Genomic DNA, 103,128 nt, shown 5'->3' with positions numbered 1-103,128 from the left:
TATGCTTATCTTTATGGTTTTTAACTGATATATCTCAGTATTAAGAGTATGTTATTCTATGCATATTTGATATGTTCATTTTACTCAAACTGTTAAATACAAAATATTAGGACTTGAGAAAATATATCTTGCTTTTTCTAAACAGCTGTGTTACTCTTCTACTCAAGTGATTTTAGTAAATCCTATTGATTTTATTTTTTTCAGTTGAGTTTGTTTGACATTTCTACACAGGTATCTGGTGACTATTCTGATTGTCTTGTAAGAGGGATAAACTAAGGAACATTTGTCCTCTCCTTTGCTCACTTTGCAGCTTGGGAACTGCAAACTGATACTGAAATAATCAAAGTTTTACTAGAGCAGAGCACAGTATTTAATGTTGCCTGCTAGAGTGCTGGTGATTGCTACAAGTGCTTCACTGTAGTACACTTATATTAGCATTGCCTAACTTATTAATCATAGAAATTTTGCAAGCAAATTAGCCACACAGTTTTACATCATAATAAAGTAACTAGAAAATCTGTCTTCACATGTATTAATGCCCACAAATAAGAATGTAATGTTACAGCAGTACACGGTTTCCCCATGACATTCCAAAGCCTGCCAAAAACTAACTAAAAGCCATGTCATCAAGGGTTTTCTTTTTGTTCATTCCTTCTTACTTTCTGAAGTATGAGAGTATTTAGCACCAAACTTTTTAATGTCTGCCTTTTTTCAGATTCCTTTTTGTGCTAAGATTCTGCCAACCAAAAATCAGTATTTCTTTTGCTATACTGCAGTTTGAAAAATTTATTTTTGCACTGGTATGAGTAAGCTCAGCACCACTGTACATCACTTCATGTTTAGGATTAAAAATGCCCAGCTCAATGCACATTTCAGGAACTGTTTCATTTCCTGCTCTGGAAGCTGCTCTGATTCACATATGGACCTTGTAAATCATAGGCATTGTGCAAAGGAAATCTGCATCTTTTCCCCTCTTGCTTTCTAACTACTCCAAATATTTCTTTCATGAAAGTCAAGGTGAGAATGAGGGAACTGGTAGTTTTGCATGGTACATTTTGCAAGGAAAGACCGTGGAAGAAATGCCATGCAGCAAATAGGGACAATTATTACAGTTGTGTTCTCAGTGACTCACCAACCTGCCGTCCTCTTTACTGCCCAAAGACATGAAGAACGAGAGAAATGGGAGCGAAGAGAGCTTGCAGGAGAAAGGGAGAAGAAAGCTCAGAAGAGAGAACAAGATGACTGACAGTGAGCAAGAGAGAAAAAGCAAGGGAAGAGCAGAAGGAACGTTAGGATGGGTGACACCAGAGAGGTCACAGACCTTGAGTTTGGTGACAGAGAACCACTAGGAGTAAACTGTGCATAAATCCAGTTAACAGGTTGTTTCATTTATTATGATAGTTCCTTGACATTTATACATTTTGGGATACAGCCTCCATAGGCTATGCCACAGAGGGGTAAAAATGAAAGGCATAAACTGAAGTGACTTAGCTAAGTATTAAAAAAGGCCAACCAACTAACCAGCTCCCAAGAGAAATTCGCTACCTGGCAGTTAACCAAACCTACAAGATGTGGGGAAAGGCAAAGCCAAAAGCGTTAAATATGTAAAAGTAGGAGGGAGAAATTCATAAGCTAAGCTAAACAATTTTAACTACACATATTTGAACAACATGTTAAACCTTTTTTTTTTTAAAAAAAAAAAACGAAGGAAGCTACTATTAAGGTTTAAAGCCAATACAGAAACACAATGAAAACACGAGATGCAAAACATTCACAAGAGTAACTGCAGATGATTTTGTTATGGATCATGACGCTAAAGCTAGCTTCATTCAGTCTTGTGGCACTGACAGAACAACAGGCAAAAAAGTATATACGAATACAAAAGAACATAAACAATGGTAAGCAAACTGAAGCCTTTAACACTTTGCTCTTCGGATTATTATTACAGATATCTCTACAAAATATGACCTTTTATTCTAGGGTAAAAATCAAGCTTAGTTTAGAAGCCTCCCCAGTTTTATGTTTTCTTTGGTTTAATCTCTGATACTACTTTGTTCTTCAACACTGAATCAACCACCATTGGTCTAATATAGTTGTTTCTCATTGCTCTGAGTCAAAATAAGCAGGCATTCCTAGATATTACTTACAGTCACTCGGCTCATGGTGGCCTCCTGGTTTGTCACCTCCCAGTCGTCGATCCCACAGGAGAATGATGGCAGTATAGAAGCTGTAGCTCTATAAAAAGCATTGTCTTAATATCAGAGGAGGAGCTAGGCATAAGGGGCTGGCTTCACAAACGTAAATATTTCATAATTTATTTAGTAACATGGCTTTTATTTTTCCTCCAGGCAAAAGCTTTAATAAAGAAATAGGTCCACTGCAACAAAGGAAACAACAGCAAAAATAGAGACAAGGACACATCCTAACATGATTAATGTCAATGGGAATTTGCCTTCATCTTAAGTGGGAACAGAACTTCAAAGACAGGAGAATCACCCATAAAACCTGAATGATAAAATCTGAACCTTTCGTGGTCTATGACACAAACCATGTTTAGAAGATGGTAGCATAGTCCCTACATGATGGAAATGTCCCCAGCAGGAATTTCACATTCTGGCTTGACCACAGCATTGTTTCCAATGCTAACAAGGTGGATGTTAGGATGGACGTCAGAAAGGCCATGTCCATGGGCAGTTTCTTCAACAGAAGAACCTCTCTGAGGCAGGACCATGCAGGATCTGGGCATAGATGAACCTCCTCTTGGTGAACGCTGTGTCTCTTGCTGCTCATGGATTTACTTTCAGTGTCTTTCAGGAAGAAGTGAAATCCTCACCTTTAAAGTTTTGGGGGTTTTTTTACATCTCTGTAATTAAGTAGACTCTTTCAAAGCCTGTCTCTGGCAGAATGAAGACTGAAAGCTGTATCTCCTCAGTCCTACCCTGTGTTGTTAGCACTGAGGAAGATGAGCGGTGTGAATAGAAAGAATCTTTTCTTCTCCAGGGAGATTCAAGACCTCCCTCGAGGACTAAGAACGCATCCTGAGTACATTGTGCCTGCTAAATGCTGTGGAAAACCACCATGGGAAAGCCAAGATGAGGGGACTCATGTCTCCAAGCATCTCTGCAGGTCTTGTTTTGGTACTGGCACCATACAGCACAGTAGGAATTAAAAGAACAGAGGTACTATTCTTCTGCTAACAGCAGACCATCTTTCCTTTAGATGACTCCTTATGCTTCTTCCCTTCCCAGGATTGCATAAAAAGACACAGTATCAAGCCACTGTATGATAATGTGTGTAATGTACAACCTGGAGAGGTTGTTACACTCTTGATGGGTGAATTCATATGCCCCACAAGCACACAGCTCCTCATAGGCCTATTTTAGGTCTTAAAGTCCCCCTCTGTTCTTCATTATCAGTCTCCAAAATAATTTTGACAACATAGACCCTTACAAATAAACCAAATTTCAAATAATGGGGTAGGTGTTTCAAGAAAATGCCCCACGGAAGTGTGTATTCTAACTAAGGTCTCCTCATTAGTTTCAAATTATATTTCAAATGGAATCTGCGCCAGCAGTCCATTGCAGGTCACATCAAGAAAAAAATATTACAAATATTTTCAGAAAAGCCCCTTTAAAATAAGTGTGTTTACCATGTGCTAGTATGTCTGTGTACTATACGGCAATGACTTTCAGTCCCTGGGTGTAGAGAGGTCTATGGACAACCTTTAAGAGAGCCACAAATATGACTGCAAAACACAAGTTTACGCATATTTTCTATACATTAAATTTCTTAAGGAAGCCTGTGCCTCTACTGGAAAACTACACAGAAATTTCAAAACCTGTGCTTTCTGCAAGTCAGACCTGTATTGTATGTCGAGATATACAGTTGGGTTTGGGGTTTGGGTCGTTGGTTTGTTATGGAGGTGTTTTTTTTTGAGAGAGAACATTGCTAAAGATCCTGCAAGAACAGTGAACTTAACAGTTTCAATATCTTTTTCTCAATAAAACGCAGTATTCATTTAATACTAAATTCCTTTGGTTTCCAGTGCCTTCATTTTTAACAATCAGCATGTATACAATCAGACTAAGAAATGAAGAATCATGTATGTGGTTTGGCTGCTTTGAAGATCATATAATAATGCTATTTGAGTTTGTGGGCTTAGCTTGGTAGTCCAACTCAGATGACTGTCAGCTTGACGGATAGGGCAATAAAGGTGAAACTGAAAAATATATCTGAAAAAGTATTGCAGATAAGAAACTGATCTTTATTTCGTGGTCCCATGGGTATATAAGCTTTGTGGGATCAAGTGATGCTCTTAAACGTTAACACTATTGTGTACAACCAGTTTGATTAGATTAGTTAAACCAATGTGGTAATGGCAGAATAAAACTGTGCAGCTTCATGGCCCTTACCACATGTAACATAAGCACAGTATCTCCCCCAAGCAAGGGAAATTTCAAGGGCTAACAGCATTTGAAGTAAGTGCAGTGTAATTTGCATGTAGTATTGTATGAAGCATGGCAATAAGATCAAATGAGTAAAAAGCTAGAAGAGCTGAACTCTGGACAAATTTATGCATGCACTGCACAAATTAATACATATTTGTGCAAGGTATTCAGGACAAGAGAACAATGTTTCTTCTAAGAGGATGTAGGTGTGGCTACTGGAGTGTACCAAAGAGACTGAAAAAAAAAAAAATCCTGTTGATGCTGTGTTCTTGTTGTGTTTGAAGTAGCAATTAGAGTCTGGCGTCAAGTTTGAATGATAACTGTTACTTTCTTCACACAGATTTTCTAAGCTTGAGAGACCAGTTTTCAAAAGCTTTTTAGCAAAGTTATTATGTTACCAATATTACAACATCAGAAGAAACTGTTAAAGGACAATCAGAAATACTTAGCGAGTCCTGATTTTCCAGCACCTTCTCAGGATCTGGCCGCAAAAATGAACGTCAGCTTTTCTACAGTAATCTCATAATTGCAACTGAAAACGATGCAATTGGTAAATTCTCAACAGCCTTGGAAATTGGACCTAATGCGTTCAAAGGCATAAGCCTTTAAAGTATTTCACACATAGACACTTTTTGCCAATATTCTCAATTAGAACTCATATTTTTATTCTCAAAGAAAAAAACCCTATGCTATTTCCTTCATTGCTGATACAGTTTTGTATCTGTTACTGCTCTGAATTTTCTGTTTTGAATACTCCCAGAAGGAGGCTGTCACTGCAGATGCCCCAGACTCTGCCAAATGACTGGCCTTCTATGCAGCTCAGCCATTTCCCTCCATTGCAGGGATTAGATGCCCCTGTTTACTCAATTTTAACTCCAATTCTTTTTTTTTTTTTTTTTTTTTTTTTTGGTCTTCTTTAGCCTTCTTAAAAAACCCAGCTTTTGGACTGAAAAGAAAGCACTTTTACCAGAACAGATATTTGAATTCCTTTTACTCCAGGCTCCCATAGCACCATGTCCCAGATGGCTCAATACTGAAAAGGATTCCGGTAAGTCTTGTACATGGATGTATGAACATACTATATATCAAGAGAAACATACACCTGAAGAGCTCTAGTATTGTTAAATAAAGCATTCAAAAGTGAAGAAATATAGAACTGCATTTGCCTGTTCAACTTTGATTTGGCCTGTGCATAGCTATCCTTTACAACTGGACTGTCATTTAGTATACAAAATCTACAGCTTTCTCAGATAATGGGTAGGCTTTTTGCTGTTTTAAAATAAATTTTATTAAGTGTATAGTTTTCTGGTATTATTTATTGCTCATCTGCCAGCTCTTTCCCAGAACCTAATTCTGTCATGGGAAGTATTATGGTTCTCACATTTGTCTAGGATATGTAGTAGTGATACAAGTAACATCCTATTGGTGGAGGGGCAAATAGTGTTTGCTATTAACAGACCCAAACCGTTCATTTCCTTCCTTTTGTGGGCTCCTGTCTGGTGTACTATAGCAAGTTTTGCTCCTAATTTTTTTTTTTTCTCCCAAGTTTAATATACTACTGGCCACAAGATTATCCTGGCTTCATGCTAACTCTTTACCTAGTAACAATGCTTTTCTTAAAATCCATTGAAATGCTTTTCACCCTAAGCCTGTAGTTTGGTTTCTGCCACACAGTCCTCTGCTAGTACTTCACGTATGTAAGGTTTTTTTCCAAATCACAGCAGGTGGAAGCTTGGTTTGAGAATACACTGGAAAATCCAGTAGCATTGAAATTTTAGTTAGCAACTGTTAAAAATTCTTGGAAATGTAAGATTTAAAGGCCAGATGGTTCAGGAAGCTAACAGGAGATTAAATGGCACCAAAATGCAGGACAACAAAAAGAGTGAAGAGGGTTATCTGCTCCAGCTTGCTTTTGAAATGAGAAAAATGGAAATGATTTATGAATGCGAACATGAAGGGGACAGCACTTTTCAAAGAGTTTAGAACTGCAGACAGTTGTGGAGTGCCTGCCTCTTCCTAAGGCAGGATAATACCTAGAAATACAGCCAGTAGGAGAGGGTACCAGATTGACATCTCGTGTGAAGCAACAAAATTGCCTTATTTAATTTCTGTCAGTAGATAAAATGGAATGAAAGATCTTGAGCCCAAAGGAAAGCAAATCACTGTGTCTCCAAAAAGAAGGACTGCATCCTCATGAGATGGTGTTAAGGGCAGGCTGCTTTCCATGAAAAGCTGGATGGGTGCTCAGAGAAACAGCAGCATGGCCAATGGATGCAGTGATATTCATCCTTGTCAGGGTGGCAGTCTGTTCCCAGGACCACCAAGCAAAATACAGCTGAATGAACAAGTGAGAACAAAATTTTAAATATCAGCCTCACCCTGGATAAAAGCCTGGAAAATCATATGTTTAGTTGTAAAAAAATCTCGAATGACGTGCTAAAAATCTTCCACGGAAATCTGCAAAGAGACTACAATCATCTGAGCAGTATATTCTAGTTAAGTTTTAAAGAAGTACAACAGAACTTGATCTTGATAAATAACTTGTATGCAGGATCTAGGGCAGTTTTTTGGAATCTCCAGCAACAGCATCACTCCATCTCTCAATGATTCTGTGGTTGGCATTGTAACAATAACATCAACCCTGCCGGTTGTGTAACAAGATAATGATGCAACCCTTAGGGAAGAAGGTGGAGGTGCTGGTAGGATGACAAAGTCCCACCACCCACATACAGTAAGAAATAATTGAGATCAGGTGAGGCTGGAGTCAAACATGAAACATTAAAAATATTGTTTATTAACAATCACAGAACCAATTAAACTGAACTTATATAAACTATTTAATTAACAGATTAGAAAGACTGAAATGACCTGTGTGATCTTCTTGTCTGACTTCCTGTATAAAGGGGAGCAGGTTTCCCTGAGCTAGTTTCTGTCTGAACTAGGCTGTATCATTTTAAGAGGGAAACATCACATCTTGATATAAATATCAACAGAAAATTTACCATAATTCTTGGTAACACTCTCAATGGTTAATTATGGGTAACTATAAATTAAGATTGCAGGTCTTGGATCTTTGTCTGATAGAGCTAAGCCATGTATTTCTAAATGGATATTCACTACATAGAAAGGTTTGTGAAGGGCCCCCATTAACTTTCTCTTTGATAAGCTAAACATGTGGAACTCCCTGAGCCTCACATTACGAGGAGAGTATCTAATCCTTTCATCATGTCTCATATCTGTTCTATGAAATCCTTCTAATTTTTCATCATTCTTTTTGAATTTAGGACACAAACCCCATGTACAACATTCCAATTTGTGTTGTATCAGTGCCAGATACAGAGGAAGTATAAACCTCTCTATTCTTTCTCAATATTTACTTGCCTGGCAATGAAGAGCTAGATTCCCCCATCTTTAAATAGGGGAAAAAAGAAGACCCAGGGAACTACAGGCCAGTCAGTCTCACCTCTGTGCCCAGCAAGATCATGGAGCAGATCCTCCTGGCAACTATGCTAAGGCACATAGAAAATAAGGAGGTGATTGGTGACAGCCAACATGGCTTCACTAAGGGCAAATCCTGCCTGACTAATTTGGTGGCCTTCTATGATGAGGTTACAGCACTGATGGATAGGGGAAGAGCAACTGACATCATCTACCTGGACTTATCCAAAGCATTTGATACTGTCTCACACCACATCCTTGTCTCTAAACTGGAAAGATGTGGTTTTGATGGATGGACCACTCGGTGGATAAGGAATTGGCTGGATGGTCACACTCAAAGAGTTGTGGCGAACGGTTCAATGTCCACGTGGAGGCCTGTGACGAGTGGTGTTCCTCAGGGGTCAGTACTGGGACCAGTGCTATTTAACATCTTTGTTGGAGACATGGACAGTGGGATTGACTGCACCCTCAACAAGTTTGCAGATGACACCAAGTTGTGTGGTGTTGTGGACACACTGGAGGGAGGGGATGCCATCCAGAGGGACCTTGACAGGCTGGAGAGATGGGCCTGTGTGAACCTCATGAATTTCAACAAGGCCAAGTGCAAGGTCCTGCACGTGGGTCGGGGCAATCCCAAGCACAAGTACAGGCTGGGCGGAGAATGGATCAAGAGCAGCCCTGAGGAAAAGGACTTGGGAGTGCTGGTGGATGAGAAGCTCAACATGAGCCGGCAATGTGCGCTGGCAGCCCAGAAAGCATATCGTATCCTGGGCTGCATCAAAAGAAGTGTGGCCAGCAGGTCGAGGGAGGTGATTCTGCCCCTCTACTCAGCTCTTGTGAGACCCCACCTAGAATACTGTGTTCAGCTCTGGAGTCCCCAACACAAGAAGGACATGGAGCTATTAGAATGAGTCCGGAGGAGGGCCACGAAGATGATCAGAGGGCTGGAGCACCTCTGCTATGAAGACAGGCTGAGAGTTGGGGCTGTTCAGCCTGGAGAAGAGAAGGCTCCGGGGTGATCTTATAGCAGCTTTGCAGTACCTAAAGGGGGCCTACAGGAAAGCTGGAGAGGAACTTTTTACAAGTACGTGTAGTGATAGGACAAGGGGCAATGGATTTAAACTGAAAGAGGGCAGATTTTGATTAGATATAAGGAAGAAATTTTTTACATTGAGGGTGGTGAGGCAGTGGCACAAGTTGCCCAGAGAAGTTGTGGCTGCCCCATCCCTGGAAGTGTTTAAGGCCAGGTTGGATGAGACTTTGGGCAACCTGGTGTAGTGGAGGATTTCTCTGCTCATGGCAGGGGGGTTGGAACTAGATGATCTTTGAGGTCCCTTCCAACCCTAACCATTCTATGATTCTATTCTATGATTCCCTATTCTAGTCACCATGTCAGAGAAGTAGCAATTGTATTCTATTAGTCTCCAGCTCCTTCTCAGTGGCTCTGCTTCTCAGGAGAGGACTCCCTACAAGATTTGCTGGGCCCTTGATCTTCTTTCTAGAATATATGTTAGGCTTATTTATCCGTATAAGGCAAAAATGCTTTCACGCTAATTTTGTAGAAGAATAAGGCACAAAGGATATTATCAGAGGTTACCATGAAGTATCGTGAAGACGGAAACAGAGGACAGGACAGCTCTTCTGAATTCCCTAGTGGCACTAGTACTGCAAATATACATTTCAAGTTGAATTGCAGAGGCCATGACCAGATGCATTGTCAGCTGACAGATACAATCTTGGTATCAGACTGAATGCTGTCATTCCTTTTCAGATGCATTTAAAACTCTCCTGGTGAAATAAAAGAATAGGGCTTGAACCACTTAGCCTAGCCCTCTCCTGCCAAAGGTAGCCATGTCATACCTTCTCTTTCATAAATAATGCCACACAAACTAAATAAAATATTTTGCCAATCAGGAGGAAAATATGATCAAATTGGAAATATAGACAAACTAAAACATTATCTTAGCTAATTCTTCCTTGTCATCTCGTATGGTAACTTTTAGTGAAATGGTGCTTTTTTTTTCTGTCCTCTGTCTCCTACTGTAGGGAACAGAGATAGTCTTCAGCATCAGTCTGTGTTGGGTAGAGCACCAAACTTGCTGAACCATGTAGACTGAGCAAAAGAGCTACTGTAATAAAAGGTCTAACTTCAGATTAGATTCAATGATGAGTTTCATTTCTTCGTTCAGTCAAACCCTGTGCACCAGACAGGATTGGCTCTGACAAGCTTCTACTGTAAAATGCTGTAACAGAGGCTGAAATCCAGGCCAGAGCTAGAATAGTTCTTGGGAAGCTCTCTGGATGTCCTGGAGGGCAAGGTGTGGCTCTGTACGTGGGAGGTAAACGCTAGTGATTTTCTATTACTAGTAAATAGGTGCAGCTTGAGTTTTGTTAGTAAGAGCTACACATGCATACTGGAAAAAAGTTTATCTGACACTGGGACTATTACATATTGCCAGCTAAATTGTCTTAAAATGTTCGTTATCTTTGTTATTTTGTGATTAGCACTTAGAAACATTAGAAAGTAGGTTCATATTTTACCAAAACATAGAGGAAAATTTCAAGTTCCGCCGAGAGTTTATAATGTAAAAGAGAAGGAAATCTCCTGCTAAATCTCCGAATTATCTCACTAATCTGTCTAATATTTTGGAACTACTTTTTGCATTAGCATTTGTTTTTATTAGCTTTAGTCAGTTTGCTTTTGATGTTGTTTATGATCATTACCAAATACAGAAATACGCATTCCAGAAAGTTATCCTGAGGTGAACACCCAGCATGAAAATATCAGTCTTAAAAGATCTGATAAACTAACTAAGAAAGGAAACAGAATCTTATCAGGGGAGAAGGGCTGGGTAGCCTTAGATGAAAGAGGTATTGCAATTCTAGTGTCTACTCATCAAAATTTAGCAATACAAACAGTAAAAAAAGCCCCTGCAATGTAGCTAAAAATGTCTGTTAACTTAGATTATTTTAAAAAATCCTTTCATTGCAGTCTCTAACCTGGTGCTATCTGAATAGTATGGCAGATATTCTAAAATTCTTATAAAACATTTTAAAGGATTTTCCTGCTCCATTTTGACGTTTCATAGCATCATAGGTTTTCAGGCCAGAAGAAAACACCATGATTTCTCAGCCTGACTTTTTGCACAGTACAGGGGACAACTAGATCAAGTGATGGCTACATAATTTCTGGTGGAGCTAGAACTCTTCCTTTGGAAAAAAATCCACTTTCTTGATTTAAAGATTTCAGGTGACAGGGAATACTTCACAGGACTATCTATCTGATTTTTCTTCCCAAGACTTACTTAGTCTAATGGGTTTGGTTGGTTGTTTTTTTTTTAATCAAAAACTGTCTCTTGGCTCAGCTTTCAAACATTACATCTTTTAAAAGATTTGTCTGCTAAACTGAAGATTTCTATGATTGCAATTATTCTCTTATTTAATTTCAGGTGAGTTAGCTCTTACGTGATTCACTGACAGGCTAAAGAGATTAAGCTTTTTAAGTCTCTTCTGTAAGACAGTTTTCTAGACCCCAAATCAACCATGTAGCTCTGTTTAACCAGTTTGTCAGTTTTTGTATCAATATCAGGCCAAGCATACTGCTCCACCAATGAAACCCCTATTGCTCACTGTGCTCCTCACATTTATCCACAAGGATAGCATTTTTTTTGTGCTCTTAATTGCTTTTCTGTATCGCTACTTTTCGTAATGCAGTCCTCCATCAGATAACTGATCTACATCTTTCTTTTCTAGAAATTATTAGCCTGCACTTAATTATGTTAAAATACATATTGTTCAAGTTAACCCATTTTACCAAAGATTGTGGTAACACTGTGCAATAAATCCTTATTGTGTATCACTTCACAACTTCTATTTCTTATGTAAACAATATCTCACATGTTTGTAAACTAATATATGTTACTGGCCATTTATAAATACTTCTGACTTATTAATAATGCCAAGTACAAAATGGTCCTGACTGTCTTTTCCCAATTTAAAATGTGAAGTATTTACTAAGAGCTAAAGAGTAATATAGCCAGACAATGAAATGTATTAAAATAGAAGAATCTTTGAGCAATATACTTTGCTTAATTGTTGATAGCATGTGCATTGATACCATAGAGTTAAGCGTGATCTGCAAGGGGAACAGCAGTTTCACTTGAAGTATTATACTCTGCAACAAAATAATTACCTTATTTCTATAGTTACACCTACAAATTATCTTGCAATAATTTTGAACAAAGAGAAAACTCTTAGGTATCTGTGGGTAACCTGCAAGTAGAAAAAGAAGCAAAACTATTCGCTATACCAAGTTCTATTTATTACAGAGAAATTACTTCACTACAGCCCAAATATGCCTTAATATAAAATAACAGGAATCAATAAATAAAATGAAAACATAAGGTAGTATATTCTAAAAAATGTCTGGCTAGAAATGAGTCATACTGTAATGCTGGATAAATTCTTTCTTCTTCAGTACGTGAAGGAACGCTTTATTAAGGTAGCCTAAGCTGTGTGTAATTGCCATCAGCAGAAAGATACTAGCATTACTTCCTACAAAGAGGACCACACCCCTCAAGAAACACGAGTTTTTCCACATACTTACAAAGTTGATGAAATATTGTCATTGACTACCTTCCCTTTTACAGGGCAATTCTTTAGAAGAGGATAGTGATCCCCAGAAGTAGCAAAATGAATTCAGAAAAATACCAGGTTGGAAACAGTAGATGCTTCTTCAGTACTTTGCCATGGGTAGTTATTGGATAAACTTCTGAAAAAATCTAAATCAAACTACAATTTTCTTGTTTATAGAATTTCTAGCTGGACAAGTATTCCAGTTTTCTGCACTAGGCACTTGAAGCTCCAGAAAACTCCTTCAGCTTTTTTTTTTTTTTTGCTTACATACAATTAATGCATTATCTATTAGTTTTAATCTACTAACTAATCAGAAGCGCTGACAGCCTTGTTAGAAATCAAACACCCAGTATTCATCAGGCTGATCCGCCCAGATTGCAATAATGGCCAGCTATGCCATCCTGATAGAACCTGTGGAATGGAATTATTGTAATGTCGGTTGTAACTACATGTTTAAGAGTGTGTTGACATCCATACATAAAAGAGCTGTAATTTTTTTAAAACTCTAATGAGCTTTAAAACTGGACACTCGCATGCAGCAGACAATGGAATTTCCATAATTTTTAAATAATACATTTGCAAGGTTTTTTTCAAGAATACCCCATAAACCACCTTCTTTTTTAAATGCTCTCCTTTGCTTCTTTTTTCCTTAGATTTTAAATTTTAATCTAATATTTCGCTCTCTCAGGCTCCCAAATGCTTGACTTCTTTTTCTTTCTCACATGCACGTAGATACACGCTCTGAGATGTTAGACACAGACCATTTAAATGCATCAGGAATCATTGCTCTTCACACAGTATAGCAAGAGGGTTACACTAAGCTGAATTGCTGCAACTTCAAGAAGGGCAAAATGGAAGACGCAGGGAACTACAGGTCTGTCAGCCTCACCTCAGTCCCCAGGACGGCTGTGGAGCATATACTCCTGAAACACATTTCCAACCACCTGAGGGACACAAAGGTGACTGAGAACAGATGGTGTAATGTGGCTTTACCAAGGGCAAACCTTTGACAGGAAGACTGGCTCAGCAGAGGAGGAAAAGCAGTGCATGCTGTCTACCTTGACTTTAGGGAGCCCTTCACCATAGAATCATAGAATCATAGAATCGTTAGGGCTGGAAGGGACCTTCAAAGGTCATCTAGTCCAACCCCCCTGCAAGGAACAGGGATATCTCCAACTAGATCAGGTTGCTCAGGGCCTCATCCAACCGGGCCTTGAACGTCTCCAGGGATGGAGCATCCACCACCTCTCTGGGCAACCTGTTCCAGTGTTCTACAACTCTCATGGTAAAAAATTTTTTCCTAATATCCAACCTGAATCTACCTCCCTCTATTTTAAAACCATTACCCCTTGTCCTATCACAACTGGCCCTCCTGAACAGCCTCTCCCCATCTTTCTTGTAGGCCCCCTTGAGGTACTGGAAGACCGCTATAAGGTCACCCCGGAGCCTCCTCTTCTCCAGGCTGAAGAGCCCCAACTCCTTCAGCCTGTCCTCATAGGAAAGGTGCTCCAGCCCTCTTATCATCTTCGTGGCCCTCCTCTGGACCCTCTCCAACTGGTCCATGTCCTTCTTATGTTGGGGACTCCAGAACTGGACGCAATACTCCAAGTGAGGTCTCACGAGGGCAGAGTAGAGGGGGAGAATCACCTCCCTTGACCTGCTGGCCACGCTCCTCTTGATGCAGCCCAGGATGCGGTTGGCCTTCTGGGCCGCAAGAGCACATTGCCGGCTCATATTGAGCTTCTCGTCCACCAGTACTCCCAAGTCCTTCTCCTCAGGGCTGCTCTCGATCCATTCTCCGCCCAGTCTGTATTTGTGCCTGGGATTGCCATGACCCAGATGTAGGACCTTGCACTTGGCCTGGTTAAACTTCATAAGGTTGGTACGGGCCCACCTCTCCAGCCTGTCGAGGTCCCTCTGGATGGCATCCCTCCCTTCCAGCGTGTCGACGGCACCACACAGCTTGGTGTCATCGGCGAACTTGCTGAGGGTGCACTCCATGCCACTGTCCACGTCACCGACAAAGATGTTGAAGAGGGCCGGGCCCAACACGGACCCCTGAGGGACGCCACTCGTGACCGGTCTCCACATGGACATCGAGCCGTTGACCACTACTCTCTGAGTACGACCATTGAGCCAATTCCTTATCCACCGAGTGGTCCATCCATCAAACCCATGCCTCTCTAGTTTAGAGAGAAGAATGTCGTGCGGGACAGTGTCAAAAGCTTTGCACAAGTCCAGGTAGATGACATCCGTTGGTCGACCCTTGTCCACCGATGTTGTCACCCCATCATAAAAGGCCACCAAGTTGGTCAGGCACGATCTGCCTTTGGTGAAGCCATGTTGGCTGTCACCCACCACCTCCTTGCTCTCCATGTGCCTTAGCATGGTTCCCAGGAGAATCTGCTCCATGACCTTGCCAGGCACAGAGGTGAGGCTGACCGGCCTGTAGTTGCCCGGGTTCTCCTTGTTCCCCTTTTTAAAAATGGGGGTTATGTTCCCTCTCTTCCAGTCATCGGGGACCTCGCCAGACCGCCACGACTTCTCAAATACAATGGCCAGTGGCTTGGCAACTTCATCGGCCAGTTCCTTCAGGACCCGCGGATGGATCTCATTAGGTCCCATGGACTTGTGCACCTTCAAGTTCCTCAGATGTTCCCGAACCATGGTCTCCCCCAGCACCCTTGCAGTCAAATTGGTGAAATATGGAGCGGAAAATGTACCACAAGGACAATCACCTGGGCTGTGGAGCAAAATGGGTGCTGATCAGCAGTGCAAAGTCCACCAAAAAGGTGGCTGGTTACTAGGGGTGTTCCTCGGGGACCCATACAGGGGCCAAAACTATTAATGTCTCTATTAATGACCTAGACGAGGTAACAGAGTGTGCACTCGGCAAGTTCTGGTGTGACAGCTATTGGGAGTGGGGGTGTCAATACTCTGGAAGATAAAGCTGCTACTCAGAGAAGCCTTTGCTTTTTTACCATTGTTTGCTTTCTTAAACCTAGGACTTTTTACACAAAAGCTATAAAAAGCACGAAGAGCCTAAAGAAAGTCTCAAAAGCTAGTGCATTACAGAATGAAAACTAAGCACATTTCATGTGGTCTTCTTATTCACCTGCAGTATGACAAACTTTAATTTCCTTTTAGGGACAGACACTGGGTCTGCTTTCCTCTTTTGCTGGGTGCTGAACTTGAGACATCTGGAATCTGGTATCTAGAATGATCCTGAGCATGGTGAAGTTAATTCTGAACCTAAGTGAATATAGTTGTGGTTTGAACGTATGGTGCTAAATATTATTAAAATATCTAGCTTTGAGTGTCTTACACCGGGCATTCTAAATTCATAGGCACACTTGACAAATTTTGTTTTGGCAAGCTTGCTTAATTTTCTCATCTATGTAATAGACATAATATCTTCTTTCCAATAAACACCTCAATGTTTGTACATAGCTCAGATACCACAAAGAAGAGTAACCCAGAAAAGCGTATGAAAATAATTGATTTGTGTGTTGAGTTACGGGATGAGGACAGGCATTGGGAGCACATAGTATGATCTAGCTTTCATCCTGAAATGTTAAATAACACCCAACTTTATTGAGCATGATCCGCATTTTATCCATTAGAGACACTGCCCTACGTGACTGAAAACACTGAAATTAAAGACAGTAAACAAGATCCACTGAGGAACGCAAGCCTGTGAGTCCCAAACAGATGATCTTGAAAACTACCCACGCAGTTCCCATATAGGCACCTTGTAATTTTACTGTGCTCCCCCACATAATGCTCCCCTGGAGAAACTGCCTGGGGTATGCCCAAGTCTGAGAAGAGTCTGGACAGAGCTAAGCAGTTTAGCATTTATTTTGTGCTTACACTGAGCCAGATGAATAAGAGGCTTTTCTACAGCAGAGATCCCAGATAGCTTCGTATAATAACACGTAATAAGCATCAGAGATGTGGACTCAAATGCAGGTTCCTCTGCCACACAGAGCATCTCTCACTAGCCTCTGAATATTCCACGCTGGTGAGACCACATCACCCTTTCTTCACTGGGCAAAAAGCCCAACAGAGCATCAGGCCAGGAGTGTAAAAGGAACCAGACTCTTTAGCTCAGTGATGAGAGCACACACCTAGAGGCTGAATCTGGTTACAATCCATTCTCTGCAGCTCGTTTATGCTTTTCTGTGTAACTTTTTAAAGGGAGAATATTGAGACCTGGCAAGGAATCCAACAGTTCTTCCTTTCAGGAAGAGAGTGCCCCAGCCACTAACTATTTGGTCCAGCATTTTGCGTGTCTTATTCTGCACACAGCAATAGCTTCCATTGGAAGAATGAAGGCAGTTCTCACCTCTGAAAAACCTGCAGGCTTGTGGTTTGATTGTTCCATTGAAAGACGTTATTCTCAATCTCCAGAGGCTGGAAAGTCCTGTCTTCTGTATGAAACATGAATACTGTAACTTTTGAACTACCAGTTAAGGAAAGCTACTATCGCTAACTTTGCTACACTCAGTGCTGTTAGACAGTTCCTGACAATGCCTACCAGAGAGGCTGCAAGCAAGAGTGCGAAGAACATCTATTTTGAGGGACCTGGAAAGGCTCAGATGTGATCAAAGCTGTACTAAATTCCGCAGTCTGAAGGCTGAGGTGCTTACAGGCATAACAAAAAGCAGGCCTTTGGGGTACAACTTCATTATCCACACAGCACCATGAAGGGATGGGAGAACAACCTTTGAACGCAAGAATAAGTAGAGTACACTTGTCTTACTTCAGCAGTCTGCTCCTCTGCATTAGCCCTCCCAGGCAGACGAACAAAGGACGGCTCCTGCAACGGCCCCAGCTTGTACTCCTGCTCCACACTGCCTGGTGCTGTTTCAATGTTTGAGACTCTTTGGCTTACCTTGGCTACTAGTACATAGCCCTAACTTCAACAGTTTAGATATTCTTCAGCACCAACAGAAAGTTCAGAGAGCCTAGGGATTGTGCAGAATGTTTTGAGGATCATGAACGTGGACCTCAGCAAAGCTAGCCCTTGAGGGAACCTTCAGCCACCTCACTTCTTACTCATGTTTTGTAGTAACCTCGTGTTCCTCATATTTCCCCTCTCCTCATCAGTTTTCGATCCATGACAATACTGTTTCCAACCGTATAACTTGGTGGATTTTGTCCTAAAGGAAAATCAGTCACTTCTCGCTTGTCCTCTACTAACATACCAAGAATCCTTAGAACTGAGACATTACTTTACAGAAACTGTGCTCATGAATCTTGTGATCTTCAAATTACTATTCCCAATTGGCGGCTATCTGTTGTAACAACCACCACAAAGAATTCTAGCATACTAATTCCAAGGGGAATTGCTTCACCATATTAACAAGGCAATGTAACTACAGTCAAAACGAATCCATTTTATAAACATATACAACAGCTTTTTGTTTTATTTTTCAAGTGAAAACCATTATTCTGTAGGAAGAAAGAAAGAAGCCTGTAGGGCATATCTCTCTTCCAACATAGACAGCAGTCTGTTTGGTTTGGAGCACTGCATATTCTGGGGCATTTTGTTCAGCATAATGAATCTTGAAGACAAGTAGTATACCCTATCTACCTTCAGGTAATGAAATTAAGAAAAACAAATGAGGAAAACAACAAAATGTTGATTATTGCATTAAAAAAGCAAAACAAAACAAAACAACCCCACACCCAAATAGTTGTTCTAATAAATTCCTGAATCCAGAGGCACCTTACCCTCTTTTCTCATCTCCTTCCATAAATATTTTCTAACTTAATTTCCGTTCTCTAGCTGAATTTCTAACTTTCAACTTAATCTCAAGATATTTTTCAATTGTTTGAATTGACAGAACAGAAAAAAAAAAACCCAGTGCTCTATTGATACAACTCAAAATGATGCTTCTGCTACTGCAGCTGGGTCAGTGGTAATTCACAGAAAGGTTTCCTCCAAAATTCCTCAGTGCAGACATGGAATAAATGTTCTCGTTCTCATTCATCACTCTCTACTGGAGAACTGACTTGTTGGTTTACACAAATCAAAGCTACTGGTATTTTCTGTTTGTGTTTTGTTTTGTTGGGTTTTTTTAACCAAGCAGCTTCTTCCAAAAGACAATTTCCTGGCAGTGCTACATAAAGTGTGAAAAAAAAGAGTATCCTGGTTAAAATGTTATTTTGCACAGAACAGAGTTCATAGCTAAAATAAGCAGAAGACCTTGGAACCTTCTCTATGAAGAAAGTAAACTACTACTACGCATGCATTTATTAGTTGGGCCTTCTATTTAAGTTATAATTGTTCTTTGTTTGTGATCTTACTTTTACCAAATCGACAGTGTGTTTCTGGTGTCTTTTTATTGCCCTTCCCCTGCCCTAGTAAGTTCTGGTATTGTTGTGTATCATTATTTTGTTCCTGTGAGTCCTTAGAAGAAAAGCTTTTGAATATTAGGAGGCTGTCTTCCCTCTTGCTGGGAGGGAGAAAGATAATGTGGTTTTTCCACACGTAAGCACTCAGCGAGCTTCACACAATTACGTTGCACATCAGTTTGCGATGATCCCAACAAAAACACTATTGCAAATGAACTATGAATAACTCATAATTCCCTAATAGCTCTGCTAACAGCAGTGATGAAAATCTCTGCTACTGACGCTTGGAGGTACCCTTGCCACCTCTGAGATCTGAATCAGCTAGTGAGATAAAGTTACAGGAAGTCCTTGGTTAACATATTCTCAACTAAATCCCCTAAACCTTAGTTACCATGGAAACTACTTAACCTTAAGGCACTAAGGATAGCTGAAATGTTTTCTCTTGACAAAAATGGGAGTGAGGCTCAGAAAAATATGGGATTGTGCATAATGAGGCCTTTGATCTTTCATTTACATCTGTCTTAAGTAGAAATAACCTCAGTGAAGCAAGTTGAACTACAGAGTTAAACTAGTTTATAGGACAGAATTAGGTTTGAGACACTGTCTAGCTCAGGTCATTTCTAGATTGTTTTCCCATTGTCTTCACGCTTTTTACATTAACAGATTTCTTATTCACTTTTCTAGTAAGAGAAACTTAGTAACGCAAGATGGTATTTGTATATAAAATTAGTAGACATATTTCAAGCTTTGAGACATTCTTGAGATAAATGGAACTAATCAGTCCCACTGAGGCTCAGAATTTTGCAGGGCGATAAAAAACACCTCTAATTTTGCCCAGTCCACCAAAAAAAAAAAAAAAAAATCCCCAAGTATTCAATTTCTACAAAAGAGAGTATATTCTTCACTGTGCAGCAACACTTGCAACACCCCTAGGTTGGAAAATCGGCTCAGGAACAGAAAACCTTATTTACATGAATTAAATCTCTTTATTTAGTTGCAGGAGTTCTCGTCTCATTTTAACCTCAGTTTTAACAGGCTTTAAGGGAATAATTTTCAGGAACACTGCCATCAAAAGACCCAATGTTCCTTTTAGGCAGATGCTCCCCACTGGGAGCAAACACCTGCACGCGAGGCGTGCGCACACGGCAACGCGCCACCGGGCCACGACGTCGCCGCCGTTTATCTGGATCCATCGGCGCTGCGCCTTCCCCGGGCGCTCCCCGTGCCGACACTGCGGGCCCCGATCAGGGGACACGCTGCGATCGTAACGCGCATCGCGGCCGCCGTCTCCGCGCACGCGCGGCGGGAGCCCGTCCTGCCGCCCCGCGGCCCGGCGCAGGCGCAGCGCGCGCTCTCCCGGCGGGCGCGGGCAGAGGTCAAGGGTGAGGGGTCAGCTCCCGCCCGGCGGCAGCAGCATGGCTGGCGATGGACGCGGCCCGCCGGGCGCTGCGGCGCAGGATGGGGCGCCGCCGGCCCCGGAGCGGGTTCTTTTCCCGCCGACCTTCAGCGTGTCCGAGATCAAGAACAAGCAGCGGCGGCACTTCATGTTCCTTCGCTGGAAGCAGCAGCAGAGGAAGGTGGGGCGGGGCCCGGCGCGGCGGTCGGTACCGGAGGGTGGGGGAGGCCCCGGCCGGGCGGCGGGTCTGGCTAACGGCTTGCTCTCCTTCTCCCGCTAGGAGAAACTGGCCGTCAAGAAGAGGCGGAGAAAGGAGCGGGAAGCCCTGGGAGACAAAGTAAGCGGGGGGGAGCGCGCCGCGGTAACGGCCCGTCGGCGCCGCGAGTTGAGGGTTTCTCCGCGGATCAGCCGAGAAAGCCTGTTGGCACTCATCATCGCTTGATAGATGATGCCACGATGGCATAACGGCAGCCCCTCCTGAAAAGCGTCGCCCGTCTGATGGGATTGCTGCAGCGTTGCGTTGATGACGTTAGGGATTATACTCGAATGTTAAATTTCGGTACGAATTAGAACAACCAGAGCTGACCAAACCCTGCCCAGACCAGTGGTCTGTTCCCAAGCCTAGCCGTGAGCAAGGGTTTTGCTCCTATTGCCGAACTACTTCAAAAGCATATCGACAGATGGAGACAGTCAGTTGTATTACCTATAATTCCTGTGTTACCATAATCTCACACGAGTAGCATTAAGTAAACAGGATAAACATTATAGGCTATTAGTCATTAAATTGTAGATGTCAAGGCTAAACCATGTTGCTGTTGAAAGTAGAGCCTTTTGCTTCCCTGGAAGAGGATACAAAATTCCTTTTTTTTTTTTTTTTTTAATTTTATTTCATTTTGGAACTCTGCTTCTTAATTACACTGAAATTAAGCAGTGTCACTGTTCTAGTGATGATTCTCCTCCATGTGATGCTCTTTGGTGTCCCAATACCCGTGGATGTTTTTAATCAAGGAGATGTTGTAACTCCTTTTTTAAAAGCTGGCATAAAATAAATAATACTTCTAATTCTGTGTAGAAATATACACAATATCATGGTAGTATGTATATGTTTTTCACAATACACTTAAAAATTACATGAATGTGTTATGTTAATAAACTTATTTATTTTAGGCACCTCCGAAAGCCATACCAAAGACTATTGAAAATCAGAGAGTGTATGATGAAACAACTGTAGATCCCAATGATGAAGAGGTAACTGCGTAACGTCTGCATAGGCTGTTAAGTTAACCATTTCTTTTTCCAAGAAGCAATATAAAATGGATTGATGAAACTTAACATTCACCACTTACCTGTTAAGGTGTTGATGAATTACTTTTTACGTGATGGGTTCACTAAGAGGTGATGTCATTCTTTCATTATCCACATTAGATAATTACCTTTTGCATTACTGTTATTGATAGTAAAACCTGCCAATCAGATTCTTAACGTAAAAACCACGTCCTGTGGTGATTAATAGATCTTGTGAATTTAAATTTTTCCTATTAAATTCAGTTTCATCAGAATTTAGATCAGATTGAACAATTGTTCTTCAATTATTTCATATATGGTGGATTAACAAGACTTCTGTTCTTCCAGGTTGCTTTTGATGAAGCAACTGATGAGTTTGCACCATACTTCAACAGACAGACGGTTCCCAAGATTCTTATTACAACATCTGACAGACCTCGTGGGGTACGTATGATTTACTTGGAGAGTTCTGAGCAGTCAACTGGTTATAAGATAGAAAGTTTTTCATACTATGATTGGTAAATTAAAGCTAAAAATAATAGCTTTCACATGGATTTTTTCTGCTGTTTTATTTAGTGACTATGAATAATCTTGTATATGTATGTAATCTATTAGTTTCTCTAGCACTGTTTCCTTCATAACAAAAAAACAACCTCATGCGTATGTTCTTGTATGCAAATGATCTGCATTACCTAATTGGGAGATTGCTGACCTTTGTGAAAACTGTAAAAAAAGTGATTTTAAAAACAGGAAAAAGTACACCTCAAACAGTTTATCTAGAAACTCAGATGTTAGTACCTGAAGTAATAGTTACATTGTATTTTGAAATGTTACGAACTTTTTGTAAACTGATGTCCTTAATAAATAATGAGTTTGGAGGTTATGCTTTTGGAATTTTCCTGCTTTTCTATGATTGAGGGAGGAGAAGAAAATCCTTTCAAAAAAGCAAGTCCCTGGTGTGCTGCAGTCTTTACTGCAAATAATTTTTTTTCCACTGACTGCAGTGATTTAGTAGCTTGTCTTCACTATAGAGATACTGGAAGCAATATATTATCGGGGAGGGCAGTTGTAATGAGCAACCCTCCATTCCCTTACTGTTTGAATTTGGCACTGTATTTACCACATGGCAATTTAACTTAACCTGTTTTGCAGAGAACAGTGAGATTCTGTGAACAACTGTCTTCTGTTATACCTAACTCGCATGTCTACTATCGGAGAGGACTGGCTTTGAAAAGAATTATTCCACAGTGTATTGCAAGGGACTTCACAGACTTAATGGTCATTAATGAAGATCGCAAAATACCAAGTATCCTTTTGTGTATTTATTAAAACAGCTACACTAGCTCTGGGCCCATTAGTGAAAAAAAATATTACTGTAGTCTGCATCAAAGATCTAGTTTATTCTGGACTCTTCCTCTTCACTGTGTTGCTTACAGTGTAACTACAACATTGAAAATCACTGTGCCAACGTGAATACCTGATGACTAATGGAACTTGGAATTACTAAAGTGTGTTGGCTTTTTTAAACTTTGTAATGTATGGATGTACTTTGTTATTATTTCAGTAAATTTAAGAGTTCGATTAATTAACAAGTTTTTCTGACCAGGAAGTTCCATTTAGTTTTGCTGGCTAGACAAAACATCACTAATTAATAAGTGAGAAAGCGATAGAAGATAACTCTGGTCAGCTATTGAAACAAAATTCAATAGACATATTTCAGAACACTAGTTAACTAGTTTATGAATGTATGTTTGAAAATATAATGAAACCTTTTAAATCAGACGTAGATTATGGATATAGTACTCTAATGCAATACTGCATTTCACAGAAAATGTTCCTCCGTAAATTACACGTTGAATTTTACCAGCCTTTTTTTTTTTAACTCAGCAAACAGATGGTCTTGTTTTAAGTCATCTACCTGATGGTCCAACTGCTCATTTTAGAATGAGTAGTGTCCGTTTGCGTAAAGAAATAAAGGTGAGACTCCAACAACATTTAAAAAATGGGTAGCTCTTTTCAATGATGAGTATGTTCAGCCTACTTGAACTGTCAAAACTGGTTGTACTTTTGTACGATTCAGCTGATCTTGTAAAGGTGTTTTTTGTAAGCTAACAGGAGGCCAAGGACTAGTATATTCTACTCCCATAAGCAGCATATTTCTATTTTCATGGTTATTTGCAGAATTCCTTTAACTGTCTGCCAAGTATTCTCATAGTCACGCCAGTAAATAGCAGCTGATAACCTACCTCAATAGGGAATACCCAATGTATAGTATACACCAATGGGGTATATAAATGATCAGCAGTATAAAAGATTTCAATAGGTGTAGTTCCTAGTCTTGAATAAAACCTGGTTTTTCTTCTTCTTACAGCCCTGTCACCTCTTCTGTAGTAAGTGTTGCTTACTTAGCCCTAAATAATTTGCAGTAAAATGTTGTGGGTTTTTCTTTTGAAATAAGTAATTTTTAAACTTCATCTGTTCTTATTAGAGAAGAATCCCATACACTCTTAGTTGGTACTAGCACAGAGAGAAGACTTCTGTGATAGGTAGATGGTGTTATCTGCTATAAGAGGTGCTGCCAGGAGTGCAAATTGGTGCAGGAGAAAGGAAAAGTAAAATTATGTATTTGTGCTTTTTCATTCAGTTTATATTGTGGAACCAAAAATCCTTATGTTACCAGCCGCTCCATTACTTGTATATGAACTTAGTTTGTGTTTGAAAAAATGATGAGGGCACGTTATCAGCCTTGTTACAAGAAGTGTGCCCTGATTGTATTCCCCTTATTTTAACTGAAACTCTTCTTTGATAATATATTAAAATCCTTTTGCATTCGATCTATTCTTTGCATTCTTATCTGTTATTACTTTCCTTTTAGCGAAAAGGGAAAGAGCCCACAGAACATGCACCCGAAGTCATCCTGAATAATTTTACAACACGACTCGGACATTCTATTGGTCGCATGTTTGCTTCTCTCTTCCCACATGATCCTCAGTTCATTGGAAGACAAGTAGCTACATTTCACAACCAGCGAGACTACATCTTCTTCAGATTCCACAGGTGACGTTTTTCACAAAACTCACAAATGAGAATGGTTTTGTAACTTACTTCCTAATTTTTACTTTTATTTCTTTCTGAAGATATATCTTCAAGAGTGAAAAGAAAGTGGGAATTCAAGAACTTGGGCCACGTTTTACTTTAAAGCTGATGTCTCTTCAAAAGGGAACCTTTGATTCCAAATTTGGAGAGTATGAATGGATTCATAAGGTATGCCTAAGTGATGATAGTAGTCCTGCTTGGGAAGGGAGACTAAATCTGACCTGAAATGTAACCACAAATCTTAGCCTAGAAAAGCCGTATAAATGCAGTTCTCGATACAGAAGTGTTTAACTGGAATACTTAGAGGTGTATTTTGAGAAACACGCAAAGTAGAAGCATTCTGCTATGCTGCAAGTAAAAAAAAAAAAAGGCAAAGATTATGAATATCACTATACCATGGTAATTTCTTTTACATACACAGATACAAGCAAATATGAAAAATGCTCCCCTGGTATAAGCTATTATTGGAAGCCTAGTAAACTTGACTAGAGCCATTTTTGTGCAAGGTTAGTGCAAGAATCATAGTGAATGGCCAGTAACACTGACCTCTGCACATCTTGAAGTAAAATGGAAGTATTACTCTAGGCAATGATAAATACTTTTCCAGTCATTTTGCCATGGAATTGCAGTTGATTGACAAAACTTAGGAGTATCCAAGCTATACCAGAAAGAAAGAATTCTAATACTCCTAGTACAGTTAATGAAATTGATAATCTTGTTTGTTTTAAAGACACTAAGTCTACTGTTAGTAGGCAGAGAACTGCTACATGTTCTTTAGTTCTAAGTCACTAATCTCTAATTCTCCCTTGTATAAAGACTCGACTACGCTGTAACTGACAAGTTTCACTGCCTAACCTACTATAAACTGGAGTGGTCATCCTTGTTCGTATTCTGTTGCATGAATTTGCTGGTTAATAACTTTTCTTTTAAATTTCAGCGCCGAGAAATGGACACAAGTAGAAGAAAATTTCACTTATAAGGGACAGCTATCTGCCAACTGCTGGTGACCAGAAATACAACTGCCTTGAACCATGGATCATCTCAGACTCCTAACTAACGATAATACTACTGACCAGTATCTGTCTGCAGAAAGACAAACTGCATTAAAACTTTCTACAGGAGCTGATCAAGTGGGATGTATATTTCTTCCTATGGTTGTAGCTAAATCCAACATGACAAGGACAGTGACTCTTTTTTCCACTTTAGCAGGAAAAACTATGGCAATGTCACAGCAGCCTGTAATTTAGCTATCACTGAAGATTTGCCATGACTGCTGCTGTGCTGTAGAGAAAAATTACACTTTGCAACATCAAAGACAGTAAATATTTTGGTTAAAGATATTCTGAAAATAAAATATTTCTAGTTATAAAGCTTTTTTTTTTTCTGTTAAGCAGCTAAATCCAGACATCTTTCATTAATCAGGTATGAAATAAAGTAAACCTCTTTGTAACTTACAGTATGCTGTTCCCTGACAGTATGGTTATAGTTTTCCACAAATGGTCTCCTATCTAGAGAACATTGAGAAGGCTGTATGCAATCCAGGAAGTCTGTGGTATTTTATTTTATTAACATCTTGCATAAAGTAGCCATGTGGCTGAGGTTACAAAAATAACGTGCTTGACTCCTACACATATCTCTTCTGTAAATATCACATTTAGAAGAGGTATATACCCAAAGCAGTATATTCTCGTATATAAAAAGAAGTAAACACTGATGGTAAAGAATTCGTAAGGCAAGATTACAGGAAGCACATAAAATCTCTCTCATCTAAAACGCTGCTCAGTTGAATGTGTGAGGTCTCTCATCAGGGTTTTTCCCCATTAAAATCTTAAAAATGCTTCTTCAGCCTCATAGCTACACTGGAGTTGGTATTACCTGCAGAATAAGCTACTGTTTTGCCTTAAGTTTGCAGATTCACTGGCAGCTAAAAAGCTGAGTTTTCTTTGAATTACTTTTCATATGCCACTGTACGTGGTTTTTTGTATTTACCTAGAGAGTAAAGATGGCTCAAAAAGTCAGTAATCAACTAGGGAAGAATTACTCTTTAGACAAAGAAAAATTAAGTTACTCTTTGTCTTTATTTCATGTCTATGATATGGGACAGTTGTATAGTTGGAATTACAAACTAACAGCCAAAAATTTTTTCCTGCTCTATTATGGTTCTAAGTATAGTACTGATGAAGTCTCACTGTTCTGTAAGACTATCAACCCCAGGCAAACTTGCAGCAGCACAGAACATTTAAAGACAGACTCCTGTATATGCTCTCCAGCTGCTGCAGAGATGCAGTAACTGATAAGGTATCAACATATCCAGAACTGACTTCTTACAGTAATTTCAAGATCAGACTTAAGACACTTTTTATTTTTTGCTTGGCATATAAAACTGATTCCCTTATGAAACAGACGTATTGTAACTAGCATACAGTTCATTTGGAGAGGTAGATGGTAAGAGGTTTGACGACAGTAGCAATTTTACAGTTAGATTTGGCACGTTAAAGCTAAGCTTTTGTACAGACTTCAAACCAGGCCACTCCTTGAGGCACTTTGCTCATACACACATCAGCAGCTAGGAAAAGATGCTAAAAGATCTGAAAAACAAAAGCAGAATGTAGTTAGAAATAATAAACGAAGCAACGCTATGTCTAAGAACATGTACCTTCAGAGTATGCTAAGGACAGCTATTTAGGAAAAATCCTCCTTTTTCACAGCTGTTTTATTAAACTCTTAGTTTATAAAATAAACTTCATGAAGCTATCCCCAAGGGTACATGAAGATAATCAAAGCTGTTACAAAAAAACTGAAGCTTAGTGCCTCCTGGACAGAGAAAGTTGTTCCTGGTCACTTGGTGCCTACAGAAATACCAGGCATCTACTTTGCCTTTGAAAAGCAGGGGCAGTCTGTGTAACTAACAAACTACACTTCCTCTTTACTCCACAGAGGTGGTGCTGACTGTCCAAATATGAACACTCTTGGCTTATCATGAAAACCAGGGTTACAACTAAGAAATTGCCCATTTTGAGGAAGTGCTTGCAAGAGATACAGTGAAGGACAGAAATTTTCCATATAGGTAGTGTAACTAAAGCTGCTGTTTTAACAACTTTTGCCTGTAACATCAGCAGAAACAAGTGCTCTGTTCCAAAATCAGAAAGGGAAGATAAGGGCTGTAACAGAGGAAAAAATTATTAAGTCTTTTATGCCCTATGTATGCATACGTGTGTGCAAGACAGAGGAAATGTTATTTCCTGACATCCACACCCAGGAATTAGTAGACCTTGCCAAAGCTCAGTGGTGAACTGCTTGTGTCACTGATTAAATTACTTTATTTGGCTTTTTATAGGTTATCAGTCTATAATGCTTACAGATGATCTGATTTCTTCCTTGAATTACTGCTTAAATCTGAAGCTATGGCAGTGTGAACACAAGTCAGCATCCAAGAATAATATCTTTTTAATAAGAATAGTTGATAAAATTCACAACAAAAGTATCTTTTAATAGCTACAACAACTCTAAAGCACATTTCAGTTACACTGCTGTAGTTCATTGCTCAAAACAATGGAAGTCTCTCTGTTAAATAGTTAAGCATCAACCTCTATACTGTTACTACTCTGGTCTTTACTAGCATGAACCACCTTATTTATACACAAACTTTTTGGAAGCTTTCTACAGTCTGCTTGAGGGCAGAAAATTTTGAAGAACAATTTTAACAACTCAGTCTGACTGTGGTCACCTTTCTGCTGCTCAAATAAGACAACTTAAATCAATTCAAAGGTGATGTAAGTCAGCTACAAAACCCCAATTCTTTAAGGTTAAGACTTGCTATGATATTTCTAAGTATTGTGAACTATGATTAATTGCCTATCAGGTGCTTTAAAATAACGTATATGTTCTCACTCCCAACAGATCCAAGTCAAGGGGCAATGAGAAGAGAGACATGGTGAAATTATCATGCATTTACTGTGGACAAAATATGAAATAATTGTGACTCTGAGTCTCGGTGAGACTACTGTGGATCTAAATCTCACCCTTCTAAATAGCTTAGCCTAAAATCTAACCACCAGAATTTTCAAGGAATGCCACATTCGTAGTCTTCATAGTGATAGCAGTAGTGCTAATGATCCTATAAAAGTTTCAGAATGAAAATCCAAGTGAGTTTTCAACAGTTTCTAGTTATTTAAACTGCTACCTGTGTAGTAGCTTATTTGAGTGAAGTACGGGCCTTGATACAATTCTTGGACTACACACCTTTGTTCTTTTGGCTTAGAGGGTGTGTCCTATAGGGGACAGTGCTCTACTTGGAGACCACCACTAACCTAACTTTGGAAGTGCTCTTTGAAAGTTTAAGAACTAAAGTCTGCTTTGTCTGCCCCAATCAGGATTCACCATGTATGCTGCCAGGCAAGTAATCCTATGTGAGAAAAGGGAAATAATCCCCTTACACAGAAGGAAGAATCAGCAGAATTACTGTACAGCCAGGTTAGTCCCAAATAGCAGCTTAGTCACACCTCGCCCCACTATTACTTTGCTGCAGCAACATAAACTGGTGGAAGCTCTGTAACAGCTAAATGTTACTTGTAATACTTAAGAACCACATCTGTCCAGTACAGAGCTATAAGCAGAATAGGGGAGGAGGGGCCAAAAATGGGGATCTAGACCAACATCAGCTGCACAAGTCAGATGTCTCTTCTGAATACTTTAAATACAGGCAGTCTCATTTAAAGCCAGCTATTTTTAATGACAAAACAGTTTATGAATCATAATTAAAGAACTTACCACTGAAAGATCTCAAAGTAGTTCACGTAATTACAAAAATGAACAAACTTTCTGGGGTCTGAAAGGATTTGTACTTGATGATACTCCTGTCAGTAGGGGATCATGTTGTGCATTCTGCAAGCAGAACTGCTTCAAGTCTGCTGCAGCCTGAGAAACCTAGTCACAATAAAAGTTGGTGTTAGAATTCACTGAACACTCTTCACTGAGGATATAACTGCATCAAAAAGTATAAAGAGCACTGCTAAATGATTCTGTAATATAGCTTAAGTAGATTTTATACAACAGTTTCATCGTAAACTTTTTGTTTCTTAAAGACAAGAAGTTGTGCAATATGGGAATAAGAATTAATTTGGACAACTTTCAGGTTAAACTTCTAAGCCTGAAGGGTGAAAGATGAGCAACATCTTGGAGATGGCTTTGTTAAATACATGAAGATCCTTGTTCTAGCATAAATCGTTACAAATACAACCTACAGTTTAAGATGCTCTACTCGACTGAACTGGCATTTTATCTTCCTTTGGAAAGTCACCCTTTCGATGAGAGAGTGTTTGGGTTTTTTGGCAGGCTGTACCTCCCTAGAAACAGAACAGTGAAAAGATTCGTTTTGCTTTTCTTTCTTGTAACTCTGTACTCATAAAAAAGAACGATCAGAGTTTCAGAAAGTAGCATCTTCACTGGTATCTTGTACCTCCAGTTTACCCAGAGTTTCTCTAACTTGACAGGGCCCAGTCTCACCCCGAAAATGCACAAATTAAACGCACTTAGTGCGTCTGGCAGCGAAGCCCCGCTTCAGAGTCTGGGCCAGGCCAGCCACGGCAACCTGTGGTGAGCCCCGGCTCGAGCTGCCCTTTTCACCGCTCTGATGCACGAAGGCGCTCCTCGGAACAGGGAAATGAAAGGGGCGAGCGGCGCCCGTCCGTGCCCTCGGGGAGCGCTTCGGCCGGAGAGCGGCCCCCGGGGGTCCCGCGAGCCCGCAAGATGCGGAAGGGCGCGGCGGGCCGGGCCCCGCGCGGGCCGAGCTCCGGGGAGGCGGCGGCAGCGGGCAGGGACGCAGCTGCGCAGCCGCCCCGGTTCTCGGGGAGGCCCGGCAGAGCCCCGCGGCTACAGCCTGTGCGCAGGGCGGGGCAGGTCGGAGCTGGCTGCCCCAGCCCGGCCCTTACCCCGCCGCGCGGCCCGAGAAGCGCCGCGGGGCGCGGCCGCCGGGGCGGTGTAATGGCGGCGCGTTCGCCCCGGCCCGGCCCGGCCCGGCTCCGCGTCTCACCTTCACGCGGGTCACGCTGGCCTCCAGGCGCAGCTGCTGTACCACTTTCTTCATGGCCGCCACGTTGGAGGAGCCCGACATGTTGGTAGCGGCGGCGGGCACTGCAGCGGCGGCACACCCAGCCCAACTTCCCGGCGCGTCCCAAACTCTCCGGCCCGGCGGCGCCTGCGCAGCCGCCGCCGCGCGGAAGGGCCGGGGCCGGGGTCGCCGCCGCCGCGGGAGGCGCTGCGGAGCCGCTGGCGGGCGGCGGCCCGAGCCCGGCGACCGAGCGCCCGTCGGGTTTGTAACGAGCGGTGGTGGTTCGGGGGTGTTCGCCTGCGGGCTCGGTGTGCCCGGCAAGGGGGAACCGCCTGGAAACACGGAAATACGATAGATACACAGGGACTAGTGGGAAGAACTTGTGCTGCGACCTGCCCTGCCCTGTCTGTGGTTGGGAGTAACTGTGGAGAAGCGATGGGTGTTCTTGTGAGAGCTTGTTGCGATGTAACTGTGACGGGACAAATACGGACACCTAATTCCACTGCGCGGAGCCAGGGCGAGACCTGGAGGGTCATCTGGAAGGGCTGGTCACTTGCCCTTAAGAAAAGGTGACTTCGAAGCAGCGTTCAGGAGGCTGAAAATCTGAATGAGGTTTGTAACCTCTCAGGTGCTGGAAGGGCCTTCAAAGTGGGAGCACTGAGAAAAGTCTTGACGAAGTTAGGGCAGAACCATGGTTTCTGAAAGGATTTTTTTGTTTGCTCAGCACAGTCAGGTTTCCTTGGAATACTGTGTCTGGCGCAACGTGCTGTGCACGTGGTTTGGCTGTGGTTCACAATAACTGTCCCTTTGTCAGAGATAAACCCAGACCCTGCAAGAATCCTGTTTTGTGGGGATTTAGGTCTGTGTCCTTAGGAAGACAGTACAACTGTGTAGAAAATTATATACAACTGAAGTCCTTTCTCTTAAAGAGCAGGAAATGTGAAGAGGAAATACCCCAGGGCAGATCTCGCGGAGCCGCAGGACTGTGATTTAGCAATTCCCCAGTTACTTAGGTGATACTCACTTGTGTAGAAGGTGCGGTTGAGTCTGTTTGTCTGCTGTTAGCTGGAAGCCTTCTGCCTCAGCACAGGAACAACTTCTCCATTTTCATAAATCGAAAGAACAGTAAATGAAAATAAAATACATTAATGGAGTAACTTCTCTTATAACAGATTATCATGAAACTCATTCTTAAAGAATGTTTCGAACAAAAAGAAAATTAGAAATCCCGCCTGGCATTTGCTGTGATCAAGTAGAGGGACCGACATGTCGTTCAGTCAAATGAGACCTCGAACATCCCAGGTGAGAGTTTTTGTACTTTTCCATAGAGATTTTTTAGATTTCACAAATAAAAATATTAAAATGACACTGCACCATTTCTAGCAGACCTGAGAGGAAAAAACCCCATGCTTTTAACATAGTATATATAGAAAATATTCTTTTCTAGTTTAGTAACTCGACAGTTGCAGAAATGTTTACTATAGCTTATTTGCATGGCTTCTACTTATAAGGAAGTGTATCGTCCTTGTCAATACCATCTGATTTGCATTAAAAATATCAAGACCCAGACATTAACAGTCTCACAAGTACCACAGGTTTGAACACAATCTAAGTGAACCTTGCTGAGAGCAGGCTTAGTTATTCTTGTTGCAGACATTACCAGGAGCATTTATGTGCTTCCAAGGCAGCTAATATTATTAACAAGTGTCAGAAATATTTGGAATTTTTCTCCTTGCTTGCAAGGCCAAGTTGTTGTGCTCTTTGGATCAAACTTTCAGGGCTTTGCACTTCTTATAAGATGAACAAAGGTAGGATTTCAGCTGAAGTATTCTTGTAACCATAACACACTCCAGAGTATCAACTGTTTTTGGTAAGCTCTGTCCGTTGCTGTCACAGTGACATACAGCAGTACTGCAGGCTCTCTTTTCTCTCATTTCCGTTGTTGAGCTTGTTCTAACATGACTTATTTTGATTCTGTCAGCTGGTATGCAATTGCAAATTACTCTACTAGTCGCTATTGTCACTGTCTAGGCATCATTGTGAGATAGAGCCTCACTCTTCTAGTCGGTGTGCTAACATCTAAGAAACCATTCTACCTCCAGAAATTGAAAGTCCACTTAAGCAAAACAAAGCATATAGGAAGAGGTTTATAATATATCTACAGTTATGATCATCTGTTCTTTATTTAGTTGGTGGAGCTCCATGTTTTTTATGTCCCAGAAGAAGTGTGGAACTTCAAGCTGAATACAGTTCCTGTAGCTCATACTAGCAAATTCATCTCAGCTGGGTTTATAAGGTGAGTATAGTCTTAGGTTTTGTGTACATGGTAGATCCTTTACATTGTCCCTCAGTCATTTAGCCTAGCTGTTGCTCTATAGAGCACAATTATGTCTGTCAGAAGAGATTTGTTCTTTAATCCTTTCTGGAGGGTAAGTGGTGCCCATGACTAGTTTTGTATCTGTTAGGACTGTATCAGGCTCCATTGCAGCCCAAGATGTAGACCATTGAAATGTACTTCCAGAGCAGTGCTAGTATTTCTGCAGAATAATTTATGTTGTAAAATCACAGTCTTATATTAATTCTGATTATCAAAATCTTGAATTCTTTATGGCAATGGGTCATCTTCAAGACAGAGCGGCTCAGTGAAGGCAGGAAAGCCTGTCACTTCCCAGGAACAGAGATGTGACAACCTGAGCTCAGTCTGAAGAAAGAGCTTAAGCCATGTTTTTCAAGGGGAAACGTTACAGTCCATGCAAGCAACAGCGTTATCTTCTTTCATCTTCAGTGCTGTTTCTGAAAGGTTGCCCATATCAGCATGTGGCTGATATGTGCTCTCAGGTGGTTGTTTAGAGGACTTAGTGAAAGGATACCCCGGTTTCCAGTCCTAGGCCCAAACCTGGCACAGAGTTGCAGTTTTAACCTTTGATGAGTTTGAAAGTTTATTTTATACTCTCAAACACTTTACTTACAAAATCTGTGTGTATCTAGTGTGGTAAGAAGTTGTAGAAAAATCAAATAATGTAAAGATGTGTATTGAAACAGAGCTTGCTTTTACGTGCCCTTTGTCTGCTCCTGTGCAAAACCTATCAGTTTAACTTAAACTGCAGGGAATATGGGTTTTAAATAATTTAAATTTAGGCTTGTATTGTCCACGTAAGACAACATACTGTGTAGCTGAAAAGATTGGCAGCAGTCAGGTATGAGCATGTAGGACAGAATATATTAATTCTCGCAGCTTCTTTTGTTGAAAGGCTACTCAAAACCAGGGGAAATAAGTGCATGTTTCTATTTTGTTTGTTTGAGTCGACAGCAGAGGTGCAAAATACACAGCTGGAGTGGTAACTCCAAATCATTTCATGATATTGGACATCTATCACTGCCCACTGTTCTCTAGTTTAAATTTATTTCACTAAGACTCAAATCTGAGGCATGAACTTAAATTGGGCTTCTCATTAATTTCAGTGGGTTTGCATCTGTCTTGGTATTTGTTACTTGCTAATGAGTCTTTCTAATTATTTAATTGCTAATTAATTATCCTATGGGTATTATGCAATGCTGCAGTACATTAGCATTAGCAATAAGTAGCACCTAGCCAGTGTATCACTGTTTTTAAAAACAAAAAAATATTTTTAAAAACTTCTCTTATTATAATCCAGGAGAGGGACCAGCAGCCTTGCTGGTACTAATGCTGTTTGGCTGTTGCTGATAGCTCTGTCCAGTCAGCTTGACAATCCTAGCACTGTCTCAGTCAGCTTAACAAAGGATTCTTAGGTGTCTAAGTACAGGCCACTTCCATTAATCATGAAATCAGAGGAAAATGTTAAGTGTGTAATTGTCTATGACCTTGAGTTCTTGTTCCCATGAACTTGGTTTCTCAGCCTCTGTGATCTTTTATTTACTCCTCATTCCTCACCACAGAAGCCATACTTTTGTGATTTCTAGGTGAGATGGCTGCAATGAACTCATTTGCATGACTTTTAAAGGAACGCCCTGAAGCAAATTACTCAGATCTGTCTAGTCTTCTACTAGCCAGTGGCAGCAAGTAAGAAATATATTATTATATGTTCATAGCAGCTGCGCTGGCAAAAATTTCTGCCCCATATCTCAGATTCTGTATACCTAGATGATTTTCTCCCATGATACATTGTAGTTACTTAGGTGTTTTCCCTGCTGTTCGTAAATGCCTTAGATTTAGATTTTCTTGCTGGTTTGGACAGGCATTATCAGAGAAGGATGTGCAATATTAGAATTGCCTCTGAAAGAGCTTGCATTTATTGGGTATCAGATGACCATTCAAGGAGCGTATCTTCTCTGAGACATCAGCTTGAAGAAATGATAGTGAATGAGAGATAGTTGAACTATAGATCATCTCTGTTCTCACATAAGACCTTGGAAGGATATGTATTGAATTATGTATCCATCTTTCACATATTTCTTTATGCATTTGAAATAAATGACATTAGGGCTAATATCTGCAGCAAGCGTGGGAAAAAAAAAAAGGCTGGGATCAAAATAAACAGGAGCTAAATGTACAGGGACGAGGCAGCGTGGCCTAGATGTGTCCACTCTGCAGATTTTAGTCTCTGCTGCATGCCTGTGCTCCAAGGCGGATTTATGATCTTGAAGATGGTCCTCTAAGTCCAGGGTGTTTGAAATAATGTGAGGGAAGCATCATAGCCCACTGAAGTACTGTGTTTAGGAGATGAAACTGAGTGTTTTTACATACTTAGGGTGTGAAATTAAGACATATTGGACTGTTTGAAGGTGCAAACAAACTCTGATAGGTTAACTTTGAAGACCTGTCCAAGTTGAAGGGATGACACGTTCTTGTCTGTACTGTTTACTGAGAATGACATGTGCTATCCCCCAAGCTATGTTTGTGCGTTGCTTGAAGAGTGATAGCTTCCTGGGCCAAATCAGCATGGGTGATTAACAGTCTCAGGCCTGAATTTGTTCCCTGGTTTATTTTATATGGTGGCATAGAAGCATTTAGAATTGCTTATGTTGTGCTGCAGAGCTTTTGTGTGCCTCTTGCACATTTGTTTTTATCCTGCAGAGATGTTTTTTATTCTATAGTAATCTTTGTACTGCTCATTACTGTGATATTTGCATGGTTTCCAGTAGTACATTAAATGATGCAATTAATATTTGCATCAGCTCTTTTGTCCTCAAACTCTGGTGGAAATGTTCACACTGCAGTGTTCGGTTTTGATTTAAAATACATTTGCTGTATGCATGCACACACCCAACTGTAAATTTGTGTTGAAGACCAAATCAAAGGAATGTGCCTGCTACTTAAAGTGGGCGGTGGTGAAGTCTCCTCCAATGCTTGAAGGGGTATGTAAGAAATATCATGTCAATTAGATGATCTTTGAGGTCCCTTCCCACCCTAACCATTCTATGTTCTACAGTCCCGGACTAGCCCCATGAAACTGTGTCACCTGTATGGAAATGCATGACTGTATTTTCCAATGTTTTTGTTATTCATCTGCAGATGAGCAAGAGCATTCTGAAGGAGTCATTTTCAAATTTCAGCTACTTCCATATTCTCCCTTTGTATGGGATTCCTAAAATATGAATATTGCTGGTTAACGTTATGACAGCCTTTTTAATACAGTCTACCATAATGAGATACAATAGTCTGACTTTACCATACCAAGATTCTTTGGCCTATATGTAATTAGGTACAGTTCTAGGACATAGTTTACATTTTTGGTCATTCTGTCCATGCAAGCCAGCATGTATATAGCATTATCTTCCCCCTCTTACTAACTAGCCATCATTATTTGGTCTTACAGATGTATTAATGAATAACAACATTCTAGGGTGTCTCCTCACATCACATTAAGAGTGCTACGGGAGAAGCTTGGAGAGTACCTGGGTGGAGTTGCAGTTGCAGATAAATTCAAATTTTTAAAATGCATTGGGAAAAAACTAGCAGTGGTAAGTTTTTGGGTTTTTTTAGTGCTCTTCTGTTTTATAATGTAAACCACAGATTTCATTCCTGCAGATTAGATAATATCACAAGAAAATAGGGATAACTTTAGGACCACTGTTAGCATTTGGTTTTAAACATGCTGTAGCATAAGCTCTTGTCAGAGCACATAAATACAAAGACACAGCTGGACAGGTATATTAGAAACATCCTTTAAAGCATCAGATGTTATTAGTTGCCATCCAGTGAAAAGGTGCTAGTTTTGATAAATTAATGGATTAAATGCGACAAATCTGATTGCATTAAAAAAAAAATCCCCTTAAGGTTGTTATTACCAGTACATGGTTGGGAATGTGGCAGTTGAAGAATTTGCAGTGAAAGCTGAGTAAGTAAGAGTTCCTCTGATGGTTCCTACTGTGAACTGCCCAAATGCCTTTAAAAGATCAGTTTCTGAATGGAAACTTCTCCCGATGTACATTTACGTTCCGCTAATTAGTCCAGTAATACAGCCTGAGATGTATGTAATCAAAAACCTACGTCTTTGAATCATAACTGTTCCTCACATTGATTCTCTATATATTTATATCTTACAAACTATAGCTAAAGATTAAATGAACTTGAAAATCAACCCAACTGAAAGTTTGTTCTTGTAATATACAAAGACTTAAGTCAGGTACATAAGTATGGAATACTTTTTTCACCTCTCATTTCAACTACTTCTCACTGATTTGGAAATTAATTACAAGCTGGAAATTTGGTGCTGTTCTTTATTTCATTTGTAGTTGAGTTATCACTAAAATTACTTACATAGAAGACTAGAATAAATACTAGGTAATATGCAAAAACTAGATGGAAAAACATGAAGAGAAAGTTAAACACTGTGACACAATCTAAAACTGAAAATGTGCCTAATGTCTTCGAAGAATTCAGGTCTTTAACTGAATGATAATAAGTAACATGTTGTGTTTTCTTCCTTACTGGTACTTCGGAGCTAAATGGAGAAATTTTCCAGTTTCCTTTAGAATGACAGGAAATTAATGAAATATTTTATTTTAATAGAAAATTAAAGATAATGGTAGATACAAGTGAAGATTTTTAATGACAAACGTACAGTTTTAACTTGGGATATTTACTGTTGCTTGATGTTTAACTTTATAACAAAGTGTAAAGCAATAAACCAACTAACTGGTTTATTTGTTGTTTAGGGTCATGGTAACCTCATTGAATTACATCTCCATGATCAAATATTTGTTGAGTGTTTTTATACACACACTGCCTGCCCCCCCCCAGTCTTCTATTTCACAACAGTAACAATGTAAGTGGTGCTAAGAGCGGTGCCCTACTTGCAAGTAAGGGTCTTTTAAATGAAAAATAAACATAAACCAAAATCGTGTTAATTTGCTCTTGCTTTTCTTGCATATGGCCTGTGTCTCCAAAAGTGAATCAAAGGCATTGCCTGGCCATTTTTGAGAACAGTATTTGGCCCCATGTTTAGTTCAAATTCATTAATTAAATGTAAGCTCAGATTGCTTTTTTTTTTTTTTCTGTTGGAGCACATCCTTGAAATATACATAGATCATCTTAGACTTTGTTTTTGGATGGCTGTGGAAACCTGAAAGTGTATATCACACAAAGAATATCAAGACAAGCAATAAATACAAGAAGACAGAGAACAGGAATAGATTTTTTTTTCCTATATACATTAAGTACTTTGCAGTATTGTATCAGGTGAGTAGATAAAATTATGTGAGACTCAGCATTTCCATTCAGATTCAGCTTGAAGCAACAGTTGGTAAAGAAAGTTGAAGGCTTTCTTCTGCTGTGACTGTTGGATGAAGTCCTTTGAAACTTAAGAGAAAGTGCAAAGGATAAAAAAAATATATTCAGTACATCCCTGTACTCTTGTGGATCTGATGATTTTGAAAAATCAACAAAATAAAGTTTCAGTACCATGTCAGAAAATAGAATAGTAGTCTATGTTCCATCTTCCCCATAAGGCCATTACAGAAGATAGGGCTGGTTACGAAAAAATGTAGTATGTAAAGATGATGATAGAGTACAGAAATTAAGTGATATGCAACATTGTTGATAAAAAAGTATTTTATTGGTTACACTTCCATTCTTCATCTTCCAAGGTGAAAGAAAAGCAAGAAACAGAACTGAAACTGAAGTCGTTTGCTCCTCCTTATGTATGTATTGAATGGCTTTTAAGGTATCCTTTTCAGAAACTTTTACATTGTACGTTTCCTCTTTTGTCCTGTCTGATGACTATACTGCATATTTTAGGCACTTTATCCTGAATTGTACTTATTACCTGAAGTGGAATACTTTGAAGATATTTATCCATTATCATCAACTCAACACAGACATCACTTTAATGCAGAAGCTAATAGGTTTGGTCATGGATCAAGATTATCTAGTCTTCCCCAACAAAAATCTGAAAAAAGCAAACAATTTTTAGAAAGCATACAAAGCAGTCATCAGCTAGAAAATCAGGAAGCGCACAGTCCTGTGGAATGGGGTGGGAAAGAACCTGTTCCAGTTTTGCACACAAAACGTAAGCAAGACCATAGCAACAGGATTCAAGGAAAACAGTTACAGTTTAGAGAAAAAGGTAAGTTTAACCATTGTAGTGAAGGAGGATGATGAAGGAGGAGAAAAATAAATATTATGGTTAACATTTACAATAAAATAATATTTCTGTTTTCTAATATCAATTATTATGCAGATCAAAATGGATCCAATGGATCTCTTTTCACACTGAGTCATTCAAATCCTGCAGATTGGGAGTCTGGAAAGAGTGATAACCTCAGCCAAGGTCAAAAAGAGCATAACAGTCCTAAGTGGAATGACAAAGCCAAAGGAACTGCTCTTACTCTTCACGTAAACCACAATGATGAACAAGGCTGGAATAACCAAACACCCCAAAATCATGTTACATATCAAAAGGGTACAACTGTTCATTGTCATCTTATTGCTAAGGCATGCGTTTTAGAAAGTTGGCAGAGTAAAGCTAAGTTTTAAGAAATCTATAGTTAAACCATGAATATTGCTGTCACAACATTATTCTGGTTTTTTAACATCTTTCAAAGAGTTGTAGTTCTACTTTGGATGAGTCCTTCTTTATCACTGTGTGCTGATACAGGGACGCACCGTACTATAGTTGATGCATTTGTCTAATCTTATTTATATGAAAAATATTACTAAGCAGCTACTGTAAAGAAAGATTGGAGGATAATGATCCCATAATTCAACAGCAATTTTAAATGAAAAAAAAAAATCTTGTTACTGGTTTATCAGGGAAAGCGTTTATTCACTTCAACTTTCACTGTCTTCTTATCCATGGCTACCTTACTACTGAACAAGAAGCGTTTCCCTTCCCTCCCTCCATTATAATGTTTGTTTATATACTGTTGAACAGTGGCATTCCTAAAACTGAGGTGAGAGAACTCTTTGAGCGTAATAAAGTGAAAATAGTATAAAAATATTAAGGTGTTTCAAGCACGCATTAACTGGATAACAGTTCTGTGCCAAAATAGAAAATGTTGTTTGGAAGAGATCTATTAACTACTACTTCCTTTAAAATGGGACGTCTTAAGGATATTGAGGGCCATTAAGTCCCTGAACAGTTATATAATGTTCTTAATATTTCTAAATTTGTAGTGATTACCAAGAAAGACATGACTGACACGTGTAAATTGGATTTGAATCACCACTGCTATATTAGCATCAAAATTATAACATAAATTGGTTTTTAGGAAATACTTCTGAACGACAAGTCTGAATATTTGAGTAGAATTTTACACTTCACGTAAAAAAGGTGACCTTTATTCTATTGCAAAATTTACTCTATTTTAATGAGTAATTATTAAATGAGACAATACTTAGTTTTTCATAGGCATGGGCACCTTAGAGATTTCAGTTAGAATGATTTTGTGGATATCCAGCACTTTGAGTAAGAAAATAGAAATTTGGATATTGTATTCTTTGAGATGTGTCTGGAGAGTGTGTTACAAAAGACTTTCATGGATGACTTTTCAGTAATGTCAGTTTCCAGTTATAATCTGTCAAAAATACTTTGTCCCTCCATCATCATGTTAACTGATATTAAGTATGAGACCACTTAATATACAAATATATGTGTAAATATTTAACTGAAAAGGTTTCCATAACTTCATTTTAAATGATGAAGGATGTAGGATTTTGTAGTAGGAAAGGTAAAGTCTGCCAGCAATTTTCTTTTGAAATATTTATTGTACATATTTTAAAGCAGATAACATTTATTCATTAGCGTTTAAACACAAAACATTTTGCTCTCCCTTTCTTTGCTGGATCCAGTTTGCAGGGGATCTTCAGTCTCTGAATGGCAGAAAGTGTTAGATACAGAATTAGTTTAGGGAACGTGAAATAATTAAGTGGTTTTCTTATATGTGATAATGTTTCTTGTAGTGGTTACCTGAATGAGTCAGATACTAATTCTCAAAACAAAAATACCTTTTTTCTTTATTTCTTTCTTTTTGTTATTCACACAACATTTCCAAACCCTAGAGATAACATTATTTATTGGATCGATTCACTGAACTTCTAATACAGGTTTGGAAAGTCAAAACAGCTTGAATTTTGTGAATATAATCTATATGTTTTGATCATCACTCTCCTGTCACAGAACTAACAAACATGGAAAATAACAACCACCAAAAAGATACCAAACTAAGAAGAGATGGAACACAGGATGCTGGAATTCTTAAAATAATGGAAGAGCAAACCACAGAATATTTACGCAAAAAACAAAGGTTAGTAAATAATGACTCTGCTGAAGTAATGGATAGTATTAATTCATAGCTAGAAACTTATTTCATAGACTTCAAGTAAATGAAAGAAAATGGGGGAAAAAACCATTTCATTACATGAATTTTCACTTGCTTCTTTGATTTTATATTTAGCTTGCAGCAATACAGAACTAGCAAGTCTATAGCTGATCCTGGTGAAAAACTGGATAATCAGGTGTGTTTTTCAAGGTACCATATTCTTAGTAACCTTGAGCAATGAATGTAGTCCTCCACCTAGAAACAGTCTAATTTTATAAGACAGGTAACTCACTAGAAATCTGAAATACTCAAATGTAGATTTGAAAGTAATTGAGAAAATTTAATTCATGCACTGCTACTTAGCAGATTTGCTAATGAAAAATCAACCATATTTCTAAACAATGACATCATCAGAATGTTATACCTCTAGTTATAATTTAGCAGCAACTACATATACAATAACTATCTTGGTCTTATTAATGTTAGCTGAGTATTATTTTTTTTTTAGTTTCTTGACTGTAAAGTTTTATTGTTTTTATCGGTGACATTTTTATAGTATCATGTTTCCTATGGGATAAATTTGTCTTCTCTCAAGCCAAGCAAAACTTCTGATAAAAACTATAAAATCCTTTAAAACACAGATATGATATAGTATCAGAATAAGAACCTATTTAGGGAAACTCAGCAGTCACATGCAATCATACGGCATGATAACCATCACTATCAGCTGTTGCCTGTGAGCTCTTGTGCAGAAGTTATTGTAGTGGAGTCTTATGAAAATAATAATGAAATTGAAAATCTGCTGTTATAAATTTTAGTTTAGAAATTGGCAGTCCACACTTCATAAGCAATGAGCCAGATGGCAGTTTTAAGGTCCGTTATTCCTGGTCTTGCATGGGAGTATCAGTAACTTGTGGGGTTAAGAACAATTAGCAGTAGTCTACATTTTTGTCTATATGTTCTCTGCAATGTAAGTGTTTACTGTTCTGATTTTATTTGCAGAGGTCCAGCTGTTTGCAGTTTAGTAATCATTCGTACAGGTATCAGAATAAAAAAACTTCTATGCAGAATTCAAATTCAGCCCTCCCATTCACTCAGGCCACTTTCAGGGCATATGTCTGATGTAACTATTCACGATTATGAGTACGTACTTATAGTTGTGCTTTTTGACTCCATAGGCAGATGAAAACAAGCAAAATCATCTTACTTGTCAAAAAAAAAAGATTTTGCCTCCTAGTCCACCTTTTCTGGCATTTTCTGTAAATCCAGCTCAAGTTCCTGCAGTTCAAGCAGCAAGTGAGTACATGATTCCAAGAAATTGCAGGGAAGTGAACATTTAATCAAGACTGAATAGTTAATGAAGACAGAAATACCTAGTTTATGAAAGAATTTGTACATACATTCATTCACAGTATTGTTATAAAGTGTTAATTTGTGGTTGGAAAATTCCAGGCATTTATAATTCCATGTGGCAAGAGTTTTCAATGTATGCAGTGTATATATATTTTGAATATATAGTTTTAGTGATACATTGTCTGGGTATATAAAAGGGTGTTTACTTGTTTATGCGTGTGCGTGAATGCCTGGATGCATGATGGATTTATTACTTTTTTCTAATGCACCAGCCATTTCAAAAAGTTAGAGATAGTTTATTAAAATAAAAGAATTTCTACTGTCTGTTCTGACAGAGCTTTAGGCATGACTTATGATGGGTGCATTACAAAAATCTTGATTGATTCTTCCTACTTACAGTAACCAGATGCTAAATATAATTACAATATCTTTAGAAAACAAGGTGGTAGAACAATTGCAACAAACGAAGAAAGACAGAAGGCACATGGAAAAAACTAGAGAAGAACTGATCAAAAAAGCTGAAGAGCTACTGGAAAAAAATAAGCTGAGGAGATACCACGGTACACTTTTAATTTATTTTGGAATTTGGAATGATTGAGCAATGACACTGAAAACCAATATGAAAATGTTTATCTCCTTGTCAGTGAGCTTAATTACAGAGAGAGCAGTTTGCTAACCAATAGCTCCGAGAAGGGTCGTTTGTATGATAGCATGCTGGAAAGATTCATGGTTGCAATGTTTCCTTCCACTTTTTTGTGGCAGTCTTATAAATGTAAAAATAACCTGGCTTTTATAAACCATTCAAGTTGTGTCCCTTGTACGTATAGTGCCCAGAGAGCTACTGCTTCGCTGTTTGAGACCCAGGACAGCTGACATATTCTAAACCTGCGTTTAGCTGGTGATTACAGGAATTTTTCCTGTGTTGATAGGGCTTCTAGTTAAATTGGCAGCATAATGCTTTTTGTTACTCCTATCTAATGGTTTTTAGCTTATGGCATGGAAGTTACAAGCCTGTCATGACAAGCTTGACAAACCTTGTTTTTTAACAAGGTAAAATCTTATTGAAATCCCAACCAAATTTTCTTTGTAAAATTATTTTCAAGTTTAAACTATCCTCCCTAAGTCACATTCCAGTTAAACATAGATGAGGTTTAGTCACTTTGATGTTTTGAGAGCATTATCTTTGTACTTAAATACAGCTAAATCACTAGGAGTCTCACCTATTATTTGTAGCTTCGTTGAAAGGAGAAGACAAGCCAATTCTTCCAGTTATTCTCTAAGGGCATGGCAACACTGCACTCTGCAGCATGAGTTGTATTTAAAAAAAAACAAACTTGGGTACTTGAAGCAGTGAATCTGTAGAAACATGGAGCTGCAAGGCAAGCTAATTTACCCTGCTGAGATGTCGTGGTTTAAACTGGTCGGTAACTAAATGCCATGCAGCCGCTTACTCACCTTCCCCCTACCCTGGGGGAATGGGGAAGAGAATTAAAGGGGGAAAGGGAAGGAAGCTCATGGGTTGAGATAAGAACAATCTGATAATAATAATATAGAATTAAAAGTAATAATGATAAAATAATAATAATATATGTACGAGTATATATTAAAAATTAAATTATATATTAATGATAATAATATATACAAACAAGTGATGCACAGTGTAACTGCTCACCGCCCGGTGACAAACGCCCATCCCGTCCCGGCATGCGATCCGGAAACAGATAAGACACCGCAGTCCTGGACTAGTGAGAGGCCTGAAAAGAGAGCCAGAGAGAGAACTCTGAGAGTCTGAGAGAGTACCCCCAGAAGACAGAGAGCTTCTGACTTCCCATATATGCTGGGCATGATGCTGCATGATATGGAATGCTCCATTGGCCAATTTGGCCCTCAATCCTAAATCTAAATTAAAATCATAAGAGGAGTTGTGGGCCCTTTGTCCCGACCTTGCTCCGCCCCAGCCTGTTGTGCTCCTGCACACTGGGAAAACATGAGAAGCTGAGAAGTCTTTGTTGTTTCAGTACCGACTATGAACATCAGTGCGCTATCAACATTTTTCGTATAACAAATCCCATACTATATCCAAACACTGAGCTCTTCCAGCTGCTAAAAAGAAAAACTAACTCTGTCCCAACTGAAACCCAGACATAAGTCGTAAAAGCCTTCTGCATTGTCTTAAAGTATGTTATCCAGTTAGGTAAAATAAAGGTTATTTCACAAAGATTCAAACAGCTCCTGCAGGTTCTTAAGAAGTGTCTTTACCTCTGAATTATTTTTATCAGACCTGTAGAGTTTCATAAGTAAGTGCTCATTTGCAAAAGTGTTCCTTCACAAGGTATGAAGGGAAGAGCATATTCTGTAGGAACAGCGATCTAGTCATTATTTAAAATCCTCCTAAGATTGCCACGCTGACAGTCACTCTCATTTACATATTGTATAGTCATCCAACAGCTGAGTTCTTTTTGGTAAGTTTCTGAGAAGCAGTTGTCCTGATTTCCTAAAATAAGCCTTGAAAGAAGGAATCATTTAAGACACTTTGCGGGCTAGTGGACGTACATGGCCATAGAACTGCCGCACTAGGTACAGGGGGATTTATGGGCCAGATGTTGATAGCACATTAACAACATAGGAGGAGTCATAGTTAAGTGTAAAGGTAAGTAAATGTTTCCCATAATCTTGAGACTTCATATAAAACTAAGCTCTTCAAAATCTCTGGCCCTGCAGAACTTAAATTTTGCATACATCTACAGTGCAGATATTCTGCTACAGTAGAGCTGCGGCCTTCAGACTGTGGTGGGCATACCAGTCTTAACAGGTCTGCAGCACTTACTGTGCAGTTGAAACCAGCAGAACAGCCAGGCTGAATGAAATGTTGGTTTTGGACCTTCTGTTATATCTTGGTGGACAGATACAGCCTTGCGTTGCACGTGATTGTGTGAAAACTCAGTTGCGTTTATAGTGAATGTGATATTAATTTTTTCACTAATTGCTTTTGTTAAAGAACTGTACTGCCATGTTTTAATGCATGAATTGGCCAACTCTCAATCTTGGGAGATTAGTTGGTCAGTACTGTCTTCGATAGACCTTACGATAAGGTGAACAAGACCAAACACTGTTACTCTTCTCCTATGTAGCTCGTGAGGAATGGAAAAAGAAGTACTTTGAAACTAAGAAAGCTACGATTTCACTGGAGGATGCTTTAAACAAACTGCTACAAGATTCAGAACTTTACCACCAGAAATTACTCTTGCAATTGGAAGCCAGAGATAGCCGAAAACGACCAAACAATAGGATAAACTCCAAGGTATTTCCTTGTATTATTTAATCTCTCTTTTTACACAGCCTGTTTTTCTGTATAAAATACAAATTAAAGTAACAAATTCATCACCAACCAATGACTTGTAAACTAGCTTTAACAGCCAAATATTCCTCAATGATCTGAGGTATGGAATTACTTCAACCTATTCTTCTCAAAAAGACTGAAGAAGTACTTGAATCTGAGCATTTGATTGTTTCTGCTTTGTGTTTGTGCAATACCTGCTCATAACAAATTCCCCTTTAGTTCAGTATGATTAATGACTTGTTCAGTTATATATTGTTGTCATCATCCCAAATTTCACGTACAGAGGTAATGAATTCTGGTTGTGATGGCGGATAAGAAACATCTCTGAGGCTTTTGGAGTGGTTGCACCTGAACTATTGTGCAACTGTGATCCTTGTGTTATGTTGTTGGTGTCAAATCGTGGGAAGTTCAGAGAGGAGTTAAAAAAAGAAAAGATAAAAGAAGAGGGGGAAACACCCTTCCCAAGTGTTGTATCTGCAAATTTTCTAAATGTGTTAATGGAAGCAAGTCTGTTGGCAAATCTGAAGCTAGACTAGGAAAAATGAATGTCCCTTTCTTATATCTGAAAGGTGGGAGAGTGTATATACAGTATAATCTAAAAGTGCATATTATATGCAAATATGTATTCTTGGAGCTGTCTTAATATAAATATGATAAAATATTAATAGAGTTGATATTACATTGTATTATTAGCTATGTTCAGATATGTAATCGCTTCTTTTGGGGAGGGATAACAGGCTTTTTTAGGTCTCCCTGACTAGGCACAAAAAGGCCTTATGTGAAGGATATGCACACTTTAAAAGCACACAGCGATTATTGACGGGGCAGCACACACAGAAGATAGATGGCCAGGATTTAAGGAGTGATTAGGATAAGCAGAAGTATGCTCTCCACCCCTCATAAGCTGTGTGCCATGTGAAGCACCTCAGCTCGCCAGGCAGGCATCAGTCAGGGAGGAAGAGTTGGGCTCCGGGAAACAGATCCTACTGTCGCTGGTTTCTCCTCTTCCACATGCTTTGTCTACACTGGTAACTCAATCCAACAACACGGTGATTCCTCAGTAGCCCCCAACTAGTCTGATGGCCCTGCCCAGTTTTTTCCTGAATAACTTTGTACCTTGCATGCTCTCAGTGTTCTGAGCCAGAGTTACGCAGCTGCGCAGTGTCAGAGCTGGGACTTGGACCCTTTATGCAGGCAGCTGCACCCCTGGGTGGGGAGAAGCTTATGGCAGGAGCTTAGAGATGACAAGCTACAGATACCTCAACAATTCCTTGTATGGGCAATTTTATCACATCATTTGCTTCAGCTGTCACTTTAATAGCATTTTTAAAGGCTTGGAACATCAAGAGATTACCACATAGAGACACACACATGCTCCTCAGTATTACTGACTTCAAGGGACCACAGCTGACTTAGATGAGCTGAATATCAGAACCTACACTTTGAAAACATGAATTTTAGTTTTACAGGTTAATTCAAAGATATGCCCATCCACAGCTACTGCTGAAATGGTGTGCTCTACAACCAGGAGTTTGTCTGCACTAAACATGACATGAGTGTAGCAATCTCATCAATCAATGTACTGTGACAGTAATGCTAAACCTGTGAGAGAAAAAAAAAATGATTTGAAGTATATCTTTCTTTTATTATAAATGAGGAGTAGCCGTAAAAGATAATTGCAAAACAATGTGTTGTCACTTACAAGATCTGAGCTGGCTGTTAACTTCTCAAAGCAATAGGGAGTGGAAGAACCTCTGTGCCCAGCTGAAGGGCTGGCAGCTGAAGGGAGCTGTGAGCAGACTGCTCACAGGCTGGAGACAGCCCAGCACACATTAAGGACTGAAAGGAAACAGGGGAGTTAGAAAGAGTTTAGAGGATTGTTTCTGAGTGATGTAGTGACACCCAATGAATGAGCAATGCATTAATGCTGCACTTAAAGTGTTGTTGATGGTGTTGTTTCATACAGAATTACACAATCATTCGGATTACTACAGTGCAGCATGAAATCGATCAACTGAGGAGGAAGCTAGATGATACAAAAATGAAACTCGTAATAGAAATTAAGGTACTCTGCCTTTTAATTAGAACAGTCAAAATGTTAAAAACCTTAGATCTTCCAAAACATTAGATGATGTAAATAGTTGCTAAACAGTTCTTGTTTTATGCTGTTAGTTTTATGGTGTTATTTGTCATCATAACTTTATCGCTTGAGCCAAATAACTCCAGAACACCAGGTTATTAGAGGATTTTGAATGTATGGCATTCAAGCACGCACTTAGATTTTAAGCTTGCATTTACTTGGTAAATTAAGCTCCAAAATTGCTTTCATAAAATTCCCATTTCACTTTAAAGATAATTGAAGGAACGTACTTGGTGGGGCACTGATCAGTAGTAGACCATGGCTGAGAAAAAAAAATGGTATAAAGAAAAAAAAAAAAAAAGAGAATGTCTGTCCAAGCAGATGGCAGTTGTCTTCATCTGCTTCATTCCATACCAGCACTGCCTATGGCTCCCTTTGGAAGGAGGATGATGGTGCAGGCCTTCACACTGGATAGCTTTTCAGCTTTGAATGCTTGAAATCGGAGTGCTCTATATTACAGAGATTGCCCATGCCCCTGTTTATTGGGTAACCTAGGAGGTTATGCCTCCTGCTTTGTATAATGAGTGGAAAGAACAATGAATTTCACAGTTGTCTTTTAAAAACATTAAGGTGGAGTACACAAGAAAGCAGTGCTAGAACTAGGCTATCTAATTAGACATGTAAAATTTTAAAGATGAAAGATGTGTCCTATTATTCAGCCATCCTGTGTAAAATTCAGTCTTAGTTATATAAACCCATATGCATGTCAACTCCAAAAACTTCCTTGAATTGCAATTCCTTAAATTACTGGTTCTTCTGCAGATGAGAAAGCAGGCAGCATCTGATTTACAAGCACTGAGAGCGGAACTGACACAGAAGAAGATTCATTCAGCTTTTATTCTACAGTCCAGAAAATCAGGAATGTGAGAGGATGACATGACTTCAACATCTGTAAAGTCCACAGAAGGTCTGTAACGTATACAGAAGCTTATCATTTCAGAGCATTTGTTTGTATGTTCTTGAAGTTATCTTGTAGAAATACATAAACTATATAAATGTGAAATTTGTATACTAGGCTACTGAGGTACTGCAGCTCCCTTTTTAAATCTCACTGCAAGATTAGTCAGCTACTTAAACATACACTTTAACCTAGTAATGTGTCTAAAGCAAAACCAGTTATTTTAAAAGTGGAAAATAGTGAATTGTGTAACATCACATTGGTATGCTAAGCAAATAAACCTATAATCTATAACCTCCTGTTCTTATTTTCAGGCATACACATTTCATTTCTGGAAAATGATTAAAATACACCTTCTGTAGAACTACAGCAACAGTAATCCTTTATGTAGCTATTTACTGAGGTATATTTTTGTCATTATAAGTATGCCTATCTATAATTACCAATGTATTATTACCTTATTATTATGAACAAAATCTCAGAGAATTTTACCTTATTTCACATTAAGCCATTTTTCTTCCCTCTTATGTTAGGAAAGCCATATGGACATTAACCTTCTTCTATAGTTAGTGGAAGATGAAAGCTTTGTCTTGGACAAGCGGTAATGATGATCCTTGTCCTACTTACAGTATTGCATACTGTGTTTTTCTTTTAAGCTGAAGCTCATGCATGTGCTTAACAACAATTCTCTGAAAGCGCAATCAGAAACCTCTTCTTGACAGGCATCTTCTCTAGCTCTCCTGTTTGCTTCTTTGCAGTACCAGATGTTATTATGTTAAGCTGAAAAATAACGTGCTGGGAATTGATGTCAGCTTAAAAGCTGACAAGGCTGTATTTACTACTGGAAGTGCAACACTTATGGGAAACCAGTAATACGAAAATTATGCAACTCTCAAAAGGAGTAACTTCGAAATGTCTTGAGTCAAACCACCCATTATCCAATTTATTTTCTTAAGATAGGATTTAAGAAAGATTTTGGTGCTAAAGTATTAAAGTAATTATTAAAACTACAATGACTCTTGCTCAATTCAGGATTGAATCCTACTTCCTCTATTTCAGAATCATGTCTTATTTAAGACACAATAGCAGGCAACTAGCTGTTGGAAAATCTGAACCTAAATTTAAAAAAAAAATAAAAAGTACCAACTCATGATTCTTGTTACAGGAAGGACAGTTTTATAATAAAGTTATCTGGCCTTCAGTTAGGATTTTGTAGTTCAGATCATCCACTCCAGAAGACCTGTCAATTTCACAAATATCTTACAGTATTTTAGCATATAAATAGTAATACAAATTCTAAAGTATCTATATGTCAAATAAAATATGTCTCCTAAAATAAAATAATAAAATAAAATATGTCTCCTAAAATCTAGTGACTAGAGTTCTAGTGAAGTCCTCTGTTTTTCCAAGGGATTTTTTTTTTTCAAGCGAGAGCAGTACGCTTCACCTTCTGCTTTCCATCACCTGTAGTATCACGCAGTTAGACACTCATATGAAGTCTTCTTGTCTTCTCTTCAGCAACCAGTATGGCAGTGGTGCTATTTTATGGTGTTTTCCCAGTAACTCTTTAGCGAGGGCAAAAACTAAAACAAAATCAACCCCCCACAACTAACGACATATATCTAACTAAATAAATTGTTTAATTAACGGAGTCAAACAGGGCACAGTTGTTGTGAAACAGTTCTGAGAAGCAGAAAAGCATTGTGGGCTGCAAGATGTGGAAAAAGTAAAGCATAAACAGACAACACTGTTTACCAACCTTAGTGAAGAGAGCATTTTATTTAACCAAAAAAATCCTGTAAACACCAATCATTCATGACTACAGATATTTTTAAAAGTTATACAATTTCTTTAGGCAAATTATTTTATGAAAAAATGAACTACAAAAAATATAACCTCATAATATCTCAGAGGCAACACCACATAAAAACTAACAATAGGCTACTGAATGAATCTTAAAGTGTGTGGAGAAATACATAGGCAGTTCATTAAATAAGCTTCTGAGTTCTAGTTTTGAGGAAGTAAATAAGTTTGAAATGGAAGAAAACATTATCCAAGTCCTCTCCATATTAATGTTCCCTCTTCAAGATAAGGTCCAATATTTTTGGCTTTTGAAACTCAGGAATTTATGTGATACATAAACATAGTGAAACTGGAGTTTATTGAATATTTCTTTCTAACAATAAGTCTGATAAAAATCTTAATGGAAATTACTTCATGTTACATAATTTCTTCAGTTTATAAAATATTTTCATCTCTAGAAGAGTAACCAAGTACAAGCACAAGCTTCACCAAGTTGCATATAAGCAGCAATCTGTCTCTCCAGTACTCTGTGTTTAATCCGATTCAAGAGTGACTTAGCTAAAATATAGGTTGGGGTGGGAAGTCAGAAAGCTGAGAGTGCACCATGCAATCCCAGAATGAGTACTGGCTGCACGAGGTAGTCTTAGCAGAGGACCATTATTAGATTGCTCCTATAAATCCGCTTGGTCTTACTTGTTCCCAAATACACACTGGGTTCAAGCTTTAACCAACTTACGGCAGTTGTGAAAAATGAAAAAGATAAGCAGTCTTCAAAAAAAAAACCACACTGGTAAAGCAACATTGGAACTACTTGAAGAATGAAAATATGGCTTTGCATACAAAATAATAACAAGATTAATTTGGCTAGTTCTCAAAGTTTTTGTAGTCATGGTATAGTTATATAAAGCAAAAAAATCTATGATAGTATAAGCCACAATAAAAAAATACCAATTTTCATCATTGTAAATCAAGGGTTCATAAAGTTCTTACGGTGTCAGGGCTTGCCACATTGCTTCAGTTTGTTGTTCCGCCAGAGCTTCCCTGGAATAGTCGAGACTATTTCCATTCCACATGCCAATGCCCCTTAAACCTCGATGCTTCACATATGCTGCTTTTAGAGAAATGCTGCGAGGGTCATCATACCATACTTGGTGGAAGTGACCAAGAGAATCCTAGAAAAACATTTAAACAGGAGCATCAGTATCTACCTATCTATATAAACATAAGATATTAAAGTTCATTGAGGTTTGATACATTTTCTGTTGAACACAGTGAAAAGTACAACTAAAAACTCAGCTATACAAGCTATGTAGATTTACATAATGATACTTTCCTGATTTACACATTATTTTTCACATAGGACAATTAAACTTTAAGTCAAATACTTGGCCATTTTTTTATTTGTAGAATATAAGTTATAAAACAGTGATACATTTCAACTGAAGTTAGATGAAAAGACTTAGCTAACTTTTATTTTAATATTTTTTTTAAATAAAGCTAAAATCTCTCATATGCTATCTAACCTTACAAGTGAATTTAGTTAGAGATTAAGTGCTTTTTTCTGCAAGAAACAGTTTTAGAGAAGGTTATAAAATTTTGTCAAAGTTATGTTGCTTTGACCTGGTCATTGCTTACACCTTTTAATCATCTACACCTGAAACTTAAATTTACGTCTAAAAAAACAAGACAAAATGTATACACTGTGTTGTTCATGTAAGCACAATCATGCCTGACTCTTTCACTATATTATGTAGAAATCAAATGCAGAAGAGAGCATGCATGCCAGCCATTGTGTAAGAAAAACTTAACAGCATCTCAGAATCTGTTTTAGTTTCAATCGGTCATCAACTCATGAAAGTAACTATAACAGGGAAGGATGGAGCTATAGGATTTCTTTGTGCCAAAATGTCCTTTTTGAAATGATACAATCTCTTGAGAAAACGGCAAAGTAACTGAGATCTTTGTTACTCCCGTAGTCTTCAGTCACTGCACTCCCCTTTTAGACTAGAAATCTCAAGATACGGAAATGCAGCCATCCTTTACTACACAAAAAAAAAAAAAAGCAGAAAACATATATGGAAGAATCTAACTCTGAAAACTTTATAATCAAAGAACTATGGTTCATGAACATTTACTCCACAACATGGTGTCTTATAAAAGACATTTACCTGGTATTCATAAAACGGAGACTTCTGTACCTCATCCCACAGCACCCCTGAAAAAGAACTGTTCACTTGCTTCATAATTGCTCCATAGGGAACCTGATGCCCTGCAGCATCACTGCAAGGAGCCCCACGGAAAGGTACTTTGGAAAGGGAACAAACATGATCCTGAAATAAAAGCAGAAGGCATGAGTTTCCTGTATATAGATATAGTGAACACAAAAATAGCAGAACAGCCAAGAACAAAGTCACAAAAGGCACTGGGGTCTCAAAATCCCAAATCCTCAAGTATCTGTGCCAGACATATTATTAGTAGACAGAAGTAAATTAAAACAGTTAAATTTTGTTTACTTTGTAGTAATACAGGATTGGGTAGACATCATTCAACTTACACAGTTGTCTTATCTTTTCCACTTTCAATTTACTCTTACATTTTTCATACGTATAATGTTGTTTGAGACTCCATGATTTATCCATAAACTGCTATACTTTAACAGTCATAGGTTTGCTGTGGTTTGTTGCACCTAGTCTTTAACCAGTGACCTTAGAGACTGACTGTCGAGAAGGCAGATACAAGTGTTGTAGTGCCTTTGGACATCATCTCTCCTCATACAGATAACATCTATAGCTCCTTAGTCAAACATGGTGCTTGGGTATCATGGGTTCAGGTTGCCTAGGGAGAGAGAAGGTGCCTTGTTTGGTAACACACTGCTCATCAGTTATCAGTCAAGCAAAAGCCTCTGTCTTGACTCCCAGCTTTACGCTCTTATCCATCCGACCACAGATCCAAAAACAGGATCACCAAAATCTGTCTCTTTCCAAGGAAAAAAATAACAGTATGATTGCAAATGAATAATTTCCACCTTACCTGAGATAGGTTTTGGCAGACATAGTCATAACCATACCAGGGGACGCCCATCACAAGCTTCTTAGGATCAATGCCCATAGTAATGTACTCTTCATATCCTCGTTTTGAAGAAAATAAAAATTAAGATGCATGATTGCATTTTCCCATGCTTGTTATTCTTTGAACTAATCTAGAGCCAGAGCCAATAAAGGACTTGCATGATTCCCAGACGTAGGCTAAGTCACAAGTTCTTCTTTACCTCCCACCTGCATATTCCTACACTTGCTCTATTCAGATCCTAGTTAACTGTTCGAGTTGCTCACACTTAAAACCAGCTGCCCATAGCAGCAGTTCACAAGAATGAGACACAAATGTTTTCAGGTTCTTTGCAAGCTCAGGCAGACACCATTGCTGTGGCTGCTGTTTGTCATTCTACAAGTGTGCTTCACAAACATGAGGGCTAGACAATTACAACACACAACTGCTAAAGGTCTATCCAAAGTGTCATAAGGACAACACATATTTGAGCACACTTAAAAGCCTCAATACAACCAAAAAACTTGTCTAAGAAAAGGCAATCTTTCCTGTTTCTTCATGTGAACAAATGGAAGTGTTCCAACTCCTGGGAAGGCATTTTGTTCTCACCAACTAAAGTCTGCAGGTAAGGAGCATTGGCTTTTGCAATACAGTCTGTCCAGATCTGGCTCTGTTCGTCATATGACATCACAAATAAGAAGTCACAGGCGTCTGCAATCCCAGTGTAGTTGTAGCACCTTTTATCTATGCATGCTGGAGACCAAGCCACATCAAATGTTACCTGAAGGAAAAACACACAAGTCAGTATCGTGTATGGCACTTAGGCGCTCTGGTTTTCTCTTTAAAAAAAGCTGTAACTTCTAAAGACAGTATTTCCCAAATGTTGTACAGTGTTTTAACACACAGTGATACTAATGAACTACAGGAGAAGCTGCTCAGCTAATAAAACGAACATTAGATAATAAACAGTGAATGTCCCTATTAGTGAATTCAAAACAGCAAATACAACATGAAAACCATCTCATCAAAAATAAGAAGCATGATGCAAATCCTTAAAATTTTAGTGATGGGTTTACTAAAACATTTTCACGCTTTTGCACCAGCAGGCTGTATTTGCTACTTTGGAAGATGAATGAAGCCATACTACTAACTGCCAGCTCACACACGGCTATACATTGTATCTGCAAATCTCAGCGAAACTCTTCTTCCATGTAAATTCACACAGGTCAAAAAGGGAGATTCCTACGATAGCTTACCATTGCTAACACTCATAATTAACCATTCATGAGGATATCATGCTTTACATCTGCATTTTTTTTCATATTCATATGCTAAACAGCATTCTCAAAACTCCTTGCACTTCATAAAGTTAAACTTAATGTTTGTATAAAGAAAATTATTATTACCTGTGATCCTGGAATTTCTCTGTGAAAAGCATCTGTAGTTTCTTTAACAAGCTCTGTTAATGCATAATACTCAGGAGAGGTTTCATTAACTTCTTGCTCTATATCTATGTTAATTCCATCCATATACTGTTTCTTTGCAAGGTCCACCTGTTGAGATATCCATGTCGCTCTTTTAGCAGGATCAACAATTTCCTTAAGCGGTACATCACCTAGACAAGAGGCCTTCAAGAGTTAACACGTATTTGCACCACAGTAACAGTAAAGAGGAAACGTTTGTCTTTACTAAACCAACAAACATAACCACGAAATAAAAAATCCCCACACCCATACTGGTAAAACACAAAGGAGTTAACTTTTTCCCCCCAGCGTAATTTTGAGAACTCACCTCCAAAGAGATTACTAAGGTTCTTTACAACAATGGTGTTTAAGTTCCTTTTGGATATTTTCTGTAATTTTAATCTCCTTACTTCTGCTTAATATTCTTTCAGCCACTGTAAACTTCCACTCTTGAAATCAAGGTACTTTCAGTTATTTCCACAGAGCCAGAAGGACTGTGTCTTACTGCTCCAACAGACATACTTTCATGTTCAACCTTTGTTGCTTTCCACATTGTGGCTTTGGATTACATTTTTGCCTCAACAGAGCCAAAACTGGTTTACAGAATGTAAACCGTAATGGACTTTGTCTTTCTAATCAGCATTTGTACCTGCACAGAGTTCCCAAGCATTCATGTTTTAAAACTCAACCGCTTCCTAATACAGAAGGATTGATTTATGTGAAAAATACTAAAAATTACTTAAAATCCCTTCCCCTACCCTGTCTTTTGGGTACTCCACATAACATCCGGAACACAGACCCAAATAAATACCTTCTACAGGTTTTTCCTTTCCTCCCTTCCTCCCAGTTCCTCTATAGCTGTGATGTTCCCTGTTAGAGAACTTTTATTTAGATGTCACTGGGATGGTTTTGTTATTACTGTGGCAGAAGCCACTGCTGGTTTTCTCTTAATACCCTGCATACCAGCATGTGCGAAACGTCAAGGTATTATAGCCCTATGTACATATGTTCTTATCCATGGATCACACGAAAATTCACAGTTTCGTAATGTAACCAACCTTTCAGTACTATCCTGGAGCCTTTAGAGTGAGCATAGCACATGAGCTCAGGATCGTACTTTCCGAAAGCTGCCACAGTTGTAATTTTTGACCAGTCGTAGGATTTCCAGGTTTCCTTTCCCACATCGAACACAAAGACCTGGAAAAGGGGTAAAAAGCACCCTCATTAGCGCCAAGCCCTTCTCAGCAGCACCGTTATTTTCCACATGCCTCTTACAAAGGCACCGGGCTCGTGTCTCGCGAAAGCAGCTCCGCCCGCTCGCACCAGCAGCTTCCCGGGGCGCGGGCGGTGCCGCGGCCGCCGGGCCGGGAAGGGTCGAGTTTGCAGCAGCTGCGCGCAACGCTTCACCCAGCAGCGGGCACGGCAGCCGGCAACACCCAACTCATCGCAGTCCGACGCTTCCCTGTAAATCACATGCACCTATTTTTTACAAGTCTGTCCGACGCTAACGCAGGCACTTCAAATGCGGCAGCGGCCCGCGGTGCGTTTAGCATGCCGCTAACCGCGCAGGCCGCCCCGGCACCGGCCTTCCCCGCCGGCAGCGACGCGCCTCTCCGGGCAGCGCTCCGCAGCCTCCGGCACGCCCCGCGCTGGGCCGGACTGGGGGCCCAGAGCCGCCGGGGGCCGCGCACCTCGAAGCCGCCGGTGCCCGTGACCGGGTGGCAGAGCCGCGGGTCCTGGCAGGGGCACGCACCGGCGGCGGGGCCGCCCAGCAGCTGCAGGAGCCCGAGCGGCAGCAGCCACCGACCGCACGGCCGCTCCATGGCGACTCGCCGCTTCCGCCCGGGTGCCGGCGGGCGCGGCGCGCTGGGTGCCAGCCCGGCCCCGCAGCTCCGCCCCGCAGCCCGCCGGGGGAGCGCCCCCGGTGGCGCCGCCGTGGTGTCCCCGGCGAGGGGCGGGGGTGCGCCGGGGGCGGCCTCCAGGCGGGGAGGACGGGACAGAACGCGGCCCGTGGCGTGGCCGTGGGCACCGCGGGGCGCCCCGCATCGGCCCCTTGGCGGACCACCTTCGGGGGACCGCTGGTGCAGAGGAATGATCCGGACTGACCGCTTTTACAGAGCAACGGTTTATTAAAAGATCAAACCCGACGAAAGGTGTCCAGAATTATTTTCATGATCTCAAAAAACTAGAGAAAAAGGATCTCCTGAAGGGGACAGGCACTCATCCTCACTGTCCAAACCAGCCATGTCTGCAGAGTGCCAACACCCAGGAGCACGTGGATCCGGTGGAGTGGGGTGTCATGCCGGGCATGACTGCTGTTGGCAGGAGCACGCTGTATGAGCAGAAACAGTGCTCACAACGTCTTCGGGTTTCTGGTCCAGCCTAATCTGCCCTTCCAGGTTGAGGGCAGAATCTGTAAATGAGAAGAGAGGAAAAAGAGGTCGTGTGAGGAGTTTTTGGTATGTTAGATCGTCATGTTAGTATGGCAAACTTAACATTTTTTCCCCAGAGTCACAGTTAGACATACTGTTTGTGTTGTGCACCAGTACCCAGTCTGCAGACTCACCAGCTGGTACACAGTGGAAGCCCACGGAGACGGAGACAGTCCTGGTTGCTGAACATCCACCTACGCAGTGTAGAACTGGCTCTATGGAGAAGCATTTTGCAGCCTTCTTCTCAAATGCAACTGACTTCTTGATTTTGACAAATTTGCGTTGCAGTTTACAAGCTATAAAACATGAATTCTCTTAAAGCAGCTACAGAATTTATATAAATAACTTTTTGGACTTGATTTGTAGAATTAGCAACGACTGAGACCAATGGATGTACCAAGTGACACAGGCTACATGAAACTAGTCTGGTTGAAGTGAATTTGTTTTCTGTCAATGGCTTAGGCTGTGAGAGAATCAGGCATGTGGGCACAGTCCTGAGGACAGAGGCTTACTGAGTAGGATCTAGGTAGGACACAGGTATCCATTCCAAAAAGATACTCTCTGAAAACCTTGGTCAACTGACACTCAATTTTACCCAAACTCTGACAGCACTTCGTTTTGGGGCAGTGGTGTCTCCTAGACACCTGTATACCCACTTCTGCACTGTACCTAGCATCACACCCGCCTGGCGATGGCCGAATAGCTTAGTCCTTAAGCCTCTGTGATCCAGGCTTTCCTGGACCAGTCTCCCCAGACTCTCCAATCCCCCTGCCTGAGCAGGACCACCTGGATTAGATAGATCACACAAGAACACGTCCAGGTGGGTTTTGAACATCTCCATAGAAGGAGACTCCACAACCTCTCCAGGCAGCCTTCCATAATCTGTACACTAATAATTTTATCTGGAACACACAAACTTCAGGAAGCTACATAGTGCACAAGAAGTTGATATAAAAATGCAACAAAACCAGAACTTGCAGTGAACTACCAAACTCAGGAAAAACAGATTATTTTTTATCAGTCTATGGCAAATAATCACAAAAATAGTGAAAAATAAGATGATCGTGCTACAATTAGTATAAATCATCTATTCATGTGACTAATTAATTAGTAAAAGGCAATGACATTAATATATATTAGAATCTTAGTACCTCCAGCACAGGGGTCTTCTGAGATGATCCAGGACTGACCAAAACTCACTGCATCTTTAGCTAAATATCCACTGGGCATTTGATATTCCCTTTTCTTCTCAGCATCATATTTTCCACAAATACCACAAGTTTTTCCAGCCATCCAGAAGGCAACTTGAATCTTTGAGGAAATAAAGAAAAGATGCACTTTAGTGTTTTTCTTATAAAAATAAACCCACTGAAAAAAAAAATTAAAAAATACCTCAAGTCTATGCCCATCATAATATAGTTTATCTATGCCATAATCTGGGGCTTTTAGCAACAGGCCTTCCTTTTCGCTGCTGATCAGCATGCTTGCATCTGCAAAAAAGTACAAAAAGGCATTTATTTTAAAAGGAACTTATTGGTTCAGACTCCAATCTGAACTACTTGTGAAACTCCTGGAGGCTTAATGCAGGCTCTAATGTATCTTCAAAGCAATGGGGGAAATGAGAAAGATTATGCTCTCTCTGTCCTGGAACAAGCCAAAGCCCTGTGACAACGATGGCCGTGGCCAGGGGACATCTAGATGCTTGTTCTGTGGGTGTCTGTGATCAGCACAAGGTTCCCACAGCCCTGCGTTATTGGCTTTGTGCAAATATACACAGAATCGGCGTCTCTTTCTTTACTCATCTTTCTTGCCACTCCCTATGAAAGCTAGCATGAAGGTATGTTAAAATCACCTAATTGTTTCTCAAATTAGGGTGATCTTTATCTTGAGAGGGGTTTGCAGGATCACGTCCTCTCCTTCTTCAAAAGATCAGAAAAGATGACATGAAATATAAAGACAAAAGTCCCTTACCAGAATTAGATGTGTATGGAACATCGGTTGGGGCTTGAACACCATTAATCTTCAACTGGATGAGTCCATTGGAAACATACATGTCAACCTGGCTTTAAATAAGGAAATTGGTATAAACAAATGCTTCTCCTTCGCCCTACTCAGCTCACAATTTCTAGTCCTGGTATAACCGACATTGCAGGATGCTCATATCATTCTGGCATTAATCACCTGCTGCCCTTTGGGAAGAAGATTGAGAGAGCCCAGGAAAGCATGCCAGGAGTGCTCACAATACACTTTTCCCTGGCTTTACTCTGAGTGTCTGCTTGTGGCCATGGTTCAGGCAGAAAGACACCAGGCTACAGGGACCCTTGCTGCGGAGCAATGTAATTGCTATTATGTTCGCGTAAATTGAAGGTGCTTTACATTTCAAAGGAAGATTGGATTCCCTACAGCTGTTCTCTTACAGCTGGAATAGTCTGTATTGCAGTATTTTCTTCAGAGAAGTGTTTGCTCTAATGAAGAAATATGAAGCTGAAGCACATCAAAAGCGCATCCAAGTTGCATGAAACGATCGGGAATGACACAGTGATGAGGAATGTCTTTATCACAAAAGATACAGTCTATAAAGCAAACATCCTTCTGTTCTTCCACCAAACAGATGCAGGGAATACTAGTTTCTCTCTGTTTCTCTAACATTATGGCACAGTTAGGCACAGAATTTTCAGAAATAAATTATTACTTGTAATGAAACTTTACAGATCAAAGCCTATTTATGCGCTTTGAAGAATACTACCTACAATGACTTTGGTATGCATAATCCTATACAACTTAGAGTATCAGAGTATACTTTTAAAGCAGAACACATGATGGCAGAAGTGATTGCTCCAAGATGAAACAAAGTGTGTCTTAAATTAGTTTAAAATAGATTTGAAACACTATGTGCCAACTAAGGGATGACCTAAGACTGTGCCTCTACTCTGGGATAAGGAATTCCCTTTTTAGCTATGTCCACTTCTCAGCATCTCTGCTGAGACAATTGTGGGTGCCAGTTAGTTCTAATTATTAGCGTAGTGTAGGAGGCCGTGCTAAATGATTACAATAGTCCCTTTTGGATTTATAGTTTATGTGTCTACCTAGTTACTGAAATGTGATCATTAAATGCTGACAAATTAATGAAGAATTTTGGGCAGTAAAGATTTTAGGTTACTGTGAACCTCAAATATATTTCAGAAGCACCTTTGAAAGAAAGTCCCAAATTCTGGTGACAGTCCTAGAAATCTTTACATTGACATCAGTAATTTTTGCATGAGTCTTATGACAGTACCAATCTGCCCTAACAGTCTGGTCTTCACATTTATAGCATATTCAGCTTGACATCTGTGTGTCATTAAGTTTGCGATTGCTTACTGGCTGGCGAGTCTGACATTTATTGCTGTAAGGTCAGCAGACTCTTCAAGTCTTTTCATCATCACCAGGAATTTCAGTTCTGGACTACAGTCCTGCACCAATACATGGTAGCAATTTGCAGGCATTGAATAGTTAAACTCAACTCCATTGAAGGTTGTGATCGTATTTTGTAAAACTGAACAACGAGCTGAAAAAAAAAAAAAATCAGTCAAAAGTAAGCCTTTTATACTTTATGTAAGACAATTATTGTATTTTAGATTTGCAATTAAAAATAAAGAAAAAAGATCATTTACTGGTTTTACCTGTTTCCATGTAAAAGCAAAATTATTCCTTCAGCCAAAATACTGGATTTGTAGTAATATGAAAGCAAAACTTTTCCAGTCCCTAGACAGCAGCGCAACCTGCTCATGATTCAGTCATTGTGTGAGATAAATTCTGCTCACAGCTGGTGCTGATGAAACTCCCTGTGGCCTTTTGGCTTTTGTAACTTTGTTGTAGTCAAAAGAATTACTCAAATGTTGTTAACAATTCAATTCACATACCATTAACACTAGAGGAAATTCACTAAAATGCTGCTACCTTTATTGAGTCTTAACTAGGATTAGAAATAGTTAGAAGATGGGGAAGAAAAAAAGCTGTGCTAGAGTAAACTTCTCCCTTTTTCACTGTAATGGTATTTTGTTGGAAATCCTACCAGCTCTGGTTAGAAATCATTTTACAGCAATTTTAATTAATACAGACTAGTTTTGGTGTTTACTGAAGAAATGTGTATAGGTATGATATTAGCCCACTGATTTCAAGTAAAATGTGACTCCTTATCCTATGATTACATAAAGCTTTTCCATTTAAAATTTGCCCTAAGTAAGTATAATGTGATTAGCTCTCAATACAGCATTAATGAAACAATAATCCCTTCAAAATCAAATGCAGGAAGTGAAATTAATGACTATACTTTTGAAGCTATTTTAGCTTCTACCTAACATCACTAATCCAGCAGAGCGCCCAAAATCTGGGGTCATCTAGATGTCCCTCTCCTAAATTCTGTGAAGTTTTTTTCTTCATGAGCAATCTGCTGTGAAGCTGAAATGAATGTATTTGGATTCACTGTTTGGCATGGAACTGAATATTTAATCTTTACTAATATAAGTTTCTTTCTCTTTTCATCTTTGCAGCCTCACAGATTTTCATACAGATGGGTTTGTTTCTATCTGAAGCCCACGTTTTTTTAAGTGAATATAAAATAATTTTAAGTTATGTCAAAAGTATAAATCATATTTACAAAATCTGCAAAGTCAATCAATGCTTGTGCAGGTAGTTAATTCCTGACCTTTAAGGTTTTCAATGATTGAAAGTGTTGCTTGGGAAAAGACATCCTGGTCAGGGGATCGCAGTGTTGAAATCGGCGTGTCTGGACTTGACGGGAACGGCAGGGGAAGCCTGATGGCTCTGTCATAAATTGTGAGCTGAAAATCAGGCAGAAAACAAACGTGAATGTAAATGCAAAATACAGTGTAGAGATGAGATAGCCTTTTCCTATAATGTTTGAAGAGGACTGTACTGACTGAAATTAAATTAGAATCTACGTTTAGGTCAGAGCTAAAAATAAATCATGTCCCCTGTCTGCAGCATGAAATAGCTCTACCTCTTCAGTTTGATACATCTGCAATCTATAGAACAGCAGTGCTATAAATGAATTTTGATATTTTTGAATTTGTCTCTTTTTGGAGAGTTGTACATCATATTTGTTCACAGTCCAAACAGTTTGCTTACCTGAGATGCACACCCACTCCTTGCCTATACATTGAGGGCTGCTATTTGGTTGTTGTGCTTCTCTACAGTCTGGTTTTATTATATTTTTCAAGACCCAGGAAAGCCTATCATCTTCCTGACAATTTGGGGAGGAGTGTTTTTTTAATAAGTTATCATTAATGAACTATCAATCATGACGGTTGTTTTGTAACTGGTTTCCTATTTCATGTGTTTGCATACTACATGAGAAATGTGTTGTAAGATATTTTCATAACTGAACCAACTGCAGGAATATAATGATGGGAGCTTCTTTATAGCTTAATAAACTAAGAAAAAATATCAGTGGGTTAAAAAGCCATTAACCTTCAATTTCATAAGTACTGAATGCCCCAGGATAAAAGATAGTGGAAATAGTTACCTCAGGTAGCTTGAGGACCACATCGCAGTTTCTTGGAGATGTCAGAGCCATAACCAAAGTTGCCTGGTGAGATGGACCACTCTGTTGCCTTTGGGAATAACCAAGCACATATGCAGCTCCTGGAAGAAACGAGTAGAACCTGGAAAAGGAAGTGATTTAAATGATCCATCTTTGAAAAAAAACCTGTTATCATTTGTTCAGACTAAATGCTCCCATGAAGCAGTATGCATTCTGTGTTAGACACTTTTTATGTCAGGGTTTGGTAATACGTGGTGTTGTGTATGGGAGGAGAGGCAGGCAAATTTTAACTGTTAATCATTGAAACAGTCTTCAAGAGACTGGATGAAAAAGTGATGGCTAAGTGCTGGATCCTGCACTTGTGTCACCACGGTCCCGTGCAACGCCATGCAACACTACAGGCCCGTGCAACGCCCACAACTCAGCCTTGGGGAAGAGTGGCTGGAAAGATGCCTGGCAGAAAAGAACCTGGGGGTATTGGTCGACAGTCAGCTGAATATGAGCCAGCCATGTGCCCAGGTGGCCGAGAAGGCAAATAGCATCCTGGCTTGTATCAGAAATAGTGTGGCCAACAGGACTAGGGAAGTGATTGTCCCTTTGTGCTCAGCACTGGTGAGACTGCACCTCAAATAGTATATTTAGTTTTGGGCCCCTCGCTACAAGAAAGACACTGAGATGCTGGAGTGTGTCCAAAGAAGGGTAAGGAAGCTGGGGAAGGGTCTAGAGCACAAGTCTTTTAAGGAGCAGCTGAGGGAACTGAGGTTGTTTAGCCTGGAGAAAAGGAGGCTGAGGGGAGACATTATCATTGTCTACAACTACCTGAAAGGAGGTTGTAGTGAGGCGGGCATCAGTCTCTTCTCCTGAGTAACAAGTGATAAGACAAGAGGAAATGGCTTCAAGTCTCACCAGAGGAGGTTTAGATTGGATATTATGAAAAATTTCTTCACCGAAAGGGTTGTCAAGCATTGGAACAGGCTGCCCAGGGAAGTGGTGGAGTAACTATCCCTGGAGGTTTTCTTACACTGTGTCAAACAACATTTGCTATTTAGTGTGCAATAAACCTTCTGGAAAGTATTTGTATCACCTTCTTCGGAAGACAGAGGTAAGGTGCCTACGTTGGGAAATGACTCTCCCTGTACAGTCAGTAAGAGACAGCCTCCTTCAGAGGACCAAGGTTAGGCTTCTGCTCTGAGCCTCCATCAATTAGGAACTATGAGGAGACCAATTTCCTAATTCAAGCACTTTAAAATTAGAAGTCTACAACAGATTAGCTGACTCACATCATCCCCTTTGTTGCAAGCAGTTTTCCTGCAAACTAAAATGCAATATGCTTTGAGGGAGTGAATACAGAGAAAAAAACAGAGATACATAATCCAATTTTATAGTATTATATTGATTAACAGGAATCTTTCCAGCTCAGAAACTGCAGAAATGAATCTGTAATTATGTGGAGCATTGACACAGGTGATTTTTCAAAAACTAGAGTAAAATCTCACCATCTTGCAGTTGTTCGGATCGTTGAAGGTACTTCTGGCCACTCCAGCTTCATCTGCATAGCTGGATAAGCAGCAAATTGCCCTGTTGCAATCTGAATAGCAATCTGGTAGTCTTGGCAATCTTCACCCCATTTAAGAGAACCCTGGTAGAGGGCAATATATGTATTTTTTGTGTAAAACATAGCAAGATTATTCATACTATTTCATATATATTTGAGCTGGTCATTATTTTAAACTTACCGATACTTTGTGGGAATTTATTAGTGAGGCATCAGCACAGAGTTTCCATCTACTTGATCCTGTGATGCTTGAAACAAACATCTGTATCCTTGATCTCATGGGCTGTGTATCAGTGTACAGTACAAGCTGTAATCCCGTCGGCTCCTTGTTTCTGTGGATGGCACGAAGGACTGCAGCAAGTATTGGTGGCTTGCTGTCTCCCAAGAATTTAGGCTTAAGTCAGTAGAGAGGAAATAGGGACCAAAGACATAAACAAAGCATTAAAATTACTATATTAAAACGACAGAGAAAAAATATTTGTAAGGGAAAAGTTTCATTCAAAAATTCTTTTGATGTAAAGTATGGGACAGCATCATAGATGATTGCTCAATCTACTCAGTTCATATGTAGTTTTGCCACAGTCTTTCAAGGGAGAGCTGTTGTGACATGTGTAAGTAAAACAGTAGTGTTGGGAATCTTTCTGTAAAGTAATTTTGGTGTAACCAAAGGAAGTAGGACCCTACTGTATAAAGAACCAATATTACCCAGCTCAGCACTGCTCTTTTACCAACCTGTAGTTTAGCTAATAGTCTTTTCGATAAAATTTGTTTTTCCTGTTGTGTTATAAACATACAGTAATTGGAAATCCAAAGTAAATGTTTTTATTCTTGTAGATTAAGACATTCACCTGAGACACAGCTCTAGAGATACCTTCATCACTAGCTGAAGAAGAGGAGGAGCTGATGCTGCTGTTCAGGAGTTCCCTTCCTGGGTCCTGCAAAAACAGAGAATCTCCTTGAAGCATGGTGTTTACCATTGGAAGTTGTTGCAGAATTAATTTCTCATATTTTTATTTTCAGAGAACTGAGCAAAGCTAGTTAGAGCAGCTGTAGACTCTTCTCACAGTATAAGCAGTAAATGTACCTGTTTGTCTGCTGGCTTGAACCAAAACTGGTAAACAGGTAGATTTGCCTGTGAAAATAGATAGTATGTAAGATTTAAGAGAAGACAAAAAACTTGATTTTGACAAAGGCATTAAAAAGTTCAGTATTGGATATGGAAAAGATAAACCAAAAATTTTTTTAAACATTTTAAACTGAAATCTTACAAAACGTGAAGCTTCTGAACTGAAATGCTTCAGAGAACCAGAGAGGTTGAAAAGGGCAAAAAGTTCTGCTGGGTGGTTACCTCATCCATCCTGCTGCAAACAGTCACCCTCAACAGTCTATTTTCCCTTTCTTTGGTCCATGCTCTATGGGCACAATTTCCTGATGTACAAAAACATTCACTACGAGAAATATGAAAAAGTCCAGCCTTGGTGAATTACCTGTTGGTTGGAATATTCAATGTCACCACTGCAGTGCCTGTCTCCAGATGGGTCTTCGCTGCTGCTGCTGCAGATTTTACTGCTAGCAGAGCTGCCACTGCTGCTGCTGCTTCTCCTGCCACTGCTGCTCCTGCTGCTGCTGCCACGCTTCTTCCTAGCTTGCCTTATTTCATCTTTCTTGTATTCATTTCCAGGCTTTTTGCCATCAGCAGAGGAAGCAGTGGAAGAAGAGGATGAACTGGAAGGGGGGATGTCACTGGGTCTTGCCCAGAGGTCTGTGACTGCAGTCTTGTCTGTTCTGTGAACCCGTTTCTTACGGTGCCGTGTTTTATTTGCGACCTCCAAAAAACAGTTCAAAGCATTATGAATTTATAGCTTATTCTGTAATATTTCTCTGGGTGGCAGACAAACTGCTCACCACAGGCTTTCAAGGAAATACAACTTGCTGGCCCCACACACTGCAGAAGCTGCACCGGGACTCACCTGGACCCATTCTCCGCAGCCAAAATCATTGCTTTCCCATGCCATTTTTCCACACTGAACCCTTGGCTTCATTTATATGAAAATGCTGCCCTCTCCGATGCTCAGTCTCTTACCTTGAACACATTGTCAATGCTTAGAATCTTCTTGACTTTAGCTTGAATGTCCCCATACAGAGATGTCTCATCCTCTTCCTTAGACCTTGTGCTTGCTACATCAATTATTTTGGAAGCTGCTTTGGATCCTTCCTGAATCTCCAGCTGTATTTTGTCAATATCACCATCTGTATGAACTAAAGTCAAGATACTTACATTCCAGGGTTGTGCTGCTCGAGTAGCATTCACAGAGATTGACAGAAAAGCTTGTTGTCATGACTGTACCTGGCTTCAAAACTATTTTGGCTTCAAGTTCTCCAACTAATTTGTGCAGATATGTATTTCTTAAGAAAGCAGAATTTCGTGACTTCAGGCTGAGACAAGCAGAACATCCCAAGCTCTCAAGTTTTCTACAGAAGGTGCGTGCATAAAATCTTCCTCCTGCACTGTGGTAATGTGCCTCCTCTGAACTTTGCTGGTATCCTTTGGATATCACACTAGGAATATTCCTTTGCTGCATTAAACAAAAAATACGGTAAATAAAGATATTTTTCACAAAAAAAAATTGCCACAGCTCCTAAAGTCTTTTGTTTCTTCCTATTAATGAAGAAAATTATGACAGTCTTGCTCAAATAAGGAAGCACTGCTTAAAATTAGATATCCAAGCACTGGAAGGAGTGAGGTTTCCTTCAAAGTGCTCTGTAGAAGAGGACAGGTCTCCTGCCGAGCCTTTCCCAGGCAGTGTTTTACAAACAAACTTTCCAATGAAAACCTGCAGGGTTCTTTGGAGGAGCTATTTCTCTGCATCAGTTTTGGGCTACTAGCCCTCCTGTTGCATTTTAACAACCTTCCCGCACCAGCCTCAGAAGCACATAAGAGAATGGGTTTCTGCAATCCACTGCAGGAATTCCCTTGGGATTTGGGAAGAAAAAATGCATATACTGACCCAAAGCCATCCTTTTCACATTGCTCTGGCTTGGAAAAAAAAAGGAATGTTCTACAAAGGACAGGAATTTCACATGGCTCCCCTCTATCTGTGTGAGATGGTAGGAGTGAGCAGACCATGAATGACAATGTCTTGAACCCACTGGGACTTATGTTAGGCTTGATTTGGGGTATGTCAGGCTCCTATTGAATTTCACAGTTTCCGTGTTTGTGATCCGCTCAGCCAGCTGCTGTGTTGGGGGTACTCAGCCCCTGTGAGAAGTTGTCTGTTCTCTACCTGCCTGCAGTACAGGTGGTGAGAGGCCTCCTTACCTTCCAGATTCCGGCGTTTGAAGATCTTTCTGATGGCTGAAATGGCTGGTCAGAGATGCTTGGTACTTCTCCATGGGGGAGAATATGGGATTTCTTTTCAGAATCTACTTCTTCCATATTCCTTGAAATAGCATAAACTTCACTCCTGTGGAGTTGATAAATGGCACACAAGTAACATCTTCTGATTTTGCTTACCCTCACTGTCTTTAATACTGGAGACATATGGTCAATACTGTACTTTTCCATATTTTAATCAGCATTAAGCCACCAAGACAGTGATGAGTTCATCAGCTGACTTCAAGTCCTTCTCAAACGCTTCAGAGACGCAGAGCTCACCAGTACAGTTATATTTAAAAAAAAAAGCTTTGCTGGTGCACAAAAGAGAATACAAAGCTTTACGTGGCTGCCAGGGTACAGCAGAGCCTAACAAGGAGTTGTACGTTCATGATTTTATAACAGGGAGCTCACAATCAGTGACACATAACAAGCAAAATGCAACAAGCTCTTCTGTACCTTACAGCTGCGAGTTCAACCTCCTGACGGCAGGGAGAGGTTTCAATCTTCAAATTTTTCTCTTTCATGTTTATCCCAGCGTCAAATTTCACTGTAGCATTGGCACTGAACTCTGCGTGAAATTCAAGACCACTTTGAAAGTATTGTGTGTTAATCCCCATCATTGCAATCATATGAAAATATGCCCTGAAAGAGTGGAAGTAAAAACATGCATAATTACAGATTAATGTGCACATATTTAACTTTGAAAAGCAAAATTGCATTTTCATGTTGTTCTTTTTATTGTAACAGCCACTGCTGATGGACAAAGAGATGTGTCATGTAACATGATATAAAAAAGCTCAAGTGCCACTGGAAAACGTGAAGGTATTTATCTGATAGACAAAGCTAATATGGACCCTCTCCCTGCTTTGTCACTGATACAGTGCTTCAGGACAAGCTAACACCAGAATCTTCTACTAGCGTCAGATTGTGTCTAGTTTTTTATTAATATTATCACTATTACTATGATAACTATTAATATTATCATTCTTAGTACTGCTGCATTTGCTTTTGTGGATCCAGAAGCATTTCCCTTTACCTCCGCAAATCCCTGCAGCTTGTGCCTGGTGGTGATGTGATTCTATGTTGAACTTGTAAAAACCTGTGGTAAAAACCTGTTCATACATAAGCAAGTATATCTTCGTAGCTTAATATCTTTAGTCACTGAACAGGTACGAAAGTGCGCATTTTTAGTGCAGCATCCTGTGGGTTACAGTGCACATCACTATATTTGCAGGGTCATAAAGCATCAGGTGATTGTGTCACTTTTTCACAACTTCACTGCACTGCACTAGCAAAGCCCTTCCAAATCTGGGAGAAGTAAGACCCCTATATAACAACATGCAATCACATATCTGTTTGAAATATAAATATAAATGCTTGTGTGCGTATGTGGAAATAGATGTCATTTTTACTTTGGCTTGAGGTCAGCATGAATATCCATGTTGGTTTCCAACAACTGTGAAGGTCTAAAGTTGTCAGATAATGGTGGTGATATCTGTGTAGCCACTGCAAAAGACAGACAGGAATTATATGAATAGAGAAACAATAAGTGCTGGAGATACAATGTTTTCAGTAAATGTAGTAGTTAACACACGGGCAGTGCTTTTACATTTTGAAATGCTTTATGTGATTTTTTAAAGATTGCTACTCCAAGCCAGAGTTATACAAAGATGTCCCAGGTGGAACATGCTAATTACTTTTCAAACTCTTTGGAGGTAGCAGAACACTAATATTTCCACATTACAAGATTATAGAAGGATTTCATTTCACTGGAGGGATTGAACCCACAATTATTGTGGGGAAACTGCTCAGTTTGATGTCCCAAGCTCACCGTCAGCTGCAGCCTGAGCCAGCATAGCACCACACAAACTGAGCTCCAGTGGCAAGCCAACCACCGTGGGGACAATGTGCCGCAGCTCGCCCACCATCGCTGGCAAGGTCCATCGGCCTGAAATGCCTCGCTGGACGTCTTCCACCACCTTTTTCACCACAGGCTGCCAGTTTGATGATCCAGTTAGACTCTGAAAACAGAAATAGGTTAAGCAAGTAGGTAAGAAGAGACAGGGAAGAGAAATTAATCAGCATCACAGGCAAAAAAGACAAAAGCCGTGTCAGTACCATCATGGTCTGCTGAATGGCATCTTTATCAATATCAACAAAGGCAATCTCTTGACCCAATACTTTGGCGTAAGCAGACACAAGTGGATCTTCAGGAGGTAGTTCTTTCCATCCCAGAAGCTGCGGTGTTAAGGAGAGATGGGAGAAAGGGAAGAAGCAGATAACATCCATTAAAATACAGCAATGTAATAGCAAAGAGTAGATCCCATCTGAAAGATGCTAACTTTAGCCAAAAAACTAATAGACATCTTACAGGTCTGAACCAATGTGGCCTTTCTTATGTTGCATAACTGAATTCAGTGGGGTTTCCCCATATAAAGATCAGGTAAGGACTTGGTAATTTCTGCTGCTGTAAGTAGTGCGTGACACCCAAGGACTCCTAGACAAAAATCTTATTCAATAATCATTTTAAAAGAGAAGAGCAATCACTTACTATGTTTTAACATACACTTTAAATCACAGCAATTTTGGCTACCAGCATCATTATCGTCTTTTGTACTGTGCATTAAGGGCTGACACATGTTAAGTGAAAAGGTGCCATCTGTTGATAGCATTAAGTATGCTGTAAGTACATCTTTCCGTGACCAAACAGGATCACTGACTGCTTTCTCACTGAAACATCAAAGGGACGGCTTGGTGGGTGGGTGATGCAACCCCGGTGCTGGTGCGAGCTGCATGTTGCAAGCAGATCAGAAGGGTGCGTAGAGACATACCGTTTTACCGAGTTCCTTCAGTGTCTTGTATGTATCATACTCAGCAAAGGGAATGTTCTTCTTCCTGATAAGCTCGGTTAGGCTTTGTGACCGGAGGGCCACCTGTAGGAAACAGAGTCAGATGTCGCAGCCCAAGTACAAGAAAGCCCAGGAAAACCTTTGTACCTTACATTATGCTCACCGAGGCCACTCTAAATACATACTTCAGGAAGCTATTGCACTTATAAGGCCATGTCTACCTGTCAGATGACTGCAGGCTGTGGCTGCAGATGCTGAGGATGTGCTGAGCCAGCTTTGAATTAATCAGCAGGGATAATTTTAGGGCAGTGCAGAGCTCAGCCCAGGCTGCAAAGCTTGCCTAAGAAGCTGAGTAAATGCCTGCATGCTGTTACATAGAGCTTATGCTGCCCTGGCTGCACTGCTGGCTGAAATTTAATTTCAGATACTATTTCCCTGTACTTATGCAAAATATCCTAGATGCCATGTGACTTTAAGTAGGCAGATGAATGTTCTGCTGTGTAAGCTTTCCTCTGCTCTCCTAGATTTTCATGCGTATACTAAATGTGTTCATTGATGAATGTATGTGTCAAGAAGCCCAAATAAAAGAAGCTTCAGTAAAATCATAATTATTATCTAAATTTTCTCTTCCACATCCGCCCTCACAGCCAGACATAGAGTTAAACACTACATCACAGTCCAAATGGCTTGACAAGTTATACTATCTATAGCTGACTTGCATCTAACAGCTGTTTTAATGAAATACTTACCTCAATAATATCTGTTGCAGTATTTGCATAATATACTCTTACTTTAGTGATTATATCAGATGGAAACATGGTGCTGGGACTGCTCATTAGATAGACCCTCCAAATGGCGCCAGCCTGATATTCAGCTGTCACAGGAATAAAAAGCAGCAGAGAATTTGATTAGAGTGTCCGAGGTATCTGGTGCATGTAAGCCACCTCAGGTACATGCTGTAGTAGATCACAAGGGCTTCTGTCAGGATTCAGTCCCATGGTTCCTCAAGTTTGCAACCTCAAGAGGAGAACTTTGTTCTAGAGCAGAGTCAACACAACCACAGTGACTGAAGAAGGAAGCCTACATCCATGTACATGCTCAGCTTTCCCCAGCAGATACCCAGAGAGTAGTAGAACACCCTCAGGGGATTTTGCATGTTAGGAGGCCCTTGTGCTTTCTCCATTTAAAGAGCACACTAAACTCACAGCCTGTGATGGATTTTGGATGAAAATCATGGAACACAATAGAGGCATTTGGCTACATAAGCTGAAGCAGTGAACAAGGCACCTGGTACTCACAGGAATAATCGCCGGCGTGAATGACCTTGCTGTAACGATAGCTCATCCTGTCAAGTCTGGGGCTCAGTAGTTTGATGGCAATGTTGCAAGCAGCAGATCTGAGTAATAAAGGGTTAAAATCATATGAAGATCGTCGACTGTGATCAAATTCTTAGAAAGCTGCAAGAAAAAAATCACCGTTTGCTACTAAAAATGTACTTTTCCTCTACTTACAGAGCATACAGCTGTGGGATCCTGCCCGCTGCCAAAGCCTTCATGTGTGAATATGTGAAACTGGCTACTTGTAAGCTGGGCTCTGTCAGCAGTGAGCTGGCCACAGCTGTTACGGTCGGAAGAGCTGGCTTAGTTTCGAAGAGCACAACACAAGCCACCATCCGGACGTTAGGAGCAAGTGTGTCATCCATAAAGACCTGGAGGGAGATCTCCCTTACCTAGGGGAGGAAAATACAACCTGTGAGTACCTCATAACTTCCCAGTGAGAAGTGGTTCCTAAATCGTGCGTGTGTGATCTGCAGTGAACGGAGAACAAACCCCTGAACAGAGGCTTGAACACGAGACCTGTCACTGAAAATGAAGGTATTGCTGGTTGCACAGTGAATAGGGCTGGAAGAAACAGCCAGTAGTAATGGGCCCAGTGTTACAGCAACTAAAGCAACCTCTTTCCCAGGATATTAGCAAGGACAGGGTTATGTCAGGAATTTGCAGTGCAGCCAAGAGGAAGACCAGTAACTAAGAAATCTGCCCAGAGTTGCTAACATTACCTGATGGCTTTGTTATTCCTGAATCACTAAGTCAACCCAAATCACACCCTCTAAGACTTTCGTTTAAATAATAATTTCAGTTACTTTTGCAGGGTCTTTTCTGGCAATTTTTCTCAAAGCCAACATGGCATCAGCATGAATTCTGTTCGGCAATGAAGCTGCGGCTGGGGAAAATGTTGGCAAAAACTTCAGGATGCGTTTGATACTGGCCAGCTCTCCTGCATTGCCGATGGCTTTCAGGGCCAAGACCATGTCTTTGGCATCACCTTTACTGGTGGCTTCAGTAGCAAGGTCATGGAGTGGCTGAAAACAGAGCAGACTGTGTTAATCTTATCATTTAATGATCTTGTGATAATGCATAAAATATGCATTGCTATAGCAAGCAAAACAACTACTGGTGCAAAGCCCAGAATAAAGCTGTTCAGATTTTTCTCCCAGGAAGAATCTCACTGTCGTTATCAGAATGCCAAACGTGGAACACAACAAGCAAACTTGGTTTTCTCCTTACACAGTGTTGTAATTGATTTAAAGTTGTGCCTCAGCCTGAACATACAAAATAATCTTGGGTGGATACCTGCAACAGACACACCAGAGAGTCTGCCGCAAGTCCAAGGGCAGGCCCAAGCTGACGCCAGGTTCAGTTATTCCCTGGGGCACCTCCCCCAGCCCTGCCAGCCTGCAGCGCCCAGGGTCTGTGCAGTTGCAGGATTACACTTGCATATTTTTCACTTCCTATAGAGATAGCAAGTTTATTTAAACAGTTTTGCTGTTCTAAGAAGAAAAATTACCCTTCTGCTGGCTTGGCTTTGTTTCACTCTTTTTTGGAAGATTTAAACACATATTAAACACCGGCAGGCCATCTCAGTGATGTGGTCCTTCTGAGTAAGGAGCCAGAGCTGTGTAGTCCCAGGACAATGTCCTGAATATTTCTGACAGTCATATGCAGTTATGTAGCAGAGCCTCTTTGGAAGCTCTAACCTATGACATACCTAGAGTTTTGCTTATAGTCTCACTTTACAGTCTTTTGAATAGATTTTTCAAGTACGCTCTATCTAATGTGAAAGTAGAGAGAAGAATCATAATTATTTTGCTTTAATCCTAAATTTGTCATACCTAAACTCAGTTTCAGATTGTTTACAGGATCCATTATCCCCACAGACTTCTACCACTTAGGTTTGAAATTCTGAATTGTTAAGGCTAGATTTTTCAAAGGCATCAGCTCAATGTTTCATTCTGTCTTTGCCATTTTGCAGGCAAACACAGCTAAGAGTGAGGCATGTAAACACCAAGTTACCTAACTGAAAGCATTGTGAGAGCTAAATTAGAAGCATTTAAAAAATTTCTTCACCCCTTATGAATGAGAAATGAGTCACCTACCTGAAGAAGTTCAATTGGACAAAGTGAAGTCTGAGCACAGTATTTATTTACCATGCTACCATATCCCAGGTAAACAATTATTCGATGCATTGGTGTTTTCTGGATTTGGGGACAGGTCAGAAAAGTCTGCAGAAAAAAAAAAACAGTAGCAATCTAATGATTCTAGTAATTATAGCTGGTATTTAGTGCAAAGTACATTTGAGAAATAAATAGATAAAATTACTTTGGATTCTTCGTAAATATTTTCAGAAGTTAAATCAAATGCTAACCATTCAGCTACAATAAAAGCAAGTAGACTGGCTCCAGTTATACTGTATGTACTGGCAATTTTGCTTAAATGATATTATTTTCTTGAGTTTGTCTGTTTTTTGAAAAAAAATTATTTTGGCAAAAACAAATCAATAGCAATTTTCTTAGGATTTGTGGGTTTTGACATCAAACATCATAGCCACTAAAAAATTTTGGCAATAAGTGTTTGAAAATATTTTCTAAAGCATTCCCCATTTTTGTTAATACCTTACATTTTACAAATTAAGAAGGAAATGCGTTGCATCTTTTGCTTATAATCCATGAATTCATCTTTAAAATGGAGTAAAAGAGAAATAGAAGGAAGATTGATCTGTACTAACTGAGGCAACTTCTAGGGTTTGCTTGTTGGGTGTAACGAAATGGAAGGCGAGAGGGAGAGTCGCAGCTGTTTCCCAGATGCTCAGTTTCTCATCATGAATTTTTTCCTTCAGGAATCTGAATGTGTCAGTAGCTCCAGCAGCACAGATGGCACTCAGGAACCAGGGCCTGCCCAGGAGAGGAGGATTCATTATCCCCATTGCCCAGTATACCTCTGATCGGAAATCCTGGCTGAAGGCGATATAGTTACCTGTAGGGAAGGTCGTTGGCAAACTGCACCCACAAAGACTCAATTTGTTCAAGAGTCACTATACGAAAAAGCTGGACCATTTGTAGGAACTTGGCTGAAGCTTCTTTAGTTGCTCCTTCCTCGTTATTCTGAACTAATTGCCACAGTGTTTCTGTTAACTACGGGAAAAGCAGACAGTTGGAAGGATCTATGTCTAAAATAATGTGATGGGCTGTTAACCTTCTAAATAACGAAAGAGTACGAAAAGTAAACCTCTAATACCTGTAAATCTGGATTTTTAATCCTCATTAGAGGAATTGGCATCTGGAGCAGCTCTCCTGAGAAATGATAACGAAGACTCCCCTGGTTTTGCAGTCGAGTTTTGGGTGCACTAATGGGAGTCCTTTTAATGTCGACCAAAGCCAGTTCTTGTCTTCAAGGGAGAGAAGGAAATGCATCAGTAGCCTTTAACTACATTGTATGTGTGAAGTTCACTTACAGTGGTTGGAGCAGACTGGGGGGTGCTCAGCAGGACCGTTGCATTGACCACAAATGGGTCCTGCGCGTCTCCATTTATCCATTGATCAGAATTATCTGGAAATGTCATAGGACTGGCAAGAGCTTTCGTTAGAGTTTGCCAAAGTCTCTTGAGAGATTGGACAAATGTTTCAGGTGGCCCAGCAAAACCCCCAAATTGCAGGGCATGGGACCTGGTTGAGATCCTGAGGGGTGTACAGTGCCTTGAACCTTTGCAGCCCACAGGCCAGATGCTTCTTGTTAAATCACAGATCAACAGTAAATATGTTTTAGGCATCATCTCCTCGCTGTGATAATCACAGCTATGCTAAGGACATGTACAGTGCCTACCTTGCCTCCATGACTGCCGCCCCGTTGGGTTCATTGAAGGGAGAGATCTGGTACACCTGCTTGGATGTAGCAGATGTCATCAAGGCCCCGTTGTCATCATACTTCATCTTGTAAGTGAACGTCACCGTGCCCTTAATGTTTCTCACTTTCTAGAAGTGCAAAGAGACCCACTCAAAAATACGAACAAGTGGTAGTTAATTGGCACAGATGAGCCAAAGTCCCTACTAGCACCAGTGCAATGCACGAGTGTTTGGCAGCAGCTTATGCCCGAGCGTGGCAGCAGGGCTCCGTGCTGCTCCTACCAGGGCACAGGTGGGGCAGGGGCGGATGTACGCCATTCCCATGTTCTTCACTGCTTTCTCCTGGCAGTCCGTCAGGTCCTTGCTTTTGGAAATTGTGGCACGGTTATTCTTGCTGTCGTCCTGGAGAACGTATCTGGTTTGGCAGATGCCTTCAATCCCAGCCTGTGAGTATTGATTAAACACAATGGACTTTCCACTTGAAATGGCAATACAAAGGTCAAAGAAAATCGCCTGGGAAGTGTGCATGCAGGCAAATTACTATGTAACAGTAAAATGAGAATAAAAATAAAATCGGAATGGAAAAAACAAACCTCCTGTAGTTCATATGCATTTTGTGACTTTTTGATGGTTATCTGCATCATGTTCAGAATCCCTCTCACTAGGTTAGTGCACAGGATGGGGCAGTCCTCCGGGGCAAAAATGCTTCCAACTCTTCCCTCAGTGTATTCAAACTTAAAGGCTTGGCTGAGGCATGCAGCAATGGTCTCTGTGAGCCTTGAAGATGGAGTGAAGGGGTCCATGGGCCAGAAGCCATTGTATTCCTCCAGCTTTGGTGATCGAATCTGTGAAAAAAATGAGGAAAACATTCATCCTGTTCACCGTCAGTTTGAAATAGTGCAATAGCTGGGAAACTGGGCACTTCCAATCCATGGCTGGACACAAGCCGCTTGTCCAACACCACAGGAAACATTTTTCTCCTTGGACTCTTATGCTGGGCCTAGGAATAATCCTTGAAAATGCAATTTCCATGAAGGATTTCTGCCAGAAAAATAAGATCGTGTAAGCAGCATTCAAAACTTCAGCAAGTCTGGTGAAGCTTGCTGGGTGAATGAAACACTGGCTCTCAGCAATCTGTACAGAAAGGATACTCACCCACTTTACCCAAACACCCAGTGAAATGTCCCTTCAGTCTGCAAGGGGAGAATGAACACTTGGGGACTATTTTGGCTGCTGCTCCTGGCCTAGGACGTCCCAGAGCGCAGAGCTGCAGTGCAGCTGATGGGGAAGTGGAGGTGACTGCAAGACCTTGCATGGGACATAGCCCAGCAGGAGCTGACATCTCTTTGGAAGCGGCTGTCATCATTTTGAGCTTATCAAGCCATAAAGCTTGCACACAAGTCCTTGACTGCTACCTAGTGGGAAACGTGTGCCTGCATGCCCGTATGTATAGAATCACATACACACACACCTACCACCCTCCTACATAAAAGTACAAGTTCCCACACAGAGGGAAATGGTGTAAGTTTAGCACTCTATTTTATTTTAGGCATTTATAGTCAATGCTGCAAGGGTGGCTTGCCTCTTGTCGCATTTTCTCAAATTAAATCCTACTCGGACAACTGTCTGCGGTTGCTAAAGTTCTAGCAACTATGGCAAGGTTACACAGATTGAGTAAACTCCTAGGACAAACGCTTTCTCCGCATGTGGTGTCTTCTAGATCCCTTTTCTGTGGTCTTTCATTCCGTGCCAGTATTTTAAGCTGTTTGGTTTCATCTTTTTGATGAGTAACAACGCTTCCAGATATGATATCGTTATGCCAAACATAAGCATTACTGTTCTAATTCTTCACATTTGAGTTAATGCCTATGTGAAGAATATCGAAAGGTAGATAATGGAAACATATGAAACTTTCTCATGTGATATATGAATTCCAGCACCGAGCTTTTCTCAGGCTATGGACTGAGTTGATAAACATGGATATTTCATGCCTGAATTCTCCTCATTTTCATACTCAAGCTTAGTGTTGCCTTAGTAAAACTATCATAAGGCCATTTCTTTAAAGCATCTGCCTGACATGTTTCCACATGGAGATTAACCTAAGGCAGCTTTAGTCAAGGGGGTTCAGGTACTGATGGCAGCAGAGCTGGAGCAACCCTGGCTCCCTCCCGCAGAGGCGCGGGCTGCAAGGAAGCCTGTGCTGCTGTCTCTAAGGCACTACCAGTAACCAAAAGCAGTTCAGCTTCAGCAGCCAACACTCCAGCGGTGCCCTCGGCTCTGTCCCAGCACGGCTCGAGGGTATGAGGCATAAAGCTCAGTGCCCATACTCACATCCCTGCTCACACTGGGGAAATCATCACTGCTTGAGGGAACGCTTGGTTTGACTTTGGGCTTACAGGGTCATCTCAACACCATGAAGGGCCCTAAGCTTTCGTGTGAGCTCTGCATCTTTTTGTCGTTTAACTAGCCTAGAGGTGTGACCTGAATGTCTGTAGCCGTGTGATGCAGGCGGACGGGCGGGTTCCCATACCCATGGTGATTTACCTGGAGAAGATGGTCGCTGCGAGACACATGGCTGATCTCCAGCTTGCAGGTGAGCCTCACCCCCGACATCGCCAGGCCTCTGCTGGGCAGCCCGTGCAGGATGAAGCTCTCATAGCCATACAGGTAGGTCTTGCCAGTATGAAAAATGGGCTCTATTAAAAAAAAAAAAACAAACCAGCAACACCTCCTTCACTATGACTGTTGTGATGTGCTCACAAGAACCAACCCAGCAAAGAAGGGTGAGGCTGGCTACTGCTGAAAAATTGCTGCAAGCAGTGGGCGAGGCATGGCTGTAGGGAAGAGCAGCGTGGGAGCTGGTCTCTGGCGGTGGGAGCACACTTACCGAGGTCCTGCTTCTGACCCCCTGTGTGGGAGGAAAGAGAAGGATGCATGAGAAACCCCCTAATCTCTCTGGGCACTTTCATTAATTATTCATTTACTCAGTGTGCTAATGATTGGCAAACAACCAGTAATGGGCTCCCAGGGTGCACCCCACACTCCTGTGACGCTAAGCCTGCACCAGCCCTGCTCACTGGCTGCTGCTTACTCTGCTTTTTCCCTGCTGCTGAGCTTAGGCACAGAAATCTAATAGTTTACAGCCCTAGTCATAAAAGGGCTTCAGTAAATTAAGCTGTAAATATCCCCAAAAGGCCCCGAGGCGATGCAGTTTGCTCAGGACTGCAGTGGCCATCATGGCTCAGCAGTGCTGGTAAAGCTTCAACTTACCCACGAGAGTGAGCACCAGGGCCAGGATGAGTCCCTTCATGCTAAAAGCAACTGAAGACTGCAGAGGAAAACGTGTGGCTTTTATAGAAGAATTATTAACAGGCACAGTGAATTTTGTTGAGTTATCAACTTTTTATCAACTACTCAAATCCTTTGAGGGAGAGGGAGGTCGGGGACAAGGTGCCAGCTGGTTTTGCTGAGCCAAAACCATCACAATTTTATTCTCACCTCACCAACTGAGCGCTCTGAGACTACCTTTAAAAACAAGTGCTTAAAAGTGTTAAAATATAGTCAAAGCCAAAATATTTTTCGTGTAAGAAGAACTGCTAATTGTCCTTACTCATCGAAAGCACCCAGTGACATTGCAGTCTGCGCTGACTTTGCCCAGGTTATCCTGACCTGACCATAAGGCACATAGCTTATCTAACTGATAGTGCTCCAGTAGGATTGTGCAAAATCCCCAGCAGCCCTCCTGTGACACCACGCCGATACCTGTCCTGCTGCGAGCTGGACACGCCGTCGCTGCAGTGCTGCTCTCTGGGGATGGGAAAATCACCCAATAACACAAACCTCCCGTCATTGTCACAAAGGCCATGGCTAAACGCTGCTGACGTTCGTGCTTCCCTCGCAGGGCTAATGCGACAGCCCGTCACCGGTGCCGTTAGCCGCAGCGGGGTGTTGGGGAGGGTTGCCCCGCAAGGTGGAACAGGTGAGGCTGATGGGCGTTATGGACAAACCTCTTGGTTTACCAAGGCATGCAAAGCCTTGTTCATCCAAACTCATTTCATGACATGCAAAAAGGGGCGGCATCTTCACCTGTCAGTGGAGCCTCCTTCTCCCATTGGTAGGCGTTTTCCCTGTCCCTTTAGAGGCAGCCCCACAGGTTCCTCAGGCTGCTCTTGGCTCCAGGGTTCAGCTGGGTCCCCTGGCCCCTGGGTCTCCTGCAGCCAGCACCTGGAGCTGGGCTTGGCCAGGGCCAATGGGAACCATCCACACCGCTCCTGTCACGAACCTGCTCGAGGAGGGTCACAGCAGCCCCGGGACTGTAGGGTTCATGTTGGCACCATGCGGCTGCTGTTTGCCCACCAACCTTCTCCTCCATGGGTGGGGAACTGAAGCTGCTGCCCAGCTCACTGTTGGAAGGGATGGGATTGAGTTTCTCTTCAACAGCTCAGTGGCTCTTATCCAAGACAGCCTAGCTTTCATAACGCTCTTCAGCTGATGATTTTTTATAATTGGCAGTTAGGATATGATTTGTAATAGAATCATAGAATGGTTAGGTTTGGAAGGGACCTCAAAGATCATCTCGTTCCAACCCCCCTGCCATGGGCAGGGACACCTTCCACTACACCAGGTTGCCCAAAGCCTCATCCAACCTGGCCTTGAACACTTCCAGGGATGGGGCAGCCACAACTTCTCTGGGCAACCTGTGCCACTGCCTCACCACCCTCAGAGTGAAAAATTTCTTTCTTATATCTAACCTAAATCTGCCCTCTTTCAGTTTAAATCCATTGCCCCTTGTCCTATCACTACACGCCCTTGTAAAAAGTCCCTCTCCAGCTTTCCTGTAGGCCCCCTTTAGGTACTGGAAAGCTGCTATAAGATCACCCCGGAGCCTTCTCTTCTCCAGGCTGAACAGCCCCAACTCTCTCAGCCTGTCTTCATAGCAGAGGTGCTCCAGCCCTCTGATCATCTTAGTGGCCCTTCTCTGGACTTGTTCCAGTAGCTCGATGTCCTTCTTGTGTTGGGGACTCCAGAGCTGAACACAGTATTCCAGGTGGGGTGTCACAAGAGTTGAGTAGAGGGGCAGAATCACCTCCCTCAACCTGCTGGCCACGCTCCTTTTGATACAGCCCAGGATACAGTTGGCTTTCTGGGCTGCCAGCGCACATTGCCGGCTCGTGTTGAGCTTCTCATCCACCAGCACTCCCAAGTCCTTTTCCTCAGGGCTGCTCTCAATCCATTCTCCACGCAGCCTGTACTTGTGCTTGGGATTGCCCCGACCCACGTGCAGGACCTTGCACTTGACCTTGTTGAAATTCATGAGGTTCTCACAGGCCCATCTCTCCAGCCTGTCAAGGTCCCTCTGGATGGCATCCCTTCCCTCCAGTGTGTCCACAACACCACACAACTTGGTGTCATCTGCAAACTTGTTGAGGGTGCACTCAATCCCACTGTCCATGTCTCCAACAAAGATGTTAAATAGCACTGGTCCCAGTACTGACCCCTGAGGAACACCACTTGTCACAGGCCTCCACGTGGACATTGAACCGTTCGCCACAACTCTTTGAGTGCGACCAGTCAGCCAATTCCTTATCCACCGAGTGGTCCATCATCAAAACCACATCTTTTCAGTTTAGAGATAAGGATGTCATGTGGGACAGTATCAAATGCTTTGGATAAGTCCAGGTAGATGATGTCAGTTGCTCTTCCCCTATCCATCAGTGCTGTAACCTCATCATAGAAGGCCACCAAATTAGTCAGGCAGGATTTGCCCTTAGTGAAGCCATGTTGGCTGTCACCAATCACCTCCTTGTTTTCTATGTGCCTTAGCATAGTCGCCAGGAGGATCTGCTCCACGATCTTGCCAGGCACAGAGGTGAGACCGACTGGCCTGTAGTTCCCTGGGTCTTCTTTTTTTCCCTTTTTAAAGATGGGGGCTATGTTTCCCTTTTTCCAGTAATTGGGAACTTCACCAGATTGCCACGACTTCTGAAATATGATGGATAGTGACTTAGCAACTTCATCTGCCAGTTCCCTCAGGACCCGCGGATGCACCTCATCAGGTCCCATGGACTTGTCCACCTTCAGGTTCTTTAGATGGTCTTGAACCTGGTCTTCTCCTACAGTGGGCAGTTCTTCATTCTCCCAGTCCCTGCCTTTGCCTTTCATGACTTGGGCCATGCCGCTAGAGCTCTTGCCAGTGAAGACTGAGGCAAAGAAGTTGTTGAGAACCTCAGCCTTCTCCATATCCTGAGTGGCCATGTCTCCCGTTTCCTTCCAGAGAGGGCCCACATTTTCCCTAGATCTCTTTTTATCACTGACATATCTATAGAAGCCTTTCTTGTTGCCCTTGATGTCCCTGGCTAGATTTAACTCTATCAGGGCTTTGGCTTTCCTAACCTGATCTCTGGTTACTCAGACAATTTCTCTGTATTCTTCCCAGGCTACCTGTCCTTGCTTCCACCCCCTGTAGGCTTTCTTTTTGTGCCCAAGTTGGTCCAGGAGCTCCTTGTTCATCCATGTGGGCTTCCTGGTGTTCCTACCTGACTTTCTCTTTGTTGGGATACACCGCTCCTGAGCTTGAAGGAGGTGATCCTTGAATATTAACCAGCTTTCTTGGGCCCTTCTTCCCTCCAGGATGTAATGTCTGACAAACTGTGGATTTTGTTCCTAGATCAAAGATTGCATCTGCAGGGTAAAAACAAAAAATTAGTTGGAAGCACGGCAAATACTTCATCATGTTTTTATGGGCACTAAGTTCTGGTCCCATTTGTTTTAACCCCTTCCCTTGTAAAACTGATGGCCCCTGATAGAAAAGCCAAACCATTCACTAGTGAGTCATGCCATGTCTTTGGAGATTTAGTAATTAGTAAACGTAGCTAAAGGATTTGAGTATACAGCTACTAGCGACTGGTAATTGGGGCTCAAAAGCTAATAACTATATGCAGCTGCACTTTTTTAAAAAAAAAAAACAAAACACGCACCTCGTGGGCAGTGAGGACTCCAGGTCAGTGGCAGCGCAAGCAGAAGAGCACTGCTGTGATGGCTGATCAAATGCAACAGCACTTGTATTCAGCATCTCCAAATTATAACACTGTATCAACAAAACACCAACCAGTCTATAACAGTGACACCACAAAACTTAACGCTTCTCAGAACAAGAGTCCTCCCTGGGGCTGTGCCTGCTGCAAGGGCAGGGTCTCCCCAGAGCCCCCGTTCCCCCAGCCTGGGGCTTGCAGAGTCTCTGCCCCCATCCCGCCCCACTGCTTTGGGCAGCAAACACTGTGTCCCCGGTCACCCTGACCACGCTGCTGCCACAGGGTGGGATCATCTGTGCTTCTGCCCCAGGTGTAGGTGAGGGCTTCGCTGTTGTTTTTTTTTTTGTTGTTGTTGAACTGAACTCTCTTATTTTCCTAGACCATTTCTCCAGTATGTCAAGAACAATTATTTCAACTGCCAGCCTGTCCCTCCATACGCTCACAAGCCTTTCAGGCTTCATATTTCTCCTAATGATATAGCCTCAATTAAAAAGAGAAAGAAAGAAAAAAAAAAACTTAAGAAAATTGTGTGGTGATGAATAACTTTGCTGTGCCCAGGACAGCATTTCCCCAAGCTTTGCTCGACTCTCTGCCATGGCAGTGGGGAAGAGGCAGTAGCTGGCTGAGCCCTCCCGACAGCCATTTGTGAGGCAGACGCCCACAGCCCGTGCTCCCCCAGTTCCACAGCTCTCTGGCTGCCGCGGTGGCAAGGCAATGCTCGCCCATGGACCTCCTGCCAGGGCGTCACTGCTGCGCTCATCGCACCCCTCACACCTGAGCACAGCGCCTGAAAGATAAGGGTCCTCCCAAAGCTGTGCCCCAGCCTCATCAGGCTGGGAAGAGAGGAGCCCTGCTCCAGGGGTCATGTAAAACCCCAGCTTCTGCTGGATTCATCTGCAGAGGTTACTGGGGAAGCTGACTCCCCATCACTTTGCAGCGCAAGGTACCATGACAGCGTTTAGAATGTATATGACATTTATGTCCATCTTTCAAATGTATTCCTTTTGGTACTATGAACATTATCTTTCCAAACTATGAAATTCACATCAAAACTATAAAACTCACATGCATGCAGTCATTGAAGGTACCAAAGCTGCTGAGAAATGCAAAATGATACAATTTTCACAGAATGTTCTCAAATGTTTTCAAAAACTAGGCAGTGATTACCTCTACCCTGCGTGCTCATAGGTAAGTGCCATTTTTCTTCATTGGTTTCTACTGATTTTAGGAACCAAATCGCTTGTCTATCTTTTAAGCAATTTACTATTGATCTACATTTTTAACAACTCTTTAGGATCACATTTTGCTTTGCATTAACAAATGTGAATATAAAACCAAATGTGTGGTCAGTCAGTAATAAAAAAGGCTGGATGGGTGTGTATTAATTGGGAGAACACTGATGAATTAAGGCAGATAAACTGAGTACAATACTATTTCTATTGAAATTTATGCAAAACTTGACTTAACCTGCCAACAATCTCATTGACATCACTGGCTGTGTCTGCACCATCTCCTAAGGCAGTTCTCTGAAAAACAAATTCACCCTGCACACATTCTCAGCCTGCAAACACAGCCTTAGGGACAAGCAGAAAACATCTTCCAGATCTGCTGTAATCCTTTGGGCTCCAGCACTCACGGCAGACGAGTGCGTCCCTTGCCATGCCCATGCAGACCTGCAGTGGGTGGGCAGGAGGCAGACCCCACCTGCTGATCGTGGCCGCAGTGAGGGCTTAAGCCAGCCACAGAAGCTGGGGCACCTCACCCAGAGTGCAAAGGTCTGGCTCTGCTTTGGACCCTTTGGCAGGTGGTGTATTTGGGTAACTCCACTGTGTCCTGTTCAAAGACCCCTGACTTGCACTAGCCTCTGCATGTGGTTCCTGCATCAGGAACATAATGCGTTCTTGACTCCCTCAGAGCAGCCTTGTCCAGTGACAGGAGTTTCAGGCTTATTCCCCGATCTCGCTGTTCCCTATGGCAGCACTGGCACATCACTAGCTCTTGCAGGGCACCACGCTGCATTGCTGCTGCGGAGGGTGCTGCATCACACGGAGGTGGTCAGCTCCCGCACCGGGTGCGCAGGATCCTAGCACTAGGGAAGAGAGCTCTGGGAGAAACGAGCAGGAGCCTGGTACCACAGCTACCCAACACATACCCCTGATGCACAGAGGACTCACAGACTCAAGAAGTCTATGAGATGAGGGGTGAGGAGAAGCAACACAGACCACCTCCTTCCATAACAAGTGTAATAAGGAAGCCTTCATCAATTTTTCCATGCATGGATTTATTACGAAATCAGATATTTATGGGCAATCATAGCAGTTTCTACAATAATAACGTTTAATACTTTAAATTACTTGGGAAGATTCCACACGTCCTTAAACACTTAATGTAGCATCTCTATTTTTCCTTAAGGTGAGTTTTCTTACACGACACAATAAAAACATAAAAGTGTTTGTTTTCTCCCGTGCTGCAATGTACAGCTTCATGCACTGCAGTCTTCATTCTCACAAGAACATGCTGTGTGTGCATCAACAGTGTCCTGCATATCCTCTGACTTCTGATCAAACTTTGCCTGTTTGTCCGTCAGGCTGGTAGCCGAATCTGATGGGGAACAAGAAATGAAAAGTAAACAGTATACTTAAGAAGTAGTTTTGCAAGGTACAGCATTTACCATGCACTAATCATTAATTACAGCAGGCTTGGCTTCTCCTCACTGGCTTACATATTTATATTTGTCTAAGTCATGCAGAAATGTTCCATGAAACCCATTTAATTAATAAGCCAGTTCTACATGGAAAACCACTACTTCCATGTAGATTTTTTTTAATAATACATTTAGGAAAGGCTATTGTGGTCTTAAAGGAAAACCAGACATGATTCTATCATCTGTATAATCTATATCTATTTAATCTTTTGTAATCTATGATATGGCTATAAAAAAACCCATCCTCCTATATCACTGCACCTGTGTGCAAGAACCACATCCACACCTGCTGTTCTATTGCCTAAATCAGCTCAGTGAAATAGGATCACACCTGAAGGCTCTATAAGAATATACCAGGTGGGGATCCCCGTTTTGGGGTGTGCACATGATCAGATGTGGCTGAATCCTCACAGGCTGCAATACAGAGGTTTTCAGCTGAATCACAATGATGACTGTGCTGTTAGTTCAGAGCACCATGAGGAGGACTTCAGTTTAGATTTTAAATGCCGGTATCGTGAGAAACACAGAAAAATTACAACATAAAACCACTTCTCTCACTAAAGAAAGTTTTACATATTAATGAAAACAGGGAAAGGTCTTCAATCAATACCACAATAAGCCCATCTCTGCCTGTGGGTATATTAAATTATTCACACATTTCAAGTGGAATAACTGAGTCAAGGCACAATCTATTGAGATCTTTGTGCCGCTCCTGTTCAGTACACTTTGTGTTGCCTTACCAGCTGGGAGGCAGTGGAAACCAACAGTGACTGGAGTAGTCTTGGTGGCAGAGCATCCTTTCATACAGCGCAGGACAGGCTCTGTAGAGTAGCACTTGGACTCTATACCCACAAGCTGAACTGTCTTCTGAAGCTTCACAAATGAGCGTCGCAGTTTGCAGGCTGTAACACAATCATGGGTGATAGTTTATGCCCTTATGTACAAAACCTTCAGATCTTCCCAGACTGACCCATCTGCTGATGTTGCCAGTTTGCAAACAACATTCCTCTATGAAAACTATATTTTAATCATAAGTGAAGCAGCATCCCTGACTAATAAGCTTTTCAAATCAGCTAATCAGATATGGAGCTACAGAAAGTTAATTTCAAATGTAACTGGTTTGTTTCTAGATTAGAATGTAGAAACACAGTCATATACTCTATAATAAACATTTTGCAAAGTCAACTGGCTCACAGAATAGCTGCAAACCCACATTCAAAAGCTTTGACTATTCGGTAGTGGAAAGAAAGGGGGGATTTCTGAACAAATAAAAATAATCACCGAAGAATTACACTATTACCACTGTCATTCAGGCTCAGAATTACTGCAGAGAGAGACCAAAAGCCATTGCTGCCAGCCAGTAATATCAATCTTTAGACTCCCAGTACAAGAAGCTGCAAGTGTGTGAAGCTAAATGAACCACAATTTATTCCTGACTATAAGCTTTATTCTCTAAAATTCCAGCCATTTCCACCTTATGTGAAATGGAAACACAGCATATGGTCACTACCACTCATGTGAATGTTGTTGTGTGGACTCATGTATGCATGTGGACTCCGTATCAGTCTAAAGCAAGTTTGGCACGCAGTATTCTTTACAAAAGCATAGCAAAATGACAGTTGATGTACAGCTAAACATGTAGAAGCCATCTCCAGCAACCAAGGAAATCCTTCCCACCAGGACAAGTTGTCTTTACAGGGCCAACGTGCCTGTTCTCCTTGCAGCACTATGGGATGCTGTTGTGTCATAGCTTCAGCTGAGCACACCAAGCACACCACAAGATCCCAATCTACTGAAACACTTAAAATACAGCTTTTTTATTTCAACCATGTAATTAAGTCTCTGGAACTGCTCATGCACTTGAATGCTTTGCTTGGTAGGTTGCGCTGGTTCAAAAATCAGGTGGTCAGCCAAAGCAAAATAATTACTAATCCTTATTTGATTATTTTTTGTTATGGATCAAAAACTGGCTGGAAAATGCTATTGTGCATAAATCAAAGCATTTCTTGTGAATTTATCCTCTTACATTTTTTTCTGATCTTCTTCTAAAACACTTCAAAACTGAAACAAAGATTTTGTTTCATCTTGGCTATTTAATTTCAACTGACTTGTGTTTTTTATCTTGTTTCTTTAATCTGTAATTTCTTATTCCTTTCTATATTAATACTTTTTATACTTACTATAATTTAATAAGGAACTCTTTTAAAACACATTTTCCCAAAATGTTTACAGATTATAAATTTTCTAAGTAAATTCTACCTTTTCTATACAACTGCAGTAATACTATATTAAATTTATTAGAGCTTGCATACCTCCTGTACAAGGCTTTTCTTCCAAAATCCAAGAATGCCCAAAGCTCACTGCATCTTTAGCTAGATATCCATTGGGCATACGATATTCCTGTTCACATTCTGCATCATATTTTCCACATATTCCACACATTTTCCCTGCCATCCAGAAAGCAACTTGAATCTTCAAGAAAAAAAATCAAAATCACTTCCAGTTAAAAAAAATAATACCTAGGGAGCATATTTTTGCTATGTAGGTCCTTCTACTATAAGTCAATGCACAAATATTTAAAATCTTTTTGCTAAGAATACAAAAGGGTCTGACAGTCAAGATGCCAAACTCCTGTGGTACTACAGTTACAGCCTTTAAAACCCACTGCGCCAGTCTAGTATGTTAAGTTATTAATAGTCTAGACCGTTAATATACTGAAGCTCTTGTCTGATGGATGTTTTCATAGCATAGGTGATAGATACAGTATGGTTTAGTGATTTCTTAAACTCCCATTGCATGTTATTTTTAGTGCAGCCTTTAAAACATTCATTCATCTTAAAAGAATGGCTGCATTTTTGCTGTTTTGAAGAACTATACAGCTGTAAGAACTGTGGAAAGGAGCTGAAAATTCATTTTTCTTGCAAATGCACTGCTGGCTCAGTGCCCATTCCCTCACAGGCCCATTTCCCAACACACATCTGTACTGCAAGAACAAGGTATTTTTGTTGGTGACAGATTCTCCTTTCTCCTTCTGAGAAGTGGAGAGCAGGACTGTCCAACCTTGTAGTGTCATCTTCCCTTTTGGGTTTTTTGGGTCCCTGCACACATTTGACTTTGCCATTGTATACTCTTGCACTCATACATACAGATTTAAGGGAATCCTATGAAAATTTCTCAACATCCAAGCTTATAAAGAGGAAGAATCATACCCTGAATGTGTATCCATCAAAGTACAATTTTTCAATGCCATAGGCTGGGCCAACAAGTACAAGCCCTTGCTTTTCACTGTGGATCCACAGAGAAGCACCTAGAAGAAAACAAAATAAAACAAAACAAAACAAAGAAGAAATTAAAACAAAACAAAGAACAACATAAAACAAAACAAAGAACAACATAAAACAGACCAAATCCAGCTTTTTGTAGGAAAAAACCCCAACTGTCATGTTTCTAAAATGTTCTTTTCCTTGAAATTCCTCAATCATTCTATTCAAGAAACAAAACATACAGAAAAACAATGTAGAAATGTGTATGTATAGAAAATAGGTGTTTATAAAAAGTTGGAAAACAATTTTAATGATCACAGATTTATTCATTTTTCTCTGGTTTATTTTTCTTCATATTATTAACATATTCATATTCATTTCTAGAAATTATTGCAGAGCTGTCTATGATATCTGTGTAGTTGTGCAGCTATACAAGGCTCTGACTACACTATAATGGATTAAGAAACTACAAAGCGCACCGTGACTGTCAGTGGATTAATTTCTAGCGCAGTTATCACTTCCCAAATATGTACCAAATAGGACAGAGCCAGCACTGGCAGATGCTAACCCAATTTCAGCAAGACTTCACCTGATTTGTATACTACAGCTCTACAGTCAGGAAACACCTGCATGATATATAGCCCCTGACTGCAAAGCACAAAATGAAACAAGGTTCTCCTGTGTCCTTTCACAGAAAAAAAACCTTATTCTGGCTTTGAGAGAAGCCAGCAGGCTGTTTACCAGTTCTCCATATTTGTTCCTAGCAGATTTCGGAATGCTAGCCGAATTTATGCCTATAAATCAAATTAGGAAAAACATTGATACACATGTGTGGTGAATTTTAGAAAAGCTCTACTTCAACAAGTTTAAATCAAGAAAGATTTTATGGTATAACCAACACACCTCTCAAATTTGGAACTCCAGCAAGAGCTGCAGTAATGTGTGAAAAGGAGGGATCTTTACGTTAGTTATATCTTGCTTAGTTTGGCCACTTTAAGAGCTTTACATGCTAATCAGTCTTTCTAAATGTTCCTATGCAAGGGAGTACAATTCATGTTCTTAAATATTAACCTTACAACCAAAGGTAGAAATACTTATGGGATACAAACTGGTGGAATCTCTTTGATAGTGTTGTTTTGTTTTTTTTTCTTTCTCCTAAAACATGTGGAAATTAAACAACAAATGCTGCATCACTTACCAGCAGATATGTATGAAACGTTCCTCGCGGGGCTTTCAACCCCATCTACCAGCAGTCTCACCTGCCCGTTTGCAGGACGCATATCAATTTCGCTGTTAAGGAGAAGAGCATTCATACCCTGTTTGTATCACATTCATACACATAGTGACAAAGGCATTTTCCTGCCCACTAAACATCATTGGTCACAGCATCAGCTCATTTCAACTACTTAAATTTCATCAGGGCTATTCTTGTCACTAAGAGATGTGGGATAACATCAGCAGCATCACGTTCAATATGCATGGAAAGTAAATAAGGGAAATGCTGAAATCCCATGGGCTGCTAATCATTGCAGTAAAGCTCAGATCTAAGCTCCTTTCGTGTTTAAATGTGGACACCATAGTCCCTCACCCTCCCAGCATCTGGCAGGAGTTACTTACTGACTGCCAAGCTTGATGTTGATTGCTTTCAGGCCCGTAGCTTCTTCAGCATTCCTCATCATCACCAGGAACTTCAGGTCAGAGCTGCAATCCTGAGCCAAGACGTGGTAGCAGTTTGCCGGCATCGTGTAGTTAAACTGAACTTCATTAAAGGTTGTGATAGTGTTGTGGGAAACTGAGCAGCAAGCTGGTTAAATAAAATGTCAGTGAGTATTTGCTTTTCCATAAAAGAAAGTCATTAAATGGCATATTTTACTTTTTAGTGTTATATTATTTTAGCTTTATCTTTTTCCCCACCATGTAATATTTTTACATGAATTACAGGGTTTTTTGGCTACTAAGCACCTATAAATTCTAAAAAAAGGCATAGAGTTTTCTCTAACAGAAAATAATTGCCAGAAAGTTTAAATTTTATCAGTTCAGATAATTGGTATCTTGATCCCTGAAATGATGCTGATTTCTGTATTACATGCACAATATTCTCTCCCAGTTGAACCATCCTCACATTATTACAGCACATTTCCTAATTAACTAGAGACAAATAATCCCAGAAAAATTCACGAGGTGCTCAAGTAATTCAGGAGATTGAGGATGTCATGCTTCTGAATCCGGTTAGACCCTGACCTTTCCAACTCTCAAGCACTGCAGAGGGGGCTTCAGCAAAGACATCCCAGATGGGAGGCTGCAGCTCTGAAGCTGGTATCCTCGGACCAACAGGGAGTGACAGGGGAAGCCTCATGGCTTTTTCATAGATGATCAGCTGAAAAAGAATTCAAAAGCACATTCAAAATACACTTGCACCAGGAATTCACAGCAAACAGCTGAAAATAGCTTTTGCCCTATTTGGAATTTGATTTCAATTTCTTCTACTTTGGTTGGCAAAAACTTTATGTGAACACAATTCATTTGACTCACTGTCTGTGAGCTTTTTGCTTCTGCTTACAGTTTTCTCTCATGGTGTGGGTCATCACTCAGATACTATTTGGGAGAGAATGAATTACGCTAAATCTACTAAAAGAGGGTAGATTTAGACCAGATATAAGGAAGATTTTTTTACAACGAAGGTGGTGAAACACTGGAGCAAGTTGCCCAGAGAGGTAGTAGATACTCCATCCCTGGAGATATTCCAGATCAGGCTGGACAGGGCTCTGAGTAACCTGATCTAGTGGAAGAGATCACTGCTCACTGCAGGGAGGTTGGACTAGATGACCTTTAAAGGTCCCTTCCAACCTGTTCTATAATTCTACTCCCCTTCAAAGGTGGTTAGGTAAAACTTATGGAGCTACTACAGATGGAAATGCATGCCATTATGAGTACCTATGGCACTCTTTTTCCATCAACAAAATCAGTCTATGAATCTTCTTGAATATAATATAAAAAGGTTGAAAATAATCAAAAGTTGTTTGCATCATTTGCACCCAAACTGATCCTTACTTAATTTTTCTTTCTCAGAATTGACCCACTGTAATTAAAATGCAACAGTCTCATTTTTCTACTAGGAAAAAATAGGGGAGTTATAATAATATTTCATGATTACATCAGGAAGCTTGATAACAACATCACATGTCCTTGGAGAAGTTAGAGCCACGATCACCCTGGCTTGTCGAGAAGGATTCTTGTCCGCTTTTTCAGAGAACCCCAGCATAAACGCAGCCCCAGGGACAAATTTGTAAAACCTTAAAAAATTCAAATCAGAAAGATCTGGTGAAATAGAGAAACAAGAAGCAGCACTCATCCCAACCGGCTTGTCTCACCTCTGTGTGTAAGTAGAATACAGAGTCTTCAGGATCTGTATTAGGTTAGGTCCCCATGACCACTCTGCTTTACTGATCGAGCGTTCAGTGAAAGGAAGGATCTGCTCCTCAGTTTTCAGTACTTATGTCCCATATAAAGGATTGCTGTACTTTACAATAGGATGGCTATGATCAGCTACTCAGCTTTTATGTCCGAGGCAGTACTCAGAAAGATCAGAAAACAAAATAATAGCCGGTGCTTTAACCACTAGAACCTCATGGGTAGATGCTGATTTTTCCTAGTCGACCAATATCATGAACAAGTGTCACTAAAGACTAAAACCTCACCATTCTGCTATGGATCTGGCACTCGAAGGAACTTTAGGCCACTCCAGTTTCACTTGTACAGCAGGATGGGCAGCAAATCGCCCAGTTACCAGCTCAGTCGAAATCTTGTAGTCCTGGCAATTTCGACCCCATTTCAGGTAAGCCTATAAAGGAGAGAAGTGGTCCATCTTTAAATGCAAATTATTTTCCTGTGATGCATACAGGTGTATATAATTATTTTTGAGACTTACCGCTGCCTTGTGAGCATTGAGGACTGAAGCATCAGCACAGAGCTTCCACTTGCTTGAATCTGTGAGGTTTGACACAAATACTTGCATCCGGGGCCTGATGGAGTCAATATCAGCATATACCACAAGCTGGAGGCCTCCTATCTTCTTATCATTACGAATGCCATGAAGAAAAACAGCTAATACTGGTGTTTTAACATCTCCCAAAAACTTAGGCTAAGAAGAAGGGCAAGAAAGCATGCAAAGAGTATAATTATAAAAAAGTTACCATGGAACATTTTAGATGCAAGATCTAGATGGATAAATGAAAAATAAGCAACTGAATTGCAAATATATAGCAGCATATATTCCACATACATGCCTATAAACTCTCATGCATGTCTTTAATGTGCATGTGCCTCTGCATGTACAGATAGATTTTATCACCGTGTTTTATACGAGACAAAATTTGTGTCATTTCCTGAGCTGCAGCTGATACTTTGGAAATATTAATATCATTAGGATACTGTAATGACTATATGATTTAGGCTTCATTATTAATACCTATATATTTGCCTGTGAATGAAAGTAAGTGATTCAATTTGATGAACATCAGCTGTCAGTTGTACTTATCATTCATTCTCACAACAATAACATCCCCCAGCTAGTGTCCTGCTCTTCACCTGTCTGGTTGGTTTGTTGACTTTCACCTCACAATTCAGCTGAGAGTCCTGTGGGGCAGGCAAATTTTGTATTTGCATAGCACCCTAGCAAAAAATATAATCCAGGACATTGTCTTCAACATCAAGAACCTCCCTCTTGACAGCAGGGCCTTAAACACACTATATCCTGCAATTCCTTCACTCCATTGTTAGACTTCACTTCACCGTTTGCCCCAGAGAGCAAACCTGCACGTCAGTCTGGTTGGTAGTGAGGAGCCGAGGTGCTACATGTCACCTCTGGAGCACACCTTCTGCTCAGGCTCCCCTTAGCCTTGGCCTCCACCACCAATGTCATTGCACTGGCAACTGCAGGACCTCAACTTCCCACCTGGTTGTAGAGGTCACAAGATCAGTCTCTGCAGGCATCTGTTGGGTGGGCTTCCTATGAGGGAAGGGTCATGGTGCAAGTAAGAAGGATCCTTACCTCACTGCAGAGGAAAGCATTTGTGGGAACTATGGTATGTGTCTCACTCTTAATTGATACCTGTGACTTGAGAGGTTGATATTTCTCTCTTCTCGTTATCCTGTATTATTAGCTGTACCATTACTGCAAGTGCACAGCCACTCTGCCATTCTTCCGAGCTGTCAAAACCCCTAAAAATTATGCAACTAACCCGGGAAGCAGCTCGAGATGAGGCATGACTGGATCTGGTAGAGGAGTACGTGCTGCTAAGTCGGTCAGCAGGGCTTCTCCTTTTTGGGAACTGCAAGAAGAAAAGACATGCTCAGGAGGATAACTTAAAAGCATGCTTGAAGAAATTGCACTAGGCAGTGCTGCAGAATACTCTGTCATGGCACTTAGTGTTGGTAAACTTGCATTCCAACCCTGAGTATCTCAATGACTTGCAATATGCTTTGTCCTACTTAGTATGTGTGATCTAGCTCTGAAAAATCTGTTTATCCAAATATATCTGACCCCTCAGAAGAGAAAAATAAGGAACATGTTCAGATGAGAATTCCCTGTGTGAAAAACAGTGGACCAGAGCAAGTCGAATTGAACCATCCTCTTGATTCAGTATGAAAGACCAGAACCGATTCATTTTACTTCTGGAAGGGCCTGATCAAGTGGAAGACACACTGAATGGAAAGGATCAACTGAATGGACACAAAGCTGAACTTTTTACTTTTTGAGGAAAAGTAAATCAAGTACGTTGCTTCTGGCTGGCTCATGCCCTAATAAGAATCTTCTGCTGAACTAAAGTACCATAAAATAAAGTATCCTCCCACGTTTATCAACATCACTATCCCCGTGTGTATCAACAGTGATTACAATCCAAGAAATCAAATTATCAAAGCCAGTCAAATGACCCAATCTCTTGACGGTAGGATCTTTGTTCCTCCAAAATGTGCGCCCCCAGTCACTTGTACTCTTTGATAGAGCTTTGCATCTACTTTGCAGAGCCACAAATGGCATCATGTGCACAGCACGAAGAACTCTGCCTTTACGCATCTCAGAAGAACCACCACGGTTGATTTGGTGTTCTAAATATTATCAGTACTGTAATTTTTCCTCAACACAGACAAGTTGCCTTCAAGGTTTCCATTTGACTCATGACAGAATCCATACTTAATTTACTGAGGAAAGAAAAACTCACCTCTTGTCTATGCGCTGATCTAAAGCGATACTGATAAATCTCATGAGCTTCCTTTGAAAATTATGAAAACAAGAAGAGGAAAAGTCTCAGAAGAAAAGAAATGCTGCAATTACATTGAAACCTGAGCACTTAGAATTAAGGATTTTACTAATTAGCATTCATACATATCTGTATGCTTAGTTACAAGCACATAATGCAAGACGAAGTAGTTTATATAAAGCATTAACATTCCTACTGCAAAATTAAGAGAGAAACACGCAATGTATATTGACAGAGAGTAGTAAATTGGCAAAAAATGGCTTCTTCCCTATAACAAAAGTTTCAACAAACTTGTAGAAACTTTTGAGATGCTTTGAAGTAGACATCTGAGCCAATGATTGCAGGTGTGTTTGCAGAATAAATTTTGCAATTTTATGTTGCTAAAATTTACTATGTCAGCTCAATTTCCTGATTTATGATAAAAAGCCAGTTACTATCAGGGATATGATTTATGAAGATTACCGGCATTAGTCAATTTACTGACAAAATTACCCATATTTTTGAATATCTGCTGCTGTCATCTTCCAGATGTCCTGAATGATGCCCATGGCTATGGTGACTTGATGACTTGCTGCTGCTGCTGCTACTGCTGCCATTCACGTACCTTGAGTGACGACCATGGCTATGGTGACTATGTGAACTGCTGCTACTGCTACTACTATCTTTGCTACTGCTGCTGCTGCTCTTGCTGCTGCTACTACTGCTGCTGCTGCTCTTGCTGCTGCTACTACTGCTGCTGCTGCTCTTGCTGCTGCTGCTGCTACTACTGCTGCTGCTGCTACTACTGCTGCTACTACTGCTGCGGCTGCTCTTGCTGCTGCTACTACTGCTGCGGCTGCTCTTGCTGCTGCTACTACTGCTGCTGCTACTACTGCTGCTGTGGCTGCTCTTGCTGCTGCTACTGCTCTCGCTGCTGCTGCCTCTACTGCTACTACTGCTGCTCTTGCTGCTTGCATCTCTGTTTCTCACTTGCTTTACTTGCTCATTCTCATGTTCATCCACAGCCTTTTTACGACCAGGAGAAGCAGCAGATGATGAGGAAGAAGACGACACAGCTGAGGAGGCAGAAGATGAGCTAGAGGGATTTTTTGCATTGGGGTCTGTCCCAAGCTCAGTTAGCACAGTGTTTCCTTTCTTAGGTTTCTTCTTCTGGTGTCGTGTTTTATTTGCAACCTACAAAAACAGTTCAAAAAGAAGTGCAAGAGAGGGGATACATCTGGTTCTGTATTTACAAAGTAAAACTTCTCTGGGTGTCAGACAAGCTGCTCACATCAGCCTTTCAAGGAACAACTTCCCTGTCTCACTCTCGTCTCGCTCCCTGTGGAAGCTGCAGAACTCTCTTAGATCCACTCTGCTCAGCTGAAATCTAGCCCAACATGGAGGTCCAGCCCCAGCTGGATGCACCCCATAGGATCAGTCCCTGCAGATGTGGCACTGGCTGGCAGGCCTGGCACTGGCACCTTTCAAACTAGCCCCATCCTTGCTTTCCCATGCAGCTTTCCATGCTAACCTTTACATTCTTGGCTTTATTTATGGGAAAATATTCCCCCCTCCCACGCACAAAATCTCTCACCTTGAACACATTGTCAAAGCCTAGAATCTTCTTGAGTTTAGCTTTAATGTCCTCGTATGGAGCTGATTCATCCTCTTCCTCAGACTCCGAGTTTACCACATAAATTATTTTGGAAGCTGCTCTGAGTCCTGCCTGAATCTCCAACTGAATTCTGTCAATATCAGCATCTGTTTGAACTACACACCAATGGCACACATTAGAAGGTTATGCTGCTTCAAATAGCACCAACAAACCTAAAGGACAAGGCTCGTGCTCAACATTGTACCTGGCATGAAGATTATTTTAGCTTCATGTTCTCCAATTAATCTGTGCAAATACGTATTTTTTAGGAAACTTGCATCTCGTGACATTCTGGAAAAGCAGAGCTGACAACCAAGATGATGCAGTTTGACACAAATGTCTCGTTTATGAGTTTTTCTCTCTGTGCCATGGCGACGATCTTCTTGAGAGCTATAGGCATATTTTCTTGGCGTGCTGTCAGCTCCTTGCTGCATTGGAGATGAGTATGTGAATACCACTGGGTGCATATCATAGGCAAGAGCAAAACTGAGGACGTGTGCATCATGGAGAGGGTAAATATTACTATATAAGCAAAAAGGAATAGGTTACCGTTGTGAAACCTTCACCGGAAGCTCTCTCTGAGGGTTTGAAAGGTTCTTCCGCAATATTTGATGAAGGATCTCCTGGGAGAATTGAGGTCCTCTTTTCAACACCTAGTTCTCCTATATTTCTTGATACAGCAAAAGCCTTAAGTCTGTTGAGATATGCACAAAAAATAGTGAATTATTCTGTCCCCTTGTCTTTGGATTAAATTAAATACATCCCCATCAGTATCATGTGGCAGCACAGAGATACAAATAAGAGTTCATGACAAACATCAGTTCCTTATATCTCAGGACGTTTTCAAAATCTGGATAAAATTAAACAAGTTTCCAAAACATGAAAGACATTAATTTTAAAACAAAAATTCAAAACCCTAAAAGACAATAAAATGAAAAACAAATAAAAATTAAAACTACAAAATAATAAACAAACTAACATAAAAATTAAACTCCTAAAAAATTTAGGTATCTTTTGACTTTCAACACCTTTTCAACACTTTTCAGCTGCCGTGTCCTTGCCAGGGTACAGGAGCACAACAGGCTGGGGGGGAGCATGTCCAGGACAAAGGGTCCACAACTCCCCTTATGATTTGAACTTAGACTTAGGATCGAGGGCCAAACTGGCCAATGAAGTATTCCATATCGTTCAGGGTCATGCCTAGTATATAGATGAAGGTTGACCGGAAAGAAGGCTTTTGCTCTTCTAGTTGCTCACTCTCTCTTGGGCGCTTGGAGTGCTATCTCTCTCTCTCGTACACTCTTTTCAGGCCTTTCACTTGACCAGGATTGTGGTGTCAGGATTTATCTGGTTTGGGATTGTTAACTGGGATGGAACAGGCATTGGTCACCAAGTGGTAAGTAATGATACTGTGCATCACTTGTTTGTATATATTATTATAATCATACACATATACATTAGATATTCATATTATTATTAAATTGCTCTTATCTCAACCCATGAGTCTCTTTCCCTTTTCCCCTTTAATTCTCTTCCTCATCCCCTGGGAGTGGGGGAGGGTGAGCAAGCAACTGTGGAGCATTTAGTTGCCAGCCAGGCTAAACCACGACACTCCCCTATTTCTCTTCCTTGCACTTTATCCCAAAGGTTATGCTACACACTGAAAAGTCACTCTGCCTATCTAGAAACTCTGTAGGAGGTCAGTGAATAGTGAGCTTCGAAAAGTTTCAGCAACAGGAAGTATTCTGAAGTTATGCTACAGTACCTTCCAACCACTATCTCAGTTTCCTCATGGCATGGATTTGTTTCAATCTTAATATTTTTCAGCTTCATGTCTATCTTGGCATCAAACTTCATTGGCACTCTTGTCAGGATCTTGCCTTGAATTTCAACAGCATGTTGAAAGTATTCGGTGTTGACACCCATTGTTGCGACTGTGTATACGTATAAGCTGTAAGAAAGCAAAGCAGTCAGATGTGAGAAAGGTGTTCTTTTTTAACATGTGGTTCTGCCTTTTCATAAAAAACCCTCCATCATACATAAAGCCTTATAAACCTGTCATACCTTGGGTTTATGTCAGCCCGAATCTGCATGGTGGATTCAAACAACTTAGAAGGTTTAAAATCCCCAGTTATAGGGGGAGTCATCTTTCCATCAACTGCAAATGACAGAACAACATTTAAACATGATGAAAGTGAAAGAAAGGATTTGAGCAAGACACAGTTTTCAGGAAGAGGTAATATTTTTGTTAATACAACAAATATGGCTAGAAAACAAGACGGACTTTGGGGTACATGAGATCTTTTATGAGTCTGAAAAATACTGAAAATATACACAAAGCTTGTTCTACGGGCAAAAGTTCTGATGCAACTTATTGAAACTGGAAATAAAAATATGGTAAGACAATAAAAAGCTGACCCAAATTGAAAGTTTGTTAATTAGTGTAACATTAAAATTTCATATACACGAACAGCCAGAAGACATAGCGAATGGCGTGCAACCAGGCTAAACAAACCCTGCTCTCCAATCTTTCCTCGCATTAAGTGTGAACGTCTTTCTTGTACTGCAGACCCAAAACTGGACATTGTACTCCAGATGCAGCCTCAGGTATGCTAAATAGAGAGGGGGAATCATTTTCATGCTAGCTCTGCTCTTGCTGTTGCAGTCAATGATGCAGTTGGCCTTCATCAGCACAAGAGCACAGTGCTGACTCTATACCAGCTTGTCCTCCAGGCCTCCCTAGCATTTTTCTGCAAAGCCGCTTTCTGTCTGGGTGATGCCCAGCTTATACACTTGCATAGGTTTCTCCATCCCAGGTGAAGGACTTTGCATTGCCTTTGTCAAATTTCGTCACATTTCTGTTAGGCCATCCTCTCCAGCCTGTCAGGGTCCCCTGGGGTGCCAGCCTGACCCTGTAGTGCAGTGATAGCTCCCACCAATTCAATGTCATCATTGACACAGATTTGCTGAGGATGCCTTCTTTTCCAAAGTTCAGATTGTTAAAAGAGACAATGATCAAGTGTTAATGATGGAGGAATGTTGCTCATAACAAGCCATCAATTAGACTTTCATCTGTTGACTGCTCTTGGAGATCAGCAGTGCATACAGCATTCACTCACTTTATAGCCTCATCCATCCAACCCATACCTCCCCAACTTGGCTACAAGGTTGTTATTTTGAAAAAAAAAAATTAAAACCACCCACAAAACAAGGGGCAGGGGTTCAAAGATATTATTAAAATAAACTAACAAACCAAAAACCAAGAGCAGCAGAGTGGGCATATACGAGACTTCTATAAGGAGCACAAATACATGTACTCCACCCTTGATTCCTTGTGTAGTGTCAGCAGAAGGAAGAGTCAGTTTTGTCCAAATTAAAAGTCTGCTCCACAACAAACAGTATGGCTACTGAATTAACTTCCTGGTAAGTATTTGTACTTGCATATCTATTCTTTTAAAACAGAGCTCTCTGTCCCTTTTCACAAGCAGTCTTCTCTTCCTGCCTTCTCTAATGTTACCAGTACTTCCCTTTGGATTGTCCTCTATTTTCTTCTCTGTTTAAATCACCATTGAATCCCGCTTATCTTGTGTGTGCATCTCTCAGGAGCCACCCCATTCTGCCCATGTCTGCATCAGCTCCCCAAGCAGCTCTTGTTTTTTCTGGTCTTGAATACCGTGACCTTTCTCACGTTTCCCAGATTTTCACCTTGCCTCATCTCCCCTGTTTTCAATCCATTCAAAGATGAGGCAGAAATCAGTTGTGTCCAGCTTCTCTTCAAACATCTTCGTTACCTCCTCTCCACTACAAAAATTAGCTTTTTTTCTAACTTTCTGTTTTTCCACTTCTTTCTCCAGCCCCTCTTAGCCTGTCCCTCGCAACCCCTGCTCAGAGCTCACACAGCTGATCTTGTACTTCCCAACTCACCACTGAGTGCCGCACGTGCCAGAACAGTTGTGTATGACCCGTACTCCAGCGGCAGACCGGTGCAGGTAGGAATGATGTATCGCAGCTCTCCCAGCCACACCGGCTGTGTCCATTGTCCTGCAATGCCACTGCGGATTTGGCTGGCGATTCTCTTGATCACTGTGTTCCCAACAGCAGATTCTCGCACAGTCTGCAGCAAAACAGAGATCCAAGGTGTTGAGATTTAAAAGTACAATGGTGTCAAATCTAGCAAAGGATGTAGGGCTCCCTGGTACCTTCATAGCCTGATGCAGGACTTCCTTACTGATGCTGACATAGGCCAGCTCTTGGCCAAATAGTTTCAAGTGGGCTGATATCAAGGGGGTTTCTGTTGGCAGCTCCTTCCATCCCAGCAGCTGGGCAACAGATAGAGAAACAAGCATGGCTCATTAATGCATCACTTTGCAAACAGTAATTCAGCAAGGTGATCAAACCCAGTACTGACCAAACTGCAACTCTCCATTGCTGCTTGTGTCTCTTTGCTGCTTTAAAAATAGCACAGTGTCACTAATTCAGACGTACTCCCCTATCATTGAGATGTCCACAAAGAGTCTCCTGTCCAGCGTTTTGTATTCCGATGCAATAACATTTACACAGAGGGTCTGGGCCATCAGTACCACTAAAACCCAGTTTGAAAGCACATCAACAAATCACCTTTTCTCTCGAAGACAAAGGTATATCCTTGTAAATTAAGTGAGGTAGATGAAAGGAGGAAGGAGGAAGCCTGCCAGGCATGAGGCACACACCATGCTGTAGTGCCCCTCTCCCCGTTCTCCTCCCATGCTCCTTCTGCAGCTGTACATGAGGTGGGGAGGAGGAAGGACCAGAGTGAGAATTTGCAGAAGCTATCGCAACCATCGCAGGAGTGATGTCCCCTGCAGTCCCACTGCAGATCTCTCTCTCACAGAAATACTCAAGCTGACTGCTAGGTGGGTAGTTTACCTTCTGAGACAGGGCTTGACTAGTACAACAAGCCTCGCTAAATACCCCTTCATATAACCGCGTTACTGGAAATACCTACAGCTTTCCCAATCTCCTTTATCTTTTTGTATGTGGGATATTCAGCAAACGGTATATTTTGTTTCATGATGACGTCTGTGAGGCCTTCCACACGGACACCAACCTACCAAAACAGCATGAGAAGGAGCAATCTGAAACATACTTACAGAGAAGAAACTTTGTTGTCAATTTTAATTTCAATTTGCTTTAGTGTTGATTTAGGTAAATATTTACCTCCACCAAATCAGCCACTGACCCTGCAGAATATGCCGTCAGCTTGGAAATTATTGCTGATGGGAACATCGTTCCCGGGCTGTTCATAACAAAGACATCTCCAGCAGCACCAACTTTATAGTTATCTATGGTAGAAGGAAACAAAAGACGCATTTTTTTCTAACCATTCTGCTTCTCATTCAAGATCACATTTCCGCAGATTTTTCCATTACTGACTCTAAGATACAGCATTACATAAATTTCAGCTGTTTAGGCCCAAACTAATAAGCAGTTACTCGTGCACTTTTAAATCCGTGACTGTCACATTTAGTTCAATTTCTTATTGAAACGCAGAATACCGTATTTCTCCAAAGGGCTTAATGTCTCTTAAGAATGTTGCCCACAGAAGTTGTGGATGCCCCATCCCTGGAAGTGTTCAAGGCCAGGTTGAGGCCTTACTCATCAGGCTTTGAGTAACCTGGTGTAGTGGAGGGTTTCCCTGCCCATGGCAGGGAGGTTGGAACCAGATGATCTTTAAGGTCCCTTCCAACCCAAACTATTCTATGATTCTAATGGATTTCTGAAGCAAAAGTTTCCTGGTCACTGAGGTGCTTTTACTCACCAAAGTAATGACT

General features: G+C 40.8%; 6 protein-coding genes across 8 annotated transcripts in view; 2 read left to right on the top strand and 4 right to left on the bottom strand.

Moving 5' to 3' along the window:
- Positions 1 to 20,296: 20,296 nt before the first annotated feature.
- Positions 20,297 to 25,970, top strand: RPF1 (ribosome production factor 1 homolog). Its single transcript, XM_086617320.1, has 9 exons — positions 20,297 to 20,458; positions 20,558 to 20,614; positions 21,445 to 21,525; positions 21,910 to 22,005; positions 22,714 to 22,867; positions 23,456 to 23,538; positions 24,437 to 24,618; positions 24,699 to 24,825; positions 25,595 to 25,970. The coding sequence occupies exons 1-9, from the start codon at positions 20,297 to 20,299 to the stop codon at positions 25,634 to 25,636; spliced, it is 984 nt and encodes a 327-aa protein (XP_086473446.1). The 3' UTR covers positions 25,637 to 25,970.
- A 1,028-nt stretch (positions 25,971 to 26,998) lies between these two features.
- On the bottom strand, positions 26,999 to 30,821 carry GNG5 (G protein subunit gamma 5). The gene is made up of 3 exons (XM_086617311.1): positions 30,689 to 30,821; positions 29,428 to 29,583; positions 26,999 to 27,245 (listed from the first exon to the last, which is right to left on the bottom strand). Exons 1-2 carry the CDS (start codon positions 30,767 to 30,769, stop codon positions 29,458 to 29,460), a joined length of 207 nt encoding a protein of 68 aa, XP_086473437.1. The 5' UTR covers positions 30,770 to 30,821; the 3' UTR covers positions 26,999 to 27,245; positions 29,428 to 29,457.
- Positions 30,822 to 31,972: 1,151 nt separating this feature from the next.
- SPATA1 (spermatogenesis associated 1) lies at positions 31,973 to 49,149 on the top strand. 2 transcript variants are annotated; one of them, XM_086617698.1, is made up of 13 exons: positions 31,973 to 32,008; positions 32,896 to 33,002; positions 36,532 to 36,649; positions 38,777 to 38,830; positions 38,928 to 39,255; positions 39,370 to 39,591; positions 41,308 to 41,434; positions 41,585 to 41,645; positions 42,628 to 42,745; positions 43,237 to 43,362; positions 45,934 to 46,103; positions 48,109 to 48,207; positions 49,045 to 49,149. In XM_086617698.1, exons 1-13 carry the CDS (start codon positions 31,973 to 31,975, stop codon positions 49,147 to 49,149), a joined length of 1,671 nt encoding a protein of 556 aa, XP_086473824.1. The 2 variants fall into 2 exon arrangements, with proteins under 2 accessions (XP_086473824.1, XP_086473826.1); XM_086617700.1 differs by having other exon boundaries at positions 41,585 to 41,649; positions 42,632 to 42,745.
- Positions 49,150 to 51,969: 2,820 nt separating this feature from the next.
- CTBS (chitobiase) lies at positions 51,970 to 57,314 on the bottom strand. Its single transcript, XM_086617641.1, has 7 exons — positions 57,183 to 57,314; positions 56,550 to 56,688; positions 55,435 to 55,643; positions 54,638 to 54,809; positions 54,014 to 54,111; positions 53,152 to 53,313; positions 51,970 to 52,155 (listed from the first exon to the last, which is right to left on the bottom strand). The coding sequence occupies exons 1-7, from the start codon at positions 57,312 to 57,314 to the stop codon at positions 51,970 to 51,972; spliced, it is 1,098 nt and encodes a 365-aa protein (XP_086473767.1).
- Positions 57,315 to 57,788: 474 nt separating this feature from the next.
- On the bottom strand, positions 57,789 to 79,737 carry LOC104376100 (vitellogenin-2-like). The gene is made up of 35 exons (XM_009982598.2): positions 79,698 to 79,737; positions 79,315 to 79,335; positions 78,972 to 79,123; positions 77,021 to 77,272; positions 76,710 to 76,871; positions 76,408 to 76,556; positions 75,823 to 75,973; positions 75,562 to 75,719; positions 75,314 to 75,479; positions 74,685 to 74,810; positions 73,392 to 73,610; positions 72,760 to 72,977; positions 72,547 to 72,644; positions 71,998 to 72,122; positions 71,231 to 71,332; positions 70,518 to 70,637; positions 70,231 to 70,420; positions 69,812 to 69,905; positions 68,856 to 69,041; positions 68,343 to 68,487; positions 67,371 to 67,599; positions 67,107 to 67,282; positions 66,511 to 66,849; positions 66,108 to 66,155; positions 65,872 to 65,958; positions 65,205 to 65,417; positions 64,965 to 65,107; positions 63,451 to 63,589; positions 62,611 to 62,746; positions 61,284 to 61,470; positions 59,895 to 59,986; positions 59,316 to 59,413; positions 59,075 to 59,234; positions 58,058 to 58,219; positions 57,789 to 57,904 (listed from the first exon to the last, which is right to left on the bottom strand). The coding sequence occupies exons 1-35, from the start codon at positions 79,735 to 79,737 to the stop codon at positions 57,789 to 57,791; spliced, it is 5,199 nt and encodes a 1,732-aa protein (XP_009980900.2).
- A 6,203-nt stretch (positions 79,738 to 85,940) lies between these two features.
- The window catches only part of LOC104376101 (vitellogenin-2-like), a 24,611-nt gene continuing 7,423 nt past the window's right edge, over positions 85,941 to 103,128 (bottom strand). Inside the window, exons 13-36 of one of the 2 annotated variants that reach the window (XM_086617253.1) lie at positions 103,116 to 103,128; positions 102,515 to 102,639; positions 102,303 to 102,404; positions 101,518 to 101,637; positions 101,243 to 101,432; positions 99,383 to 99,476; positions 99,084 to 99,269; positions 97,868 to 98,012; positions 97,524 to 97,746; positions 97,259 to 97,434; positions 96,417 to 96,858; positions 96,178 to 96,347; positions 95,647 to 95,697; positions 94,666 to 94,755; positions 93,354 to 93,566; positions 93,124 to 93,266; positions 92,580 to 92,718; positions 91,667 to 91,802; positions 91,043 to 91,229; positions 90,624 to 90,715; positions 89,372 to 89,469; positions 88,475 to 88,634; positions 86,903 to 87,064; positions 85,941 to 86,059 (exon numbers count right to left, since the gene is read on the bottom strand). The exon at positions 103,116 to 103,128 is cut by the window's right edge and continues 85 nt beyond it. In XM_086617253.1, coding sequence (XP_086473379.1) covers positions 85,941 to 86,059; positions 86,903 to 87,064; positions 88,475 to 88,634; positions 89,372 to 89,469; positions 90,624 to 90,715; positions 91,043 to 91,229; positions 91,667 to 91,802; positions 92,580 to 92,718; positions 93,124 to 93,266; positions 93,354 to 93,566; positions 94,666 to 94,755; positions 95,647 to 95,697; positions 96,178 to 96,347; positions 96,417 to 96,858; positions 97,259 to 97,434; positions 97,524 to 97,746; positions 97,868 to 98,012; positions 99,084 to 99,269; positions 99,383 to 99,476; positions 101,243 to 101,432; positions 101,518 to 101,637; positions 102,303 to 102,404; positions 102,515 to 102,639; positions 103,116 to 103,128 — 3,576 coding nt within the window. Of the gene's footprint in view, positions 86,060 to 86,902; positions 87,065 to 88,474; positions 88,635 to 89,371; positions 89,470 to 90,623; positions 90,716 to 91,042; positions 91,230 to 91,666; positions 91,803 to 92,579; positions 92,719 to 93,123; positions 93,267 to 93,353; positions 93,567 to 94,665; positions 94,756 to 95,646; positions 95,698 to 96,177; positions 96,859 to 97,258; positions 97,435 to 97,523; positions 97,747 to 97,867; positions 98,013 to 99,083; positions 99,270 to 99,382; positions 99,477 to 101,242; positions 101,433 to 101,517; positions 101,638 to 102,302; positions 102,405 to 102,514; positions 102,640 to 103,115 lie in introns of both variants that reach the window. The other variant, XM_086617252.1, reaches the window with a different exon arrangement.

This window comes from Tauraco erythrolophus, chromosome 10 (assembly GCF_009769465.1).
Source record: "Tauraco erythrolophus isolate bTauEry1 chromosome 10, bTauEry1.pri, whole genome shotgun sequence".
Lineage (NCBI taxonomy): Eukaryota > Metazoa > Chordata > Aves > Musophagiformes > Musophagidae > Tauraco > Tauraco erythrolophus.
This window is presented reverse-complemented; position numbering and strand designations above follow the sequence as displayed.

What these genes read in the sequence shown, in the direction of transcription:
- RPF1 (XM_086617320.1), top strand. Translation starts at nt 20,297, where the DNA reads ATGGCTGGCGATGGACGCGGCCCGCCGGGCGCTGCGGCGCAGGATGGG. An exon ending in TAGATCCCAATGATGAAGAG is followed by an intron (nt 21,526 to 21,909) that starts GTAACTGCGTAA and finishes CTGTTCTTCCAG; the next exon opens with GTTGCTTTTGATGAAGCAAC. An exon ending in ATCTTCTTCAGATTCCACAG is followed by an intron (nt 24,619 to 24,698) that starts GTGACGTTTTTC and finishes TTCTTTCTGAAG; the next exon opens with ATATATCTTCAAGAGTGAAA.
- GNG5 (XM_086617311.1), bottom strand. Translation starts at nt 30,769, where the DNA reads ATGTCGGGCTCCTCCAACGTGGCGGCCATGAAGAAAGTGGTACAGCAG. An exon ending in CCAGCGTGACCCGCGTGAAG is followed by an intron (nt 29,584 to 30,688) that starts GTGAGACGCGGA and finishes TATTGTGACTAG; the next exon opens with GTTTCTCAGGCTGCAGCAGA.
- SPATA1 (XM_086617698.1), top strand. Translation starts at nt 31,973, where the DNA reads ATGTCGTTCAGTCAAATGAGACCTCGAACATCCCAG. An exon ending in TCATGTTACATATCAAAAGG is followed by an intron (nt 39,592 to 41,307) that starts GTACAACTGTTC and finishes CTCCTGTCACAG; the next exon opens with AACTAACAAACATGGAAAAT. An exon ending in ACAATAGGATAAACTCCAAG is followed by an intron (nt 46,104 to 48,108) that starts GTATTTCCTTGT and finishes TGTTTCATACAG; the next exon opens with AATTACACAATCATTCGGAT.
- CTBS (XM_086617641.1), bottom strand. Translation starts at nt 57,314, where the DNA reads ATGGAGCGGCCGTGCGGTCGGTGGCTGCTGCCGCTCGGGCTCCTGCAG. An exon ending in TTACCTGCAGACTTTAGTTG is followed by an intron (nt 54,112 to 54,637) that starts GTGAGAACAAAA and finishes CTTCAAAACGAG; the next exon opens with GATATGAAGAGTACATTACT. An exon ending in TCTGCCAAAACCTATCTCAG is followed by an intron (nt 53,314 to 54,013) that starts GTAAGGTGGAAA and finishes CTTTTATTTCAG; the next exon opens with GATCATGTTTGTTCCCTTTC.
- LOC104376100 (XM_009982598.2), bottom strand. Translation starts at nt 79,737, where the DNA reads ATGAAGGGACTCATCCTGGCCCTGGTGCTCACTCTCGTGG. An exon ending in CTGCAACAGATATTATTGAG is followed by an intron (nt 71,333 to 71,997) that starts GTAAGTATTTCA and finishes TGTTTCCTACAG; the next exon opens with GTGGCCCTCCGGTCACAAAG. An exon ending in AATCATTGAAAACCTTAAAG is followed by an intron (nt 61,471 to 62,610) that starts GTCAGGAATTAA and finishes TTTTTTTTTCAG; the next exon opens with CTCGTTGTTCAGTTTTACAA.